At 41.1% G+C, this 144,179-nt stretch overlaps 5 protein-coding genes and 2 long non-coding RNA genes across 11 annotated transcripts in view; 4 read left to right on the forward strand and 3 right to left on the reverse strand.

Annotated features, from left to right (window-relative positions):
* Positions 1–1,710: 1,710 nt before the first annotated feature.
* Positions 1,711–31,851, forward strand: LOC124257726. Of its 2 annotated transcripts, none has more exons than XM_046691859.1 (4): positions 1,711–2,095; positions 25,804–25,836; positions 28,534–28,696; positions 30,999–31,851. In XM_046691859.1, the coding sequence occupies exons 1-4, from the start codon at positions 1,981–1,983 to the stop codon at positions 31,051–31,053; spliced, it is 366 nt and encodes a 121-aa protein (XP_046547815.1). In that variant the 5' UTR covers positions 1,711–1,980; the 3' UTR covers positions 31,054–31,851. The 2 variants fall into 2 exon arrangements, with proteins under 2 accessions (XP_046547815.1, XP_046547816.1); XM_046691860.1 differs by lacking the exon at positions 1,711–2,095 and adding an exon at positions 10,099–10,607.
* A 4,483-nt stretch (positions 31,852–36,334) lies between these two features.
* LOC124257699 (surfeit locus protein 6 homolog) lies at positions 36,335–44,557 on the reverse strand. Its single transcript, XM_046691828.1, has 5 exons — positions 44,438–44,557; positions 41,664–41,845; positions 39,457–39,570; positions 38,920–39,045; positions 36,335–37,025 (listed from the first exon to the last, which is right to left on the reverse strand). The coding sequence occupies exons 2-5, from the start codon at positions 41,815–41,817 to the stop codon at positions 36,382–36,384; spliced, it is 1,038 nt and encodes a 345-aa protein (XP_046547784.1). The 5' UTR covers positions 41,818–41,845; positions 44,438–44,557; the 3' UTR covers positions 36,335–36,381.
* A 1,827-nt stretch (positions 44,558–46,384) lies between these two features.
* Positions 46,385–102,486, forward strand: LOC124257715 (protein sidekick-2-like). Of its 3 annotated transcripts, none has more exons than XM_046691843.1 (31): positions 46,385–46,547; positions 48,259–48,341; positions 49,330–49,596; positions 50,431–50,745; positions 52,907–53,188; positions 58,284–58,565; positions 58,976–59,129; positions 59,819–59,937; positions 61,441–61,554; positions 61,725–61,877; positions 62,510–62,625; positions 64,067–64,220; positions 65,729–65,935; positions 66,660–66,728; positions 68,080–68,209; positions 69,238–69,407; positions 71,921–72,070; positions 72,785–72,958; positions 75,386–75,456; positions 76,732–76,957; positions 77,346–77,416; positions 87,359–87,483; positions 87,821–87,933; positions 88,523–88,684; positions 89,661–89,831; positions 90,469–90,696; positions 93,699–93,756; positions 94,535–94,694; positions 99,468–99,570; positions 100,823–100,923; positions 101,586–102,486. In XM_046691843.1, exons 2-31 carry the CDS (start codon positions 48,281–48,283, stop codon positions 101,742–101,744), a joined length of 4,665 nt encoding a protein of 1,554 aa, XP_046547799.1. In that variant the 5' UTR covers positions 46,385–46,547; positions 48,259–48,280; the 3' UTR covers positions 101,745–102,486. The 3 variants fall into 3 exon arrangements, with proteins under 3 accessions (XP_046547799.1, XP_046547800.1, XP_046547801.1); XM_046691844.1 differs by lacking the exon at positions 72,785–72,958 and adding an exon at positions 74,352–74,525; XM_046691845.1 differs by lacking the exons at positions 99,468–99,570; positions 100,823–100,923; positions 101,586–102,486 and adding an exon at positions 92,090–92,132 and having other exon boundaries at positions 94,535–94,652.
* Positions 102,487–113,738: 11,252 nt separating this feature from the next.
* On the reverse strand, positions 113,739–117,075 carry LOC124257718 (BTB/POZ domain-containing protein 6-like). 2 transcript variants are annotated; one of them, XM_046691849.1, is made up of 3 exons: positions 116,968–117,075; positions 115,779–116,036; positions 113,739–115,072 (listed from the first exon to the last, which is right to left on the reverse strand). In XM_046691849.1, exons 2-3 carry the CDS (start codon positions 116,027–116,029, stop codon positions 114,070–114,072), a joined length of 1,254 nt encoding a protein of 417 aa, XP_046547805.1. In that variant the 5' UTR covers positions 116,030–116,036; positions 116,968–117,075; the 3' UTR covers positions 113,739–114,069. The 2 variants fall into 2 exon arrangements, with proteins under 2 accessions (XP_046547805.1, XP_046547804.1); XM_046691848.1 differs by lacking the exon at positions 116,968–117,075 and adding an exon at positions 116,836–116,926.
* Positions 117,076–123,365: 6,290 nt separating this feature from the next.
* LOC124257719 lies at positions 123,366–124,946 on the forward strand. The gene is made up of 2 exons (XR_006893343.1): positions 123,366–124,094; positions 124,161–124,946. It is a non-coding gene; the product is annotated as an uncharacterized LOC124257719 (long non-coding RNA).
* A 5,535-nt stretch (positions 124,947–130,481) lies between these two features.
* LOC124257717 (BTB/POZ domain-containing protein 6-like) lies at positions 130,482–135,282 on the reverse strand. The gene is made up of 3 exons (XM_046691846.1): positions 135,193–135,282; positions 133,312–133,569; positions 130,482–132,602 (listed from the first exon to the last, which is right to left on the reverse strand). The coding sequence occupies exons 2-3, from the start codon at positions 133,560–133,562 to the stop codon at positions 131,564–131,566; spliced, it is 1,290 nt and encodes a 429-aa protein (XP_046547802.1). The 5' UTR covers positions 133,563–133,569; positions 135,193–135,282; the 3' UTR covers positions 130,482–131,563.
* Positions 135,283–142,230: 6,948 nt separating this feature from the next.
* LOC124257696 overlaps positions 142,231–144,179 on the forward strand; it is a 10,586-nt gene continuing 8,637 nt past the window's right edge. The window contains exon 1 of the long non-coding RNA XR_006893337.1: positions 142,231–142,241. This is a non-coding gene — a long non-coding RNA (uncharacterized LOC124257696). The remainder of the gene's footprint in view (positions 142,242–144,179) is intronic.

Consider the following 144,179-nt stretch of genomic DNA (forward strand, 5'->3'; position numbering starts at 1 on the left):
CTTTAGCGTTGTTTTAATGCTCATTCCCGGGACAATTCGAGTCCCATCTAATCACGTATGACGTCTTCTCAGTACATTGATTGCCACGTTTAGTTGACTTATGCCTGACATTACTGGCTTGTAGCCAGCGTCGTAATATAAATCCTGGGAACTCCATGCAGGAAACAAAGCTTGGTAAATCCAGATAATCCCCAGATAGGTTGCCTAGTTCTGATGCTGAGAGTCTGTAATTGCTTTTCATTTGGGAATAATGATGTGTTTTATTTTGATTTGTCTTATATCGTGATATTTGATAAACTGTTTTATTACCCACGTGGTCAACGTATGGGTAGTTGCATACTAATCTCGTACGTCACATAAGTGTCGTATCGCTTTGACCTGTGTCGTAACGACTTGACCTGAGATTCTAACGATTTTATTGGATAACCGATGACCTCTCAATTAGGTCACATTCTGACGTTACTATTTTTCATTCTTAACAAACACGTGAATTCATTCATTCTACAATTTAAATGCATTGTGGGAATGTAAACATTGCGAACGTTGCCGTGTCGCTGTTTAATTATGAGTCGAACTGAGACATTATATCCGTCGAAAAACATAAACGCAATGTTTCCACCAGTGATGTTAGCCGAATGAAGCAACAGGAAACCAAGAAACGGGGTGCCACGGAGTAGTTTACTGTAGGAAGCTGTACGAGGCGATGACAACTGACATGCATCGTGACGTCGGTTACTAAGGCAGTGACGTCATTACAGTGTGACGTCCTGCAAATATTGTACTACAGTACAAAACTCTTCCGCAACCTCTTTATGAAACCGGTTTCGGTTTGAAACCATAAAAATATAAAAAATACGCTATTTTGTCAATTTAATGCATGTAAGACGTGGGTAATAAATATGATACCACACTCGGTCTCATTACATAAGAATTATACGAAACTCGTGACATTCCTATGGTTTCGCTCTCGCTCGGTCAGATACCATAGGAAGGACACGAGTTTCGTATAATTCGTATGTAATGAGACCGAGTGTAGTATTCTCTATTTATTACCCATATGGTGAAACATGACCAGTGTCATATATGCACATGTGCACGTGACGTCAATGAAGAGGGCCGTCACACTTGTTTATCATGTTTTACTGCACACATGTAGTATAAGACAAAGTATTATGGATGTCAACTTCTTGTTTATTCTATACACAACGTTTCTGGGCTTTTCCTTGCCCCTTTGTCAGATGCATATATGTACATGAATAAAACGGATAATGAATAAATAATTTATTGTACTCGAGAAAGTGTGTCATATGACTTATACGAAACTCGTGCAAAATTATGCATTGTATGACACACTTGCCCGTGTAATAATCTCTATTTATGTCATTTTCGAGAAGTATTGAGTAATACCTGGTTACCGTTATATAGATGTAAAACTACACATCATCCATTTAACTAATCCAGTTAAGAGGACCTAACAGAATTGTAAACTGGTAGCTAAAGTTCACAATGACAGATTTCACCTTCAAATCGGTATGTGCCATTTGAATGCAAGATTTCGATCTGTCGAATACGTCACAGTTGCCTAACCATCACCATGACCTATTGGCATCATCGATGAAGGAAGTAGAGTATAGGGACGCATTGATCAGGCAATCACGTGACTGTTAAGAAACACCAGCGGTTCACTGCAGTCATAACATGAAACGTCTGTATTTTGTTTGCAACTCTTTGTCCTGAGTGCTCATGAACCAGATTGATCGGAAAACTCGCGGTTTGGTTGTGTTAATGCACGGACGGGATTCAAAGACTTGTGTGTGTTGGAAGTTCAAGTATAATCATTCTCGGCATGTAGTTCAGAGACGTCCTCGTACAAAGATGCAGGGAATATACGGTTATTATTCAAGATGCTGGCGACATGCCTCTGACTAACTGACACTGCATGTGTGAGAGATGTGACTTTCGGTGCCTCTGGATGATGTAATGGATAACATGACGTCTTTTATCTCACTTGTTAACGTGGACACATCAAAGACGCCGCAGTCTCCCAGCCTCCTTGATCTCATCCTAGCAGTTGGCAGCACGGCAGGTGATACAGGTATGGTGGAATGGTTGGTCGGTGAGTAAGATTAACGGCGTTCGGACAATATTCCAGTTCTACCACAGCGCTTTGGCAGTAGGTGGCTTATTGTCCTAAGTGTTGGTTAACCCTTCAGATTTAAGATGATATGAAAGTTTAATGCCAGATCATATGCGAATAGTTGACGCGTTCCACCTTGCAACATACGCATGTGGTTCTTCCTCGTAACACCCGTTCAGAGTGAACTTCAAGACAGATAGAGCCAAAGGCATAGTCTTCTATCAAGAAATTCGATTCTTGCGACATTATCAAATTGTGGCAAATCTATGTACTAATAGCATTATTGCATGATATGATTACTCCCTATCAACCATAAATAACCAAGCATGTTTCAGATCGGTTACTGTAGGGCAACACCATTCGAACTGTAGTGTAACTGGAAATATGTCCTCGAAAACAGTTTGATTTAAGGCGTTACAAAAACAGTTGTGTTGCTCACATGATTGTCTGGTCCAGACTGTATTATTTACAGACTGCCGCCATATAACTGGAATATTGCTAAGTGCGGTTTTAAACAACAAACAAGCAAATATCGCTGTTATTATTCAGGAAAGCTGATCGATGATCAACCTCCCCTGACAGGACAACAAAAACGACAAGGACGAAGACATATTACTAAAGTCCCTCCTCCCTCCCGTTTTATCCATCTCCCCTATCTGGACTAGATCCATACTTAGCGATGCGTGAATTCGCGGTGCTCCACTGTCTGCCAATGCACATCGTCTTCGTGCATAATCAACACCAGCCCTTTTGTAATGGAAGTTATTCCCAGAATTTAATTACTTGACTTAATCCTTTCCATTGATTTTAGGTTGGAAGCTGACAGTTTAATTAGGTATGTCCGTAAGAGCTTTTGACATTTAATGAAGCGTTTCAAGTAATTACTGTTTCATTGCATAAGGGGAATCAGGTTTGTTGTGCCGGGCAGATACAGCCTATATCCAGGTATAGTCGCCCGTGTCTTCAGACTAGAGGTGTGGTGTCCTGTGTACAAACTCCTGTCAGGTCGCTGGGTCTGTAGGCAGATGTAGTTACGACACAACACTGATCGATTAGCGATGCTTTTTGCAATCGCTTTCAACAATGTGAAAATAACAAGGACACAAAAAATTGGGCGGTGGGGTAACCTAGTGGTTAAAGCGTTCGCTCGTCACGCCGAAGACCCGGGTTCGATTTCCCACTTGGGTACAATGTGTGAAGCCCATTTCTGGTGTCCCCCGTCGTGATATAGCTGGAATATTGTTCAAAGCGGCGTAAAACTGAACTCACCCACTCACTCACACACAAAAAATGAGGGAGTTGATTATCCGTTGTCATATGTGTTTATACAGTCAAAATCCTGGAGACAACTTTGAAAAAATCTGAAAGAACTTTAAAGAAGAAAGTGAAGTGCAAAATTAACATGAAACTTGATTTACAGGAAATCGAATCTGTTTCTGAGGATAGACAAAACTTGATAATCTTTCTCTCTGACGTGTAATGTGTACTTCAACTGGGTTGATGTTTCTGGTGGTGGACAGATGTCTCCTAGTTTCATAATACGCTCAGAAGCCATTAGTTATATTGAGTCAACCACGAAGGAATTGCTTGGTCCGACACATCAAGTCTGAATCTCCAAAACGTTTCCCGTTACTTGAATTCAGCGGAATCTCTACACGGTATAGCCGTAATTCAGTATAACAAATAGATTTTCTGGCGTATCCGTCACTTGATCACAGTTGTTTAACGAATGTGAATGGCGGGTGCTACTGAAAGGGCAGGACATGTTTTCCCTATCCGCGGACACCTGGTGTCATCACTGATTTGAGTGGTCCGTTGATAAGACTTTTACAGCTGTTATGACCTCAATTTACACCAAGCCGTTTATAAACCGACGTGGCCGATATCTGGATAGCTATTCTCGAAACGTTCGTAGCCCTACGAACTTCTTAAGCCTATTCTTAACACATTGGCTACGATCAAGAATTCTTAGGGCTACGAACGTTTCGAGAATAAGAGCCCTGATACAACACAAAATTTGACGACTAGATGTCCAGTAAACACAAGTGTGTTTTTTCAGTATGTATTACCGAAGATATATGTACATCAACGCATCATTTGTCAGTGATGTATTAATCTGTCATCAAACTCCCATCACAAACCGTGTATCAGTAACGTTGTTCTGTTATCAGCCTATCATAACCTAAGGTTCAACATACAGGGCAGCCAACAGTCTGAACATACACAGTTAATAACGAATTCATTATAGTTTCACAAACTGATTTGATCTATTACATTAACTGGTGGTACATTATGAATTTTATGTTTCATTATTCTTTTACCTAGTTTTGAAATAATGAAACTTTAATACAATAGCTTCCAATGAATATTTCATGTACCATCTTTCAATTGATGCCACAACATGCTGTAGCTGAAGCAGGCTTATCGTGGAAATAGTTTTGAAAGAAGGTGTGTTAACAACCCATACTTTCAATAACAAAAATAATTTTGAAATTTCGAGGGTTTTTTAAAACACTTGACAGTGCTCAACTATCAGCAATTACGAAGTATTTACAACCAATAATAAGATGCAGAAAAGCTTCACATGCTGTCCCTGCCCAGTGCACGAACTAAACACGAAACAAGTTATTATGTCAGTTTTGTATGGGAGTTGGCTCTGGGATAGTGTTGAGAAACGTGGTGAACATAGAGGTCTGAAAAACAGAAACACTCCCACTGATGTTCGTAATATGTGGGACATTCTTAACTCTGCAGTCGTTGCACCGACAGTTGGACATGTTAGATTTATGTATGTCATTAGAGAAGCAACAATGAAAGTTTCCAGATTGTCAAACACTGCCCTCGTTGTAACCCCTGTCTCAACAAGGAAGAGTCGTGGGAACCTGTTTGAATGAAGTATGTGTGTCACCTGCTGTGGCTGGCTAGCTGGTGACTACTTGTGCAGGTGTTAATAGCTGGATTGAAATAGGGTTTCATTCATTCATTCATTCTTTCTTTCTTTCTTTCTTTCTTCAAGGTGTTTTTGTTTGTGTGTCTGTGTGCTTGTACTACTACTGCCGGTTGTATAGAGCCAGGGCACTGAGATACCAAGCTGCAAGATACACCTCAGACACAGTGAGACACAGCCATTCCTTGTTTTCTCCCCAAGTACAATAGTGTAACGTGTTTCGGTATGTTCGAATCACGGACCTTCCCTCTAGATGTCCGGGTAGGCACTCTAACTACTGGACTTTATAGCAGAATGAAAGGTTCATTGTGTTTTCTTTGCATAATGAGATTTGATTTACGATCTAACCGCCCTTTGTATGTGAACCTTGAAGGAAAACTTGCTTGATAACGGTGTTAGTACCTACACCGAAACGTCGCACTCATTGCGATAAAGAAGTTGACTAATAGAACTAGAACCGTTTTGTATTTATATCCGAGGTAAACAGTTCAAGGACGTTCATGTAAACAATGATACTTTTTATGGCCCCAACCAATTTTAAATTGTTCCAGTTTGGGTTTTAGTTCAGTATTCAATCCTCTTTGGAATTTACCGAATGCAAAACAGATTTTTTAACGAAAAAAGGGTATGCAGCGTAATAGTACGAAAAGGTCGCGTTTGTCAGGATTGAGTGTTTGTTTCTGATGGATTGCCCGTGTCCTACTCTTGTCACACGTATGCGTCACCCTGTCGTTTACAGACCCAATATTGATCTTTCAAACCCGTCATCTTCAGTAGACGGGACAGATTGTAGAGGGTTGTCGAAACTCGAAAGGCCAAGGATCAATTTCCAAATGTTTTCACATGTTGTTAGATGAAGAAGATTTGCATTTTATGTGTTTACAATATCAGTCTAAATATTTCGGTCACGATGGTAGGAAACTTGTTTGCGTCAGAAGCAAGACCCAAACCCACTAATCATTACTGCAGAATTCCGTTACTGGGAAAGCTTAAAAGTCAACTGAAACCGGACGAGAGTTTGGTTGAGTAGTTTCAGTGGAATTCAACTTCACGTGCTGGCAACAGCTGAATTATCATGAAAACAAACTTTATATTTCTATTTATTCATATTAATTCTCAAGCACATCGTGTCATTTTGGGTGTACCCGGTATGAAAACGGCCGGAAATGTCCAGGGTGGAACGTTAGAGAAAAAACGAAAATTGTCTCCTAATATGTCCATTTTATGACCGGTTGCGAACAAAATATATTAAAAGATATTACTATGTTCATCCAAATGTGATAAAATTCTCCTCATTGTTAAGTAATAAAAATCCAGTTCTTCTACAAATTATTTCAATGTTCATTTACTATGCTATGATTACCCGATCTAAATTCATCTCAAATGTAACATAACTTTATGTGCTATGGGCCTGTGGCCTTTTCAGTGCAAATAAAGATTATTATTCACCCAGACCTTCTTAAGTCTGACACTTAAAGGTCAGTAGTATTGTTGAATGCCATTATCGCAGTAACATTAGCCATAGAGTATTGCTTTAATGGAACTTTTTAATCAGATTTCGAATACATCGTCTACAACGTGATGGACGCTGTTGAAAGGGCTATTGGCATGTTCCAAACTTGTTCAACTGAACAAGAGGTAGCCAGTATGTTCAAGGTGTCTCAGTTTGTGATTTGAAGTCTTTGGAACCGGCAGACACCAAATCTGAATTTTTAAGTCACTACATTTTTTTTCTATAGGGATGTTAATGAATTGTAGAATGCCTTTTCAGTTTGAAATGTTAAAGATCTGCCCACGTCATTGCAAGTCCGGGATCGGTTAAATCAGAACCCAGGCTTTAACAAATGAAGCCGAAACAGCACATGAACCACCTGTTAACCTGCACCAGTTCACCTGGGAGCAAGTAATTGTCCAGAATATTAGAAATCTAATATATGCTCAGCCACCATGCGCTCTACGACTGCTATCATATCGGGACACTAGCAAGAGCAGTCACTGGTGGGGTCGCCCGATGGTCTTGTGTTTACCGACGAGAACAGATTCTCTCCAGCCTTAATGGACAGCCGTGGCTGTTTCTGGAGACATTTCCTGAAGAACGTCATGGGAACATCAATCGTTAGTCTAAGCCACATAGTGAGTGCTAAACGCCAGTGTGGATCCGGTGTCATCTCGCTGATGTGATTTGCTTCACGTGATGAATTAGAATGTCAAATGCGATGACACAAATATCTATCATTTGAAGCGTATTTAAAATCACAAGCACACATTCACAAAGAGAAATCAAGGTCTTGAATTGTGGTTCACAATTACTGTTCCCTTGTATTTGCATCTGACCAGTTGAATTGTCTTTGTGTGTGTTTCCGAACACGTGTATCTACACTATTTTGTAACGGACTGCAGAGCACATAGGGATGAGTTCACGGTGGCGTCGTTCAAGCAAGTTTGGGGATAATATATTTCAAGTAAACGATGTAAAACGGTTTACTGGGCTCCGCCCCATAGTTGAGCTTTTGTCGCCCTTTAATATATTATTTGTTTACAATATGATATATGTGTGTCGACTGGTCCATATTGATTTACAGTGGAAGCCCTCCAAACCGGCATACGTTGGGACCGGCAATATCAAATGCCGGTATAGAGGGTGTTCCGGTTCAGAGAACTTTTCCCTTTTCAACCTGAGAAGGACAGTTAACAGACTTTACCACCTTTGGCTGAATCACATTTCTTTGATAGGGTCTTATCCAGTATAGCACGGAAAAACAAACCAGTCTCATCGCAGCTAAAGTCATCTTCAGGCGCATATCCATCAATCAAAGTCGGGAGGAGGGACTTAAACTTGTCAACATCACTCTGATCTACAATGGCACTTTCGCCGCTCACTTTAAACTGTTTGATGTCGTATCGTATGAGAATCTATATATCCCATGGATACAGGCTCCGGGGTGGGTGTCACAGCATATACCCCAAATGACCAGGACATCTTGTCAACAGGCAGACGACGCACGAATATCCTGAGTTATTGCCCTTGCACCGGATATTTTCGGTTAAAATTGGAGTTTATGTTCGAGATAATAGAATCATATCATTATATACGAATTGTGGTAAGGAAAGCAGTATTTACACAAGGAGCTTATGATATTTATGCTCCTCTACATGGAAATCCATAACGACATTCTGAATGCAAGCACAGATTGTTTGTTTTCTCGTGCTTCCCACCATTGCAGCGAAGTGAACGACCAGGAGAAGTTGTATGTGTAATCGGACCCAGTGCTTCTCTAAATGGGGTTTTATTAATTCCGAACCCACAAAAATGCAAACCAGGGATTTATGTTTTGAGCCACGATCAGCATCCTCGGGGGACAGTGATATGTAATCACACGTGTTACTGAGTCTGACTATATAGATCTACGGGCACTCTCGTCCACCAATACAGAACGCATCCACGAGGAGCAAAAGGAAGATATACGACGTACATCTATAGACGAAGAACAGACGCAATGGCAATACATGTTTCACGTTTGCTTGTTTGTTTCTTGTTTAACGACGCACTCGGCAATATTCCAGCTATATGGTGGCGGTGTGTCTGGACCAGACAATCCAGTGATCAACAGCATGAGCATCGATCTACTCAATAGGGATACGACACGTGTCGACCAAGTCAGCGAGTCAGACCACCAGAACCCGTCAGTCGCGTTACAGTGGAGTAGCATCATAGGTATTACTACAGGGAAACAGCTGCATCGTTGTTAATAGAGCGTCGGCAGACAGAGTAGGTTTATCAGAGTGAGTGAGTATTAGTGGTGGTCCGATTAATTGAAATAATCGAAGATTGGTCGCAATGACAAAACGACCAAGCAATCGATCATGTTTTCTCATAATCGAACACAAACAATTTTGGACCACTTGTTTGCAATAACAATATTTTTCAAAGGTTGATTTGTCCCGACATTGCATAAGCACTACAAGCTCGTTCCAAGTAATGATTAAGTTTATCTTAACAACTCTAGGAAATGTATGTTCCTAACACACTAGTCATCCTTTAAAGATGTGAAATTTGCAAATGCATTTTGTGCAATTTGCGGGAAAAACGAGAGAACTACATGTTTTTCTTTACATTTTTTTGTGCATTAACAAACATAACCAGGAAAATTTGATAAATGACGCCAACCAATTAATTTCGATGATTGAACGGTTGTAATGAACCAATCATCAATTATGAGGATTTACACCAATTCCCAACACTAGTCAGTATGGTTTTATGCCGCTTTTAGCAATATTCCAGCAACATCACGGCGGGGGCACAGGAAATTGGCTTCACGCATAATACGCATGTGGGGAATGGAATCCGGGTCTTCAGTGTGAGGAGCGGACGCTTTAACCACTAGGCTACCCCACCGCCCCAGGTTCATCAGAAATAATCGCAGCAGTTCAAATAGAAACAGAAGTAATTGACGGTTTAGTACACATGGCAGCTGCATAGAAGCAGCGGCTCGTAGACGAATCACAGCAAATATGACAGCTTTGACAGAGTGAGTGAGTGGGTTTGGTTTAACGGTAACTGTATGTCAGTTATATCACCCCGTGTCATCTTGTGGTAGGAAAGATGACGTGGTCTAAGACGTTTAAAGTTTGCTGAAACCACCACAAATGTGTGCCGCAGGTATATAATCAAACCTCGATATATAATCAGAGTAATAAGGCATTCGAACACAACCCTATCTGTCTAACGCGGTATCGCTGCTACTGGGCCACCCGTGCCATCCGATAACAGAAGCATATTGTAACAAGCTGGTATCCATGTGGCAACATCGCACTATTTCCATAGTAGAATACAAGACGAAGTAACAATGGTGTATAAGCTGTCACTTCTCATAGTAACAGACCCATTGATCAGTGCCATGATTGCCAGTCCTGTAAGTGGCAGTCTTTATCACAGCCGGGGGTTCCACCAGCGCGCCCGCCCCCTCCCCAGTCGAGACTGGAAGTTTCCACAGACTCGCTGACAAAACTAGCAATGGCTCGGCAACTTCCGCCACCACATACATCTGTAACTGCTAATTGTTTCTTTCCACTGGCCTTACACTTGCAGTTATCCCCCAGCTTATAATACTAGGAAAATCAATCCGGCATGCAAACGAGGTAATTGACTCAACAGAACGTTTGCTTGGAAAGAATCGGTAAGTTGATAGGCTGGGAAACGTTGCGGTAGAGAAAGACGACAGATCTTCTGAACCACCCAAGCTTCTCTACAGCGCGCAGTCAGTGTGATCTACGGGATTTTCAGCCAAACAGGTTGTTGTGGTGCGCTGTCTGGAGTGTTCGTATCAATGGTAGACTATCAATGACAGTATCGATGTCTGGGTGTGATACTGGCGGGTGACCGAGTGTGGGGGAGAGATACATGTATACATCTGTGCTCATACAGTAGGAGAGTCGGTATCATGAGAGGGAACTCGTCCACTTGGAACGCTAACTTGACAGTGGCGTACTTGGATATTCTCGGAATTATAAACGGGGACAACGGTAAGTGGCTTACATATCTGATATACCCCAGCTTCAGTGGTCATCGGGAGGATCAGTGACATTCGTATATGAAGAGTTGACTAAATAATCACACCAACTTATTTCAACTAAAGATGTCCCATGCCATTATGTAAATGACCCCCCAAAAGATTATTCTCTCTCTCTCTCTCTCTCTCTCTCTCTCTCTCTCTCTCTCTCTCTCTCTCTCTCTCTCTCTCTCTCTCTCTCTCTCTCTCTTTCTCTCTCTCTCTCTCTCTCTCTCTCTCTCTCTCTCTCTCTCTCTCTCTCTCTCTCGATCTCTCTGTGTCTCTCTCTCTTTATTGTCTCTCTCTCTCTCTCTCTTCTCCTCTCTTGATCTCTCTCATCTCTCTCTCTCTCTGTCTCTTGCTCCTCTCTCTTCTATTGTGAAATGTTCTCTCTCTCTCTTAGAATTAATTCTATTCATGAATATAATATACAGGATTTTATTTAAGAATTCAATACAGATGATAATTATTCAACACTTCGCACACCGATGTCTGCGGTATCAAATGCCATCTGTTAGCGAGGTTTAATGCAGGCAACTGGCGAGCTTCCACAATCCATGAATCATATATAGATTGAAGTGTTGTGGTTATCAGTCCGGCCTCTCATTACATTCAAAATAACAGTTAATTACACATATATAAAAATCTAATTACACGAGTTATTTGATCGGCATTCTCGAGGTGTGTGAGTCAATAGTGAAGCATACAACTTAAAGGCGTTAGTGAGAGCTAGTGTAATGTACGGAGTTTAACAACAAATAAACAAACAGCAAACAACCGACAGAAAACTATTGCAATGAAAAATGCAATTGACATTTCACAACTTGTGTTGTCATTACAATATTTATCTACTCATGTAGACTGTTGACTACACGTTGACTGTAGTAATAGGGATAGTTGACCGCAGTAGTAGACTAACGCTTAGTCTCTGAATATACAGGATGTATATTATTTTTAAACCATTTAAATTGAGAAGGAGCCCAGTCAGATGGGACATTCAGGGAGAACCTGGGGAAATCTAGACTCGCTTCATTTAGGGCTTTAGCATTGCAAGGAGGGCTAGGCAGTTGGGGAAATAATGTGGATCAGGGACTGTGAAACTGACCAGATAGATGGACAATGGTGTATTGGTTGGAGGCGCAAACGATCGGAGTAACGACCTCTAATACAAGCAAGTCTCTAATACTGACTGACTGAGTTTGGTTTTACGCCGCAATTAGCAATATTCCAGCAACAACATCGGCGGGATGCACCAGAAATGGGCTTATCACTGTGGGGGAACGTAAGCCAAGATAGCTAGACAATGGTAGACGTAGGTTGGTTGGAGGCGCAAACGATCACAGTAACGACCTCTAATACAAGCAAGTCTCTAATAGACGGAGGTATGGTCATAGTGATGCTCTTGAAATTATCACCATTATTCTGAAGCCAGTGAAGATCCGGGTGAGAATACAGGTCCCAAGCAATCTGTGATCATTTAAGGGGAGACTACATGGATCAGTAGGCCAGACTCCATCACTCGATCACCATATCACCATTGCTGGAGCTGCGTAAACAAGCGGGGCGGTGAGGTAGCCTAGTGGTTAAAGCGTTCGCTCGTCACGACGGAGGCCCGGGTTCGATTCCCCACATGGGTACAATGTGTGAAGCCCATTTCTGGTGTCCCCCGTCGTGATATTGAAGGAATATTGCTAAAAGCGGCGTAAAGCCACACTTACTCACTCTGGCTCTGTTTTAATTACCTGGTTTTCATAAATCTGTTCAGTTACAGAAGCAGCCACTAAATCTTACATGGTTCTTTCAGTAATGATGTTGCTGGAATATTGCTAAAAACTAAACTCACTCACTCACTCCTGCTATTCTGAAGAAAGATAATGGTTAAGGTATTGACTTCACACGACATCAAAGTGGTCTGATGATAATCCAGCTGGAGATGGCGACCAACTGTAGCAGCATCTGACAGACAAATCGATATTCCCGTTAAACTCTTCATCTCCACAGTAGGAACCGCACATCCCACGACTGACTCTAATGTAAGCTTGACCTGCATTCCCGACACGCAATGTCGGAGAGAAAAATAAATTGAGTTTAGGACAGGGGTGAAAATCCCGAAAGTCATCTGAAGCAGCAGACGTCCATATTCTGGGACGTGGCTCGCCTTTCACGGGATCGGTGAGCGATCACTGAGCGCACTGCGACGTGGCTTGCTTTTCACGGGATCGGTGAGCGATCACTCGGGGATCGGTGAGCGATCACTGCGACGTGGCATGCCTTTCACAGGATCGGTGAGCGATCACTGCTTGCCTTTCACGGGATCGGTGAGCCATCACTGCGACTTCACGGGATCGGTGAGCGATCACTGCGACGTGGCTTGCCTTTCACGGGATCGGTGAGCGATCACTGCGACGTGGCTTGCCTTTCACGGGATCGGTGAGCGATCACTCAGCGATCACTGCGACGTGGCTTTGCCTTTCACGTGATCGGTGAGCGACCACTGCGACGTGGCTTGCCTTTCACGGTGAGGATCGGCTTGACGGGATCGGTGAGCGATCACTGAGCGATCACTGCGACGTGGCTTGCCTTTCACGGGATCGGTGAGCGATCACTGAGATCACTGCGACGTGGCTTGCCTTTCACGGGATCGGTGAGCGATCACTGCCACGTTGCCTTTCACGGGATCGGTGAGCGATCACTGCGACGTGGCTTGCCTTTCACGGGATCGGTGAGCGATCACTGCGACGTGGCTTGCCTTTCACGGGATCGGTGAGCGATCACTGAGCGATCACTGCGACGTGGCTTGCCTTTCACGGGATCGGTGAGCGATCACTGCGACGTGGCTTGCCTTTCACGGGATCGGTGAGCGATCACTGCGACGTGGCTTGCCTTTCACGGGATCGGTGAGCGATCACTGCGACGTGGCTTGCCTTTCACGGGATCGGTGAGCGATCACTGCGACGTGGCTTGCCTTTCACGGGATCGGTGAGCGATCACTGCGACGTGGCTTGCCTTTCACGGGATCGGTGAGCGATCACTGCGACGTGGTTTGCCTTCACGGGATCCGATCACCGCGGGATCGTGAGCGATTGCCTTCACGGGATCGGTGAGCGATCACTGCGACTCTTCACGGATCGGTGAGCGATCACTGCGACGTGGCTTGCCTTTCACGGGATCGGTGAGCGATCACTGCGACGTAACTTGCCTTTCACGGATCGGTGAGCGATCACTGCGACGTGGCTTGCCTTTCACGGGATCGGTGAGCGATAACTGCGACGTGGCTTGCCTTTCACGGGATCGGTGAGCGATCACTGCGACGTGGCTTGCCTTTCACGGGATCGGTGAGCGATCACTGCGACGTGGCTTGCCTTTCACGGGATCGGTGAGCGATCACACCGGCTTACTTACACAGTTAATCTGTTTCCAGATTTGCAGATGGTCGATACAATGATTCCAAATGACAGCAGTATATTTCACAAAATTAGGTTGCCTTCCCTATTCATTAGAATGAACGGCACTGCGTTCAGGTGGACCATTGTAGCCAATGCATTCTCGAAATACGACTTGTGGCCGATTTAAAATTTTATAGAATAAACCCTTCCGCCCGCCCTGTTGTTCACAAACCAGCTCTGGCTCTACCTCCATATTTTAAGACCAGGGAAGCCCTACCTGTACATCTTTATACACTGAGTACTTCTAACTGTCCGCCGCCATATAGCTTGAATATTGCTGAGTGCGGCGTAAAACTCAACTCAACTTCTAACTGTATATCTATGGTACAAGGTTACGGAAAGGGGCGAGTGGTGACGAATGGGCACTCTTGGTGATATCAAGTCACCTGCAGTCTTACTACCAAGCCCTCTTACGACAAGCATGGGTTGACGAAGATCAGTTCTAAACCGGATCTAAGGGAAAATATAGAACAAAATATCACGTGCACGATTATTATTATTATTTGTTTTTCTTTGTTGTCAGTACATAAGAAAGACAATTCTGTGACGTTCGAGATGACATTCCATAATATGCATCACAACTCTCCAATGTATGTGCACCGCCATGTGACATTTAACGATCAACCTTGTGTTGTTTAGAATCTACTTATGTGATAAGTATGCTCTCTAATTGGGTAACACCGTACAATAACAATTATTCATACATTGTGTCATTGCGCCTATAATTAATATTAGCAGCTATACTGTAAATACTCACACATTACTGATCATGATCTACCACACTAATTACGCTTTGGCTGCAATGTGTATATGACGTGTGTGTGTGAGAGATGTTGTACTTGATACAGCAATGGTTTGATTCTTGACCTTTCGTAAAAAAAAAACCCAAAACATTTGACCAATTTGGAACTTTCTGTATAGTATAAAAGTAATGATTTTTCAGTTTCAGTTTTAATTACACCTTTGGATGTAGATTAAAGTAAACGTCGGACAGAAGGTTAAAAATATCTATAATCGTTCACTTTTTCAATCTGTGGTGAGTTTATATTTTAACTTAGCAGCCAGAACAAATAAAACAATACTATAGTAATCTATACATCAATACATCAAATATATCAAATACATCAAATATATCAAGTACCTTCTTAATAATATATTTGTACTTCTGTTTATCACTGGATGTGGATGGGAACAATACATTTAATGTCTGGGCTTTTGTTTCTATCTTGTGCAATAAAAGGCATTTAATGCAGTGATTCACTTAAATATCTTCATACATTATTATCTATACGATTTAAACCTGACGCTGCGTAATGCTAGATTGCAATTATATGCTTCTGTTTTAAGCGTAAGGACTTTAGCTGAAACACCAGGGTGCCGTTGTACAAACTTGGGAGTGGCCTCAGCGCTCATGTGACCGTAACTCCCATACCTTAACATGTCTTACGACGGACTTAACGCTAAGGTTGTTGTACTGGCTCCCATGCCATAACTGATATATTTCTTTATTTAAACGAACAACAAAAACCCAGGAATTTGTATAAACGCTGTTTTTAAATTAACATAATGGTTTATTTGTGCTGAAGCACAGCAAATGTTCGATATTAGATTCGATATTAGATTCAAACTCCCAAAATACCGGAATGGTGCGTGTTGACAAAACGAGCGAAGTGGTTTCGGGTCTGAGATTAGGGTCTGTCGGAAAACACATATTTTTCTTACGTTTTTTCGTTACAGTCTAGCCATGTGAACACATAAACCCACTTCCCACAATGATATGACAAAACAGGACTCAACTGACAAACGATGTTCTATTATGCTCCATTACATCCTGACATGATGTGATTGAGGTGATTTTTTTCTGGCAAACGTTAAAACTGCAGCCTTCCAAATTAACAGGAATAATTATGCTGTCTGTTCGGGAGTGTATGCCAGGTAAAAGGATCTATCACCACACCCTCCATTGTTATTCCTAGCACAGCCTTTCAACAATCCAAATAATTCGTTCGTATGCATAGATTAAGCACAACCAGAGCTCCCTTGAGAACATGTCGTGCCATATACTCTACCGTATCGATCCAGTGTGTCTATCATGTCCTAATAATTAGACACGACATTTGTGTCTACAAGTAAATTAGCCAGCTTTTGGACAAGGCTTTCTCTGGTGATTTGGATATCTTGGTAAAAGCCAGATATTCAATTATCTCTTTTCTGATCTTGTCTTAATGACACATGTTAGGCGATTCAAACTTGTTTGTTCTTTTTGAGTGATACCATCTACATGATTTCATTGCGGTGAATCCCATTATCCACGGAAGACGTTGTTGGTACGGGCTTCACATATTAGAAATCTTTTATTTTCTCATGGCTTTGGATTTGCATGGTTAAATCAGACAGTGGGTAATGTAACTCTGTTTCTTAAACGTTTCCGAGAACAGTCAGTTAATATGTTCCATCAAGAATGGCATTCGACTCTCGAAAATAGTTCAAGGTATGATCTATATAGGTCCTTTAAGAGCCTTATCCAACCAGAAATATATTTATCTGTATTGACATCAAGAAATATCAGTGGCACATTTGTTCAGCTCCGACTAGGTTTATTAGATTTAAGTATTAATAAAGGAAGAAGATTGTCTATAGAAAGAAATATGAGAATTTGTCCATTATGCACTTCATCTATTGAAGATGAAATTCATTTTAAATTTGTATGTCCATGTTATGATGATCTTAGAAGAATATATATTTTAAGTAATTATCTATCAAAATATCCAACGTTAGCCTTTGTCTCGATTCTCACTTCCAGAAATGAAACTGTTATCCGTAACCTTTCTCTATTTGTAAAACATGCTGTTGTCTTAAGAAATGATAGGTTATCTAAGCAATAACCATTATAATTGCCATTGTATTATGTACTGTAATTATGTATATTTATGCAACTCCTTGTATATGGGCCGGAGGTCTTGAATACAATAAACTTGACTTGACTTGACTTGGCTGAGTGTGTTCATATGTATTGATAAGTAACTATGAGTTTGTTAAACATTTTCCTCTGCGTTCTCGAGGTTCTAATTGCATAGCACCATTCTTTGACAGTGCTTTTTAAACCTGGATGCATATTTTACTTCCACTGGCTGAATCCAAATTACCTTCTTCATAATTAACGATTGTGACCCAGGTTTTAATGTTGTGATCAGCTCTGGAGTTGCGTCCAGGGATGACCGTTGGTTCTAATTTCAAATTCGATTCTTCTCTTCTTGTCTTGATAATGATTCTTCTCTTCTTGTCTTGATAATGATTCTTCTCAACATTAGCTCATGGGTTACGTAACGGCGGGACCGAAAGTGGCGCTCACTCACACAGTGCGCCAGTGCACAGACAAGGGCCCAGATGTAAATACAGTTTTATTTGAGACATGCGCATTACCCAGTTCCTTTAGCAACTGAAGACGGTCTGTCCATAATACTCATTCCCAGAAGTGTATATAAATTTATTACTCTCCCGAATACTGCAGTGTAATATTTTTACGTAATTATTACACTTGTGTAATACCGCTAGACGTATGACGTCATAATGGTTTACAGTTATGACGTCACAATGCTAATACCTCTGTCACAATGGTATTAGACTTAGAAAATTAAACGAGACTCACCTGTAATTTACCGCCTCGTGGCGTGTCTGTCACTACTACTGTGCTATTATTAGAACTCGGAGCCTTGTCGAGTTTCCGGGGTTTAGTGATGCAGGTGAAACTGAATCGGTGCTTGTAGCACCTGTGTTAGTAGATATACACTTGTCTGACGCAGAAACACCTTTCCGCGAATCACCTGAGGTGGACTTCTTGCCACTTCGATCTGCCATAATCAATCGTTCCTCTCTCGAGGAATAAAACGTCTATTCCCACACTAAGTAAAATCGTATAAACTCCACGACAGTTCAGTTTACAACTGAGTTCAAATATCCATGTGAGTATATATCCATGTGAGTATATATCCCAGAACTCGGATAGCACGGGTCTCTTTTAAAAACGGCTATATCTACTGCACGTGAACTCAAGGTGACCTTGTCCTCGACAAAGTAAAACCAACCCGGGTCTTCGGCGTGACGTAAAACTGACAAATTATCCAGCAGTTCACGTATAAAATACACAAAAAAAAGCCTACACGTAGGCCTGAAGTTACATCTAGTTAGAGAAACAGACAGACAGCATCTACCTCGTAGGTACAAAACTGTTTCCTAACTTCTACCGTCACAAGTTCTCAACGTGACCTACCGCTCGAAAGCAACATGGCGCACTGACGCTCGATCGCACTGCGCAATCTCATGGGAACCGGAAGCATTGTGACGTAGCAGAACTTGCTTGACTCGCGGAAAGCTGAATGTCATCACACTGTTAATAGGCAGTTTCTATCAATTTATGTTGGAGAGGTGAGGTTAGGTGAGGTGAAATTCGGTTTAACGTCGTACTTGAGAATATTTCGCTCATATGACGACGTGCATGCGTGTGTATAATGTACGTGCGGCTGCTTGTACTAGCCCAGACTGAAGCTGGTTTTATAGTGCTAGCCCACTGAGATACCATGTCGCAGTGAAGCATGAATATTTTAACGTCTTTTGGTATGACGCTGTCGGGGATCGAACCCGCGACCTTCTGCTCTCCGGGCGGACGCTCTAAACACTACACCACGGAGGCGGTCTATTATGTTGAGAGTAATAAACAGAATACTAAACTCGCTTCCGTGAAATACCATTTTATTAAACTCGTGAAAGATTTAGTATCTGTTATAACTGTTAAAATAATTGCATTAAAAATTGTAGGTCATCAGACTACCGCAGCCTGACGCTATTATATGATTAGTCGTCACAAACATTATCGCATGCTGCACGTGCAATGTACGGGTCAGGGAATAAAGGGCGGCAGTCTTGTCGCAGTCGTCACCCAGTCGACATGTTGTGTGATTTGTGTATGGAACAATCAATGGTAATAATTAACGAACCTAACATTTGGCGACGAGGATGGGATATCATGGGGCTGAAGATTTACAGAGATGTTTAAGAACGGTAATGGTTTCCGAAGTCTGTTGAATGAACATTTCTGTTGTGAATACGACACTATGGCGAGGTGTGTTGACCACTGCACGGGACACTAGCGCACGTGGGTTTGAGTTGAGACATTTGAATTACGTAAGTAGTTTCGCCCGTCATGAAGTAGGAAGCGGCGGTCAAGGTATTGTGTTTCGCTCTTCTGGATTTATTAGTATTTACAGATGATATGACAACTTCCAATGTGTTACTGGGATTGTCGGAATTTAACCCCGGAAGTCGACTTGGGAAGAGTGGTGCGAGATTCTGTCACATGTTTTCGCGGCCAACGAAATTGACGACACATCGAAGAAAAGAAGTATTTTGTTAGTTTCATGTGGAACAGAGACTTATCAGTTAATAAGAGCTTTAGTTCAACGGGCTAAACCTGGTGACAAGTCGTACGATGACCTGGTACAGTTGTTGCAAGAACATTTCACGCCTCGACCTTCAGAAATAGTTCAGAGATTCAAATTTCATTCACGAAATAGGAAGCATGGTGAAAGTGTTTCTGCGTATGTGGCTGAATTGAGAAAACTAACTGATGGATGTAACTCCGGTATTACTCTGCAGTCTATGTTGAGAGACAGGATTGTGTGTGGAATAGGAGATGACAATATTCAGAAGAAACTGTTGTCGGAAACTTCATTAACTTTTGATAATGCATTGAAGATTGCAATGGCTATTGAGACAGCAAATAGGAACTTACAGGATATTCATGGAGATAAACCGGTGAGTCAAGTGAATGTTATGCATAAGACTGAAAGCAAATCTTGTGGATATGTTCAGAAGTCACGTAATGGCCATGGTAAAGGATACTTCCGTCCCCTCCTCTGGTAGCACAGACACATCTTGTGCTTCACTTGTAGCAGTTTCATGCTGGATATCTTCCTCTGGCAGATCAACACTAGGCACATCAACAACAACATTATTATCTTGTTTTATTGTTGCCTCCCTCTGCAGATCTATGCACATCACAAACAGGATCTGATAGTGGCACTCTAGCTCTCACATGATCCACATGCCTCCTAACCACTCTACCATCGGTCAACTTGACGATGTATGACAATGGACCGGTTACACTATCAATCTGCCCACTTATCCACTTAGGCCCTGATGTGAAATTCCTAACCCACACATGGTCAGAAACTTGAAATTCTCTGCATTTCACTTTTTGAAGACTGTTCCACCAATTTATGTTGGCTTTTCTTCACCCTTTCTTCACATTAAGTCCAATCTAGAACGTAGCCTTCGTCCCATGAACAACATCGACGGTGATATCCCTGTTGTAGATTGTGGTGTTATTCTATATGCGAATAACATTCTGTGAAGTTTGGTAGCAACTGAGTCACCTTCACTTTTCTTCAATCCCTCTTTAACTATCTGCACTGCTCTCTCAGCTAACCCGTTTCCAGCTGGATGATTCGGCGAAGTGGTGATGTGCTCTACACCATTCTTTGACATGAACATGGCAAATTCCTCCCCCACAAAAGCTGTAGCATTATCCGTTACAACTGTTTCAGGTAATCCGTAGGCAGCAAACAGTCGACGTAGCTGGTTGATGGTTGACGACGCAGTAGATGACGTTACTGGAACACATTCAATCCACTTGGAATGCGCGTCAATGATCACCAGGAACGTATGTCCCATGAATGGACCAGCATAGTCCATATGCACTCTTTGCCAGGGTTTCGAAGGATACTCCCAAGGATGTAGAGGCGCGTTGCTTGGAGAGTTTCTGTTTTCTTGACAACTGTCGCAACTGTTGACAATGTTTTCTACATCCGTATCAAGATGAGGCCACCATACATAGCTACGGGCGAGGCCTTTCATTCTGGTTATTCCGGGTGTGACTGGTGAAGTTCAGACAGTATCACTGGTCTGAGAGTTGCAGGGATCACTACTCTTGAACCTCTCAATAGGCATCCATCCATGACGCTCAGTTCAGTTCTAACTTTGTAGTACTGTTCTAAGTAGGTTTCAAGATTACTTCGTCCAGGCCAACCTCGGATCACATATTCGCGAACAAGACACAATGTTTTGTCTTTTCCGTTTCTTTGCGAATATCTTCAGATCTCACGGGTAGTGTTTCTTCAAGTTGATGAAGCATGAGTACTGTCATTTCAGGTTTAGGTTCACCTGTATCTGGAGCTGGTAATCCTACTCAATGCATCCGCATTGGTGTAAGCTGTACCTTTCTTATGCACAATTGTGTAGTAATACGCTCTCAGTAGTATAGACCATCTCTGCACTCTGGGTGAAACCATCTGAGGCACAGGGTTATGTTCACTGAATAATGACATCAATGGCTTGTGATCTGTAACAATCTGGAAATGTCTACCATACACATATTTGTGAAACTTGCGAAGTCCAAATATCTCACTCAAGCCTTCTCTATCCAACTGTGAATAATTCTGTTCTGCTTTAGATAGTGTCCTAGAAGCAAAACTGATAGGTCTTTCTGTACCATCAGGTATCTCTGTGTGCCAACGCCACTCCAACACCATAGGGCGATGCATCACACTGTAGTAGTAGAAGCTTGCTGTTGTCGAAGTGTATGAGTACATCTGATGATTGTAGGAGTCTCTTGGACTTCTCAAATGCTTGGCATTCAGGCTTTCCCCATTTCCACTTGACATCCTTCTGGAGCAACTTGTACAAGGGAGAGAGTGTGTCTGGTAGATTCGGCATTCAATAGTTCAGTATCCCAAGATAAGCTCTGAGTTCTTTCACATTCTCTGGTTTCTTGGCATTCTGAATTGCTGAAATCTTCTTCTCCACTGGGTGAAGACCTTCACTGTCTAATCTGTATCCCAGGTATTCCACCTCATCAGCTAAGAACACACATTTGTCCTTTCTCAAGCGCAGTCCTGCATCCGACAATCTCTGCAACACTTGATCCAAGACTTGCAAATGTTCATTGTCATTCATCCCTGAATTGATGATGTCATCAAGGTATCCTGCAGAACGTCTTATTCCTTGCAGTAGGTTTTCAATCATTCGCTGGAATATAGCAGGTGCAGATGAAACTCAAAGGGTAGTCTGGTATATCTGAATAATCCTCTGTGTGTATTGACCACAACATACTTCCTAGACTCCTCATCAACACAAGCTGTTGATATGCATGACTCATATCAAGTTTTGAGAACTTCTGCCCTCCTGATAGTCTAGTACACAAGTCTTCCAAGGTAGGTATCGGGTACTGCTCCAATCTTGAGGCACGGTTCACTGTCAGTTTGAAGTCCCCACAGATTCTGACAGTTGAATCTGGCTTTAGCACTGGAACAATAGGACAGGCCCATTCTGAGTATTTCACTGGCTCAATAATACCTTCCTGGAGTAAGCGATCTAGTTCAACGTCTATCTTCTGACGTAGGGCATACGGCACTGATCTTGCTTTGTAAAACTTAGGGGTAGCGTCTGGATGCACATAAATATGAGCTTTAAACCCTTTCAATGTCCCAAGACCTTCTTCAAAAATAGCAGCATGTTTATCTAACACATCTTGAAGTGACAAAGTAGAAGTTTGGACAAAACTCACAGAAGAATCTCTCAAGTCAAAGTTCATTGCTGATATCCATGTTCTGCCTAACAGATTCGGCCCAGTACCTCGCGATAAGGCCACTTGTAGTGTATAAGATTGACCTTGGTATGTAACATCCACAGCTGTGAAACCTTATACTTCCTGTCCGGTGTAACTTGTAAGTGGTACACAGTTATCCTGCAACACTGATGTCACAAGTCCAAGTTTATTTGCAGTTTCTTCATTTACAATTGTCACTGGATATCCTGTATCAATCTCAAATGTTACTGGAATGTTTACAAACATTAACAGTGATGAAATATGGCTCAGGGTGCTTGGAGTTACTCCGAAAGTTCTGTGTGGTAACATGAAATAAAGAATTCTCAAACAAATCCTCAGGATTCTCACTGTTTTCAGATTCAGTCCTTACAGTATTCACTTTCTGTTTAGAACTTCGTGTATATTTCTGAGTTGAAGATTTCTCTGATCTACACACTTGCTTAACATGTCCCTCTTGCCACAGTTATGACATTTCTCATTCTTGTAAAACACAAGTTTGGCTTATGATTAGTTTTACCACATCTGAAACAAGGCTTCTGACCCTCACCATATCCACCATGAAACTGCTACAAGTGAAGCACAAGATGTGTCTGTGCTACCAGAGGAGGGACGGAAGTATCCTTACCTCCTCACACCTGTGCTACGACGCTCAACCAGAGTGAGACAACCGCCAGCATATTTCGGAGACTTTGTGTCAAAATAACTTGTTTGTCAGTCAGTGTGACCTAGTGTAGGTCAAAGTGACATTGTCAGTGACATATAGTTAAATGATGGACTTTAACTTTTTATTTTACTAGTTTCAGTATAAACAGAGGACATTTAATTTGAAGCAAGTCTTTATTCCTTTGCTGTTAAACTCATAAGATTTAAGTTTATTATAAGAAATTTTGTTTAAGGACTGCCTACATCCAAAGTAACTTAAATCTTAGAGGAGGCGGATGTTATAACTGTTAAAAATAATTGCATTAAAACTGTAGGTCATCAGACTACCGCAGCCTGACGCTATTATATGATTAGTCGTCACAAACATTATCGCATGCTGCACGTGCAATGTATGCAGGTCAGGGAATAAAGGGCGGCAGTCTTGTCGCAGTCGTCACCCAGTCGACATGTTGTGTGATTTGTGTATGGAACAATCAATGGTAATAATTAACGAACCTAACAGTATCAAACTCGCTTTCGCTCGTTTGATACCAAATCATTAACTCGTTTAATAAAAATGGTATTACACGGAAGGTCGTTTAGTATCCTCTATATATTAGATTGTGTTTAAGATGATACTTGTCCTTAACAATGGATCGATATTAACGATATTAAACTCAGCAAACAAAAGGCTATTAACTTGCGTGTTTGTGTCGCTGTAAGTACTTTTATGACACAACCAGATGAGCTACAGAACATGTCCCGTCACACACAAACCGATCTCAGCACTACCATAACCTCCAGACTTTCACACAGACCTACAATAGCCTTAGCGATATGATTGCTTTGCACTATTGGTCCTTAAGAACAATGTGGATGTCTCTTGTTAGCACGACCTTCTTGAAAGACAGAACACAGACCATTAGCAATGAATTATTGAGTCGGCCTCAGCCGGTGTTGGGGATTGGCTTGAGTGGACATGGGATTCAATATTCTTAAATGGAAGCGAATGGATAAATCTGCCAGAACTTATATTAGAGGAAGGCTAAGTAAACGAAGATACAGATTATGTTAGGAACACGCTGCATCGTCATATATATTTCTAGTTTTTTTATTTTTGATAAAATACATACGATCACTAAACATCATTACTTCTGTACCAGCTTTATTAGATTTAGCTGGATGTAACACAACTCGGATAGGTAGGATAACTGCTCACGGAGAACCCAGCTACTCTTTAAAACCAACAGCGTGGTTCTAACAATCAAGAATCAAATGCAAGGGCTGTTAGATTCGAACCCTCCATCACAGCATCCGGTATGATGAAGGGATCCACGGGAGTACACTGAAGTTCATTTTGTTGAAAGATTGCTGGGCCTAGATTTTCGAAGCTCTCTTAGCGCTAAGATAGTCGTAAGTGCCATACATTAACATTACATTACGACTATCTTGGCGCTAAGAGAACTTCGAAAATCTAGGCCCTGGTGGTTATCTTGGTTGCAAGAAAAACAGTTCAATCAGTAATTACAAGAATCTCACTGACATGCATATGCTCGATAATACTGAATTCCTCGCAGACAACGAGTTATTTTCTAAGTTACCCATGCACTCGGGGACGTCAACATCTACATTCATCCACATGCTGTAGCAACAGTAAACGATATCAGGGTCACAAGTAGGTCGGTATTGTGCTCAATAGAAACCTGACTTACAGCCTGGTCTGCTCGGAACCTTGACATCAACAGGCTGTATTCTGTGAAGGACTGTATTGATCTGTGCCAAGATTCTAGTGCTGAGGCGATATACCAGAACTATTAAATGTCTTTGTGCGGTTCCACTCCTTGCAACAATAATAGGTTTGATTCCTTCCTTGCAACAATTATATATATTTATGTAGAATGAAATGTGGTTGGCACTAATAGCCTTCAGTCCATTAGAATCAAACAGATTCCTGTCATCATGACACGGTAAAACATCCATATTTTGTCTAATTGGTGAAAACATTTGAGACATTGTGAAAACATGTTTGTGTGTTCCATTTGTTTGATTGATTGTTTAAGATAATCTGAGATATCAGTTGACATTATATTTATAAAATGCAATAACATTGCAAATTGGAGTAAAATGCGTTAAGAAGCAAATATCTTTAAAAAGTATCTGATATCACACACAAGTATCTACACATACTGGCACTCACATTCATTTAGTGAACTGTTTACGAGCTACTTCTGTTGCCCGGATACGTCGGCCATTGCAAGGTAATATGGCTACCATGCGGTGATCTACATATTGAATAAATAGTACAGGGAGAGGGCCATGATTGAAGAGGAATTCAATGTGACCTTCTCGGACATTATTTAGAATAGAAGTTTTAAATACCAAATGAAACAATTCTACTCAACATCTGTTTTTGTTTACAGGAGATGGTGGTGGAAATCAGTCAACATTTACACGTAGGTATTTCTTAATCCCTCGCCTTGCCTATTGCATGAAACTTGGTGTGTGTGCATCTCGTCCTTTTCGTTTTCTCAGTTATAGAACGTCTCGGGACTAATTTGGGTTTAAGTCGAGTTGGGACATTTTAATATTCACGAGGCTGTCTGTTGCAGATTCCCAGTCAAAATAGTTCAATGATTTATGAACATTTCACTTGTGTACAGCAAAAAAGTACTAAGACGAAGTATGAATAGCACATGATTGTTCAGCAATGTATTAAGGACAAAAAAGAATAAGACATATTTGAATATAATGCCAAGAGCACATACAACAATAAACTATTGTATTTACATATACAGTTGTATACATATCCATAGTTCCCGCTCTTTCGACAGGTCGTAGCAGTATAAAAGACGAGATCTGGGAGCTATAAAATACAAATAAATATAACAACATCTGAAATTCACCGTAATTTGCTGTGACGAGTTAAGTCCTCTGGGACGCCAGAGATCTATGATCATGTGTCTGAATGCCGTGTAGCCCCGAATATGTTTCTTGGCTCAGTTTGTCGTTTTACGCCGCACTCAACAATATGCCAGCTATATGGCGGCGATCTGTAAATAATCGAGTCTGGACCAGACAATCCAGTGATCAAGAGCATAAGCATCGATCTGAGCAATTGGGTTAAGATGACATGTATCAACCCAGTCAGCGAGCCTGACCACCCGATCCCGTTAGTCGCCTCTTACGACAACCATGGGTTGCATATGATCAATTCTAACCTGGATCTTCACGGGTTTGTCAAGGCAACATATCATGGGTGTCACCAAAGTATTAACGCGTAAGGCCTGCAGGTATTCCCTTCATCAAGGCGACACGTCGTGATATAACATGCACACTGTTAACTGCGGCGTTAAACCCAACTCACTAAACATAGAAAGAGTCGGTCTGTGGTGTCCAGGGAATCATAGTATCGTGGTGGGTTGAAATCTGAGCCCATCACAGTGTAGGGTGACCAATTGTATTGCATTCGTAACTACTCGTGTCATTCCGGTCACGGAAAGAGGCGAGTAGTTACGAATGATTGTATTGGTTCCGATGGCCAGACTCGGTCACGTGACTAACTGCATGTTCATAATATCAAGTACCGGCTTATCTGATCTACATTCGATTATTTACAGACCGCTGTTATATTGCTTGAATATTACTAGTTGTGGCGTAAAACAACAAAAAATGACAAAATATAACATAAGAATGAAATATTAGAATGAGATTACGGCCTCGACCTCATATTTAGAATAGTCCATAGCAATCTATCCTGGTCGAAGGCGGCGAGTTAGCGGATTGGATGGTGTGGCTGGGAGACGTGTGTCGTCATGGCCGATGGCGTTTTTTCATCATATTGCATGTCTTAGATTTAGATATATGCATATAGGTAGAATAGTGTAGTGTGGCGCAAAACAACGAACAATACAGCCGATCTACCACACAGGTAATGATGTCCAATTAAGACAGTGCACGAAACAAGTCAAGTTAAATGAATATTATGAAGGATATATTTCAGTTTTCCAGTTGTGTTCGACCTGCGTTTGTTTATCAAACACAAAAGCCATTTCCTGTTAGTGTGTAAATAATTCTATAATGTATATTGATTGTGATATTACATGACCTGTATCAACCTGGATCTGTATCAGGTTCCAGCTATCGTATATTTGATTTACTTGTGTCTGTCGCAGTGTAAGGTGATTCCGCTAGTTCAAATCACTTTGGCACCCCACTGACCCATTAACCTAAAATGTATGTTTTCACTTAGGTAAGACTTGTTGCGTTTACTAATATCAATATGCACTTACCCCCCTACGCCACCCCCATCCCATCCCCGATCCCTTCCCGGATCCACCAATGCTCTGTGACAGAATATCACCCGTGCAATCAGGCTAAAACATACAGTATGTAAATACCATTGAACACTCTCCGAGAAGCTGTCGGTGTGTCTGTGTGTTATGTTTTATGCATGATATTTTGACCTGTACAGACAAGATATTGACGACTAGTATTACATGTGTACATATATACATGAACGCTGATTCTTCAACCATACATGAGTAGATACATATATTTCCTTTTCATCGTTTTTCCATTATTAGAGTCAATGAGATTCACAACCGCCTTCAGCAATATTCATCAATCAATTTTAGGGAGCATCTGATTATTGGTCTCATATTTTAATGGTGACCCGAACCCGGGCGTGACGACAGACAGCCTACACCAATAGGGTAACACCTTAGCACACGTACCCACGCACACACACGCACGCGCACACACATAAAACGCCACACATACACACCGATACACATACACACACAAAACACACACTTACAAAGACACATGCACGCACTGGCATCCCACCACATCAATCCCCGAAACTTTTTATCGTATATGGACACCATTTCTAAGACGTTCATTGCTTATTTCCTCTTTAGCATGGGATCAATGTTATTCAAATGAAATGGCTTCCTTCACACGAAGGCTGGGGACATCCATAGAAGGGCCGACCAGCTCCGAATGTAAACAATAAAGGCTGCGCCATTAAACTGCTTTCCAAAATGTATTTTTCTTCTACGACCTCCACAGGGTTGCCTGGTCTCCTCCACGCATTGAGGCATCATGTCGGTGTTAACAATTCTAGTGTTGTCTCTGTGGAATGATTGCAGTGTCAGACTTCAACCAACCCACCGCCGTCGCCAACTACATCATCATCCTCATCTTCCTCTTCCCCGTCGTCGTCATGTCCATCATGTGCTTCCTCCGGGTCAGGTCCAACAGGATCAGTCGGAGGGACAAGGGCTACAGGAGTCGGAGGGAATACCTGTACAGGTGAGAGATGTGTGGGGTGGGGCGATGGACCTCAACGCGGATACAGCTTTTCTTGAGGGGAGGGATCCATGTTGGGATCACAAGTCAACGCAGGGTTGGAGATCATTTCTGGATGTTTTGTAAATGAAAATGTCCCGCATACACCCGCATTTTCACTCAGTCACTCAATATAATCATCAGAAATAGCAGTGAACACTAAAGTTTGACCCTTGGTATTATAACGGCAATATACCGAGTGTTTTGCGTCTTCCGAAAATGCCTCTTAGAGACATCAATCACTACCTTAAGTGCCCCTGTGTCAGATGTCGTACGAACCAGACGAGATATAGACACACGGACATCCTCTCACATCAACGCCCACGTCGTCAGCAACTGCGGCATCCGTGGTGATACTTCCACGCCGTCGACAATGTAATCAGTCGGAGAGATACGTTTCATAGATTCGTCTGAACAGCTATTACTCTTCGATACGCATGAATAGTTTTGGGATTTTTCTGACTTATTAGCCCAATAGAAAACGGTACTATGGAAATGGGGATGCGGCTTTATCAATATATGAAACTATGTTACAATGTCGTCTGTGTTGTTGCTAGGTTTGTTCTTATAATCTGTAACATTGAACGAAAGGTCGATTTTGCTTTAAGGGAACTTGAGCAGTGTACAGCACAGCTTTTGGAGTCCATTAATGTTATTCTGTCAAATTGTAATACGTAGCGATACTGACTGTTTGCGATGGGGGGCGGTGGGGTAGCCTAGTGGTCAAAGCGTTGGCTCGTCACGCCGAAGACCCGGGTTCGAATCCCCACATGGGTACAATGTGTGAAGCCCATTTCTGGTGTCCCCCGCCGTGATGTTGCTGGAATATTGCTAAAAGCGGCGTAAAACCAAACTCAGTCAGTTTGCGATGGTAGTCTGCACATAATATCTGCAACTATGCCTACGTTATTAAGGAACTGGGGTATAGTAGTGTCAAAATTAAAAAGTAGTTTGAAATATAGTTCAAAATCAGGGGCGATGGGATTAAAGTGTTAACTCATCACGAAGAGGGCCCGACACCCGCCATGACTGAAGCCCATTCCTGTGTCCGCCGCCGTGATATTGATGGAAGAGTTCCTAAAAGTGGCATAAAATCATACACACTTAATATCGACATTACCATCATAAGGATCATACAAAAGCCTTGAACTGATTAGATTCGCCAAATGGATGGTTCAGTCATCAGAGGCGCTGCAATTTGTTGTGTAGTGTTGACTTTGTTTTGTTTGTTGCTCAACGCCGCATTCAGCAATAGTCCAGCTATAGGGCGGCAGTGTTACGACGTAAATTGTAATAAAAACGCAATTTGTAATACTTGCAGCAAATTGTAATAAATTTGACGTAAATTGTAATAAAAACGTAAATTGTAATAAAAACGCAATTTGTAATACTTGCAGCAAATTGTAATAAATTTGACGTAAATTGTAATAAAAACGTAAATTGTAATAAAAACGCAATTTGTAATACTTGCAGCAAATTGTAATAAATTTGACGTAAATTGTAATAAAGACGTAAATTGTAATAAAAATTGACGTAAATTGTAATAATTTTAGTTGCGGTAAAATGTAATAAATATCTACGTAAATTGTAATAACAGTTTTAATCATTCGCAAATACGCGTGTGTTTGTTTTTCGTTGCATTTCATACATCGTATAAGCTTGTTAAGACGATAACTCAAGCAAGAAATGATGGATTTTGTTCACATTTGGTACCAAGGTGTATTGGCGAGATTCACCGACACCAGTTATATTGAGTGACCTTGAGATAATTTGCAAGGTCACAGCAAAAATGTGAGGGTTTTGCCAATATAAGTGAGTGAGTGAGTTTAGTTTTACGTCGCACTCAGCAATATTCCAGCTATATGGCGGTGGTCTGTAAATAATCGAGTCTGGACCAGACAATCCAGTGATCAACAGCATGAGCATCGATCTGCGCAGTTAGGATGTGATGACATGTGGTCAACCAAGTCAGAAAGTCTGACCACCCGATCCCGTTAGTCGCCTCTTACAACAAGCATGGGTTACTGAAGATCAATATTCTAACCCGGACCTTCACGGGTAGAATGGAGTTGCTTCCTTACAGAACGGGTTCGAATCCCGGCTAGCCTTGATTGTGTTTTCAATGTTTGTCAGCGCAGCGCAATACCTGTAAACGTCGGCTGCATCACGTGGTACAGGTATATCACGTCGGCCTCTTCCATCCAAATTTAGATGACACGCCTTGATACCTGTATAACAGCCTCACTCATACACTGTATATTTTCAGGGTCCACTCTTTAGCCTCTGCGCTCCGGTTGCTCCTGAGCTCTCCCAGCCACTGACCGATGGCCACTTGTCCAAGAGCGGATCCTGCAGTTCTCAGTTGTCTAAAAAATCCAAAGAATTGGAAAAGGTTGACGATGCTTCTATCAAATCTGTTTGATGAACGCCTGGCGAACATTCCTATATGTAACCCCATGTGTGTATATATTCTCAGCTGACATCACCCTTCTTCGTGTCTCACTAAAACATGCCCGTAAGCTGTCTACCTGTGAATATGTCTTTAAATTTGTATATTTTCTAATTTATTGTTGCATTAGTTAAAAAGAAAATTATGACTATGACTCAAAGGTAGTTAGCATCGCCCGTTTGTTTCATATGATTATAGTTAACCGGTCATGACTGTGACTGTTTTTCTTTCTATTTTCTAAACTAGTTTGGCCAACTAAATAACCGCACTTGTAACATTCGTTATGTGCATGGCAGGGAGCCCCAGTGGTCTCGGGTGCCGCAGAGTTTCAGAGTTGCATCCCTTAGAAGTCCCAAAAATCAGCACTATAAGACCACATAAAATACATTTCTTGTTTCTCATCCCTTTTTATAAAAGAACATGGGAAGGTAGGGCGGATTTTACTTTTATTTTTTAATATTTTTTCTTCTGATTTTCTATACAATGTTAGTGTAAAACTTGGAATATCGGAAGCTGAGACGGATTTCGGAAGTCTGCCGGCTTTATACACGCAAATGTACCAGTGAAAAATAAATTTAAAAAAAAAATACAAATTAGGGTCGGGCCAAATTTTAGGTTGGGGAGGTAATGGGAAACAATAAATTATTTTTATATGACCTAACAGCGCTCATGGGTTAGCCTAGAGGTTAAAGCGTTCGCTCGTCACGCGGAAGACACGAGTTCGATTCCCACATGGACACAATGTGTGAAGCCTATTTCTGGCGTCCCCCGCCGTGATATTGCTGTAATATTGCTAAAAGCGGTGTAGAACTAAACCTACTCACTTTGTTGGTAGCTCCATGTTTGTGATGTAAATATGTACATATTTGTAATTCATTTACGACTAGGCTGGAACAGAGAACACCGTATCTGCAGATTCAATACATCAATGTTCATTCCCAATGTGAAATGACAGAAACACCTTAAATGCGTTTGCACACGGCAAAGATTACAATGTTGCATTTGGTTGACTCAAACCAACGTTGTGTCGCCTTAAGCGCATTATTTGTGTAAACACAGCCTTGACCAAATATAAAAATGGCTCGTCTAAGAACATCTTGCAAGATGTTATGCGAGACTGTCAATTCATCGTCAATACTGTTGACTTATGTAAATATACTTCAAACAATATGGTTCATGTGTTCTGATAACATGTATATGTGAAGGTCATGCAAACTGCGCCATGAGGAATGTCTATGTACATGATGATGTACATGACCTTATGTCGGGGAACATTCTGGTCAGCAAGTCGGAGAACGTGTATATTTGTATATCCGCCTGCAAGGGAACGACCTAGATCGTGGTCTCCCAGCCTGGGGACGATCTAGGTTGTGATCTACCTGCAAGGGAACGACCTATATAAATCGCAGGCCGCCTGTCTGGGAATGACCTTGGTTGTGATCTTCCTGTCTGGGAATGACCCAGATTGCGGTTTCCCAGTCTGTGAACGACCCAGATTGTGGTCTCCGTCTGTGAAGGACTGCCTGACTGACTGAGTTTGGTTTTACGCCGCTTTTAGCAGTATTCCAGCAACATCACGGCGGGGGACACCAGAAATGGGCTTCACACATTGTACCCATGTGGGGATTCGAACCCGGGACTTCGGCGTGACGAGCCAACGCTTTAACCACTAGGCTACCCCACCGCCCCGTCTGTGAAGGACCCATATTGTGGTCTCCCTGTCTGGGAACGACCCAGATTGTGGTCTCCCTGTCTTGGAACGACCCAGATTGTGGTCTCCTGTCTGGGAACGACCCAGATTGTGGTCTCCGTCTGTGAACGACCCAGATTGTGGTCTCCCTGTCTGGGAACGACCCAGATTGAGGCCTCCCTGTCTGGGAACGACCAAGATTGTGGTCTCCCTGTCTGTGAACGACCCAGATTGCGGTTTCCCTGTCTGTGAACGACCCAGATTGTCGCCTCTCTGTCTGGGAACGACCCAGATTGCGGTTTCCCTGTCTGTGAACGACCCAGATTGTCGCCTCTCTGTCTGGGAACGACCCAGATTGTGGTCTCCCTGTCTGTGAACGACCCAGATTGCGGTTTCCCTGTCTGTGAACGACCCAGATTGTCGCCTCTCTGTCTGGGAACGACCCAGATTGTCGCCTCTGTCTGGGAACGACCAGTAGCTGACATTATGAGCAACGATATACGCCGTAGGGATACGATGGCACGAGTCAACCAGGTCAGCGAGCTTGACAACCCGATGACGTCAACTTCCTCTTACGACAAGCGTACGTTTCTGGAGGTCAATTCTAATCCGGATCTTCGTTTATAGGAATAGGATGACACGAGGTGTATAAGTAAATGACATTTTAGTTTTGTTTTCAATGGCCAGTGTTGGTAAGAGTGAGAACAGGTGTCTTGCTACTTGGCTTGGAAAATGCTGCACAGTGTTTCAATATTTAATATATTTACTATCTGACCAAGAATATTGTAAATAATTTCCTCTTATTTTGTATCATGTACAAACAACACTTTTATACCGACTGAATAAAATATCCAGAATATTACTCACACCTTTCTTTCCATCTTTCGCTTTAGATTATGGTTTGTAAGCGTCATGTGGGTGGAGTGAAGCAGTTTTACACCTCCACCCAAGACGTGTACGGGTATGGTGCCGACACACCAGGAAACAACCAGGGGAGTGTTGGATTCCAGCGGTCGAAAAGGGGCGCAACTCTGTACTGTGAAGGAGACAGGGTCAACCATTGCAAGGAAGGCCAGAACTAGTCAAGACCACAGGGGCGTGTCACGCTTAGAAACAGCGTTAGAAAGACATATAGGTACATAGACCCTACCCTAGTACTATATAAAAGGATGATTTTATATAGTAAGGGTAGTCATATACTATATGTCTCTTCTCTGTTTCTAACACATGGTCAAGGCGTAGTAGTCCTCTGCACAATTATCGTATGAGCACAACTGATGTCATGTAATTGTTAATTACCTATTGTGCACATTTTTTAAATGTATTGCCAGTTTGGACTTTTCTGTGACAGAAATACAAATTATATCTGACCTAGAGCCAGGGTAAAATTATCGTATCGCTGATTTTGAAGTGCCAACAGACAGAAACCATCATGGATTCACTCAAATGTCTTGCCATTATCAAATGACTCTCATACATTATTACTGGACTTGTCCACATAATTACGAATTTTAGGAAATATATATTATATTAATACCTCCCAAGTTTTGTTTCTCTTGGGGTTTAACGCAGCGCTCAGCAATTATCCAGCAAGGACGGTATGTTAATAATCAACTCTGGACCAGACTTTCTGCCATGCGACATCACGAACATCAGTCAATGCACCCACCATCTCTTGTTAGACTCATTCCAGTGGTTGTTGAAGACAATATCCGACTCTGACCTCTATGGGGTCGTGACAAGTCAAACCAGTATCCAGGCTGACGTTTTGACAGAAGTCCAGGTTGGAGGGGTGGCAACAGAAAAATCTATTTTCAGCGGAATACTTAATATTGCGTCATTGAATGGAGGGTTTGAATTGATCAGTTTGAAAATTGACATCCTTGAGGTTGTTCCTGTGTGATGCGCAGTGACAGGGACACAGGAGTTATCTGCCGTTGATAATTTATCCAAGAACCAGCCAAACTCAACAACACATTCAAGTGTGATAAAAAATGCAATTTTGTTTTCTTATGACTAAAGGAACGGGGGTAGCCTAGTGTTTAAGGCGTTCGCTCGTTACGCTGACGACCTGGGTTCGATTCCCCACAAGGGTACAATGTGTGAAACTACCGAAGACTATAACCAACATATCCAATGCATGGAACAAAATATGCCATCTTCACACAAAAAACATCACACTTCTATTCACCTCCTCCAATCGGGAGAATGTCCAAAGCTTACACAGACAAATGTTTTTTATGAAAGCATTTAAGCGCAAAGTCCATGTTATGAAAATCACTAAAATGACACATACAGCCTGCTTCTCCCTGGAAGCTGTACCACAACTACATAGCTACAACACTGCCAATGTGTCTTTAATTTTAACTCCCTCTTACATGTGTACCAAACCTCATTTAATACTGACCAGAAATGTGGAATGGTCATAGCTAGCTTTACAATATGGCTGGCAAGGTGGTCATAATGAAAATTGGATTCACTGATGGAAAAGAGGAAAAAACTAGTGTTATTTCTGTGGAGATGACATTAATAAAACAAGGGTAAGCATTTTGAGACAAGTTAGGATCATGTCACTCATGCACAGGTTAACATTTATGGTGTGTGGTCCTGTGCATAGAGCTCAGGTCACAAATCAGATGAAGTTAAACAACAATGGGTCCTTGGATGGGTGACCGTGTTTGGCAATTTGACTCCTGAGAGTTATGTGTCTGCCTGCCTGAGAGTAGGACTTTGGTCCTACCCCACAACAAAGCACATGTGATTCATGTGAGTTTGTTCAAAATTGCCTCTCTTCACCCAGCAGAAAATATGACTATAACTCTCTAGCGCCTAACAGGCAGCTTGAGTTATCCAGGGTAATAATAATCAGATTGTTTGGGCGCTTTGAGCATGCATTGTGCATGGAGCAATGCGCATGAGAAATGGACACATTATCGTTATTGTTATACATGACACATATCACCATCTTTTTTGCCACGAGCACCATCTTTCATGGTTAATTGGTATGCTGCTACCTGGGGATCAAACCACCAAACTTGCTCCTTACCCAGTTGAAATACAAGGACTAAAATACCTGGTTTTACAGACCAAGGTACTGTTGTACAAAACAAACTGAGCGTTAAGACTACCTTAAGTCTATGTTAAGGTATGGGAGTTACGGTCACCTTAGCGCTAAGGCTACCTTAAGTCTATGTTAAGGTATGGGAGTTACGGTCACCTTAGCGCTAAGACTACCTTAAATCTATGTTAAGGTGTGGAAGTTACGGTCACCTTAGAGCTAAGATCGCTTTGTACAACGGCACCCAAGACATTCCTCCTTTCTTATCCAGCTTACTAAAACAAAAGAGCCATTGTTTCTTGCACATATAAGATGACCATTATTTCCTACACAGCTTAACAGAACAAGGCAGACATTTTTCTTGTATTTCACCCTTTCAAAAATAACAAAACAAAAACAGCAAAATTGAATATGTACAACTTATTTTTATTTTCATGTACAAATATACAATATCAAAACCCTGGAATGAGTCTGCCCTTCTTAACAGACTTTTTCTTTTTCTTTTCAATCTTTTGTTTTTTCCTTGCGTCCAGATTGAACTTCCTCTTGTCTTGCCTCTTCTTCTTGTCCTGGTCTACTTGCTGAGTCCGTGACTCCCAGGATTTCTGACGCTTCTGTTTATCTTTTTCTTTCCGTTTCACTGCTTTCTTCAGTAGTTTCTCATTGTCCTTAACTTTCTCTCCCTCTGCCTTTAACAAAGCTGTCTTCCACAATGTCTTGTCCTCCAATTTTTGTGCAGCATCAACACTTTTCTCACGCACCTCCTCAGCACTCTTTTTACGCTTTTCTAGCTTTTCCAAAAGTCTTTTATAATTTTTGGCCCGTAAATCTGTCTTTGGATTTTCCACCTCCCCTGAATCTGTGAAATCAAACTTACTGAAGACAAGTTTCCCCTCCTTGTTATACACAGGTTTCTCGGAGACCATCAGTGGCTCCGACAGAGACGGGGAATCATCAGAGTTTGTCTGCTGCCTGTGTTCACCTTTGTGTTTATTCTGCTTCTGTGCATTTCTTAACTTAAGTTTCAACTTCTTATTCTTTTTCATGAGCCTTATCTTCTCCTTCGACTCATTGTCAGTCAGCTTGCTCTTCTTCCCTATGGAAACAAGAATAAAAAGTCACTATTTCTGTAGGAAATGTGTCACTGTATACATGACAGGGTGTTGGCCTGGGTTTTACTGGAGGCAAAATAGTGCTTCCTTTACACAGAAGGTTCACAAATTATATCATTAAATCAAGTACACTTGTAGCATGCACAGCCAGCAGAGGAAGTCACAAACAGCTGGTTCCAGGCCTATGACTATCCAAAAATGAACAAATGTCCGTTAGGATTGCAGTTTGTATTTACATTAATACTTGTTACATTAAACAATTACAAATATAGCTGTTTTAACAGTCAGCTACAAAGTGACTGCAAACTACAAGGAACATAAACCCATGGTGGACTAGGGCTGGGACGATGCACCGATACATCACGATACATTTAAGTTTGATACAGCTATCGTATTGTCAACTGGTGTATCGATACACAACTTTTTTTCAAAACAATATTATCTTAAACATGTTAAAGTACTTATTTATAGAAAAATACGCAAGTATGATAGAGTTACTTGCTTGTTTACTACAATAGTGTTATTGTTATACACAAATACCTTGAAATAAAGAAATTTTAAATCTTAAAGGTCACATGCAACCAAGAAATCAAACATAATTAAAACACAATTATCACTTATTCATGACATATAATATACATTGCTGGTTATGAAAAAACATATAAACAAAACCATAAGCGTACAATCGCAAATCAAAAGTGCAATATTTTGTATTTGGGTTTACTTCCCAAGAAACGAAGCAGCCGGGATACCGAACCCAGTCAGAGCGGGTGGGTGTGCACTCAAGTGTAACGGCTGGTTCATTTGCAGATGCCCTCACGGCTCATTGTGTGTGTGTATATATAGAGATGTTGGGTTTTGTAAATACATGCTCATTTTTTGTGTATAACATTTTGCAACCAACAGACATCATAACATGTCATGTGTACAAGTATCACACCTGCCTGTCTGTATAATTACATAATGTGACAGAGCCCAAACTCGGGCGTTTTGTTTTATGGTGTATAGCCTGATTGGTGTTAAGTTCAAATTGCATGTGGTCAGTGATCGAAGTTGTGTATTGAACATTGTCATTAGCAGACAGGCAGGCAGACACATAGGTGTCAGTAAAACAGACATTGAGTTTTGTCTGTGACAAAGACATGTCTATATCACAGTTAGAAATTCTTTCAACGCTACATAATGACATTGCTTTTAAGTATCGAACTGAGAAAGTGACTCGGTAAGAAGAACGTGTGGTGAAATAAACAAATGAAATTATATAAACAGTTAAATTGGTAATCTACTGTCATAACATATAAAAAGCTCGCGCCTGTGAAATATCAACAAGACATTAGAAAAATAGCTCACACCAAAGCCATCACCGAGTATTCACCGGACAACTCGCTTCCAAGCTGCACGAATCTATTTCACTGCGCATGTGCTATGAGAGCAGCCTAGCTGTGGAAACCACATTTTGCCCAAGCGCTTGGGGAAAATTAGTGAATCGTTTGAACTCCGATTTCACACTGTTTTTTTCATTGCGTTATTTTTCAACTTTATAAGTTGATTTGCATTTTTGATGATTTGTTTTGGTAAGTCCATACCAAAAGGTATCAGAATCTGCAAAGTTGTGTTTTACGTTGCATGTGACCTTTAATACTGGGTCATTCTTTTAAGGTGTATGTATCGTGATACATATCGTAGCACAGGTAAAATATTGCGATACGTATCGTATCGTGACATAGTGTATCATCCCAGCCCTATGGTGGTCAAGGACACCTCCCCTAGCCCTACAGAATGATGAACATCCCCACCCCCACCCACCCCACTCCCTAGTACAGAAAAGGACACACAGGGTGACCACTGTCCAGACTCTGCAATGCAGGGATTCTCTACCTGAGAGTTCGGAGATACGAGCCTGTAGCCGTGACCTCAGCTCCTCAAGGTCATGGGTGATGCTACGGAACTTTGGGTCAGTGCCTGGCTGCTTTTTCTTGTGTTTACTCTTTTTCAGCTGAGTGACTGCAAATGAAATAAGAAAATAAAACCTGTGACACAAAAAGAAATTCACTAAGTCAAATATATATAATATGTAACAAAGCTGTATCTGAAACAATTCTGGAAAAATAAACCAAAAAACATGTGCAGCGCGTGTTCTAGAAATATAATAATTTTGCAAAAACAGCAACATTTTGGGGTAAAATCATTTTCAGGTGGCATGTTTGCTGAAACTATTTTACAAAAGATTACTACAGAGACGTGGTATTTGACAAAGTAAAGGCAACTTCATTTCATTTTGGTCCTTTTAAGTTTGTGTCATGATTTCTTGTCTTTATTATGTTCTTATGTCATTCTGAAACTCATTCATTAATTCCTTCTTAACAATCCCAAGACTTTATGAAAACACTGTGGGATAAGGGGGGTAACTCTTACATGACTGTCCTTCTCTCTGTTCCAGTTCTTCCTGCAGCTGGGTAACTGTTTTTCTCTGCAACGGGTCAATTTTAGTTTTCCTCTTTTTTTCCTGCTTCCCTTTCTTTTTTGAGCCTATAATAAAAGTTCATATAACAAACTTCAACTTCCCCATATTCAGTCAGTTTCAACAGTATTTCAGTAAAATGAAATGGAAAAGCCTATTGCAGATATGAGTACTGCAAACAAGTACTTGCGAGTCCTTACCATACTAATCAGCATATGAACGACCCTGCATCTCAGAGTAATGAAAACTTTGAGATTGTGTGGATTGAAAGCATGAAACTCACTGGTAAGTATAGTCTCACTGCAGAATGCCTCGTTTCATCAATGCATTAAGTTGTGTTTGTTGTTTGATGCTGCACAAACACAATTTCTGCTATATGGCAGCGGCTTGTATATAATCAAGTCTGGACCAGATAATCCAGTGATCAACACCATGAACATCGATCTAAGCCATTGGGATACAGTGATGTATCAACCAAGTCAGCAAGCCTAACCACCCGATCCCGTTGTCGTAATTCTATACCAGATCTTCACAGGTGTATTAACAATTTGCTTTGTGGGACATTTAATCCACGTATATAGTTCCAGGGATTACCCTTGAGTCCTGTATTTGAGGGTCCCTGGGACTCATACTCTTAATTTTCAGGGGGTCCTGGGCTACAAAATGGGGATCCCATACACTTAAATATTATAATTAATACTGTTATTGTATTGTGTATCATGATCATCACATTGTTACAGTAATTAAATTGGAAATATCAAAACCCAGCTACTAGTAAACTCAGTGATAACTTATTTTTACCCGATTGAAATTTTACAAAAACAGTTAGACTTTTTCTGCGTCCCTGAGGACGTGCTATTAAATCTCACTGAGTCCATTGTCAATTTTTGTGTATAGGACACAGGAATTTGCGTCCTGTAAATCCATGTAATTCATGAAAGAAAGGACAAATATCATAGAATGGAGAGGAAGCATGACAGCAAAATTTTAGGCCAGAAGTGTACCTATGGCAGCTATTGCACCAAAGGCTTTACATTTGGCATCCCTGCTACTGTCGCAGGGAGGTCCCTACCACCTCAGGTGGACAATGGTAGACATGTACTACTTGATGTGAAACTCACAAGTACTTGTGATGGGTAAGAACAGACCCAACAATACAAATAGGCGCAAAGATGGTATAGCAACCCATGATCAGCAGATCCTCACACAGCCAAGGGAGGCGAATCTTGAACTGTTTCACCTATAAAATGTATGCATGTCTTGTTCTTTTGCGAAATAAAATGTAATTAAACTGTATAGCTTGCTAAGAAACAATCCTGGACAAGGATTCAAGAGAATCCTCCCTGTGAAGATCAGGGTTACCATTGGCCTTCAGCAACTCATGTTTGTTTTAAGCAGAACAAGGAACATGATCAGGTTGTTAAGCGCACAGGCTTGTTGGATGCATATCATCATATCTCAGTTGCTAGATAGGTGCTGATAATATCATTTTCTGGATTGTCAGGTCCATGCTTGTTTATTTACAGGCTGCCATCATATAATCAGAAGGTTTCTGATCAAAACAAACAATCATTCAGGGGGCCTATTTCGATATTGAATCCTCAACAGAGCTCCAGATAGATTTAGCTCATGTGGGTACTGTACCCACTGTATTTTTTTGGAGTGGGTATTATGAATGTTGAGTGGGTATTTCATTTTCCGTTACCCACTGCTTTCAAATATGTGCGTATTTCAGTCATTTTACTCACCTAAGTATATGTCATTGAGTAAGTTTACTAAGCAGGTATGTTCTGCCTTATGTCATACCTAATCAAAACCAACTTAAATATGATGGAAATGATTTCATAAAAAAATCACTCATCCTATACTGACAGTACAACACTTGTCCTATACTAACAGTACAACTTGATGGCAATCGATGTCTTTTCATTACGCAAACGATTTTTATAAATATATTCTGTACGCATTTGTTTCAAAATTTTTGCGTATCTAACATTTTAAATGCGTAATTGCTACGCAACAATTATTTTTTCAATGCGTAATTGGAAATTTTCTATGCATATTTTACCCGGATACGCAGCTTATCTGGGCCTCTGACTCAAGATACTCCTGATGTTTCCTGTTGCATGTCTTTAGTTTTCAATTAAACAGCTACACTGACCATGCTGACTTGAACTTTCCTCTTCTTCCTCCTCTTCTCCCCTTATCTTCCTCTTTGTTTCTTCATCAAGAAGAACACGGGCTGGTACCATATCCAACAAACCCTTAAAGAACTTGTTGTCTTCCTCAAAACTGTCCATAGAACTCACAGCCATGATGCACACTTAGAACAGTTGCTGAACTCTGTAACAAATCAAACATACAGTGTTCAGAGCTTATTGAAACAAAGTGCACACAGTGGCTAATGAACCACACATTCAGCGAGTCAGTGAGTGAGTGAGTTTTATGCCACACCCAGCAGTATTCCAGCTATATGACGGAGGTCTGTAAATAATCGAGTCTGGACCAGACAATCCAGTGATCAACAGCATGAGTATCGATCTAAGCAATTGGTATCTAGTGACATGTGTCAACCAAGTCGGCAAGCCTGACCACCCGATCCCGTTAGTCCCCCTCTTACGACAAGTATGGGTTACTGAAGATCAATCATTTATTCTAACCCAGATCTTCATGAATTAGTGAATACAGTAATGCAGTACCTATCGGTGTGCTGTACAGTATTAAATCAGTGTCTATTAAAATAGCTTAGTGCCTTTTCACCAAATTGGTCAGCAATATTATCCAAATGGGGCATCCCCACATGAGAGAGATTTGTGTTCAGATCAGTTACAAACAGTTATCAATGCATATCCGTTTGATGGGGAAGAGGGCGAAAAATTATTCTGGTTTTAAGCATTTATATAATGAAATCCATTAGCATAAGCATAATGCTTGTTCTGGGTATTGTTCGGCATACTCATATCTTTGTTGGACCTCTCAGAGAAGCAACAAAATCACATTCAATGGCGGTAGTAAACTATGGTTGTAGCAAACTCAAAGGGATCACTTATTTTAGTTTGTAATAATAGTTCACTATTCGCGATTTGACAAAAATATACAGCAAGTGGCCAGGACTACTTCATATTTGCAGATTCATGAATCACTACATATTGGAATTCCCACTTCCAGCCAATCTGGGAACTGGATGTTAAAGATCTAAATACTGATTTCAACTTTGGATATTTGCATTTCAATGCTATTAGACATATTCCATATAACTTTACCCATGTTTTAAAAATTATATATGTGTTCTTCTTTATTAAGGAAACCTCATAACCACCACTACAAAATTGAGTCATTTAGATAGAGTAAGTAGAAGAAACTTTCTAGTCAACTTAAGTAGTAACACAACAGAAACTGTCAACTGACAAGATACAGCATAGATTTTACTGTAGACCTAATGAGAATTCCAACCTTGAAATGGTACTGGGTACTCTGAATAGTGTCCAATCATGTCTTGTCACATTTTATGTTGTCTGTGGCTTATATTCCCCAAGTATTGTTGAAGGGGTTGTTGGTATGGGCAGTACAGATATATACCCAGAAACATACCCTAACCATAATCAAGAAACAGAAAGGTACCCGAAGACGAATCCATTCCACATTGTGTTGTTTCCTTGATTGGAACCGTCATACGGCTGTATGAGATGCATTTGATTGATATAAGAAACCAGCTTAGACAGAAACAAATATTGCACAATACCACTTGCTGTTGCAATCAGGCGAACAGGTACAACTACATACTGTTTCTGATTTAGGTTGAGGAATAGGACTAATCCGCCATTTAGGGTACAAGGTACGTTTCTGTATATTGACTTTGTTTTGGGGTACTTTTCTGCATACAGAAATGTACCTGGAGTACACATCTGTAGTACCTGTGTCGACGACCCCTTCAGCCCAAGTAATAGTTTATCTTCTTACATCAGTTTGATATTATGGGACATTAGTTACGTGGTCCTGTGTTTAGGCAGACATAGTTAAATTACATGAGTTCAACTCATCTGTTTAGGTAATCAGTAGAGGACGTAACCTGTACACAAGACGGTCCCCCGTTACGAGTACAAGTAACTACCTGAGAGGGGGTCACTCATTCGCGTGACTGCCTGATCACAGACAGGGAAATTTGGCATGTCACACAGAAACGCGTCTGAAGTAATGCGTAAGAAATTAGACCACAAAACATTTTGGCAAAATTCTCGATCATGATGCTAAAGGATATAGAGGGCGGCTAGAATGCACTTTACCGGGCGCAGCCCTCGCTGCTCCCTTTACGATCCTTAGGGTTAGGGTATAGGGTATGCCACCCTTTTCGATCCTTAGGGTTAGGGTTTAGGGTATGCCACCCTTTACGATCCTTAGGGTTAGGAACCCCAGCAGCGCTAATTAATCTGAAAAAGTGCGCCCGGTAAAGTGCAGTACTCCCTATAGGCCACATAGGTCTTACTCCCTCACACTTCTGATGTTGGAGATTTACTTAGAACATAGACGCGACTTGGGGAAAGGTGCGATGGGGACCGAAGGTATGACTGGACGTCACCATGACATACTGACAGTCTCATCACACCTGCGCCGCTCGTCTGAGACTACTACTGTGACTGTGTTTCAGCACGATTTACAATATACCTAAAAACGCCCGCTGTTATCCGAAAAAGGGTGCATATTCAACTTAATCAATGTAAGTGATAATCAAAGTCATGAATACTATTTCATTCACTGAAAGACCATAGTGCGTTCAATCAGCTTGAAGTTAACAAGAACTCATAAACGAAAATTGATACATAAGAAATACGGGAACAAGGCAAGCCGAGCGCGTGGGTCAGACGAGTCCGTAAAAGCAACGTTTACATTCAACATTCCACGATCATAAACACTAACTGGTACCAGTATTGTCCTTACCTGCGCACAAGAAGCCGCTAATGCGGCAGTTTCTATATTCTAAAATGCATTGCGAGAAAATGTCAACATCTGAAGAAATCGCACGTGGGGAAAGCTGCCATGTTAACTCGGCTATTTCCAGTTCCGGTTTTCAAGAGCATATTCGTTACAACTATTTCCTATATAAAATAGACATGGTACTAATATAAGATGCGGTCGCCTCATTCAAGAGTACAAAGGTTGTAGGGGCGGATACAGCTTTTGAGAGGGGGGCACACTATTGAGAAAGGAGGGTGCACACTTCATTTCATTTTCACGAGTTTCAATGGTCATTTAATAATAAACTTTCAGGACAGGGGGGGCGCACCCTGCAGCCCCCCTCTGGATCCGCCTATGGGTTTGTTTTTGTTTTGTTTTTTGCGATGTGAATGTCTGTGTGTCTGTTTGTACTAGTCAGGATCTAATGCCGATTTCCTATGGCGCGAGTCCATTCAGATACTACGTAAGCGTATTGCATGGATACCTAGCTTAGTCCATAAATATATCAAGTTGGATTGTCTCATCATTGACACGTAATGTCTGTACATGCATTTTTAGTCGTCAAGAATGGAAAATTTGGAAAATTGTTTGCAACACCACACACACGGTCCAAGACTGACTGACTGACTGAGTTTAGTTTTTACGCCGCTTTTAGCAATATTCCAGCAATATCACGGCGGGGGACACCAGAAATGGGCTTAACACATTGTGCCCATGTGGGGAATCGAACCCGGGTCTTCGGCGTGACGAGCCAACCCTTTAACCACTAGGCTACCCCACCGCCCCCGGTCCAAGACATTGCAGGAATATTTGTTTTTTCAAAAATGTATTTCTGAATGGCGGTGTAAATTATCTGATTTTAATTATTTGATTTCCATGCTTGGTATCATAAGTTATTGATAACCTTAAGCTTTTCCCAGCTTTGAAATATCAAAACAAGCCAAATCAAAGAATCAGAAACACATATCAATATGACAAATGCATGTAAATTTTGCCAGCAAAATTTTAGCACCGAATCATACCTTTACTGAAGCTGAAAGGGTCGTTGTCGGCACGGTTACAGATGTGTACGCCAGGTACGTTTCTGTATACAGAAATGTACCCTGGCCATAATCAGAATACAGAAATGTACCCTAGGACGATTCCATTCTGCATTGTGGAGTTTTCTTGATCGGAACTGTCATACTGTTGTATTAGATGCATTTGATTGCGTTATATAAGAGCATACACAGTATAACGAATATTTCACGGTGCACAACGTACACCACTCGCAATCAGCTGAACGGGAATAACTACATGTATACGGTTTCGGTATTGGGTCGCGGAATATGGACTCGTCCGTCGTTTAGGGTACCGGGTACGTTTCTTTAGTTTGACTTTGTTTAGGGTACATGTCTGTATACAGAAATGTACCTGGGGTACATATCTGTAGTACCTGTGCCGACAACGACCCCTTCAGCGTTAATGAAGAACATATATTGTCCTGAAGTAACGTCAATTACTATGCATTCGGCCTGTTTACCATATGGTCACCAACAACAAAACAAACACTTTCAATTACTTATGTTAACTACTTCATGCCAGTGTACTTGTTAAAGATTACCCTGGTCATACTCATCATATAAAATGCACCCCTTGTTACACCGTCGTACAGGTCGACTTGCCTAGCCTTTGAACGGTATTTAAAAAGGACTGCTAAAAATTTCTCAGTAACATTATTATACTTGATTTTTATTTACTAAATTTTGTGTACAAGTTTTTTAACTGGGCGTAATTATTCCTGCCTTTCACCCCTAATTATCAAGGTTGAAAATCGCTACACTACTAATCCTTTGAAATAATTAGTTAGGAAAATAGTTTTGAACGAAATCGTCCACAAAACGTCACAAATTGTGCGTATTATGAATATATCACGTGATACACACGGAAGGCGGTACCAAAATACATCACACATGGTACCGAAACCGGATTATATGTCATGTCTTCAGAATAACTGTCGCCAAGGAAACGACATTTTCTGGTAGATGGACATTGTAAGCGAAAAGACAGTTTGAACGACAGTTTGATGTGACTATCATGCATATGCATACTGGTAGGTATCTATCATTCGTAGATCTACCTGTGCCTGTCTTCCTTCATATTGATTGGATTGGTTGATTTAGGGGGAGGGTCTCTTTCTTCAAACACTCAAATGTTCCAGCCATGTGTAAATTATTTCATTTGCATTAGGGAATAAGCAAACTCACTAAAGCGGCATCTTTAGATTGGACAAAACATAACATTTGATCAGTTGTTGATGTATTTTGAGTTTAATTACATGCATGCCTGATGATTAGACGACTAATTATAATAGAAGCTTGCATGACATAATAGGATAATGACGTACGGTTCATAACTGTCATTTCAGTTTTCATTGTGTACGAAGGTTTAAGTTATACATATGTATCTTAAGGTATATTATTAAGTGAAATTTTACTTTTATGTTTTAGTTACACATTCCCCTTAAAATATATTTGTTTCCGCCAAATCAAATATGTTTCATTAATTCTGAATTATTCATTTCATGTAGGGAAAATATTTTTGCTGTGTTATGTTCTCATATGTTTATTATTCCCTCTTTCAATTAAATATTCACTCTTGGTTGCAAAGAAAAGTGAATGTGATGATGACATTTCCCAAAAATTGTTTTGTCTTTAGAGATTGAAAAATAATAATTTGTAGAAAAAGCATTTATTTGCTCAACAGTTGCCCTCATATGATAACACAGACAAGTTATGAAGTATAGGAATGTTTGCCTTATGGATACCTTTAACAATAGGCGAATCACTTTTGTCAAAGTCATGGTTACGATTTTCCTGTAATTCACAAGTAGGTATTTCATATGTAATAGGAAGCATGTGAATTTCAGACAAATAGTATTAAAACTATGCATATTATGTTAGATTTGTGAAGGTCCAAGTGTGTTTTGATTGTTCACTCGTCTCTCGGCATAACACACCTAGTGATGCTGCATAATTGATGCGTGGACCTCAGACTTGTGTAATTAATTTCCTAGGCAGATGTACTTATGAATCATTAAGGAGAGGATAGGTATTGGCTTCATGGCAGATGGCCAGATGGACCCTGATTAATAGTCTATAGAATGTTCCGCAGTTTATTGATTGACATTTACTTTGTAACACTGGCACAGATTGTTCACAGCCTAACATTCTGTCATCATCCAGGGGTTTTGTTTGGCACTGTGATTAGTGCAAAAATATTTTCATAATTTTTATCAACATTTGGTGGGACATTCTTCTACTTTATTAACATTCACCTTCAGGACATTTTGGATGGCTGTAAGTAAATGTTGAATATTAGAGACACTTGTAAAACTTCTTTCATAAGCTTGTGTAAATGCTTCATACAAGAAATGAACAAGTTGGCGGTTACAGGATTTTGTCCAGATCTGCTTACTGGCTGATATTCGTCCTCCAAATCTGCAACGAATGTCAGTAAAAGATCCCAAATGGGAATTCAGTATTTCCTAATGCATGTTATTTTATCCATAACTAGAATGGTTTAGTCATATGTCTCTGATAACAGGACCAATAGAAATGAAGAGGAATGCTTAATTCTATTTGATTGTATTTTATGCTGTGCTAAAACTCTGAAAATATTACACATGTTCTTTAGCAAATAAGAACCTTACAAAATCAAGTTTTGAACAAAATAATCAGATTTTCCTAATTTGTCTGCTGAGGGCTTATTTAGAATCCTTCATAGTTAGTTATCTCAATGTGTTTTGTTTATTGTCTTTACAGATTGCCAGGTAGTAAAGCGAGGATGAATCTTCAGTCAGCATTGCTCCGTCTTCTGCTGCTGCCAGTCGTTTCCTCTCAAATAGGTCAGTTAACATTAAGAGTCCTTCGTGAAGATTTCAAGGCAGAATAGATTCTCACTAGCTATGCAGGTCACAGGGGTGACCAAGTGGATCGGGTGGCCAGGCTCAGTATCTTGGTTGTACCATGAAGATCCAGGTTAGAATTGGTCTTCAGCAACCCATGCTTGTCATGAGAGGGGACAAATGGGATTGGGTAGGCATAGATCAATGCTCATGCAGTTGATCACTGGATTGTCAGGTCCAGACTTGATGTTTTACTGACTGCTGACATGTAGCTGGAATATGTCTGAGTGTGGTGTAAAACAAACAAACAAACAAACAAAATAACTTGGTTGATCGGCAGTGTCATTGCTCAGAATATCAATCACTGTATTGTCTGGTCCAGACTTGGTTGTTTATATACAGCTGTCATATAGCCGCTATTTTACTGAGACCGCCTCCGTGGTGTAATGGTTAGAGTCGTCATACCAAAAGACGTTAAAATGTGGTACTTGTTGGTCCCTGCCTGGCGCTCGGCATTAATGGGTACAACAAGGACTGGTCGGCTCGGAGTCAGTATAATGTGTCTGAGTGGGGTATTCATGCTTCACTGCAGCATGGTATCTCAGTGGGCTAGCACTATAAAACCAGCTTCAGTCTGGGCTAGTACAAGCAGCCGCACATACACATACACACGCATGCATGTCGTCATATGAGCGAAATATTCTCAAGCACGACGTTAAACCCAATTTCACCTCACCTCACCTCACCTCACCTCACCTCACCTCACCTATATTACTGAATGTAGTGTTACCCAACAACAACAACAACAACAACAATAACAACAACAAACAAGGCAGTCAAGAGAAGCATGTGCAATAATTTCTTGTTTACAGATTTTAAACTTGGATTTCTTAAGTAGAAATTGAATTTATTATTTGCAGTTCTCATTCATAAAAGTTGACATCTCTTAAATTTTTTTAAACTGATGTTTATTTTCCTGTTTGTGAAGAATGGCTGCACCGTCCACAGAGCCAGGCTGTGATAGAGGGCCATGATGTCCGCCTGGACTGTCAGGTAAAGGACTTAGCAGGAAGGATTCTGGTCTATGAATGGAGGTTCAATGGTAGCCAGATACAGACAAAAGCTGCAATATTTGGGAACAATTCGCTGCTGATTCCACAGTATTCATCGTCTGATGTTGGCCTTTATGATTGTGTCATCTCAAGCTCAAGAAATGTTTCACCTGTCTCAAAAACCGCAACAGTCATTTTGGCTTGTAAGTATTATGTTTGCTGATATTGAAATGAACATACTTCACAGCACCACTTTCATAAGAATCAGATCTTTTGCCCTGATGTGACTAAGAACAGTTCCACTGAAAGCCGCAACAGGTCTATCAGTGTCGTGTCCAGGCTTCAAAAGTTTCGGTTCAAAGAACAAAGCAGATCAGCGTTCATGATGTCAACCGCTGGTTTGTCTGGTCCAGATTCGGGCAGTGGGGTAGCCTAGTGGTTAAGGAGTTCGCTCGTCACATCGAAGACCCATGTTCTATTCCCCACATGGGTACAATGTGTGAACGCCATTTCTGGTGTTCCCCGCCGTGACATTGCTGGAATATTGCTAAATGCGGCGTAAAACTAAACTCACACTCACTCACTCCAGATTCAGTTCTTACGCCCAAGTGACATATGGCTCAAATATTGAGGATTGCAACTAATGTCAGTTAAAGCAACATAAACATATCATGTGTAATCTTGTGTAGTTTTCCTGCCAGTGTGCCTATTATATTATACATACATAGTTATAATTGACTTAAAAGATATTGTTTCAAGTTTGAGTAGGGCTTCATTCATACTTGCAATAGATCTAGACTTATTACAATTTGAAAGGCATTATTTCCATATTTGCAATGTTACAAGTCTCTCTTCAGGATACTGGTCTGGATCATTGCTATGATCTTTGAAACGTTTACAAGTGATGCACATGAAGGGGGAACATTTCTGTATTGTGATGAACACGACATCATCTCATAATACAGACGTTGGCATACAGAAATTGCCCCCTTTATTCCTGTAATTTGATTTCACAGCGTTTTTGTTTGTAATTTTAGATATCAACAAGTTCCAGCTGAGCCCAGCATCAGTTCGAGTAGAAGTCAACACGTCCGTGACATTTGAGTGCATCACAGGTTCAAGCGCTCCCTATCCTAGAGTGTACTGGGATCTCAATGGCAAGGAGTTCCTGGGTGGGGAACAGATAACTGCCTCCTACGGAGACTACGATGCAACAGGGCTCAGTGCTCAATACTCCATGAAGCTGATCCTCACTATAGACAGGACCAATATTGGAATCCTCCGCTGCATGGCGCTAAACACGCTCTTGAAGCGGAATATCAGTAGTGTAGATGCAGCAATATTCCTGAAAGGTATGTGCTTGGATGTATTGTGGACCAATATAATGTACATATGTTCCAGCAGTCCTACATCTAGATCTTCTTAGGTTCCAGTATTGGAGCCTAGTTTTTATATTGTGTTGTCCTCTATAGTAAAAATGTTTTAGATTTAATTGCTAGTTTTACATTTATATCTGTGATGTTCTATTTGTTTTACTGTCCTTCGTTTACAGGATTTTATAATCTATCATTACTTATTGTTAATCTATAACTTGTTTTAGTCACGATATGGCTGAAATATTGCCAAAGTGACTTTAAATTTTAACTCACTCACTCACTCCAGTATTGGATACATGACACGTTTTATGGATAACGACTTCTATTTTATTCTTTATGAAACGTTTCACTGCCAATTCTTGCTCCTTCATCAGGTGAACTTCTAAGTGCCTTTGAAGAACTTCCAATATTGGACTCAAAGAAGTAAACATATTGTATAAGTGATATGATTGATTTATGACTTTGTAGAGATGATGTCAAATTGTATTTCATTGATAACTGGATCAGTACCTTGGAAGAGGCTTTATTGCTCTGTTTGACATTATGGCACCAACTGCAGTGTTATAGCGCAGTTTAAAACACCTCTCAATAAAGCAAAACAATCCCCTTTTTCACAAAGTAATATCTTTTCCTAATTTGCTTGCTGATGGAGTTGTGTAGTTGTTATGTTTTGCAATTATTTAGTTTCTTTTTAACTAAAGTTTAACACACCCAGTGAGTTTTGAACTGATGTTAGTTGCAATGTTTTCAAATTTGTAGGTTACACCAGCTATAGCAAATCTGTTCTAGAAGACACATGGAAACATGCAAAGTATAATTATTCGAATGTAAAATATGTTTGGCAAAGCCTCGTGAAATACAAAATGTTTTTGTTTTGTTATTAATCATAATAAGGTAAAGTAAGAATTGTATCCTCGTCATCTTTGTTGGGTCCTGTTATCAAGCCATGTTGACCACCCATCACAAGTCAATAATACCATTGACCAAAGCGTACATTGTGATTCCTTTATTCCTTTAAGGAAATTTTACTTGTGTATGTGGTGAGCTTGTGATCAAATAGCGGTATCTAAGCAGAGGTAGACAACATGTTATATTTGGGATTACGCATTCAGATTCAGATTCTAGAACTTTTATTTGGTTGTGGCCCATTCGGGATTTGTACCCACCCTCTCAGAGTCAGGCACCTAACCGCCAGCTTACAAAGTCCGATGTAGATAAGTTATCACAATCATTCCCTGTGGTAGCAATGACTCCTATGATTTAACATATACTTGTGACTGTTGTAGGTTGCTAAGTCACATAAGCCACTATTTAGTATATATATAGATAGTAGTGCTGCAACAAATACACAACTTATGTATACAACTGTTGACATATTTTATTAAAAGCGCTGTATCATTTCTACAATCAATCGATAAGATAACATAAAGTGATAGGATTCTTTCCAATGTACAGTAATTCGTATGGGTATTTCAAAACAAACACGGGCAGTGGGTAGCCTAGTGGTTAAATCACCAAGACCCGGTTGAATATATGTGAAGTAGTTAAGTGATGGATGCTGATGACGTATTACAGGCAGTTAGTGTGTGTATCAAATAACGCCCCACTACCCCCTTATAAGTTTTTTGGTATTTTCATCAGTAAAACACATGTCTACAATTATAGATGTTTCTTAAGTATATTGTAGTTAAGTGATTGATGCATAATATGTACTAAGTTGTTTTTGCAGGGATTTAGATTACCGTGTGTATTTGAGCCGGAAATTCCATGTTGAGTCTACTAATCACCACCAATACCCTGTGTTAATTTTTCACAGCAATAACCAGTGATCTCATGACACTCAAATTTGGTATGTTATAGTTATAATCGACCGTACCATGTGCGGTCTTGGCAAACTAACATGACTTGCACTACTGCAATGCTAGTACATGTTCCATTCTTGCATATCTCACTTTGGAAAAGGACATAAGGGTTCAAGTAAAACATGCTCCCTTAAAAAAATCGTAAATATTTGTTAATATTCGGTTCTGGTGACCACAAATAACGAATTGAATTCATGAAGGGCTACGGTTCGATTCACCGAATATGCGAGTGAATCGTTACAGCCTTAATAGATAGTGTGTCATGTCTGCTCCAGATGTCGCCACGCTGCCAGTTCTGCTGGCTCCTCCTGCTGCCGAAGTCGTTGCCCCCGTCAACACATCCCTGGTGTTGGACTGCCTCGTACAGGGCAAAGATGTACTTGTTTTATGGTTCAGAAATGATGCCAGTATCAATGGGAGTTCTACAAGTTACATATTTTACAATGGAAGTCTGATATTCACGCGAGTGTTACTAGAGGATGCTGGGATATATTACTGTCAAGGCGTTAACGCTGTGGGAACTGTCACGTCAGCTCCGTCTAATGTTACTGTCACAGGTAGGTAATTTCATTTATCTATCCTCACACATAAAAGTCGTTTTCTGATTCGCTAAGAGCTCTTCTGTTATTTTCAATGTACCCTGCTTACAAGCGAGTAACATTTTCTATGTACCCCGCTGTGAATGCCGAACTCATTTGGTACTTCGTAGTAGTAATTCTTTATCTCGAATAACATTGAATCACGCATGATGTACGGAAATTACCGATGTTTTGTGAATGCAAATCGATGGAAGGGAGATAACTCTAAATTTGTTTTTCTTGTCATCTTGTCGTCTGGTACTCCATACTATGATCCGATACCCGTGCTTCAAACAGTTCAAAATTACCATTGAGGTGTTCAGGCTCAGGGAACATAAACAAACATTAGGGTACATCAGCCCATATCCCCCTCGAGACCAGTGAACAACTTCTAATATTGAAACCTATCAGAATGTGTGGAGTCTTAGAGAAATTCCAATCATGCATCTTTTATCAGAATTTTTTTTTTATCTTTGTGCCAGTTGACTAAAAATGGAATATGATACATGGTATTGTAGAATGTCAGAGAATCTCTCTATTTGTCTCTATTTGTCATAGGGTGGGGTGTTTTATTGTTAAACAATGTTGTAATTAGTACTGTTTAGGGGTGGGCGATAATACCGGTTAACCTGTATATTGCAATTCGAACTTCAAAGTACGATATATTGCGGTACACTTTTCGCGAACCAGATCACCCGATACTATCGGTAATTTTCGTGATGTAAAAACTACTAATAACATTTGTATTTCCTTTATATTATCAGACACTAATAGTTTTGAGAATGTTTATTGTTCATATAATTGCATTTGCGTGACTTTTAAACCATTTATATATAAAATATATTGGTACCGGCAAACCAAAATGGCGGACGCCGCTGCAAACGCTTTTTCTCGAGTTCCAAACTTTAGAGCGAAGTCTTCAATTTGGAAACATTTTCAACTGATCTCTTGTACAATCACATCTGAGTCCTGACAGTGGCCAGTGGCATTGTTTCAAAAGAAAGGAAACAGAAATTTAACTACCTTAAACCATGTGTTATATACTTTCACAATATACCTCAATACATATTGCAATACGCCAACACATATCACAATATATCGCAATACGAACATTTTGGCAATACCCAACCCTAGTACTGTTATTTGTTCACAATATGCAGATCGATAATCAGAGATCAGCAATCAATCAATAATTGATCAAAAGTCAATCAATAATTGATTATAGTCGTAAACCCCATCACAAAACTCTTGTGGACAATAACGGGACACAGTCATAACACTGCAAACAAAACAGGTACCTATTGATGCAGCGATCAAGACAATCGAGCAAACTTGCAGTTTTACGAGTCGGGAAACTCCATCAGTTGTTCATGTCTTGAGTTTTCAAACATAATTATATATAATAATAAGAAACATACTTTGCTAAGTTTTATCTTATGTATCAACGTGTCCAGGGGCTATTCCTTAACAGAAGATTCAGGTTTAAGTTATTACCAAAGTTTTTGCTGAGGTCTTCTTCATATGGCAGATATGCTCAGAGACTCAATGAAGTTGACTGTAAATTCAATTAAATGTGAATTTGCACCAGCTCTGGTTTAAATTTTAGGTGACATTCAAGCAAAAGGGGAAGCTATTTCTAAGTTTCCAAAAAGGAGCTTAAGCATTTTTTGTTGAGAGTTAAATGTGTTTGGCTAAGGCAGGTTCTCACCATATATTTTGTCAAAATCTCATTCTGTGACAACCCCTCTCACTAATTTTCTGTGCCAAAAGAATGAAAGGTTTCTGGGACCAGCAATTGTTATCCAGCTTTGGAGAAAATTCTCATATACTTTCCTGTTCCTCAAGTTTTTAGAAATTTTGAAAAACCCTTCTGGCAGTCGAGTGCCAGCAGAAAGTACTGATTTTTTTAATAATAATAATAATAATAATAATAATAATGTGGGTATTTATATAGCGCTACATCCAGGTACTAATACCCATCGCTCATGGCGCTACAATACTATAGGAGAAAAGAAAATAGTTAAAACTATTTACAGAGAGACAATTGAACATAGAAAGTCTAGTAATAGGCATGACGAAAAAAGTGGGTTTTTAGAGACGATTTAAATGTGTCCAAAGATTCAGCATTCTTGATGTGAGTGGGCAAGTTGTTTTAATGCCTTTTGTACTGATGGGGACGGATATTATACCACCCACCTTCCACTTATCATGCTCATCAAGAGCAGTAACCATGGTAACTGATGTATGTTGTTTCATTCATCACCACTGTGTACATGATCACTGATTCATTCCACTGAAGGAATTATCTCAACATACAGTGCACAACACCATTTTACTCCAGGACACTCAGACTGAATACATGGACTCTTAGAATTTATATTTGCCTGATGTTCATTTTAGTCACGTGACACTGGGGAATGTTTTTCCCTTTGTGGTCCTGTTAGCTCCTATGGAAAGTCATAACATTAGATACCCCCGTGAAGGTCCGGATTAGAATATTGATCTTCAGTAACCCATGCTTGTAGTAAGAGGCGACTAACGGGATCGGGTGGTCAGGCTCGCTGACTTGGATGATACATGTCATCGGTTCCCAATGGCACAGATTGATGCTCATGCTGTTGATCACTGGATATTTACAGACCACCGCCATATAGCTGGAATATTGCTGAGTGTGGGGTAAAACTATACTCACTCACTCATAACATTAGATATTACAGTTACGGAACATAAGGTTGGAATTGTTTAGAATTAATTTCTAATTTTCAAATTTGTTATGACATTTGAATCAGATTTGAATCTTCTGCCTAAATACATCCTGGTGACAAACTGGACTGAGTGAAACTTGAGTTACAGAGATTGCACTGATACCAGCCTTCAACAGTACAGTGCAGTACAGTGTAAATGGGGCAGTAGTTTGAGGAAATACATAGCAGTGTTATTGTGTAATACATAGCAGTGTTATTGTGTTATTGTGTAATACATAGCAGTGTTATTGTGTAACAGCAGTGTTATTAGCAGTAGCAGTGTTATTGTGTAATACATAGCAGTGTTATTGTGTAATACACAGCAGTGTTATTGTGTAATACATAGCAGTGTTATTGTGTAATACATAGCAGTGTTATTTATTGTGTTAGCAGTGTTATTGTGTAATACATAGCAGTGTTATTGTGTAATACATAGCAGTGTTATTGTGTAATACATAGCAGTGTTATTGTGTAATACATAGCAGTGTTATTGTGTAATACATAGCAGTGTTATTGTGTAATACATAGCAGTGTTATTGTGTAATACATAGCAGTGTTATTGTGTAATACATAGCAGTGTTATTGTGTAATACATAGCAGTGTTATTGTGTAATACATAGCAGTGTTATTCTTTGGGTTTTATCAATAATGAAACATATTCAAATCCCCTTGTTCACCTTATCTCAGAGGACTAATACATGCTTTATAGTGGTGTATTGATCTTCAAACAATGACAGGTAGTCCATAGTGGATGAATTCATATTATGATTCCCTTCCACGACATGGAGTAGGGGATATAGGAACAGAGTTTGTCCATCTATGCTTCTGTTTTCCCATCTGTCCGTTTCTCAGTGGGGACAAATTTGGTCAAATGCCTTATAATTTGTAGAACTAAAACTGGTCATTATGTAAAATGAGGGTGTAAATTTGTGTCTGTAATTTTCTGGGAGAGAGTTAAGGCCTTTGCTGCCTGCTGGGGACAAATTTTTCAGATTTAGAAAATTCAAACTTAGCAGGGTTCCTGAAATAGCATATACTAGTGTGCCATGGCACGGTAAATGAGAAATGAAATGGGGACTAATTGTTTTTCTCAGAAAGTTAGAAATTGAATAATACCTTACATATTTGAATGCTCATAAACCCATTTCTTTATTTAACAATGATTTCAAATGATCATCATCAGTTATTTATTCTACAAACATGTGGGCATAAGTCATCTCAACTTAGAGCACACCTAAAATATTTGTCTGGTGCCCTAAGGCACACTTAGAAAAAAAAGTATTTCTATCCCTGCTTATACAGTTATGTTATCAGTCATGATCTAAAGTGAGTTAAAGTGGGTATAAGTCATCTCCAACTTAGAGACCTGATATTTTGCATACTGATGATACTGGTTGCAATCAAATCAACCTTTTACGGAGTTAAGGCCCTTTTATCCATGCTTCCTTCAGACCACTGAAGTTGCATGAATAAAAGTTGCTTGTCTATAAAATACTTATCAATATAAAAACCTTGGTGCCATAAATTATATATATTCTTGGTCCTACACAGTTTTGTAATGGGGACATGTATTCTCAATGACTAAGTTACCCAAGGCTGAGTTCAAATATTGGTCCCATAAATGACTTTTTTCTAGAGAAGGGGTCTATTTGTGTGTATTTATTTCTCTTTTAATAAAACATTTCCTGGTGACATGGCAACCCTTGTGCCTATGACCTAGTCTCCATGTTATACCCCTGAAAGTCTGGGTTAGAATTGTGTTTCAGCAAGACATGCATGTCGTAAGGTGCGACTAACAAAAACAGGTGGTCAGGCTCGCTGACATATGTCATCGTTCCCAATAGATCAATGCTTATGCTGTTTTTCACTTGATTGTTTGGTCCAGAATCGATTATTCACAGCCATAAACCTGAACTATGGTTGAGTGCTGTATTAAATAACAAACACACATATCTCCATATTATTCATATTAGTATGTGAACAAACATAATTCTAATCGACCGCCTCCATGGTGTAGTGGTTAGAGCGTCCGCCTGGAAGGCGGAAGGTCGCCGATCCCCCGAACTCATGCGTTAAAATATGGTAGTGCAGAATTAATGTACAACAAGGACTGGTCTTCTCGAGGAGTCAGTATAATGTGTCTGAGTGGGGTATTCATGCTTCACAGCATGGTATCTCCTAGCACTAAAACCAGCTTAGTCTGGGCTAGTATTCATATTAGAAATGTCAAGTGACGTTAAACCCAATTTCACCTCACCTCACCTCACATAATTCTAATCTGACAATGATGGGCAATAGTGACAATGTTTTCTTGTTGACTGTGATTTCAGTGTTGAATGTAGACTTTCAAGCTGAACCAAGTGATGCAACCATCTTTGCTGGCCAGTCCTTGACCTTGAAATGTGTTCCACCAATCAGCATACCTCCTGCTCGAGTCACATGGTATAGAGACTATCAGCCATTACAGTCAATATCCCCCAGTGCTGGAGTGTGGGACCTACAACTTCAGTCTGTGCAAGCTGATGATGAGGGAGACTATTTCTGTGTGGCTGAGAACTCTCTCTCCGTCCCCACCAGTCGAACGTCCAGGGTGGCCACAGTTACAGTACAAGGTGCGTTTTGACTTTGAGTGTTTGTTTCTGGAGCGGGATCATTCACCTTTTCTCAAGCACCTTTGCCCTCAAGCATGATTATGATGACTGACTGACTGAGTTTGGTTTCAAAGCTTTTAGCAATATTCCAGCAACATTGTGACCCTGCAATTTTAGATTGTGTTGCATGCTTTAAAAATATGATCATGATGAAGGATCAAGCATACACTCTGAAATGTCGTGTTATTCACGATAAAGAAGTTCACATCCATAAATCTTGCTTTTCTTATGATCATGATGTACATGATGTAGCTAGAACTATACAAGTAGCTGATTCTGTTGCGACTCTCTTATTTACATGCTGCTGGGATCCAGCTGGGACTTTGCAACAATAAACATTGTTCATTTCCTCTTGGTTTTCTTCTCCACAGGTGCACCAATATTCACTGAACCTCCACTGAACCAGAGAGTTATCAAAGGGAGACTACTGCAGTTGACCTGCCAAGTGCAAGGTTCACCCACTCCGACAGTCTCTTGGTTGTTCCATGGAAGGAAACTGTCACCATCCAGTCAGATTAGCTTCAGGTTAGTCTGTCATTGGGTGTCATACCCAGGGATAGTGCCCAATCACTGGTTTGTCTAGACCTGATTTAATATACACCTTGAACATACCTTCCACCCACTCACACGGTAATTCAGGGGCTTGGTGTTTACTGATCATAGACTTGTTGCCGACTGGTTTGATAACATGTCATCATGTCTCTCCGGACACAAATATTTACAGACTCCCACGACTGGAGTATTGCAACTAATAAGTAATCTTACTCGTTGTAGTTGGCAACACATCTACAACCATTTTTATTCAAGCGTTCCTTGCATGTTCATCGGACATGTCATGAAAGCGTGCTCTCAACAGGGCATTGACGGCAACTTTATCCTTATTTACTTATTCACTCCTTCATCAACTCACTCACGTCGTCATATAGCTGGACTATTGATGAGTGAGGTGTAAAACTAAACTCACTCACTTACTCTTTCGCTAATTATATCGCTCCCCTACATATGAACTCATCAACTCACTCACGCCGTCATATAGCTGGACTATTGATGAGTGAGGTGTAAAACTAAACTCACTCACTTACTCTTTCGCTAATTATATCGCCCCCCTACATATGAACTCATTGACTTACTCATGCTCTAATTACCTCATTCACTCCCTCGCTCATTTACCTGTCCACTCGTTTCATCTCCTCCTCTTTTCTTTGTGGTTTCAGGGCCAGTAACCAGGAACTATTTATCAGTAATGTTGACAAGTCCCATGAAGGAAGGTACACCTGCATTACACACAATGTGTACGGAACCAAGTCCGTCAATGTTTCCGTCATTGTCATTGGTATGTATATACAGTCTAGTACAAGCATAATCTGAACCTGCAATAGAAAACCAAATTTTCCTGTTTGCATGTAAAACATAAAGAAAAACTTGTAGTTCTAGTGGCTTGACTGAAGTCCGGAGTGTATCATCCCTCCAGTGTGAGTGAGTGAGTGAGTTTGATTTTATGCCACCTTTAGCAGTTTTAAATTCATATCATGGCCTGCAACACCCAAAGTGGGATTTACACATTACACCCATGTGGGGAATATAACCTGAGCCTTCACCATCATGGATGAATATTTTGACCTTTAGTTGACCCCTACACTGCAGAGAGGATATCTGTGTATGGTTAAAGTGTTAGTATATTATATACAAACTGGTCTAACAAAACAAAAGCAAGACGAAACCAGATATAGTATTGAAGGGTTTTACGCGATGCAGTAATGTGCGTCCATTACACACAAAAATCATAAAGCATGCACAAAAAATATCCAGAGGGATGCGAGATAATATTCTTTGTAATTAATTCTTGACAGGTGAGATTTCTGGAAAGATTTCTGTAATTCTACTAGTTACTAAGGTTTATGGTTCAGTACACTATACTATTTAACTCGTAACCGGGGTCGTCTGGACCAATCGTTTTGTAGGTCAAGGTAAACCCCTAGTGTTCAGAAGTAAAACTCTCTGAACTCTCTCACCTTTATCAGTTCTTCAGTGACATGTAAAGACATGTAAAAATGTACATTATTCATGACAGTAGATAATGTCATGTGATGAAGCATTGACTTTAGTATGTCCTTGTGTATATGAAGCTATAAGCTACATTTAAACATACATAAGTGCCAAAATATGTTTAAGTCAATTCTTCAGAAACAATACCAACAATAGCAACTTCACATGCTGTTTACTTATTACAAAAAATACACCAGACAACAAGGCCTAGATTTTCGAAGCTCTCTTAGCGTTAAGATAGTCGTAAGTGCCATACATTAACATTAACTTACGACATCTTAGCGCTAAGAGGGCTTCTCAAATCTAGCCCCTCTGTGTAAGAAATTGCCTGTAAAAATGAAGCTGTATTCCATTAGTGGGTGGGGCGTAATTTAATCCTGTTCGTGGAAATATAAATAAAATTACACTTCTTGGCTAGCCTATCAAGTGTCTACTTTATTGCTTTAAAAGCAGAGACCCATGAAGATCCGAGTTAGAATTGTCCTTCAGTAAACCATGCTTGTGGTAGGAGCGACTAACGGGATCGGATGGGGATCGGGCTCGCTGACTTGGTTGACACATGTCATCGTATCCCAATTACGTAGATCGATGCTCGTGCTGTTGATCACTGGATTGTGTGGTCCAGACTCAATTATTTACAGACCGCTGCCATATAGCTGGAATATTGCTGAGTGTGGTGTAGAACAGAAGGAATAACGTGTTGAACCAGTTATTGTTCAAACTTTTGATGTCAGAATCCTTTTCCATTTTTAGTAATATTGTTTTTCAATTAAGAAGCACTTTTTTCCAGTCCCACCAGTGACTTTGAAAGATTTTGGTACCATTGTCGTGACGTCTGGTGACACAGCCATCTTGCCTTGTGACGTGTATGGCGATCCCAGACCAGATGCTCACTGGTTCACAGGTAGGTCAGACAGACATACATCTTCAGTTAACATTACTGGTACATATTTCCAGTAGACCAAATCACCTTAGTTCAGAAGCATGCACAGAAATGAAAAACATTTTTAATAACTTCAAAGAGAAATGATATAATATAAAGCAGTTGTTAATTTGCTGGGATACCTGTTCCAGATGGGAAGCAGATTGAAGAAGATGGCCGCAGATCCACTGTGAACCTGTCGTTGTACATAGAGAACGTGACGGCGGCCGACCAGGGACACTATGCCTGTAGAGCCGATAACGAAGCTGGAGGGACTTGGGCTAATGGAACACTCTCTGTCCAGGGTAGGCCAGTTTCATAAGATATTGATGTGTTTTGCATGCAGTTGTGATGCCATTTGGATCTGTATTACATGAAAAACAAGATTTGGTATCAGATTCCACCTACCAGTATATGTTCAACTGTCTGACTGTGTAGCCAGTTTCTGGTGTCCACTGCTCTGATACTACCAGACGAGTATATGGAGGGCAACTTCTTGTTCATTGTATAACACAACGTTTCTGGGCTACTTCTTGCCCCTTCTTCAGGTGATATTCACCAACTTCTAAATGCCTCTCAAGAATCTGCTCTGATACTGCTGAAATAAATACTTAAGTGTCCTAGAACTACAGACATATTTGGGTTTGGCTTGTACGTGTGAACTACTTATATCAGAGACAGGGTTTAGCAAAATAATGTTAATGGCATTATGACAATTTGAATACATGACATGTTTTTATGGATTATAACTTCTTTTTATTCTTTACACAACGTTTCAGATCTAATACTTGCTGCTTCATCAGGTGAATACAATAAAATAAATAGAAGTCGCTATCCATAAAAACGTATCATATGTTCATGTTCGTCCAACTTATAAATGCCTTTTAAGAATTTTATGGCAATTTGTCAATGCTGAAATAAGTTCTTGATGTACCAGTTCCACCCAAGATCACTAAAGGTCCAGTGGACAAGGTGGTTGTGATTGGTCAGTCAGTACTCCAAGCCTGCAACACTCAAGGAGTGCCCTCCCCTACGATACAGTGGCGGTTCAATGTGAGTATGTCAAGATACTGAATGTGAGTATGTCAAGATACTGAATGTGAGTATGTCAAGATACTGAATGTGAGTATGTCAAGATACTGAATGTGGGTATGTCAAGATACTGAATGTGGGTATGTCAAGATACTGAATGTGAGTATGTCAAGATACTGAATGTGAGTATGTCAAGATACTGAATGTGGGTATGTCAAGATACTGAATGTGGGTATGTCAAGATACTGAATGTGAGTATGTCAAGATACTTAATGTGAATATGTCAAGATACTTAATGTGAGTATGTCAAGATACTTAATGTGGTAAATCATCATTAACATGTCTTTCCTAAAGATCTTCAGCAACCCATGCTTGTCGTAAGAGGCGACTAACGGGATTGGGTGGTCAGGCTCTCTGGCTTGGTTGACACATGTCATCGTATCCCAGTTGCGTAGAACCATGCGCATGCTGTTGATCACTGGATTATCTGGTCCAGACTCGATTATTTACAGACCGCCGCTATATAGCTGGAATATTGCTGAGCGCGGCGTAAAACAAAACTCACTCATTTGTTTTATAATACTAAGAAAACAGATATGATATTCATGCTTTAAAACACCTCAATGACATCGCTGTCATGACAGGGAAAATCTGCAAACAATGTCACCCAGCAGGATGGTTTACTTTCTATAAGCTCCATATATGAATGTCATGCCTGCATGTTGATGTCGGTAACATGAGTAATTGATTGCCTAGTGTTCCCAATGAGGTTAGAATTGTGTTAGCAAGCATGGCTACAAATCATTTGGTACTGTATGATAATCAGAGGTACTGTATAATAATCAGAGGTACTGTATAATAATCAGAGTTACTGTATGATAATCAGAGGTACTGTATAATAATCAGAGGGACTGTATAATAATCAGAGTTACTGTATGATAATCAGAGGTACTTGCATGATAATCAGAGGTTATGTATAATACTCAGAGGTACTGCATGGTAATCAGAGGTGCTGTATGATAATCAGAGTTACTGCATGATCAGAGGTTATGTATAATACTCAGAGGTACTGCATGGTAATCAGAGGTGCTGTATGATAATCAGAGTTACTGCATGATGATCAGAGGTTATGTATAATACTCAGAGGTACTGCATGGAAATCAGAGGTGCTGTATGGTAATCAGAGGTGCTGTATGATAATCAGAGTTACTGCATGATGATCAGAGTAATTCACTTTTGATCGATGAGGAAAAAATGTGACCTTGTCCTTAATTTTGTCTTGTAGTAAAACTATATTAAATTGGTAAAAATTGTTTTAACATTCAGCTATCTTAAGAATGATATTAGGAGATTATACCATCTAATATTATGATGATATTTATATTACATAGATGAACTTAGCTAATAATCTGTGTATGTATCAATAGCTGCCAGTACAGGATTTTTATTATTGATCACGCAGTCTACAAAGTATCTGCCGGAAGGTGTGTCACTGTTGTCGGACCGTATCACGCTGAAGATCCCACGTGTAGACTGGCTCCACGTTGGGACCTACACCTGTGTAGCCACCAACATCGTCGGTCTGGACAGCAAGTCTGGGACAATCAAGCTCAAAGGTGAGGGCACCCTGTATAACAAGTCTCAATATTGATATTCTTCAAATTCCTTGGCATTTATCATCATATTCTGCAATGGTTTTTTGCAGCTAATTTTGCAATAAATTTTATTGGAACACTAGCTTTGGGATGGCTTCCCAATTCAGGCTGTTTTTGGTCTGGAATTTTACAATGTTGCACTGGACACTACAATGGTTACCTTCTTCTGAAATCATGTAAGTAGTAACAGATTTATGCCATGTTTGTAATGTACTTGTAAAGGCATAAACCCCCAGTGATGTTTATGAGTTAGCTTAACCGTTATAGTATATTGCTTAGACTAAGTTATTGATGAAAATGCATCATCTGAGCTTGGACTGCTTCCGTGGTGTAGTGGTTAAAGCGTCCGCCCGGAGAGTGGAAGGTCGCGGGTTCGATGCCCGACCGCGTCATACCAAAAGACGTTAAAATATGGTACTTGTTGGTCCCTTTCTGGCGCTCGGCATTAATGGGTACAACAAGGACTGGTCGGCTCGGAGTCAGTATAATGTGTCTGAGTGGGGTATTCATGCTTCACTGCGGCGTGGTATCTCAGTGGGCTAGCACTATAAAACCAACTTAAGTCTGGGCTAGTACAAGCAGCCACACGTACACATACACACGCATGCACGTCGTCATATGAGCGAAATATTCTCAAGCACGACGTTAAACCCACTTTCACCTCACCTCTGAGCTTGTATACACAGCATTCCACCAATGGCTATACAGGGTTATCTTCACTAGCAGTAAACAACCTCATCCTAGTTCCAGAAAGTTTTCAGATTATTCCTCACAATTGGCACCATATTTCATGCTGTTTTCAGCACGGCCTTGGTCTGCTCATGACATTGCTTCAGTTTCAGGCAATACTGATTTCAGAGTTTCAGAGATCTCACAAATTTCATTTTGGGGTTCATACAACTCCTGTGAATCCTAAACAGTCTTTTCTTTAACTGACACCTGTCTGTACTGCATTCAGATTGGACATATATTTTCAAACTTTATGGAGACCTTACAAACCATTTTCATATTGACAATGATTTCAATTATGCTTTTGACAATAGGTTTCTAGTTTAACATATGTTATATTTGGGATTACACTTTCTTAGTAAAGTACAGATTCTAGTACTTTTGGGGTTGAGTCACATCGGGGAATCAGGCACCATATCGCCAGCAAACAAAGTCAGCTGCCTAACCCATACAGCCATCGTGACTTCCACAAAAGAGAAAGTGGAACAACTGGTAGTCTAAACTGCTGACATTGTGTTTCCCTCTGATAGGTGTACATTAGCACGGCTCCCATGGCCGAAAGCTGTGATTACACAATGCCATTCATTAGAACTAGAATCTGTACTTTACTGAGAAAGTGTAATCCCAAATATAACATATGTTACATTTGACCACTTTCTAAATGGCATTGTGTAATCACAGGTTTCTAGTTTGTTGGAATTTTATAACATTTAACCTCATGAAGTATGTATCTGCTGCAGTTCCTCCGTCCATCAAGAACGTGACTGGCAATAATATAGTAGACAAAGGGGAGACAATCCTTCTGGACTGTCTAAATGGGGGAACACCAACACCACAGGTTGAGTGGACTCACAAGGGGGAAGTAATTCAGGAAACTCTAGATGGGAGAGTTACTTTTCCTTCTCGACAAAGGCTTAGGATAATGTTCTCTACAGTACAAGATGCAGGTAAGTCTGACAGCCAGGTGTGACGGGTGAAGAGTGAGTGAGGGAAAGTTGCTTTATGCTGTATCGGCAATATTGCAGCTATTCTTGGTATGACGGGTGAAGAAATTTGACCATTGTTATAACTTCCTTGCGTTTTAGTACTGTGCATGGCTTTAATGTATGGCTTAAATTCTCTCAAAATGGGTTACTTCACTGTGCAAACATCAAGACCATGAAGCTGAAAGTGGTGACGCCCAAAAATGTTGAAGAGGATTTAAATCTGATAAACTAAAGCAACATTAGTGAAAAATGTGTCTGACTCATTACTTTGCAATTTTTGTTCTAAATGTGATGACCTTTTTTTTATATCTTTTTTTATAATTTCTTTATTTTTGTTGATGAAATTTTTGGTTCAGTTTGGAAACTTATGTTCAATTTTTTTCAATATTTAATACTTGGTTTTCACCATGCTCTTAGTGACATTTCTGGGATTGGATCACGATTTGTTTATTACAAGACTGTATTTATGCAGAATGGTTTGAATATTGGCGCTGACACCATATTTTTTAAGTGTCTGTTTTTGTTGAATTCCGAATTTGTTGACAACATACCCAGGTACTACAATGCTGTGGCACAATTTACAAATTACCGTGGCCCACAAAAAAATGTGAAGTAGATATGGGTCTTTATAGTTGTTTTCGCTGTTATTACTGGCAACATGACAAGGGATGTTTCCTCACTCCAGGGTTGTATGGCTGCCGTGTGAGCAACGATGTGGGCAATGCCACCAGGACACTTCAGGTGTATGTTATAGGTAAGACCTGACACTGTCCTCTAGTGGTGGTCCGATTAATTGAAATAATCAAAGATTGGTCGTAGTGACTAAACGACCAAGCAATCGATCATAATTTCTCATAATCGAACACAAACAATTCACGAACACTTGTTTTCATAAACAATATTTTTCACAAGGTTGGTTTTGTCTGTTACATTTCGTAAGCACTACAAACTCGTTTCAAGTCATGATTGAATTTATCTTAAAGATTCCAAGAAATTTATGTTCCTAACATACTAGTCATCCTTTAAAGATGTGAAATTTTGCCCCAAAAACCCAGAAGAACTACATTTTTTTCCCTTATTTTAATGTGCATTAACAAATTTCATAAATGACGCTAACCAATTATTTTCGATGATTGATCGGTAGTAATGAACCAATCATCAATTATGAGATTCCCAGCACTACTGTCTTCACTTGTTTATGTGTGGTATTCTCCCCAGGGAGCTGAAAAGAAATTCGCTTAAACTCTGATAATGAGTGAGTTTAGTTTTGCGCCACTTTTAGCAATATTCCTGCAATATCACGGCAGGGAACACCAGAAATGGGCTTCACACATTGTGCCCATATAGGGAATCGAACCCAGGTCTTCCACGTGACGAGTGAACGCTTTAACCACTAGGCTACCCCACTGCCCCTAACACTGATACATTCACCGGGGTAACAGTAATGTTGGGATCCCAACATGCCCTATTGTAGTTTGAAAACATAGCACAATATGAATGGTTGTATTACAAACATTTATTTACTCCTCTGCGACTTTTCAGAGATAATATAATGTCAGAATTGGTCTCCAGGATCACTGCTTTTCATTAAGTCTATACCCATGAAGATCCGGGTTAGAATTGGACTTCAGTATCCCATGCTTGTCGTCAGGTTCGCTGACTTGGTTGACACATGTCATCACATCCTTATTGTGTAGAACGATGCTCATGATGTTGATCACTGGATTGTGTGGTCCAGACTAGATTATTTACAGACTGCCACCATATAGCTGGAATATTGCTGAGTGCGGTGTTAAACAACAAACCAACAAACCACACATCATAAAGTCTAGGTTTTCTAACAGGTGTTAGCACTACACATGCTGAATAGTGAACAGTGAGAATCATGGAATTGTACTCCTGATACCCATAATACAAGAAGCTGTTGTTACCAGGCCTCTATGAATCAAAGAAATTGCAGACCGAAACAAAATCCTTCCAATGTCAAGTGCAAGGTGCTAAGGGGAGTCTGGGTTTGGATAAAGCTCAAGTATATCGAGCATTATGGAGTAAACAAACAAATAAGAGTATGATATAGCGGTAATATTCACCTTGTGTAACCTCAGAGCCGCCCAAGCCGCCGGTCCTGTCAAATGCAGTTGCGCTGTCCAAGTCCTCCGTGGAGCTGCTGTGGATCCCCAACTCACAGGAGCCTCTCACCAACGTCACCGGCTATGCTGTCAATTACAAGAAAAGGTGGGGACAGCGCCTCACTGATAGAGAGACACAAGGGGAAAGCTGTGTCAAGGGTTTGACACTTGCTACAACTAGCAACAAATTCTCATGGCTAGTGAAAAATGGTGTCCACTAGTCTTCTGGAGTAGCCTTTATAATTGAAATAAGTTTAATAAGGCTGAGCAATCTGATCTTTCTCAAGAGATATCCTTTGGATGTGTGAATATTTTTGATGGTCTGTATTTGGGAATATTTGAAATAAGTGTGAAATAGCCAGTAGTTTTCTACGTTGCACACCAGATAGGTATCTGTCTGTATTTTTAACTGTATGTCGGAGGCCCATTGTACAAGTAAAATGATTATAAAAGTGACTTGAGTATACAAGTTTACGTTTTGACAGTCTTTTTTTTTAACTGTAAGTCGGAGGTGAGGTGAAATTGGGTTTTACGTCGTGCTTGAGAATATTTCGCTCATATGACGACGTGCATGCGTGTGTATGTGTATGTGCGGCTGCTTGTACTAGCCCAGACTTAAGCTGGTTTTAAAGTGCTAGCCCACTGAGATCCCATGCCGCAGTGAAGCATGAATACCCCACTCAGACACATTATACTGACTCCGAGCCAACCAGTCCTTGTTGTACCCCTTAATGCCAAGCGCCAGGCAGGAACCAACAAGGACCATATTTTAACGTCTTTTGGTATGATGCGGTCGGGGATCGAACCTGCGACCTTCCGCTCTCCGGGCGGATGCTCTAACCACTACACCACGGAGGCAGTCCTGTATGTCGGAGGCCCGTGGTACAAGTAAAATGATTATAAAAATGACTTGAGTATACAAGGTTATGTTTTGACTGTACAGTCATCCCTTGCAATATTTCGGGTTAAACCACGGGGTAATCCATAACTCCCATAAAACTAAGTTGCCCAGCAATCACACATTTTCAGGTCATCGGAAATAGCATACATGTACATGGTGTATAGATGTAGCCACATATTTTAAAACGTTAGATCATTATACGACACTGATACAATGATATTCCTAATACTCAGACCAGAGACACAGTACGTGACGTTCCCAGGACGACTGCCTCCAACCCTGCTGCACTACGAGGTGGAGAACCTCCTGCCAGGCACCAAGTACACCTTCACCATCTCCGCTCAGAACTCAGCCGGCCTGGGAGTTCCCAGCAACGCCCTGACTGTCACCACACTGGAAGCAGGTGAGGGTGGTCATGTGCAAGGTCATGTATTTTGATAGGGACAGTGTTTTATAGTAGGGCTGAAATGGTATAGAACGGTATTAGTAGAACCACGGTATTTTGCCTTCGGTTCGGTATACCGTAATGCAATCCCAAAATTCAGTATATTCGGTTATCGTAATGTTCCTTCTGTCTAGGGGGCGGTGGGATAACCTTGTGGTTTCTCCACATGGGTACAATGTGTGAAGCCCATTTATGGTGTCCCCCGCCTTGATATTGCTGGAATATTGCTTGAAGTGGCATAAAACCCAACTCATTTACTCCTTCTGTCCAGTCATAAAATACGGTTTTGTTCATTCAAAATAACAAAGGTTATAGCTATTATATTTCCATGTTATTAAACAATGTCAGGTTTGGGTCTTCTTGTTAACTTTCTGCATTGTGATCATATCTCATATACCGAACCGAAACGGACCGAACCGAAGGCCTTGTACCGCAATACGTACCCTACCGTGGTAAGAGCATACTGTTTCACCCTTATTTTATAGCATTTTTTTATTTCTGCTTGGTGGAATTAAATAAACAACTGCTGTTCATGAAAAGTCAGTATGTCACAATTTCATGCAAGTAAAGTTGAGTTGGCACATGTTGAACTAGAACAAGATATGATTTAAACACTTTAGTAATTACCATGGCGATCCTATATTCGCCCTTGTTCAGATAGTCGTTGGCCTATTGGCCTATCTCTGTACTCCTTGAGCTAATGGTGAAGCTGGTGACTTTCAAACTAAATAACCAACTACAGTCAAATCCTGATGAGTCGAATCAATACAAGGGGACCAAGTAATACATTCGACTTATCGATGTATTCGAGACATAGGTATGTCTATGAGGGTAGAAAAAAAGATGATCCAGTCCTAATTCCTCCACCTAAGCATTTGTTTACCTAATGATTTCCCTATCACTAATAGGGGCACCTTATCAGTTCCAGTCTGATTAGCACAGACAGTGATTTCCGTAAATCACTAATCTGCCTTTTGAACTCACCTGTCAATGGCGGAAAGGTGTGAGCCGCGCTGGTTTGTTAATTGGATCAGTTTGCTACACCAATCAACTTCTCATTGACTGACTTCGGCTTATGTATACAATATTGCTGTTGTTTGAATGTCATGGGACCAAATTTCCTTCTCGAGTCATCGTGTGTATTTATGAGACGATTTCATGTAACCGGTATTCAAATGATGACAACTATAACAGGGAATGGTCGGGACCGACAGGTACTTCCAGTTATGCATAATATTCGAGACACCGGCATTCGACTCATCGGGATTTGACTGTAATTTCTAAAGAGTTTTGCTAGTTGTAAATTGTTCCACATTTCTTGAAGTTTGAAATTAGGAGTTAAACATACTTAGTTTGCAATGTGGAGCTGGGATGCATGTAGGTCTAACTATGTTACATTGAATTTGGAAGCAAAGACAAGAAGCTTGAGGCCTCAAATGTTCAATTTGGTGTGTGTATATTTAACATATATCTACATTGTTTTTACTATAGCGTCATACAAACTAGCTTCAGTGGAATGACATTTATGAAATGATGATGCATCTGAATTATTCTTCCTGTTATAAAATCTTGTTATCCCCCGCAATGCGTTTTGCAGGGGGTATTAAAATGGACTCGTGCGTGCGTCCGTCCGTACGTCCGTGCACATTTGTCTTTTCCGGAGCAGAACTCTACAACCGTTAAATATTTCTTCACCAAACTTGGCACATGGATAGATCTGTTGGTGTACTGGTGCCTTTTGGTAGTTTTGGAATTCTGAATAAAATATTTTTGGCATTTCCATGGCAACAAGTTTGACTTAGACTGAAATTAGTGGTAGTGCTCTTTTCCGGAGCAGAACTCTAAAACCGTTCACTATTTCTTCACCAAACTTGGCACATAGATAGATCTGGTTGTGTACTGGTGCCTTTTGGTAGTTTTGGATTTCTGAATAAAATATTTTTGGCGTTTCCATGGCAACAAGTTTGACTAGACTGAAATTGGTGGTAGTGCGCCTTTCTGGAGCAGAACTTTAAAAACCTGTCAATACTCTCCTTCCACTTTCCTATATACACACCTAAATATTTGACATAATCATAACTCGTAGACATAATCATGAAGAGTATTTTACCATTGAGGGGGATATTGATGACTTTGTCTTCTTGCTCTTATTGTTCAACGGTTTGAATATGTGATAGAAGGCTTTGTTTATATATGCCAGTGTTTTGGTGTATTTTCAAATATTGTGACAGCTTTAAAAATTCTCTCAGGTCCACTAACGAAGAAGGATAAGTCCTCAGTGACTTGTAATATCTGATGGCTGTTATGCTCAGACTTTCCCCATTGTCTCATAAACATAATTGTCTTCTTCAAGTAGGACCAGAAACAAACTTGGCTAGTAGTAACATCCACACGAGATTTGTATAACAAATAGGCTGTGAAACAATTATTTTGAGAGAGATGTGGTAAGTTGGTCTATTTGTCTGTGTCAGGGCCATCTGCACCGTTGAGGTTGCGTCTGCTGTCGACGTCTGCACGTGGTGCCAGGTTGTCCTGGGAGGTGCCGGCACAGCAGAACGGGAATATCCGGAAATACCAGGTGCAGTACAGGGAGATGCTGGAGACAGACACTGGCATAACAGGTGAGTTGTTTGTCAGTGACTTACGACTGTTAATATTGTTATTAATATGTAGATTCTAAGAAGCTTGGTTTGAATGAGTGTGTGAATGAGTGAGTGAGTTGGGTTTTATGCTGCTTTTAGCCATGTTCCAGCAATATCACGGTGGGGGACACCAGAAATGGGCTTCACACATTGTACCCATGTGGAGAATCGAACCCGGCCCTTCGGCCTGACAAGCAAACGCTTTAACCACTGGGCTACCCCCATCGCCCCAGGTTTGAATGAGACTGAAACAAATGGTATTGATGTTTGACATTTGGGAATCAGGAAAACAACATACCTTGAATGGAGGATCAAAGATGTAATAATTATGAAATTCAAATTTAATTATCTTTCCATCGTCCATTTTGCATGAATTCTCAAAAATTGATGTTCCCTATACCTGATAATGATATTATGTTTCGTGACATTTCACATTTGATCGGTGTTCAAATCTTGTGTCTGATCTTGACGGGCAGTGTCTCCCAGTTATCCAAGGCTGTGTTGAGTTACTGCCCTTTGATGTTCAGGAAATTCTGTTCTAAATTCCATGTTTGAACAGATTATGGTCCTTGACAGCGCCGTACTCATAGGCTTAATGTAACGGAAGGTGAAAGTTTTAGTCCTTCAGAAGGCTCAAATCAAGGTTAAACCAAGCATATTTTCAATGACCTGTGAAATACTTGTTTTGTTCAGAATATGACGTTCAGGAGATATTAGACCCAAACCTCCCAAACCAAGAGTTTGATCTGCTTGACCTTCACCCCTACACCAAGTACGAGATCAGAGTGCGGGCAGCCAACCGCGAAGGGGAACAGGACCTATGGGGTCCCTTCTCTTCAGCTCTCACGCTACGGACTCACCCCGCACGTATGTCCCAGTTCTGTTGCTATATTTTCTGAAGTAAACATTTCCTGTTTTCATATTTACAGGGTCTTTCGAGTATTCGATGCCTGAAAATTTATTTTGTAACCGACAGCATTAGCAGGAGGTTTCAAAAGTTAGATATCCAGCATCAAATGCTGAGAAAAACCTCCCAGCTTTTGTGTTGGAATGTTGATGAAACATATAACCCTGAAGTGTGCTTCTCACTATATATTCAGCATCTCTTGTTTTCCCGGAATAACTGCATTTGAGGTTTTTGTTTGCTCTCAGGTTTTACTTTTAGTAAGTAAGACCTCTTCCCAGGTTTTACTTTTTGTAAAGTAAGACCTCTTACCAGGTTTTAATTTTTTGTTATTATTTTTTCCTAACTCTATATGAACATCAACATTCAAATAATATATGAGCGTTTGAAATCAATTGAAAAATTATCGCCCAAGATTAATTTCAAGTGCAAATGTTTTTTCTCAAGCAGGATCAGAACCGCATCTATCAGGCTAACAAGCGGACAGCTCTACCTCACAGCCACCGATCAAAACAAAGGCGTTGGGGGTTGAATTATCTATTTATAGTTACTGTCATTAAATTGATTTTACTTATGCTTTAGGTTATTGTTGTGTAGCTTCATTAAATGATCATCTGACATTATAATTATCCATCATTGGCCGGTTGATATGTTAGGGAAAACTCTTCCCTCGGTTTTGGTAGAGAATGTAAAACCTTGGGAGGAGGGAAATCCCTCTTCCTAGATCCCTCTACCAAAACCTTGCGTTTTATGCTGCTTTAGCCATGTTCCAGCAATATCACGGTGGGGAATACCGGAAATGGGCTTCACACATTGTACCCATGTGGAGAATCGAACCCGGCCCTTCGGCCTGACAAGCAAACGCTTTAACCACTGGGCTACCCCCATCGCCCCAGGTTAGATAGAGACTGAAACAAATGGTATTGATGTTTGACATTTGGGAATCAGGAAAACAACATACCTTGAATGAAGGATCAAAGGTGTAATAATTATGAAATTCAAATTTAATTATCTTTCCATCGTCCTTTATGCATGAATTCTCAAAAATTGATGTTCCCTATACCTGACAATGATATTATGTTTCGTGACAGTTCACATTTGATCGGTGTTCAAATCTTGTGTCTGATCTTGACGGGCAGTGTCTCCCAGTTATCCAAGGCTGTGTTGAGTTACTGCCCTTTGATGTTCAGGAAATTCTGTTCTAAATTCCATGTTTGAACAGATTATGATCCTTGACAGCACCGTACTCATAGGCTTAATGTAAAGGAAGGTGAAAGTTTTAGTCCTTCAGAAGGCTCAAATCAAGGTTAAACCAAGCATATTTTCAATGACCTGTGAAATAATTGTTTTATTCAGAATATGACGTTCAGGAGATTTTAGACCCAAACCTCCCAAACCAAGAGTTTGATCTGCTTGACCTTCACCCCTACACCAAGTACGAGATCAGAGTGCGGGCAGCCAACCGCGAAGGGGAACAGGACCTATGGGGTCCTTTCTCTTCATCTCTAACTCTACGGACTCATCCCGCACGTATGTCCCAGTTCTGTTGCTATATTTTCTAATGTAAACATTTCCTGTTTCCAGATTTACAGGGTCTTTCGAGTATTGATGCCTGAAAATTTATTTTGTAACCAAAAGCATTAGCAGGAGGTTTCAAAACTTAGATATCCGGCAGCAAATGCTGAGAAAAACCTCCCAGCTTTTGTGTTGGAATGTTGATGAAACATATACCCTGACGTGTGCTTCTCACAATATATTCAGCATCTCTTGTTTTCCCGGAAAACTGCATTTGAGGTTTTTGTTTGCTCTCAGGTTTTACTTTTAGTAAGTAAGACCTCTTCCCAGATTTTACTTTTTGTAAGTAAGACCACTTACCAGGTTTTAATTTTTGTAATTATTTTTTCCTAACTCTATATGAACATCAACATTCAAATGATATATGAATGTTTGAAATAAATTGAAAAATATCGTCCAAGATTAATTTCAAAGTGCAAATGTTTTCTCAAGCAGGCTCAGAACCGCATCTATAAGGTTAATAAGCGGATGCTCAACCTCACGTCCACCGATCCAACGAAGACGTTGGGGGTTGAATTATCTATTTATAGTTACTGTCATTAAATTGATTTTACTTGCGCTTCGGTTATTGTCATGTAGCTTCATTAAATGATCATCTATATTATAATTATCCATCATGCACGGTTTATATGTTAGGGAAAACACTTCCCCTCGGTTTTGGTAGAGAATGTAAAACCTTGGGAGGAGGGAAATCCCTCTTCCCTCGGCCCTCTATCAAAACCTCGGGGCGTGTTTTCTCCTATACATAATCACTCTTTATCTAGTCATTGACCATCCTCGTGCCTGCACATGAACGTCTGCTGGATGTGTTGTAGCTCCTGACTCTGGTCCCCGACACGTGACTGCTGTAGCTGTTGGTTCCCGCATTGTGGAGGTCACCTGGCAGGTAAATGAATAAATACTTCACAACGGGGTCCTTTGGCATTTCATAATTATGCCACACCTATACAAGGTTTCAGGGTGAAATAGAAGGGACCCATTGATCCGTACCATTTATTATCATGTACCTATGAATAATATGGACCACTTTCCACATGCAATACTGGCTGTCCGTATATGTCCTTATTGACCACCCGGGACGAAAATGCATATTAGCCATATCAGCCCTAGGATCAAACATCCAGATCAGCCGTATTGCCCGGCTACTGGTACAGAATGAATACATGCAAACACTTGAAACTTCAATAGATGCATGGACCCTAGTCTATTTTAGAGTTACGTCCCTTGATGTGGTATTGATGACTGACTGAGTTCAGTTTTACGCCGCTTTTAGAAATATTCCAGCAATATCACGGCTGGGGACACCAGAAATGGGCTTCACACATTTTGCCCATGTGGGGAATCGAACCCGGGTCTTCGGCGTGACGAACCAACGCTTTAACCACTAGGCTACCCCACCACCCCGTGGTATTGATGAAAAGGTTATGATATGGCAGTTTCCCTTTCGCCAGTGATATCAGCCGAGACTACCATATCAGACCTCGGGGCCTTTGGCCCTCGAGCTGATATGACTGCGAAAGGGAAACTGTCATGTAATAACTTTAATATCCTACCTCATAAACAGTTCATGGTTGCTTTATGAAACTGTTTACCAAACAGACATGTATTGAACTGGTGTCTGTATCAACTAAGATGTGTGCTGTGTTTTTTTTCAAAGACAACATGTATTGATAGGTCCTCAGTAACCTATGCTCCATATTTTGAGAGGCAACTACATGGATGGGACGGTCTGACAGTCAGGTAAAGTTTCATGTATGTACAGATTGATGTGGTTATACCTTCAACTGCTGACACATTTACATAACTAGTCAAACTGATTACTATTGATGTCATATTTCAGCTATGAAAAAAATGTAAATTTATTGGGTTACTATTTTTAGCATCATTTATTTAGACCCACACTTTGACCCACAGCTGTGGTGAGTGAGTGAGTTGGGTTTTATGCCCCCTTCAGCAATATTCCAGCAATATCACAGTGTGGGACACCAGAAATGGGCCTCACTCATTGTACCCATGGAATCGAACCTGGGTCTTTGGCGTGATGAGCAAACACTTTAACCACTAGACTACCCCACCGTCCCCCGGCTGTTGTGGTACAGGGTACCTGAGTATTGATCATATCAAAACATACCAGTGGTAGTGATGAACACCTGTGTTGCAGCCTCCCCCTGCTGGTGATGAGAACGGCCCTATCACCAGGTACACATTGAGGTACCGACAGCTGCTGTATCACACTCTGTACCTGGAGAAACACATCCTCAACTCCACCTCTGTCAACCTCACAGAGTTGTCTCCCTGGACGAACTACTTTCTGGTGATGGAGGCTGAAAACTCTGCTGGTCGCAGTCCCGTTTCTGATCCAGTGTCTGTTCAGACACTCCCTGAAAGTAAGTGCTCTTAAAGAAAATAAAGAGCCTGGTCTGGTTTCTGGTATCTGTCTGGTGCCATTTTCAGTTTTCTGCATCTCGCTTTCTTTTAATGTGACCAAGGGCAGATAACTCTAAACTGCTTTCCCCAGAAAGGTACAAAGTGCACCTGAGTTTGAGTCAGTACAATGTGTCTGTATAGGGTATCCTTGTTCAACCTCAACATGGTACATCAGTGAGCTAGCTCTATAAAACATCTTTAGTCCAAATGAGTACCCACTCACTATATAAGTGCAATAACCTTGTCACACCATGTCATAACAAAACAAAACTTGTCACACCACGTCATAACAAAACTAAAATTGTGTGAAGTAGTGTAAGATTGTCACCGACTGTATGTTTTTTTCAGCTCCAACACATTCCCCTGTAAACCTACAGGTTATTTCCAAGACTTCTAACCAAGTGGGAATCACATGGGAGGTCAGTATGTGTCCACTGAGTCGTTATATTTGTATTCAAGTCACAGTGGTGGAATTGTTAGTAATACCTGGTTAGATTTGGTCTTCTGCAATCCATGTTTGTCGTAAGAGTCGACTAATGGGATCGGGGGATCAGGTTCTGTGGATTGATGGTCATGATGTTGATCACTGGATTGTCTGGTCCAGACTTGATTATTTACAGACTGCCGCCATTTAACTGGAATATTGCTGAGTGCAGCGTTAAACAACAAACCAACCTAAGAATTGGCAGTATGAATTCTCAGTATTTTGTGGAATCACAGACCCAAGAGCCCAGTGCTTGAAGTATATACAATTGCCAGGCTGCCATCATTACCCACACATGTTAGAAGTTGCATGCCCTGACAAAAGTCTGAAGGCCCTCATTTAAAAAATACTACACCTTATTGTGACAGTAATCGATATGTATATTTACTGCAGTCCTTAATCCTCTCAATGCGACTGTCAAACCCATCCAACAGGAGAGTAGCATAATGATATCCCCAAATAAACTGTGTGAATCACCCATCCCATTGACAGCGTCTTATGCTAAAGGTTACGCTCCTATACAAATTTGAAGCTGTGGGTACAGCACAAAATATACCTGGCAAAGGCCTCTGGGTCTATTGAACTTAAAGGGCCACTGATCCAGAGCAATTTCCGTGGACTGGTTGTTGCTTTTGTTATTGATTTTCTCCATTGAGTGCCCGGATGATATCCCAGAATTCATGACTGGTTCGTTACCTCTGCTGCACCACCCTCATGCACAATTGATAGTATAAGTATAGACTGATCAACAAAGATGAAATCTTTTTTACTCGATAATCTTATGTTGATTTTGTTGTAAAATTATGTAGACTTTGATGATTAATCTGGTTTCTTATAAAAAAATATTCACTTTGATAAAATGCTGATTTTGATGTAAAATTTTGATTTCATAGTAATGTTGACTTTATAAAAATGTTAACGTAAATGGAAGCAGAATTTGATTTAAGAAATAGTTTGACCTTGAATTTGGTGAGAAGCCTGATATGATAGCATTGTTTTGAAAGTAAGGCTAACTAAGTACATGGGGAGTCTTGGGGAGAGTAGTGAGCTTGGGTTCACTACTAGTCAATCTGAATGTTGTATTAAATGGCATTATTTTGATAACAGATGAAAACATTTTAAGTTGAACCATCTGCCAGTGGTAAAAAATGTTAGGACTGAAATAACGAAGTCAATGTACGTCTTTATATTTTGTCTTATAATCCTAATTATTCTTTTTTATATATTCCTCCTTGGGGTACTTATAAGCATTTAAATGTCCATTTAAATTCCCTACGACAGTTGTAACAATATTTGAATAAAATATTTACAAAACAAAAACTACGTTTTGTCTTGTGAGACCACCCTTACAGGGCCTTCCGGCCCCCCTACAGCCAAGAGCAGGTAACTCTAGACCGTAACCTCGTACCTCACTTTCCATGCTGTGCGTTGTACCCGACAAGGCGTGGAGTCCATACCAGAAGGTTTTTCCTTCGCGACTAAAGAGAGTTATGAGTGTTTCAGAAGCGGCAACTGTATGTATGGTTCTCTTTTTTTCCCTGCATGCGCGGGTGGAGGTTTTTCTGAATTTTTTTCATTCATAATTTCGTTGTAACTTGGTACCTGTCGCGGTCGGCGGCAAGCTAGTCGTGGCAAGATGGCGGACAGGTGCCTTCGCTAACCTTCCTGTTCATTGGTTTCCGTGTGGTTTTCAATGTTACAGGTGGTTTTAGTGGTTTTATTTGTATCTTTATGCGTGTAGAGTATGTCTACTGCTCGCATTTTCTATATTACAGCTAAAAAGCGTAATTGTTAGTTATGCTGCAGTGTGTACTAGGTTGTCAACTGCATGCTACGTTGTCGCATTAGTTGTGTAAGCCCATCGTCTTTTTACATGTATTTGTATGTGGGTATAGGGTAGATTGCTGCACAGGTTTTACTTGTTGCAGTTTAAACCCTGTGCCGTGCCTTGCTGCAATTCCCGATACGGGATACCCGCGAGGTCTGCTTAAGCTGTTTAGTGCAGAAGGAACATGAGGAAGAGGGGTGTGCGGCATGTGCCAAGTTCTGCGCCCAAACCATTGGTGGCCGGATAGACTCGCAGCTGTTTTCGGCGACAGCCTGCTTGGTGGGGTGATCTCTGGGCACAGGATCCCCGTCCAAAGCGCTCCATAGTAAAAAAGGGGGTCCGCGGGGCAGCTTCCCCTTGAACCCGGCTCCCAAGTAAAGCTAAAAGGCGACCAAAGCGAAGCCGTCTTCGCGCACTCATGCCCCTTCTGTACCCGCCACCCCCTCTTGATTCAGCACCTGTAAAAGTGTTCCTGTTGATTAGTTAACCGTTTTTTCCAGGAGCAGATAAGCCGTCAGTCAAGTCCCTGATTGATCACGGCGTTAGCGGGGTTCGTAAGGAGCTCAAATGGCGCCCGATGCGTCGGGCGGGGCTGACACATCTGGGGGTTGGCTGCGGCCCGAGCTCGGCTCGGAGAGCAGCGCCTCCCCAGGCGGCTTGATCCTGGCCGGCCCTGGTGAAGGCATGCCCTCGGCGTCTGGTGGCGACCTGGCTTATGCACTGGTCTGTCACAGGTGCCTGGTGCCCGGCGATACAGGGTTGTCCCTGTCATTGCCTGGTGTCCCAACTGGCGATGCATACAGAAGCCCGACCAGTTGAGGGATACCTCGGCCCGACAGCCAGTCGGGGTTGCCGGGGAAGCCTGTTGCGGCAGGTTCTCTCGGGCGACTTCGGCGACCTGGCGGAGTTCACTCCGGCAGGCGATGTTTTCCCTGGCTCCTCTTGACCTCCACGAGTTTTTCTGGTCCTGCCTCTGGCGTCTCCTCGGCTCTCTCAGGAGTCTGAGATTATGGCGGCCGAGGATTCTGCCGAGTCGATATGGAGGAGGAGGAAGGGGCGGTGGAATCCGGGCGGGAGTGCCGTACTCCTTTGCCTCGTCCCTGCGGCAGGACCGGGAGAAGATGGCCGAAGTCCTGCCGCGGGTGGCTGTTCCGATCCGGCACCCGACCCCAGCGGAGTTTCGGCTCCGGGGCGTTTACCAACCAGATTACGCAGAGACGCGGCTTGCGCATTCTCCCATCACTGGTCAGTGAGGTGGTGAATCAGCTCCTGGCTGGTACTTCGCTTCGGCGTTTTGATTTGCCTGAAGTCTGGCCGGCGGTACCAGTTAGGTCGCGGAGGCGGCTCTTCGAACCACCAGTGGTGGACGAATCGTCTTTGCCCTCAGTCCGCGTTAGGAGGGTCGTCGCCGTCTTCCTGGCCTCGACCAGGCAGAACAAGCGCCTCCCCTTTTCGGCTAATGCGTCACTGCGCTGAAGTCTGCCTACCGGTCATTCGAAGAATGTTACTTAAAGTAGCAGTCCATTTCAGCCTACCTGTCGGCGTTGCAGGGACAGCTAACTGGTGGCCCACAGCGCTGGCGGTGCCGATTCATCAGTCGGTGCTTTCGCCCGGCAGTTAACGGACGATACACTCGCATCTGGCTCGGGACAGCATTACGGTGCTGTGCCAGCCAGATGATGGATACCGTCATGGGAAGGGCGCGCCGCCTGTGGCTGTCTGTGGCGGTATTAAGCTGGCCACACAGCAAGCTCTACTATCATTGCCCTATACCATGGGATCTTCCTGTTCCTGGGGCCTTGCAGGTGAATGCGGGAGGCGCGCGAGGCTGTCTCTACCTTTAAGGACTCAAAGCCTTTGTTGGAGCAGCCCTCCGCTCCTCAGCCATCGGCCCTCCCGCTTCGCGTCCGCTTACCCTTCTGCCTCGGCGAAGGATGTTAAGTGGGCTGCCCTTTGCAGTCAAAGCGGAGCAGGCTTACGAGAGGCAGGGGGCAAGCCTGCTCCAGCGCAGCAGTCTTTTGAGGGCAAGGGGAAGCCAGCCCGGCTTCCACTGATTCATTCCCCAGAGCCCTTGTTGCCCCCACTCCATAGCGGAGACTTGCGGCGGTGGGGTCGCACTGCCCTCTTGCCACCGTCCTGTCGGCGACCGGCTGTCCCTATTCCTCCGGGGAGTGGGAGGCAGCCACCTCAAATCCCTAGGTCCTGTCCACGGCTCAGGGATGGCCATTTGCCACAGTGGGATGGCGATCCTCCGTCCTTCTCCGGGGTTCGGCTGCGCCTGTGACCCCGCCGCTTGAGCAAGGGCGGAAGTCCTCCGTGCGAGGTTCAGTCTTTACTGACCAAAGGCTGACCATCGAGGTGGTTCCTGTGAGTCAGCGAGAAGAGGGTTTTATTCACCTACTTCCTGCGTGACCAAAGGGCGGAGGGGTTCAGACCCATTCCTGAATCTCAGAGGGCTGAACAAATTACTGGAGGTGCCGTCTTTCAGGATGGAGACACTCAGGTCAGTGATCTCCTCCGTCGAGACAGAGGGATTGGCTTACGTCAATCGATCTCAAAGGCGCATACCTCCATGTTCCAATGCACCCGAATTCAAAGTACCTCCGGTTCTCCTTCGACCCGGGACGTGCTACCAGTTTCGGCGTGCTCCCTTCCGGCATCTCCACGGCGCCAAGGGTGTTCACCAAACTTATGCTAATCCCAGCTCAGTTAGCCAGGTCACCGGGGCAGGTGTTGTCACCCATTACCTGGACCCGATTGGCTTCTTCACGGGCCTTAGGGCCTCAGTTAAACAGAGCCTCCACACTGTGCGTGCTGGATACTCTGGTGTCACTGGGCTGGATTATCAATCTCAAAAGAAATCAGACCTCGTTCCGGCCGGGATCTGATATTCTTGGGAGCCAGATTCAACACGCGGCTAGAGTTGTTTCCCTTGCTCCGGACGCATCGTCAAAGTCCGAGGGGGACTGTGTTGCAGTTCCTCCAGTACCCCGTTCGCGGCCCGAACATGGCGGCTTCGGTTGCTTTCGGCGGCAACATGGCGGCGACAGTGGGCGTGGTTTGGCGATGTGGCGTTTGAGGATCACGACCAATTCAGCAAGCATTAAGCTCAGCTGTGGTCCCCTTTCGCAGGGCTTTGAGATTATGCTCATAGCGCATGAAGTGGTTAATCCCTCACTTGCGATGGTCGGCCGGATGGAATTTGTCAGGGGATCCCCCTAGACACCCGACACCTTCCCTCTCAGTTCAGGCGGGCCTCCCTCACAGGTTGGGGGTCCTGGGCGAGCACTCAGCCTCCGGCCTCTGGTGGAGGCGGGAGGTCAACCTGCCACATCAATGTGTTAGAACTGAGAGCAGTCCGCCAAGGTGTTCGAGTGCTTCCGAGTGTTGGTGCAGGGCCGTGTGGGTTTGCGTCTAGAAATGGACAATCAAATGGCCATGTCTTACATTCTCAAGCAAAGAGCACTGTGTCTCCGTCGGCTCCTTCAGGGCGTGGCAGTTTCTACTGTGGTGCGATCAGTTCAACATTCGGGTTTTGCCTGTTTATCTCCGAGGGGTAGACAAGCGTCCGTGCAGATGCTCTCTCCGCGGCGTATACTAGCCCCACACAGTGGATGCTTTCGACGGGAGATATTGGGATTATCTCCCAGTTGTTAGATGCGTTCCAGGTGGATCTGTTTGCGTCTGGGGTGAGAACCAGATTCCTGTGTTTTGCTCCAGTTCCGGATCGAGATGCGTTAATAATGGCGCCTTTCAGCTAGATTGGGCCGGACAAGGGAGGGGCACTGTAGGCGTTCCCCGATACCACTGATTTCCAGGGTCCTGTAAGCAGCTGACCGCGCACAACCAGCTCGGCTACTTGTGCTTCTGGCACCCTTGGTCGGCACAAAGCTGGTTTTCGGTAATTCTCAGGTTTCTGGCTCAGCCTCCTGTTCTATTACCTTTTCGACCCGGACCTCCTATCCCAGAGCGGGCCCACCCGAATCCAGGATTCAGTGGGTGGCTTGGCCGCTATCAGGGATCGCCTCCATCGCGCCGAATTCCTGCACCAGTTGCAGACACAATTCTGGCTTCAGCGGAGGGATTCGACAAGCGTTCAATATGAGGATAGATGGGCCTGTTGGCCGCGCTGGTGTGTCAACAGGGGATTCTTGATCCCTTTTCTACAGATTTAGTCTGTGTGTTGGAATTCCTCCAGTCTGGTTGGGCCCGGTCTGGCGGCTTCCACTGTTGAGGATATTCTACGGCTATTTCGTTTCATATTCCTGTTGTTGGTGCTCTCTTGGGGCAGCACCCTCTTGTACTGGCTTTTAGCGAAGCGTGGACAGAATCTGTCCGTCGGTTGTCCGGCGGATTAGTCCCCGTGGGACTTGTCAATCGTTCTTGATTGGCTGTCCGGTCCACTGTTTCACAATCTGTCGGCTCTTTCCCTCCAGCTGTTGGCGTGGAAGGCGGCGTTTCTTGTGGCGACTTGACTCTGCAGGCGGGTTGGCGATATTCATGCAATGTCGGCCGATCCAGCGCTTACTGTTTTCACAAAGACAGAGTTAGCATTGGCTGCCTGAGGACTTACCGTCCTAAGAAGGATAGTCCCTTCCATGTGGCGAGCCTATTGAAGCTCCCAGATTTCACTCAGCCTTCCCTGTCCGGTACCTCTCTCTGGCGTGCTCCGTCTTAGATGTCCGTAAGACACTTCAGGCTTATATCAAAGCGAACAAGGGGGTACCCGTAAGGGTAACCAATTGTTTTGTTGTTATGGCGGGGTTCAGGCTGGTCTTCCGGCGACCAAGCAGACCATTTCTTGGTGGCTTGTCTCTGCCATACATATGAGTTATACTCAAACAGAGTAGTATCCGCCTGTTGGGTTGAAAGCTCATTCCGGTTAGGGCAGTGGCTACATCGACAGCTTCACGCTGCAGCCCTGCCCATTGAGGAGATCTGCTCAGCGGCTATTTGGAGCCGATCCGAGAATGCGTTCATCCGTCATTACCAACTTGACAGACTCTCCAGTGAGCGTGCTCGGTTCGGTCAGTCAGTTCTCTCCAGTGGGCATGGTTCCACCTCTCTAGCCGATTGAGCTTTCGAGGTTTTAAAACATTATTGTGTGAACCATTATCTGCCAATTTTTAACACTGGTGTTGGGTTTTACAAATCTTGTTACATTTTTCCCTTGGTGATGGGTTTTATGTGGTGCTGGTTTTTTATTCCCATGTCTCTTGCTTTCTAACCGAGAAGCTCTAGACTAAACTGCCCTTGGAAACTTTGCTGTTCATATTCCGGCATTTCGTTTCTGGGTTTATTGCGGGACCCTTATCTTCACTTCCGGTAGATTACGGAAGGGAGGAGGTGTGTCTCGTTCGTTGCATTAGCGAGGTTTAAGCTGGACAAATTTGCATCGTTTACCCTGACCCTGGCTCATGCCCCGCCTGATTGGCTTTGGTGGACGCGTGACCGGGTAAGTGTGCCTTTTCTGCTATAATTAGCTTGGGAAATTCCACTTCTTGTCGGGGTGTTTAAGCAGACAGAATGCGCTCCTGAGATCCGTCTTTAGGAGTCTGTCTTATGCTTATAAGTACCCCAAGGAGGAATATATAAAAAGAATCGAACTAACCTGTAGAGGTTTCAGATTCTTTGAATATATTCCTCCTTGAGAGTCACATCGCCCATACCTCCCGCATTCTGTCTGACCGTTCAGCATGGAAGTGAGAGTGCGAGGTTACGGTCTAGAGTTACCTGCTCTTGGCTGTAGGGGCGGAAGGCCCTGTAAGGGTGGTCTCACAAGACAAAACGTAGTTTTTGTTTTGTAAATATTTTATTCAAATATTGTTACAACTGTCGTAGGGAATTTAAATGGACATTTAAATGCTTATAAGTACCCCAAGGAGGAATATATTCAAAGAATCTGAAACCTCTACAGGTTAGTTCGAGTTTATTATCATATTTGTATGCATTTTGAAACTTAATAAATTGCACACGATCTGCACCTTAGTGAATTTATAACATGACTAATATCTAGACATCTGATAGATTGCCATCGTGTATCATATTTCACACACACACCCCAAGTGCGACATAGTGTATGTTGTCTGTCTCATTACACTTCACGGCAAAAAAAAGATTCTGTTGAATGCCATAACAAATAAATAAAAACAAAATGCAGATATCAAAATTAAAACAGACTAAAGTTATTTCAACAATATCAGGTTATGACCTTGTTCGGGGAATGTATCCATCAATATCCACATAAAGGAATGAGATGCCATTCATCTGCAGCTGAGAAAGTATCCTGTTCTATGCCATGTGTCTTTTAACAGTCTAATATACGAAAAAGTGATCTATCGTTTCAGGTTTTTCACATTGGTGTATAGTCCCATTGGTCACCGACCGCCTCCGTGGTGTAGTTGTTAGAGCGTCCGCCCTGAGAGCGGAAGGTCGTGGGTTCGATCCCCGACCGCGTCATACCCAAAGACGTTAAAATATGGTACTTGTTGGTCCCTGTCTGGCGCTCGGCATTAATGGGTACAACAAGGACTGGTCGGCTCGGAGTCAGTATAATGTGTCTGAGTGGGGTATTCATGCTTCACTGCGGCATGGTATCTCAGTGGGCTAGCACTATAAAACCAGCTTAAGTCTGGGCTAGTACAAGCAGGCGCACATACACATACACACGCATGCACGTCGTCATATGAGCGAAATATTCTCAAGCACGACGTAAAACCCAATTTCACCTCACCCCATTGGTCAGCCAAGATAGCACACCTGGCAACTAACTGCATGATATCCGCCATTCCTAAAATAAGTAATTTAGTTAGCCAATAATGAGCAATCAGTCAATGTATTGGCAGTTAATCCTTTGAAGGAAGAACGTTGTTTTTACAAAGAGACTTTACGACGGGGTGTATTCAGTATAGATTAGTAAATCTACATACATAAACACTACCTTTTGACAAATCCGCTGTGCAGGATAAAAGCAATTAATCAATCAGCGTGTTACTGGTTAATCCTTTGATCGATGTTTGTTTTGTAACTCAGCTGATAATTCCTCTAACTGCACTTCCATGCGCATATTACACAAGATGTAATGCATTTGCCACATCAGACCTCAATTTATAATGATGAGTTTTTACTCCAGACACCACAAGAAATGCCAAATGGGAACCTTTGTCGGGTAATCTGAGTGGTGTTATCACTAATTATACCTGTTATAAATTCATTAACTGACCATCAAGTGAATGATGACAAATAAGATGTGTAGGTTTGGTTTACCAACAAATAAGGGTTACAGCAAGAGAGTAGTAGTCGCTGTATTGCATGCGTGTTTGATTGCCTGGAAAAAAATACTTCTGGGCTGACACTGTTTTGAGGATATGAACGGAAATTCAATGTTACATAAGAAATATATACATTTATAAGCATTTGCTGTGTACTTAGTTAAAAACTGTATATACCTATGTACCTAAGTAAAATTTCAGATTTTTTTAGCCATGGCGAAATGGGTTATTTAGTTTATGGATTCAAATATATCAAATGTGTGTTTTTGATATCATAGCATACGTAATAGATATCATATTTTTACATGATTAAATATCGAGGTAAAAACACAGAAATAGGATTAAATTGAATCAGTCACAATACCATCGAAACATTTGAAAATCCGAAAAAGCCTACACTGCTGGGATACTTACTGGCATATTACAATCAGACAATAACTACTGGGGATATTTTCAAATAACGGCATCTGATGGGCATCCGCCCTTCCTAATGTCCCACTGATTAGGTTGAAGAAATTCTGCCAAGGTTGACAGTAGCCCAGCCCCCGCGTCCGTCACGGTCGAGGGAGCAGGGGCTGACCAGTTTGCAGCTAGGTTTCGTAATTAGACTGTTGGCTGGAAACATTAATCGCTCTGGATCAGTGGCCCTTTAACTTGGACCCCATCACTTCCATTGTCTTCACTGAGAGTATGTTTTGTGCAGTACATACCGTATACGGTAATAAATAATTGGCTAACTGACTCAAAATACTGATTGTGATCTGATGTTGAATGTCAGGTCCCCCCCGTGAGAGAGTGGAGTGCTCCCTTGTCAGGTTGTGTGGTGCAGTACAAGGCTGCAGCATCAACAACGTGGAGGAACATCACCATCACCAACATCTCCATCACCACAGTGAATATCAGGCAGGTTCAGTAGGATAGCCATCTACCACTGCTCTCATTATATGCTGGTCGTGCAACTTCCTATATCAGACGGACTGGCTTCATAACAAGGTTGTATCATGACATTCATTGCCACCAGTATTTACACACTAAGCTACACTGATTTTACCTTACAGCGTGTATATTTTTGTTGCTGACATTATTATGGTGTGTATTTCAGTGAGATGACTCCATGGACTGGCTTCATAACAAGGTTGCATCATGACATTGCCACCAGTATTTACACACTAAGCTACACTGATTTTACCTTACAGTGTGTATATTTTTGTTGCTGACATTATTATGGTGTGTATTTCAGTGAGATGACTCCATGGACTGGCTACAGTATTCGTGCTGCTGTGTACGCTGTTCTAGTTACACCAGGGCTAGGTCCGTTCTCAGCTCCAGTTGAAGTGAAGACACTCCCTGATGGTGAGTATCAGCCTGTGTCACAGACAGACACTACCTGAGTGGTTGATAGCCTAGATGTGACAGATGAACAGCACATGATTGCTTGACAGTCCAGGTGTGACATATAAACACTAGCTGATTGCTTGACAGTCCAGGTGTGACAGGTAAACACTACCTGATTGCTTGACAGTCCAGGTGTGACAGGTAAACACTACCTGATTGCTTGACAGTCCAGGTGTGACAGGTAAACACTACCTGATTGCTTGACAGTCCAGGTGTGACAGGTAAACACTACCTGATTGCTTGACAGTCCAGGTGTGACAGGTAAACACTACCTGATTGCTTGACAGTCCAGGTGTGACAGGTAAACACTACCTGATTGCTTGACAGTCCAGGTGTGACCGGTAAACACTAGCTGATTGCTTGACAGTGCAGATGTGACAGGTTAACACAAGCTGATTGGTTGATAGCCAAGGTGTGACCGGTAAACACAAGCTGATTGGTTGACAGTCCAGGGCTGACATGTGTCCCTGTTCCATCAGTTATTTACCATAGTATTTAGAAATATTTTCTGTAAGACACAAGGCCAGCTGATCTGTGTGTCTATCAGTTCCAGGTCCTGTGGAACAGCTGGAGTATGCAACCACCAACTCCAGCATATCAATATGGTGGCTCCCCCCACAGACACTGAACGGGAAGTTGCAGCATTACACCGTCACATACGTTGCTATGGTGAACACACCGGTCGAGACCCCCAGGGACACAGTGCAGGGTGGGTATAGGCTGCTGCCTATTGACTGATCAGACTCACTGACTTGGTTCATCAGGTGTCAGGGGCGGTGGGGTAGCCTAATGGTTAAAGCGTTGGCTCGTCACGCCGAAGACCCGGGTTCGAATCCCCACATGGGCACAATGTGTGAAGCCCATTTCTGGTGTCCCCCGCCGTGATGTTGCTGGAATATTGCTAAAAGCAGCGTAAAACCAAACTCAGTCAGTCAGTCAGTCAGTCATCAGGTGTCGTCGTGGTATCCTGATTGATACACATGAGTTTGACAAGATAACATTTTATCCCATCTGGGCATAAATTTCCACAATGTTGGGGAAATTGAAATCTGATGTGTTTTCTATTTGTTCAGTTTGGGATGAAACTTCAAAGTTGGAAACCTAAAACAGGAAAAATATGGACACCCAAAGTTTGATGTTTGGCTGGTTTTACACAGCTATGTACAAAATTCTGTTCTGTAGATTGAATATTGTTGAGTGCTCTAACAACAAACAGACATTGAAAAAGCATTTATGATTATGTTTGCTGATTAGAGTTGTGTGACGATATATCGTGAGTATCGATGTCGTGATACCTTTCTGACTATAAATATATCATCAATCCCTTTTAGGTATCATTGATATGTATCGTTGACCTTAAAATTGTGACTTTTCACCAGAAATTGTGGTTATGTCAAACTTTTTACTGTTTCTTGTTATCAAAATACACTTTTTAAAGAATATAACTAAAGATTGCTTATCGTGATATGCATCGCATCGAATCGTGACGTACGATATCGCTCCATGATATCTGTATCGATATCTATTGTGATGCTCAGCATGTCATAAATTTTGAAGAAATATCTAGAGGGACGCCTCTGTATGCTAATCACACCTGCATGCAGTAATGTTCAATCTATGCCCTTCTGTAACAAAGCCATTGTCCTCTATATCTCCATGTCAGTTGACATTTGTCTCTTCTACAGTCTTGCCAGGGCTACCAGTTGGTCAGCAAGGTCAAGGACAGTCATATCAGACTGACCAACAGAACACCACCATCTCTGACCTGACGCCAGCCACTGTGTATAATGTGTCGGTTAGAGCCTCCACTGATGCTGGGGAGGGTCCCGTCCAGTACGTTGTCATCAGTACAACATGTACGTACCCGTTTGTTGGAGAGTAACACGCACAGATGTGGTTGTCTTGTGGAAACAAAATGCGTCCAACACATATATAAACTTACAATAAACATAATTAACATTGGGAATCCTGCAGGACAAAAGACAGCACTGATGTTTCACAAGTTTATTGTAGTGAGGTATTGCAGGGTCGGATGCAGGATGTTGGAGAAGTGGGGGTTGCACATTAAGTCATGAAGAACAAAGGTTACGGGGAAATGCACCTCAGGGAAAACATTTTCAGGGGAGAAGGGTGTGTGTGCACCCCACCCTCCACCTCTAGATCCGCCCTGGTATTGTACTGACTGACCACGCTTTAGCAATATTCCAGCAACATCATGGCTAGACACCAGAAATGGGCTTCTACACATTGTGCCCATGGGGTAATTACACGCTTTAAATAGGCTATGATTGTAATTACAGCAATTATGATGTATTTCACAATTTTAATGTTGTTTTCTGTAGGTGTTGGTTTCCTCAGTTATGCAGTCATAACATAAGCAGTTTGAATGAGATGTGGTTATTGTGATTTGGATCGTCTAACTGACCATCCAGAAGCAAGTCATTTCCAACTGTGTATTATTTAAATCAGTGTCACTTGTTTATTCCTGAACAGACACAGAGACTCTGACAGACGATCCTCCCTTGCCAACTACTGACATATCAACAGATGCTACTGTCAACACAACTACTAATTTGTTGACTGACCCTGGTGGGAACTCCAGACGGAACCTTCCAGTGATTGTGGCTGGAGCTCTCACTGGGGGGATTTTCCTCCTCGTCCTGCTTGCAATCATCATCTGGAGATGCCTCAAGAAACGCAAAGCCGGGAGGGACCAATATAGTAAGAGCATCGTTTACCTCATAAAATTAAGAAATTGTAATCTCAAATATAATATATGCCATATTTGACCTGTTTCTAAATGGCAATGTGTGTTCATGGTTTTCGGCCATGGGATCTGTGCTAATTTACACTTGTGAGAGGGTGGGGGGTAGAGTAGCCTTGTGGTTAGAGCATACGCTCGTCACGCCAAAGACCCGGGTTTGATTCCCCTAATGGATACAATGTATGAAACCATTTCTGGTGTCAGCTGACGTGATATTGCTGGAATATCGCTAAATGCGGCGGAAAACTACAAGACTACCATTTGTCAGACTTCCATTTCCTGGGAAGCTGTGATGGCTGAGTAGGTTAGATCTTTGACTTTGTGTGCTGGGGATTCCAGCCTGACTCTTGAGAGTGTGGGTTTGAATCCATGATGGGACTCAACCATTAAAAAGTACCAGAATCTATACTTCACTTTTAGAATATTGTGGGAAGTGTACTCCCAAATATAAAATTTGCAGAAATAGATGAGTCAGGCATTCTCTTCCCACAGAGGTTACTTGTCATATCTTCCTACGAACCTCTGTATTAATAAGGCCCTTTCAAGGTGCGAGTTTTCAGGATTCGTGATTGGTTGCAATCAGACTTAGTTGTGCAATCAGCGACGTTGTTTCAAAAGTGATCATTCACAAAGGTCACCATTGTAATTTCCGTATGCTTCGGGCAAACTAGAACCTCTTCCCCTGCGCGATGCGCAAACGTTTATTCTAGACAGTACTCAGTCATGTAATGGCGGATCAATGGCATCTCCATCGCCCTCATTGACAACCGACAAGCTAGACATTAAATGCCTTGAGCGTCACATCAACACAAGTCCCCTGCAGAGGAGGGATATTTGTGGCCCCACATTTGCATGTATTAGTTAAGTTGGATCTAAGTAGATGTAACACTTGTTCTGATTGGATAGAAAGAAGGGAGACAATTTGTGTTGTGATTTTTGCCACTGGGGGATTTTACGAGAACCGGGAGATATGGCCGTATTAGAACAGTGGTTCATAGGAAGATGTGACAAGTAACCTCTGTGGGAAGAGAATGAGAGTCCGGGTGCCTCACTGGGAATGAAGTTGCACGTGAAGCATGCACAGACATGTATTAGTTACTATTGATGGTGTCCCCCACCGTGATATAGCTGAAATACTGCTAAAAGCGGTGTAAAACTCACTCACTCACAAGTTGCTATTGACCAGGTAGACTGTTAGTATTTACAGCCTGTGGTTGGATAATGCAGGCTTGTATTTCACTCTTTAAATTCTTCAGTTATGCCTAATGCAATTACGGTTAGAAAATAACCAGATTTTCTGACCAATCAGATGTGTAGATTGGATAACAGTTGGTGATATTTCTCCTGCAGCATATGAGGCCTACTTTAACAGAGGGTTCACCTCTGTGTGTTGGTATGTTGGTTTTGTGTTAACTAGTTGTCGTGTAAACAGTTCCTTCCAGCACTTTTTGTTCCAGTAGGTCATTAGTTTAGTTTGTAGGCATTGAGCTCCATTATCTTTTGATTTGGTTTGCTGAAAAGTTTATCGGCATGATTTCTTCATTCATTTCGTTTTTGTTTTGCTTGTGGTGAATCATTGGTTACACTTCCAAAGCTATGGATTAGAAGTCGCTACACCATTTTTGGTTTTCTGCTGTCATGAACTTGATCTCGTTATTTGCCTCTGACAGATAGTATTCCTATTGTGGTGGACATTCTTGCATGCGTTCTGAAAGCCACATGTTCACAAGCTTTGAGTGACGTGCGGCTTCTGTCATTATGTTGGAACATTATGAATAATAGGGCAGTGGTTACAGCAGTTGCTTATCTCACCAAAGTCCTGAGTTTGATTCCTCTTTCGGGAATTATATGTAAAGATCATTTCTCTGTGTTCCTGGCTGTAATATTTGTAAAAGCAGCTTCAAGGAACTAATTTTGTGACTTGGTAACCCATCAAATGTAAAGAATTCTCACTGTTGGGTGCTGCAGTATGGAGTAGATGTCTCCAGGATCGGGATCAGCTTGCAGTATTGTTGTGATTATGAACCTTGGTTTCATAGTACAAAAACTGCCCTCATGATCTAGTGGATAGAGCATCTCCCCAGAGAACAGAAAGATTGGGCTGGCTATCGATACAGATCATTGAGATCGATGATCGTTTACTAAATATCGATTGATTATTGATAGAAGTATCAGAGAAGTAAGTTTGAGCAAAATTGCCAAAGAAAGTCCTAGAAGAAATTGATTTCAAATGACTAGTGAGTGATGAAATGTTTATGCATGGAGTTCACTAACAAAACAGCAGCCTGAACATAATCTGGGGAAGCAGCCCATGAATAAAACCTAATTTTTGTGTATTGATTGAAGATAAATTAAACTTTAATCTATCACATAAGTTTATTTTCCATATTATCCATGACACTTTTTCATATTGCTAATCATTCATTTTTTTCTACGAAATTAACGATATTTCTGATTATCGATCTTTTTAGCCAGACCTAGCAGAAGATCACTCGTTTAATGCAGCCCACATCAAATCCACATCAAATGAAACGACGTAAAAAGAAATGGCTCTTGTTACGGCAGGCATTTTATTGATAAAACTAGCTCGCTTAGAGTCTGTATAATGTGTTTGAAAGGGGTATAGGTATTAATCTGCGACATGTTATATCCATCCAGTATTGTATAAGCGTAATTAGTATGGAAGTGTACATATTGCCACAATTACACAAACAAGCACGCACGTACATGCTCACACTCGTCTATGCATGTCCAATTGTCCATCTTGAACAGATTTGTTGGCAGAAATGATATGAAAGGAACATGTGTGCCATTTTGAAACATTCATGAAATATTTTGAAAAAGCTTGAAAACACTTTCATCCCACAAAATGTCCCCAGAAAGTTCTCTGTATGATGTATGAACCAATATTGTATGTAATCAGTGTCTGGTCTAAGGACAATGTGATGTTTTCTTTCAGTGAAATCCATGGTGTCTGGGGTCCGCATCACAAAAAGAGAATCAGGAAATTTCGATAGGTGAGATGTGCATTGTGTTCAACTGCATTAAAATCTGATCTTTTGTCCAGTACCACTCTACTTTAAGTTCTGACAACCCACAACAAGATGGCATGGCTGATCACATTTCTGATTCTACTGATGTTACAGATTCTAAATTCTTGAAAAGAGTATATGAATCATCCAGACAATCACATCTGATTCTTGTATCTCAAAGACATACTTTCCCAGATGAAATAATCTATAATGAATACAATTCACAGTGGTTCTGTGTCAAATGCCACTTTCATACGTGACAAATATTGTTTGAGGCGGTGAAGCTGCAAAGATCATTTAGCTTTGCTTGTATTGCACTGATGTTGTTCTGACCTCGACTGTTGTGTGTGATGTATTCTGACAGGTAGGGATCATGCTCTGTATGGAATATAAACCGACCAACTCACTCCTTGCATTGAGCAGACCGCATCATACCAAAAGAAACTAAAATATGGTACTTGTTGGTCCCAGCCTGGCGCTTGGCATTTATGGGTACAACAAGGACTGGTCGGCTCGGAGTTAGTATAATGTGTCTGAGTGGGGTATTCATGCTTCACTGCGGCAGTGTATCTCAGTGGGCTAGCACTATAAAACCGGCTTAAGTCTGGGCTAGTACAAGCAGCCGCACATACACATACACACGCTTGCACATCGTCATATGAGCGAAATATTCTCAAGCACGATGTTAAACCCAATTGCACCTCACCTCACCTTGCAGTAAGACAGTTTAAATGTACATAATCTGTTACTCTCTGTGTTTTAGACAAATACTGGACCCCGCCCACACTGGAGATGATGACATGGCGACACAAACCGATGATGACAGCAATGTACATGAAACACAGCAACGCTATGGCAGCTTCAACTCCCACGACCCCATTCCACAATCACCCAACTCCATCGACTCTGTAGATATCAACGGTGTAAGTAGGAATGTCACATAGCTGTCAAGTGTGAATCACAAGTCTTTATGAATGATCAACTTCTTTATTGTATGATAGCGATACTTTGGTATAGATACTTATACCATTTTCAGGAATGCCGAGTTCAGATATATATATCGCAACAGCATTATATCAGTCATGTAAAGATTGTAGGGACAATGATGACTGCCTCTTAGAGGTGTTAGCATCTACATCAAGCATCACATAGTCTGGTAGGATGGGTACAGAATTCAAGTCCCGTGGAATTTTTGTGATGAAAGCAAGACATTGTGTTTTTTGTATTTATCAGACATGCTAGTTAAATAAAAAGTTTGGTTCCAAGCTGAAATATGGTGCAAATAGCACTTTTGAGCACTGTACAAAATGGTTGTGGAAAAGGTTGTTAAAAGGTCAGAAGGTCATAATTGGAGAGTTGAATATTTAAAGTTTGAGGTTATTAACTTTATCCAAGTGTGTTTCTCTATTTCATGAAATATTTTATTAAAAGAAAACCCCCAAACATATTTTTTAAAATTAAAATAAATAAATATAATGAACACTCCCTCTCTCAAAATGGCAGCTAGCAGACGAATTTAAGCAGATGTAGGTTTTGTGCATTTTGTAAGTATATGATTGCTTCATTTCATCAACTCAATGTAAATCAAGTTAGTAAAGAACAGTTATGTATGAAACAAAAAAGAGATGTTTATTTTTGTTTGGTGAGACTGTCAGTAAGGGAGCAGTCCTTATTTCAAAATGTAGTATGTCAATATCAGATTATGATTTATCTATTTCTTATTATTACGCTTGAATTTTTTCTTCTAAAAGCAGAATTCTTTGAAAATAGATAGGAATATAATGAAATGATGGGGAGAAAACACTATTTTCTGCTTCACACTCTCTCAATTAAATCCCTTGAAATAATTTTCAAGTCATCAGATCGAATAACTTTCTAAAATGGTTATAATCTTTGAAAAAAAACATATACAAATAAATGTGGGGAGACATTTTTTTATCAGCAGGATAGGAGAAGACACGGTGTCCATATTTAGCTTGTTTGACTTTGGGGATAACAAGAAGGTGTTGATTCCCTGATCTGAGAGATCTAGATGGTGCATAAGCCTGAAGAAGATCTGAGAGTTAGACTGGAGCCGTGTTAGTCATGCACTGGTATGCGAGACAGAATAGTTTGAAGGAGGAGCAGCCAATGAAGGTCCTTTAGAGTTGGTGTGATGTGCTTTTTTCTGGTGATCTGGGAGGTAATGCGAGCAGCTAAATTCTGTATGCATCGGAGTTGGTCAGTGACACAAGATGGAGATCCGGCCAAACGACTGTTACAGTAGTCCATATGAGATGTGACTAGGCTGAGGCAGAGAGTTTTTGAGGCATCTTTGGAAAGAACGGTCTGGCCTTTGATATTGTGGAGATGGGAGTAGCAAGTTTTAGTAACATATTTGACGTGTTCTGTCATACTTAGATCTTGATCGATGACAACATCCAGATCGTTGACAGTGGAAGAAAGAGGAATGGTTGCTCCACAGACACACACACTAGTAATGTCACACTGCTTGCATTTTCCATCCTGTCCCAAAAGAATGGACTCTGTTTTCTCTTAATTTAATTTCAAGGCATTTGATGACATCCATGAATATCTTCTGGCAACAGTCTGATGTCTGACAGAGAGACGCTCTATAGCTGACTCTGTGTTTGGTTGAAATAACTTCCACAGCTGCGTGTCATCTGCGTAGAAGTGGTCAAGATTAAGGTTTGCTACAACAAAGCCAAGTGGAACAGTGTAGAGAGTGAAGATGATCGGACCAAGCACGGATCCTTGAGGGACTCCGCACTCAAGCCTAAATGCGGTTGACACAGACTCACCAACAACAACGGTTTGAGTCCTGTCCTGTAGATAAGATGCCAGCCAGGATAAAGCTGAATCCAAGTTCTGTATCAAGTCTTTTGAGGAATCTCTGGTGATCAGTCGTGTCAAAGGCACTGCTTAGGCCAAGTAATGTGAGCAGGGCCACTTGTCAATACCACATCGTAGGTCATTCGGGATCTTCAGCAGGGCCGTCTCTGTGCTGTGGTGTGCTCTGCAGGCTGATAGGAACACCTCATAGAGGTTATGCCAGGAAAGGTGGCCCATGAGACGACTGGAGACTGTACGTTCAATGGGTTTGGATATATATGCTAAGTTTGAAACAGTCCTGTAGTTTTTGGGATCCTCCTAATCAAGGCTGGATTTCTTCAGATGTGGCCTAAGTAGAGCTGACTTGAGTACACTTGGGGCATAATCAGCACTAATGTTGGTAAATATCAGTGAAACTATCAATATGAATAAGTGGCGTGCCATCAAACATTTTTGGAGGAATATCAGCTTCATCCATAGCCGCAGAAGACGAAATCTTGTCATGAATCTTCTTGGATCTTTTTGTAGAAATATTCCGAAAATGTCTGTGCTATTACTTCATTGTCATCAGATGTCGGAAGTGTCGATTCAAAGTGTTTACTCAAGATACTCAACAAAAGTTTGAAACTACAACTTTGGACTTGACTCGTTGGCTTCAATCTTAGAATGGAGATGTTGATTTGTTTGATGACCGTTGTTGAGTGATTTTTGCTGAAATATGCATTTGGAGATGAATCTCCAGGAAAGATTGTTTTCCATCTGCGTTCTGCTTTCCTCTTGTCTTTTTTCGCTTGTCGAACTTCAGGTGTGAAGTCCCAAGCAGATGTTTTAGTGACTAGTATGACTCTGTCCTTCACTTGTGCATGTTTGTCTATATAGCAGCTCAGACAGAACTCTATTGTATAGCAGAACGAGACTCTCAGCGTCAGATGGTGGCTCAAGTATAAGGTCTGAGTTTAGCAAATTGTCTTTAAAAGTATCCATATCCAGGGAGCGCATGTTCCTACAGCGAGTAATCTTTACATTTGAACTGGGTATTGAGAGGTCCAAGCTCACAAATATATGGAAATGGTCAGAGAGCTGTAGATCCTATACAGGTACACCACTGACACACGCGTCTGAATCACGGGTAACTATCCAGTCCAGAGTGTGTCCAGCTCTGTGGCTTGCCTCTGACACAAGTTGCACACAGTTGTTGACTTCAAGAAGATTAATTATTCGTTTAGTGTCATGGTTATCCTTATTGTCAAAATGGAAATTGAAGTCGCCTACGATGATAATAGCTACTTTGTCAACTTATCCAGTCTGTGCCGAGACGGTGCCGAGCAGTAATTGCTGCCAATGGTGGCCATACAAAGAACTGACTTTGACGCCATCTTGTGGACTCAAGAGAACAGAAACACAACAGTAAAGGCTTTGTCTATAGACGTTTGAATTTTCACCGTTTTACCATTGGGATTACATGAAATAATAGCTCTTAAACTAATGCAAGAAATTCTTCTAAAAAATGGCTTGTGCGTTTCTTTTTTTGAAGAGTTTATTTCTGGGTTGCAGTTTCATGTAAAGACCTCTTCTATAGTTGATAAACAGGGTAAAAAGTATATTCCTTTTTCATATTGTCCTAGTTCTATACAAAATGTATGCCTTGTGAAGAAATGTTTTTTTTATTCATCATTAAGACTTTTAGAGCTAAAAATGACTCTTTAATGTACATTTAAGACTAAAATCAAACTAAAAAGATCTGGTGACTTACAGCATATGAGAAATATATTCCGTAACCAAATATGCATGGTATTTGATATTAAAACTATTGTTTTGTTCTGAGTTTTTGCAACTTTTTCAGTTCCCGGTTAAATATTGGCGGCCATCTTGGATTTTAAGCTAAAAATAGCTTTCGCATCAATATTCAGATTGGAACCAAACATTTTTTTAAACTCCTTTAACATATAAACACAAAAGAATATATGATTTGCTTTCATCAAAAAACTTTCACGGAATCCCATAAGCTCCTTGACTATGTCGATTAACATTCCATTTTTTATATTAATGCATGCCAAGTTTTAGTATGCACCAAGCCTCCTTGTCTTCCGCATGGCCGCGTCCAGAGCGAGCCATCATTTAACCTGTCAAGTATTAAACAAGATTGTACGACACACATCGTTTACACAGATGATATGTTGTTTGAGTGGCATTTTAGGAGTTGAGACGTACAATATGGAACAAGTTTTATGGATAACAACTTCTTTATTTCGTGCGTGCGACGTTTTGATACAGATTCTTGTACCGTTGTCAAGCAAGAGTGATACATGAAGTGGAGGAGCTGCATATTTATACTGTGTATAACAATGAAACTACATACATTGTAATTGACAAAGGAAACAACATAATTGCCATAATTGGTTAAGCATAAGCCCACCATCAACCGTGACCAAGGATACTTCATTCCATCAGCTTATGATCCACTCCTCCACCAAGCCCAATCTATTGTATAAACATCGCACCTATTGTATAAACATCCCCTTCATTGTACCACTCCTGTATTTATACATCTCTGGCTTCCATTCACTATCCTTTGTGTACTCACTGGCTTCATCAGCTAACTGCTTAACCAATTATGGCAATTATGTTGTTTCCTTTGTCAATTACAATGTATGTAGCTTCATTGTTATATACACTATATATATGCAGCTCCTCCACTTCATGTATCACTCTTGCTTGACAACGGTACAAGAATCTGTATCGAAACGTCGCACTCACGAAATAAAGAAGTTGTTATCCATAAAACTTGATGATGATATGCTCTGGATACTCATGGGTGACTGAGATCTTACCAATAACACTAGACTTAACCTTCTTGTTTCCAGGATCCTCCTCCTCCATCAACAGGATCCGACAAGAAGTCAGGCAGCTTCTTCCGTAGTTTACGCAACAGCATATCAGGCGATTCCGTGTTTGCTATCTCCTCAGGTACAGCTTCCACCGACTTATAAAACTTGGATTTGTCCTTTGACTATTTCTCCCTTAACCTGAGATACAGTGAAACATTCTGGGTTGTGTTCCCCCAAAACGAGTCCAGTCATGTGGGGGGCTGGTGTGCATGTACGGTGGACGGGTCTGTTCGGGGCAGATAACACAGAATGTTTCCACTGTAGAAACAAATAGAATGAGTCAGGATAAGTATGCAGTAATATCTGTACTCTAAATAATATATTCTCTTTGAGGTTAGAATTGGTTTCCAGCAACCAGTGCTGGTCATGAGAATCAACTAAATGGTTGGGTGTAAAACAACATGATACGGTCCAGTGACCAGGAAGTGAATACACCGATCTGACCTGTTCTCCCCCTGCTAAAATGAATGGGACCTGACCAATGGTCAAGCTGTCAGACTTGGTTGGTCGTGTGTCATGAAGTCAGTCACTGAATTGTCTGGTTCAGATTTGATTGCGTAAACATTAAATTGGTTAGGTTATGGCTTCAAGTTCTGAAACATTTGACTTGTTGCTCAAGAACAGTGTCAGAGATACTTCCGTCAGAGAGCTGGCATGGTGGTTAGCGTGTTCACTTGTCAGGATGATGAATCCAGGTTTGAATCCAAGTTGTAGCAAAGATCATCATATTGTGATCTTGTATTTTTTTATATTTTATTGTGAAGCATCCTGAAGCCCATGTATGTCATGGGAACCAATTGACTGTGTGCCAAATGATGTGTGGTTTGTGTCAATATCCTCATGACATGGATCATATTCTGCCTCTGGTTGGTCTGTCCTAAAATTCTTTTAATTACCGGGACAATGTTGAGATATGGCTGTTGTGTCTGGCATAAAGTTAGTGAGTGAGTGATTGAGTTTTCCGCAGCACTCAGCAATATCCCAGCTATATGGCGGCAGTCTGTAAATAATCAAGTCAATCCAGTGATCAACAGCATGAGCATCGATCTACACAATTGGGAACCGATGACATGTGTCAACCAAGTCAGCGAGCCTGACCACCCGATCCCATTAGTCGCCTCTTACGACAAGCATGGGTTACTGAAGATCAATATTCTAACTTGGATCTTCACGGGTCGTCTGACATTAAACAACATTCCTTCACAGTAGTTTTATCTAGAGTAAATGTCTAATATTTCTTTAAACGGTGCCAATTCCTGAATTCTCACTCATTTACATAATGGAAGAATATTTTGACATTCCCAGATTTGAGCTTCTGTGTTTGTATTCAGGTTCAGGCTTTGAGAACCCGTCCTATTTTGATGAGCGTATGTCGGCGACACTCCCCCGACATGGCATTCCATCGATGACAGCAGACCAGGTGTATTCAGAGGTGAGAAGACTTGTAACTGTCACTTGACACGTTCATGTATTATGTACACCTACAGTAAATACTTCCCATTTCATAAATGTATTCCTGCAGGGATTCCAGTTGAGAATACTGGATCCAACAAACCTATATTTTTCTTAAGAGGCAAAATGGACTTGATGATTAGGTTCAGTGCTTTTGTTGATACATGGAATATTGCAAACAAACAGATTATACCATGGTTAAAACTAAGTGCCCTGTTATAGTACATCACCTTTTCTAGATTTCGAGGGAATGGTAAAGTGAGGTGAGGTGAAATTGGGTTTAACGTCGTGCTTGACAATATTTCGCTCATATGACGACTGGTAAAGTGAGAGATACCATATGTGACATATGTGCATGTATATGATGTCACCTTGAATTTACCGAAGAATGAGTTTGTACATTATTGGCCTAATTATACAGTCTTTCATTAAGGCCACCAATAGAATTCTACTGGTAATTCTTTCAGATGGGTTGGTGGGTTAGCCTAATGGTGAAAGCTTTTGCTCATCAAGCTGAAGGCCTGGGTTTGATTCCCCACGGTACAATGTGTAAAACCCATTTCTGGTGTCCCCCCTGTCATGATATTGCTAGAATATTGCTAAAAGCAGCATAAAAATAAACTCACTCACTCACCCTTTCAGACGGAGAGGAGTCAGCGCAAGAACAGGATGCGCAGCGAGAGCGCTGCGGCTATAGCCATCATGAGGAGCAGTGGTAACCTAGCAATAGCATCCGACGACACCGACTCGCTCATACACAACGAAGCTATCGTAGTTTACAACGAGAGAACTGCACTGTGACACCTGACGTCTCCACAGCGATCATCTTCTGCCTCACCAGCAAATGCTGGAAGTCAAACCTACAGGGGCTTACAAACAAATGTGATATGTTTATAGTGCTATTGATGTACTGTTTGATGATGAAGAATACTCAGCTTTCAGATAGAACCTTGCATGGTGAAGAGGGTGCCTGACTTCTGCATAAAACACAGAAAATGTTATAATGTTAGCTTGTGGGGATGTAACATTTTTCATCCCAAACTTACTTCTGGGTATTGCTGGGTTGATACGAAGTCATATCTCTGCCGGTCGTAGCTGTACTGCAAACAGAAAAAGGTTGAAGAATGACCTTGACATTCATCAAGTGAAATTCCCGTTTTCTCTTGGGTCAGAGGTCAGCTGATGGTAATCTACTGAGTGTTGCTAGGATTTCATCAGAATCATCTTCAGGTCACATGGTCTTGTGTTCACCTGGTGTTATGTCCAGTGGTGAGGCCAAACCAGTTTTTGTGGTATAAATTTTCAGGGCAAATTTGTCAAGTGTAAGATCCAAGATCTGGACTTGTTGCAGGTCTATGACAAAAACACTAAATTCTTGATTGATGTTCACGATATTATTATGAAATAACTTTTAAGGGCAAATCTTTATTGTTTTTTGTGAATAGTTTTTATTGAAGTTGATGTAACAGTCTGAAAAACATGTACAATGTCTTTTGTATGATAAGAATCATTTTTGTGTATATAAAGCATAATTTCTGTTGGACCGACCTATGACAAGTGCATTTGCAGTTGCAACTATTGATTCAAATTTAAGTTGGTTGAAGTATATAATATAGTAATCTGGCCATGATATGTTGATAAACATCAGTATACAGCTCACAGGTTAATTAATTCAATGAACAACAGGGGGATGGTGATGTATATATATTATACAACACTGATCTGAGTGATGCTGATGGGTGATTGGCCTCTGTTACTGAACATCATACGTAGAGGTTATAGCAGTGGTTTTGGGACCGACGAAATGGTTGATATGTCTATTATCACCTATATGGACATGCATGTCTCAGGCGTCTAGTGTTCAGTTATAGCAACTCTAGAATAGAAATTTTCAGATCAACTGTGTTGTAGATTCCATGATGTCTGCAAGCTGTGGTTTCAGAAAACGTTTTAGGTCATGAAGTATAAGAGATTTGACTAGTGTCTTTAATCATATTGCTGTCATCAGAGACCATATAATAGATCTATTATATGGTCTCTGCTGTCATGCATTATTGAACCAACATGCATCATTCACATGGGAAATTTCGACATCAGTGGACCACTGTCACAAGACAGCAGGCCACAGGTCTCCTAGCTATATAGCTGTCATTCATGTCATGCTAGACATAGCCCTGTATGAAACTCTGTGATCAAGTTTTGTTAGGATATCCGTCCCTAGTAAGGCTGATTGATAAACAATTAAAAAACAAGTCACCTGGCATGTCACACGGTTAGTGGATCACATGTCCATAGTTCCGTCACAGATCTTCAGACTTAAGACAATGGATTATTGGGCACCTGCTTCCTGTCACAGACAGTCGGACCTTAGACAATGGATTACAGGCTGATGTTACTGCTGTGCTGGCCAGTGCACTACACTACATCAGGACTTAGGCAATGGATTACAGACTGATGTTCCTGCTGTGCTGGCCAGTGCACTACACTACATCAGGACTACTTAGTGATGTGGACTTAGAGGACATCTGAACTCAGACAATGGATGTTGTTGAAACTGCTACGCAGAGCACCATGATGTGGAATAGATAGTTATTGTTAGTATTGTACTTGACGTCCTGTATTATGTTTAATATTCTTTACATTAATTTTGCCAAACACTTGTGTGTGATCTGATGGGAGGATTGCACCCGCTCCACATTATTTACAGCAAACATTATCAGACTATTGCTGTGAATGCCTTGAAACAAATCTTATTTGACAGAGAATAGATATTATTTTTCATACATGCCATGCTTTGACTCATAAGCTGTAACATATCAACATAATGTTTTCTCACAATGCCTGTGATTTGTCAGACTATTCCAAACGTAACAAATATCTGGCAATAGCAATCAAATATAACAATGTGTTTTGTTCATGCCCTTATTTTTATGTATATTGTATATCTAGTGAAAACTGAGGCTGATAATATATCATCAAGATACATTATATCTTGTTAAATAACAGCTCCAGAGATTATTTTTAGGAATTGTATTTCTTACATGAATCGCCATGAGGACCAGATGTGTGAACAGCTTGTTGCTATTTCTGTCATAGTTCACATTATGATATTAATATCTTATTATCTGCCTCTAGAACAATGTCCAACATAGCAGGAAACTCAATTCAAAGGGTAAATCATCAGGGCTAGTGATGTTGTTTTGCAAATTTCACTTATTTTTTTTACCAAGTTTGTTATTACCTGTTTGTTTACCTGAAGAGGTACGAAGGGAGGACCTCTTGTCATCGGTCAGTATTGAGACATAGCATGTATTGATTAATTTCACAATTGCTAGAGTTTCAAGATATTCAGTATGTCATATTTAATCCATGGACAGTATTGTGAAAATATTTCTGTAGGTGTATTAGAGGATTGCACTGACGGCTGAAGACTTTACTTTGTCACGTTTTTTTGTCATATGACCTACACCACCGGGTACCCATTTTGTGCTAGGTGAACAGAGGCAGTCTTGAACAAACTCACTAGCCTAAGGTGTGACCACATAGGTATGAAGACCTTTATGTTATCTCCCAAACAAAAATCGGATCATACTGACTGAGACAACCTATTAAATGTATACTGTTTATTACTCCACTCAGAGATGTATAAGCCTTTGTTGTGAAGTACGGTTTGTATAACAAATCACTGCTATACAGATGAAGTATGGGCATATGTAGGAGAATACATCTGCTGTTCTGCAAGAGTTGTATAACATATGTGAACATCTATTAGTTTCAGCATTACAACATTTTTGTATAGCATGCTTTACGTAATCAGTATATTTTGTTGCATTAAATGCACAAAAGATGTTCTGGGTCTTCTTATTTTGGTATGGCCGCTGACTGTATGTATGTTATAGAAAGTCTTTGCTGACTCTATGTCAATTTTTGAATGAACAGCAAAATGTTACAAGCTGCTAGTAAACAGCCTCTCTTGTAACCACGGTGATATTCAAGGTAGGAGATTAGTTGAGCAGTATTATGCTTAGAGGTGGACTTTTCAAACTGACTTGTGGGTTCAATTCTCCAACAGGTATAAATTGTGATATTCATTTGCTATTCCTCAAGCTCTGATTTTATTAGAATACTCACCCTGCCTGACATTGGGCTTCACCCTGCATAACATTCTGACCCATTACATTGGGTTTCACCCTGCATTAGATTAGGTTTCACCCTGCATAACATTAGGGTTTCACCCTGCTTTACATTGGGTTTCACCCTGAATGAGATTGGGTTTCACCCTGCTTTACATTAGGTTTCACCCTGCCTGAGATTGGGTTTCACCCTGCATAACATTAGGTTTCACCCTGCTTTACATTGGGTTTCAGCCTGCCAGATTGGGTTTCAACATTGGGTTTCAGCCTGCTCACTCTGCCTAACATTTGGCTTCGACCTGATAAACATTAGGCTCTCCTGCTCATAAATGAACTTAGCTAACTTAAATAGCGTTAGAAACATTCTGGAAACATGATTCTTCTTCTGATGTGTTTATCCTAGTCGTGAAGATGTGATATGCAAGTGTATTCATAAACTGTGCTATATAGATGTACATATCGAGGGTCGGTCAAAGGTAGTCGGCCTAACTATATTCTCGATGTCCAATGTTTGAAAAGCTGCCATTTTAGTTTGTAGGAATCATTAGCAAAGCCGTATAAAAATATTCACATATGTGGGTAATGTGATTAACGAGATATTAGTCATCACAACACATCGGGTATAATATTTCCAGAATGAATGCAGAAAATGAAAAACGATCCGTCATTTAGTACCTCTTGGATAATGGTATGCCCTCAGATAATGTCATATAAAATATGTTAGTATAGTATTGGATGACTTCCGTCATAATCAAGAGTCAAAGCTTTGGATTGCTTGATTCATATTTAGTCGGGGCTGTTTCTTTTAAGGGCGCCCCCATTTTAGTCTTTCAAAAACATTGTGTCCAGATATTCAAGCCGGCCCTGTTTAAAATATACTGAGAGTTGACACTTGTGTGACCATTCAGTATTTACTTTGAACCTTAGAATGAAAAACATTTAGAATAAGAGATTTCATTGTCTGAAAGGGGTGGGTAGTGTCTCCAAAACAAGCTGTTTCAGTAAACATGAAGGGGAATCACTTTAACAAGCGATTGTACTAGGTCAGGCCGACATCTTTTGACTTTCCCTCGTACACCATGCAATGAAATATTCATGCAATTATGCTACAAATGCTGAGAAAGCCTGAAGCCTGTGATCAAGCCTTTGTATTGATTAGATCACTTGAATACATAACACCATTGTATATAGATGTTGTACATATCAAGCATGCAACCTTCGAACAGACAGGACCAGCAGAGATGACCCACCAAGGTCATGTGGAACAGTGGCTGAATTAGCAACATGTAAACATGTAAACCAACATGTAAACCAACATGTAAACATCGGGTCTCATTTCTTTTGTTAATGAAATTGACATGTATTGTCTAAATCTAATAAATGATCATTGCTTTCAGGTTAAAATAACCAAACTAATCTGAAAGTTTGAACATCATGTCAAAAGCTAATATTTAGAATTGGAATTGTTTTCATATATACTGGACAAAAATAGTTAGGGATATATGTAACTTTTGAAATTATGAATAATGATCTATTTATTCAATGACACTCTGATAAAATATCAATCATAAAAATACCAATATCCCTAACTTATTTTGTCCAGTATAGTTTGTTGTGCATTCTGAAGGAAAGTTTGTTTTGTTCAAAGGTCATGTCAAATGCTCACAATGATTGACACAGCAACTTTGTACTATTGTATATGTTGTTTATACAAACAAGCTCACAGAGTCACAAGTTAGTATTGTTTGTGATATGTAATTATTTTTGAATGATTAAATGAGTTTTTATGTGTGACTGTCATCAGGTCAGGAACTGTATGGTGAGGTATGAGATGCTTTATAGTGAGGTATGAGATGCTTTATAGTGAGGTTTGAGATGCTTTATAGTGAGGTTTGAGATGCTTTATAGTGAGGTTTGAGATGCTTTATAGTGAGGTATGAGATGCTTTATAGTGAGGTATGAGATGCTTTATAGTGAGGTTTGAGATGCTTTATAGTGAGGTTTGAGATGCTTTATAGTGAGGTATGAGATGCGTTATAGTGAGGTTTGGATGCTTCATAGTGAGGTATGAGATGCCCAGTCAGCTCTAGATGCTAGGCGTGGTGGTCACTGTGAGTCCCAGCTCTAAGTCTATTTATGTCTTGGTAGAAGTCACAAGGCCTTGTTCAGTGAGATGCCTAGAAGTGGAGCAGCCCAGGGGTTAAAGCGTTCACTTGTCACGCTGAAGATCCAGGTTCGATTCCCTACATGGGCACTATGTGTGAAGCTCAGTTCAGGTGTCCCCTGCCGTGATATCGCTAGAATATTGCTGAAAGCGATGTAACACCCAACTCAATCACAAGAAGAGCAATGGCCTTTGTGCGCTATGGTTGTGCTATATGTCTGTGTGCTTTGCTTTTCAGTGCTGTACTGTGCTGTACATGTGTATCTGCAAACCTCTGAAACAAAGCAATACTCACCCTTTGCCCATGATTACGCTTTATGCTGTTCAGTGACATTGTACTTGTCTTGCACATATTGCACAGTGTGGGCGGTGGGGGTAGCGTACTGGTTAAGGTGTTTGCTCGTCACGCTGAAGACCCGGGTTTCGATTCCCCATGTGGGCACAATATGTGTAACCCATTTCTGGGTCCGCTGCTGTGATATTGCTGGAATATTGCTAAAAGCGGCATAAAACTGAACTCACACACTCTTGCACTGTGTAATGTGCCCACTCATGAACATTGTCAATTCTTCACTGGTATGCATACACTTGACTACTCCAAAGTAATTCACAGGAACACAGGCACTACGTTCCTCCATCCTGTGTCAGTATTCTCATTGGTATTCTTCTGGTCATGTATGGCTATATTTAAGCATAGGATGAAATAATTTTGAGCGTATTGTACCAGAAGTCATATGAGCACAAATCCATGCCAGAACTTTGTACAAACCATGTGAATGACTACAATTGCCTGGCATTAAATCACAGTGTCTATAAGATGTCTTGAGTCAAGGCCTATGGTTTTAAACAAGAAACACTGCTGTTGTTACTGGCACTGCTTGGTCACATGGCTCTTAGTTTTCCTGGGGCGGTGGGGTAGCCTAGTGGTTAAAGCGTTTGCTCATCACGCCAAAGGCCCAAGTTCGATTCCCCACATGGGTACAATGTGTGAAGCCCATTTCTGGTGTCCCCTGCTGTGATATTGCTGGAATATTGCTAAAAGCAGCGTAAAACTAAACTCACTCATTCACTCACAGTTTTCCTCTCCAAGAAGCAGGCTACAGCCTGGTTCCTTGGTTGGAACTAGCTCCTACTACATCACATAGCAGCAGCAGCCGTTCACGGGTATTGAGGGAACATGGTGTGAAACAATCACTCGAAGCATTGATGGATAAAATGCATGCCTCCCTAATACTTTACCAATATGCACTGTTCTACCTATGTGTACAATAATTGCTGTTCAGGGTCCCGATCCACAGTGTGTTCGTAACGTTACGACCTGTCATAACTCTACACTTTATCATAGGCTTTGTGTAGTGCAACGGATCGGGCCCCAGCACTACGCCAGTGTATATGATGTCCTCTGTTCAGCTCCGTGCCTCTTGTGTACAGTGACAGATGTTGAGCAATGTGCCTTTTTGAGCAGTGCCATGCCTGTGTGTACAATGTCTGCTCGCAACACTATGCCTACAAGTACAATGTCTGCTGTCAACAATACGCCTACAAGTACAATGTCTGCTCTCAACACTATGCCTACAAGTACAATGTCTGCTCTCAACACTATGCCTACAAGTACAATGTCTGCTCTCAACTCTATGCCTACAAGTACAATGTCTGCTCTCAACACAATGCCTACATGTACAATGTCTGCTCTCAACTCTATGCCTATGTGTACAATGTCTGCTCTCAACAATATCCCTACAAGTACAATGTCTGCTCTCAACACTACGCCTACGAGTACAATGTCTGCTCTCAACACTATGCCTACAAGTACAATGTCTGCTCTCAACACTATGCCTACGAGTACAATGTCTGCTCTCAACACTATGCCTACAAGTACAATGTCTGCTCTCAACACTATGCCTACAAGTACAATGTCTGCTCTCAACACTATGCCTACAAGTACAATGTCTGCTCTCTACACTATGCCTATGCGTGTAATGCCTACTGTTAGCACTATACCTGTGTGTAATGTCTACTATTCAGCTCTATACATACAAGTAAAATGACTGCTTGGCTGTGCTATATGTGTTCGATATCTGCTAATTAGCTGTGTCCATGTACATATTATCTGTTGCACAGTACTGTGCCTATATGAACACTGTATTTTTGCGAAGCACTGTACCTATGTGTTATGTTCAGTGCCATAGCTGTGAACCAGTGTATTGTGTGATCACAGTATACTTATTTACACAGATATATTTGGATCCACTTTTCATTCCAGAAGTCAGTGTGCACACATATTCTGTACATTTTATCACTTTACACAGTTTTAATAAAACATCTTTTACTGCATTTGATCGTCTGTACTTTGTGGTCGTTTACCAGTTTCGACTTCCAGTTTTCAGTTGCCATGGTGATTCTATCTGTAGGGAACAATAGATCAGGTGCCCAATCACTGTGACTGTTGGCTGTGGCCAATCATAACTGGATGATACTTTTTGCTTGAGGTTGTAATGGTTTATCTGGAGTTCCTGACAACAGTGTGAGGCAGCATTCACAGCATTCCATTGTAGCCAAATAGATGTAAAAATACGTTGCTTATTTTACTTATCAATAGATCCCACAGTTCCCTTCCATTAAATAAACATTGTACTGATGTCCTACAAGTTGTGTTTGTGTGTGGTTTAATGCCACATTCAGCAATATTCCAGCTATATGGCGGAAGTCTGTAAATAATTGAGCTGGGAGCAGAAAATCCGGTGATCAACATCATGAGCATTGATCTACGCATTTGGGATATGATGACCTGTGTCAACAACCAAGTCAGTGAACCTGCCCACCCGATCCCATCCCATTAGTGGGTTGCAGAAGCATCTTACAAGCTTGATAGTAAGTGCAGAAGACCAATTTAACCGGATCTTCACAGTATGAGCAGCATAGACAGATGCTTTTCATTTAACAGGAAAAGGATCAGCAGATGGGTCTGTCAAGGTTAAAAAACACTGCAATTAACCACCATCTTCTGACAGGCTTCATCCCTATGATGAAGAGGTAGGGTAGTCTAATGGTTCAAGCGTCCGATCATCACACTGAAGACCTGGGTTCGATTCCGTACATGGGTACAATGTGAAGCCCATGTATGTTGTCCCCGCCGTGTTATTGCTGGAATATTCTAAAGCGGTGTAAAACCATACTCTCTCACTGTGTTTATTTATCTCGGAATGTTTAACTCTCAGCAATGACACGACGTTGTTGATCGCTTGAAAGGCCCGGTCGGGCCACCGGGTAATGCTAAAAACGGATTGCAAGATATTAAAACGAAATGTGTGCATCTGGGCAGATAAACATCCATCGTTCACACATCTATAGTTTTTCCCAAGTGTGAATCAAAATACATATTTAACAATGAAATAAAAGGAAAACTGTGACAACATACCAAATGTCCCGGAGATAAGACACTTCTTCATGCTGGGGTTCTCTGATTAACCAATATTGGTTCCTGCTGAAGCATCACGGGTTGTTTTATATGGAAGTGGATATTGCCGAATGTCAATGGTATGAGAGCTTTTACATATAGGTTAGAGCTCTTACAAAATTGTTGATGTTACTAGAATTACAAATAAAAAGCAACATTTTTTCATAGAAATATATATTATGATAACATTTTCCACCATAAAACTAAAGTGCCTGTCTGCTCACAAATGAAGCACGTTCTTTGAAAATATGTGTATTATAATGACGTTCAAAGATTAAGGTCCGGATTGTCAAAATGAACCTAAACCTCACAGATGCCTTTACAAATATGGTTACATATATGGTATAGAATTATATCTACCTAAAGAAAGGTTTTATTGCGTAACTTTCATCACGTTTATTTCCAAGAACGTATATTTCTTAACTATCGACATCCTTGTTTAATGAACGCTCGATCTTTATGGACGGGGTAGGGGTGGCCCGACCGTCCACCCGACATTAGCAGAGTTTACCGGACATTCACATTGTTCTTCTTTGCCTCGTAATGCATTTCGGGTGGTGGGGTAGCCAAGTGGTTAAGGCGTGCGCTCGTCACGCCGAATACCCGGGTTTGATTCCCACATGGTTGCAATGGGTGAAGCCCATTTCTGGTGTTCCCCGCCGTGATATTGCTGAAATATGGCTAAAGCGGTGTAAAACTTAACTCTCCCACTCCCTCATGAGTACGGTGGGCGAACCTGTAAATAAGTTCGAAATAGGTACAGTTATACTAATATGAAGTCAATTAAGCCAATATGACATCACAGTTGCCAAGCGCCAAATGTCAAGCTCTCCCGGATCCCCAAAAGTGTGAAATAACTGTCGATTTGTTATATTTGTTCCAAAATGTCCCTAGCTACACAGTATTGTCTGACAATTACAACAAAAGGGAAAACAAAACAGCAATTCTTGATCAGTTTTAAGAGATGCACATACCCTTAAAATGAGTGAGTGTGAGTGAGTTTATTTTGTAGCAAACAGCAATATGCTCAAACACCAAGTGTACCCTTTCATATGAATCGCAACCCGGGTCTTCAGCGTGACGAGCGAATGCTTTAACCACTTGGCTGCATCGCCGGCCATTAAATGTAAGGATTCCAGTAAGTGTGCGTGTTGTCAAGGCGATATGTTGCAACACGACCCTGTATTTGTGTACATCGTGTAACTGTCTAAGTTTATACGTATCATATGCCTAACGTTGGCCTGTTTACACCATCATCCTCAGCTACTGTATATATCGGCATTCAAACTGTATTAGTTCATGTGTTTATTTGAAACAAATCGAGTCAACCCTTGTCCTGGCCATTGGTCCTGGCGGGAAGGCAACAGTATTTGATAATGAATCGTTAGTTAATCTGAGGACTTTGAGAAATAGGTCAACATTTGATGCTTAACACTATCAATTATATACAGCAAACACAAATTTATGAGTTTAAGTTATATTGCCAATAACAACATAAAAGTACTTCATACACACGTGTTATTATCTTAGCAAGCTATTTCTTCTGGTAGGCAGGTGGCCTTCAACCATCAAAAGGGAACCAGTCTGGTGGTACAGATTTACGAGATCTGTCACAAAACAGTTCTGGAGAATTTAACTTCTGAAATAGCAGAAAAACGAAGAAAAAAACAACTACAAATACGATTCGTTCGCAAATTTCATCTGGTTTCCATTGGACACCTTTACATGAATCCTGTACAAGTGCCACTTCTAGATCATTTAAAATATTGCAAAGAAAACAGGCGGTAGGTCTTTTCCTAGTGTAACTCCAGATTTACATGAAAAGAAAGTTGTTTTAACATTAAAATATTGTTGTTGCCAAAGTCATTATCAACGCAATTTGTGTATTCTTTGCCTTACTAATTCCATGAGGTTATATAAATCGTCACTGGAAGAATTCCCCTTCCTGAAAGAAATCTGCCTGGGCTTCTGCTGGTAGTGTCTGTATTCCTTGCCGTTACTGTATACATAAACACTCAGACACTGCTAGGTGGTGCAATTAATTGTATCAGGAACTTGGAAACGAATGTTTGTCATCGAGTTGGGCTTTGACCTGGCCACAGTGCTTGATAATGAATCACTAATTAATAATCCTAAGACTATGAGAAATAGGCCAACATCATTGTTTTGCATTATAAGCTGCTATATAACACATACATACCTAAAGTTGGTAGTAGGTTCGTTACAAAAATATCCTGGGCCCCATTTCACCAAGCTATCGTAGCGTTACGACTGTCGTACCTCCTATACTGTAACACAGACTTACGACTGTCGTACCTCCTATACCGTAACAGAGACTTACGACTGTCGTACCTCCTATACTGTAACACAGACTTCCGACTGTCGTACCTCCTATACTGTAACACAGACTTACGACTGTCGTACCTCTATATACTGTAAGAGAGTACTTTCTGACTGTCATTACCTCCTATACTGTAACACTACGACTGTCGTAGCGCTACTGTAACACAGACTTACTGTCGCTTTATACTGTAACATAGACTTCCGACTGCCGACTGTCGGTACCTCCTATACTGTAACAGAGACTTACGACTGTCGTACCTCCTATACTGTAACACAGAGTTCCTCCAGCAATCACAAGAGACGATACGACTGTCGACCTGTCCTCTTACTGTAACAGACTTACGACTGTCGTACCTCCTATCTGTTACACAGCGACTGTCGTACCTCCTAAGATATAGTCTCCTATACTGTAACATAGACTTACGACTGTCGCACCTCCTTACTGTAACACAGACTTACGACTGTCGTACCTCCTATACTGTAACAGACTTACGACTGTCGTACCTCCTATACTGTAACACAGACTTACGACTGTCGTACCTCCTATACTGTAACACAGACTTACGACTGTCGTACCTCCTATACTGTAACACAGACTTACGACTGTCGTACCTCCTATACTGTAACACAGACTTACGACTGTCGTACCTCCTATACTGTCAGACTTACGACAGCGAAGCTCTCTTAGCGCGAAGATAGTCGTAAGTTAATGTTAATGTATGGCACTTATGACTATCTTAGCGCTAAGAAAGCTTCGAAAATCTAGGCCCTGGTCTTAATATGGTCATTAACGTAGGAGTCACAAGACTTCAGAGACACACTGTCATGATCCGTAAAGTAGTCTCGACCCATCAACTCTGAAATATGTGGTTGTTCCCAGGACATGTTCCTGCATTCGTCACTTATATACAGAGACGCAAGTGTTGGTAGGAGAGTTGTCCTTCTGTCAACGTAATCACGTCATACAGATCAGGGTAACGGGGTATATACACTACGCTTCGTAGATCAACCCAGTAATGAATCCGTATTCTAAGCTGTTGTTAGAGTGACCTCCGCGCAGTGGTCCAGAGTCCACACCACACCAGATGTTTCATGTGTCATCAGTCGCTGACTGTTCATATTACACGTGTATACGACATGTTTCTTTCCCGTCCTTGTGACTTTTATGTTTAGCCTCTGTCCTTTGATAACAGTCAGTGGTGACGGAAACGTCACTACATCTGAGAGTTGTTCATCTTTCACCTCCACGTCGTAGTGATGCTGCAGCAGGGTTGTGTCGTCATTGTCAGTAACAACTACGTCAACAGACACATTGTCCGCGTCCACCCCAGCATACATGGTCAGCCCGGTCAGGAAAACTCTGGCGTCACAGGATATGACTAATGCATCACGTCGACATTTAGCAGAGTGTACAATTGGTTGATACTTTTGGTCAGGATGTAAGCGAGACAAGATATAGACTGATGTCCGAGGTGTGTCACAGAACGGCCGTATATCCAGGTCCGTTATAGAGTATTTTCGGAACAACATTATGATATGGGCATCACTTAAGATACCTTCATTGCAGACGGTTGTGGCAAATGTAACTTCTGAAATAGCCGGAAAGCGAATAAAGTACAAACACTCTCCTAGTACTTCTCTTTTCTCTTTCGGAGTTACCTCCCTTCCCTGGCGTGTGCATTCAGCTTCCGCCCACGACATCACAGATCGGAAGATGCAAATCTCGTCAACTCTCATGCCATCTGTCTTCAGGATAAGCGTTAGACATTTCTTACTTAGATCACAAAATCCCTCGCTGGAAACACTCACTTTTGCATTACATTTAATGACTTCAAGAGCTCTTTCTTTGAGGTCTTCTTTATCAAACACATCTGCTTGTTGGAGAAATACACATGCGTTGCTAGGCGACAAAGACTGTAAGCAGAACTCCTCACACTGTTTTTCCAGTTCTGTGATGTTGTATTTCCTCGCAGCGTACATCAGGTCAAGAACAGTGTTGGGAGTTAACGCTACCTCCCCTGTGTAGAGACACCTAGTGATCAAATGTTACATTGTTACGTTCTGAAAAGAGTTACGCTCGAGTGAGTGAGTGAGTTTAGTTTTACCCCGCACTCAGTAATATTCCTGCTATATGGCGGCGGTCTGTAAATAATCGAATCTGGACCAGACAATCCAGTGATCAACAGCATGAGCATCGATCTGCGCAATTGGGAACCGATGACATGTGTCAACCAAGCCAGCGAGCCTGACCACCCGATCCCGTTAGTCGCCTCTTACGACAAGCATGGGTTACTGAAGATCAATTCTATCCCGGACCTTCACTCGAGTGTCAATAACCGAAAACATAGAAGTACAAATAAAAGACAACGGTATTAGCTTATGTGTAGAAACTTATACGTAATAATATCTTCCTGTCAACCCATCAATCTAAATTGTCTATTTGGCAATTTAGAGGTACATAAGTAATGAGAAAGGTAGAATGCTTTATGGATAACAAGTCCTTTATAATACTATAATGCGTTTCTTTTTCATACATTTCGGTATACATCTTACACCAGCGTCAAGCAAGAGTGACAACACGGTATAAGAAGCTATACCGAAATGTCGCATCATAATATACTAAAGAATTTGTCATCCATAAATCATTCTACCTTTCTTAATCTAAATTGTTGTGTGTGCAAGTTCTGTCCCCCTGTAACGGTTTGTTTGACATGTTTAAACAAAGGATCTCAACTAACCTTAGGAAGGTCTTGAAGTTGTCTTTCTGTATATCAGGAATGAGTACCTCACCGGTCTCGGGGATCGAGCCACAAAACATTGCGTGAAACACGGAACTGCGGCTGACTAAAATGAATTTATGAGCCTGGATTGTCTCCCTTTGTTCCCCAACGAGGAAGGTCACATCAGCCAACAACGAACTCTCCAACATGTGCAGGTTGGTTTCTGGGAAGGGTTTCCCACCTTGCCAATTTTCAACCTCAGTTGTCATGATGTGTCTGAAAAACAAAACAAAATTTAATCACACTGTATCGTCACGGAGTTATACTGAAAACTGTAACTGATGTGAAAACATTTAAACCTGTTGACCAACTCAAAGTGCTTCTATATGGCTCAGGATCTCCTGATCTTAGGGTCGGATCCCGGATTCTTCCTAATTGTGATCCTTTGTTTGACAGCATCTGAGAGAAGAGCAGCACACTCAAGGAATGGATCTCAAAGACGAGCTGTACACCCAAAGAATGGACCAGGGAAACCAGTATGCAAGGAATGGGTCCGAGAGACTAACAGTGTGCTCAAGGGAAGTATCTGAGGGACCTACAATGTGCTCAAGGAAAGGATCTGAAAGAATTACAGCGAGCTCAATGAAAGGATCTCAGAAACCAACCATGTGCTCAAGGAAAGGATCTGAGAGACATACAGTGTACTCAATGAAATGATCGGAGAGATCAACCAGGTGCTCCATGGCAGGATCTGAGAGACCAGCACCGTCCTCAAGGAACAGCAAACAAACAAATCTTACTACCGCCCGTCATGTTTCAGCTGTTAATATCACTGATCACTTCTGTTACGAGGTAAAGAATAGTGTGTTCCGCCAAGGTATCTCGGTTGAATGGTTATTGTAACGGAACTGAAGAGCAATCACTGGATTATCTGGTCATTTAATTGTTTAATCCACCGCTTTGTAGTTTGAAATAGTGCTGTGTTTTCTGTCGAGAATAGTATGTGACTGTGAAGCTCCCATAAACGTGAACATCAAAGGGAGATAATAACGATTTCAAGTTTCGGTTTACAAACCTTGCGTTCATTTCTACAAACCGAACTAAGCGACCGGTTGAATATAATTACTGCATCTAGGGGATCATAGGAATGTAAATGACCATCAACAGTTTCATTTCTCTAAAATAATCGGTGTACATCTACTCCTACCCGCGTTTCCTCTGTGTGTAACGAACAACACGGCCCTGTCTTGCTTCCTGGTTGACGTCACGTGATATCTACAGTCTCATCAAGATATAAAGGCTGTCGGGCGCACTCCCACACTGTCTTCCTTTCATATGAGTCTGTGTTTGGAGAGTTGTGGCGCGAATATCTGTGACACCTCTGTATCCTAACGACCGTGGACCAATTATGATGTTTGTATTGTACCTGAAATAAACATCACACGTATTTCTGAATCTTTCACACAACACACACAGTCTAGCCAACAGCCAGCCATACACACATAGTGGATCCAAAATGCAGTTTATGAGATCTCAAAATAAATGTTAATTAATATCGCGCTCTGCCCCCACTGCACCCATGTTAATTACCTCAGTACATTGTAGATATCATGTCAGTCGAACAACGTGCAAAACAATTATTTCAGGAAAAAATGTTTTAAAGACTCAACTCTTCCTTTATCCTGCATATTGCGATCGATGTTCATGCTGTTGATCACTGGATTGTCTGGTCGGATCCATTTACAGACGGCCGCCATATAGATGGAATATTGCTGAGTGCGGCGTTAAACAACAGCCAACCAACCAGTCTCACCTAGAATCACCGAAGGACTGACTGAGTGAGTTAAAATATTAACGTCACCTCGGCAATATTTCAGCCATATATAGTAACAAGAAAGGTTTTACATACACAATAAATATAAGTTGTTAAATAATCAGTCATCGAAGGACTTTAAAATATCTAGAGTATCACATATGGTGTCTAAAACTAGCTATTATATGTAATATGTTTTATCTACGAAGACAATACAATATAAAAATAGGCTGTAGATCGCCAACAACGAAAGGTAGATCACCATACTTGGGACCATGGTGACGTACAATGCTTTTCCTATCTGAATGGACCCTAGTTGGATTTACACCATCCCATCAGCCGCTGGCGATTGTAGAAAATATTTAGCCAAAATTTAAAAGAACAAAAACACTACCTTTTTTAAAATCTGGTAAGTTTAGATTTAACTTTATATAATGGGAAGTATTTACAAGAAGTAGGTGTACATAATACATGAACGTGTCAAGTGACAGTTACAACTCTTCTCACCTCTGAATACACCTGGTCTGCTGTCATCGATGGAATGCCATGTCGGGGGAGTGTCGCCGACATACGCTCATCAAAATAGGACGGGTTCTCAAAGCCTGAATCTGAATACGAACACAGAACCTTAAATCTGGGAATGACAAAATATTCTCCCATCATGTAAATGTGTGAGAATTCAGATATTATACATTTTCTCTAAGTAAAACTACTGTGAAGGAATGTAGTTTTATGCCAGACAGTGTAGTCATGTAGTAATCCCATTCCTATGATCCCATAGATGCAGTTATTTTATTCATCCGGTCTCTTAGTTCGGTTTGTAGAAATGAACGCAAGGTTTGTAAACCGAAACTTGAAGTCGTTATTATCTCCCTTTGATGTTCGCTTTCATAGGAGCTTCACAGTCACATACTATTCTCAATGCTGTTGTTGCTCGACAGCATACACAGCTTCAAGTTCAAATCTGATATGTGCCCCAAATATTGATTCCGACATTATCTTAACGGGGCACAGCAAAAATAACTTGGTTTCCGGACACCGGAAACAAAATGGAAACTTAAGTTTCAATTAGGTTTCCGGACTGTTTCTCTACATTTCCTTCCAGTTTCCGGAAAGCGGAAACTTACAAATTACCCAGTTTCCAGTATGGCTCCAGTGCGTTTCCGTTACCCAGTTTCCAGTATGGCTCCAGTGCGTTTCCGTTACCCAGTTTCCAGTAAGGCTCCATTGCGTTTCCGTTACCCAGATTCCAGTAAGGCTCCAGTGCGTTTCCGTTACCCAGTTTCCTGTAGGGCTCCAGTGCGTTTCCGTTACCCCGATTCCTGTGTGGCTCCATTGGGTTTCCCTTATCCTCTACTTTCAGATGGTTTCATTTATTTATTTAGTTCAATTATGTTTCCCTTTGATTTTCGTTTCTATTAATCACATTAACCATGTTCCATGAGTTTCAGTAAATCAGAATCTGTATGGCTCCATTTGGTTTCAATTATTAGTATTCAGTGATTACCATATGTCCATATTAAATTATGATTATTCAACTATATTAACTGTAGTTGAAATGAGTGTATTATATATTTGAATGTATTATGTCATATATTTTATTCATAATACATTCAGATATAAAATAAACTCATTTCAACTACAGTTACCTTAACACCACATGTACATAGAAATAAATATATAAATACAAATCAGTAAGTCAGTCGATTTCTCTTTATTCATCATAAACATATCATGTCTATGTTTCAATGTTACAATTAAACATCGTCACAAATCACAGAAAGAGAGAGAGAGAGAGAGAGAGAGAGAGAGAGAGAGAGAGAGAGAGAGAGAGAGAGAGAGAGAGAGAGAGAGAGAGAGAGAGAGAGAGAGAGAGAGAGAGAGAGAGAGAGAGAATTTTGAAAGACAAATATTATATATTAGGTCCTATCTGTTATTGAACTGTCCAGCTGCTTACATGACACCATTTGTGTTACCTAGACGACCAGGTGTATATCTGGGGTTCCTACCTGGAGAGAAGGTTTCTGAAATCAATAGCACACTGCGCCATCCGGCATACACAATATATATGTCATTCGAGAGAGAGATAGAGACACAGAGAGTGAATGAGAGAGTGAGAGAGAGAGAGAATAGAGAGAGAATGAGAGAGAGAGAGAGAGAATGAGAGACAGAGAGAGAGAGAATAAATATTATGGAGGGTTTGGCATTTTTTTAATATGAGGTACATTAATTTCATTTTAATCTTTGTCTCAGAAACAAAAAGTTTAGTTGTTTTTTCCTAAACAGGGTGAATACAAGAGATAATTGAATGTACATTTAGACATTCCATCCTATCCCTAACTAACATGGATCATATTCTCATTGATCAGGGTGGAAGACCTTTAGGTGGTTGGAAGGCATATTGTTGGATGGTGTCGCAAGTTCTTCATGTTTGCCTCTGGAGCGCCAGACACCACTGGCGATGTCAATTCTGGGGTTAGGACTGCAGCCACCGTCTGTGTTCTTTTCTCTGTCCACAAATTTTCAGATCAACTCTGTTGTAGATTCCATGATGTCTGCAAGCTGTGGTTTCAGAAAACATCTAAGGTCATGAAGTGTAAGAGATTTGACTGGTGTCTTTAATCATATTGCTGTCATGCATTGTGGAACCAACACATCAGCATCATTCACATGGGAAATGTCGACATCAGTGGACCACTGTCACAAGACAGCAGGCCATATAAGGTCTCCTAGCTATATAGCTGTCATTCATGTCATGCTAGACATAGCCCTGTATGAAACTCTGTGATCAAGTTTGTTAGGATATTCGTCCCTAGTAAGGTTGATTGATGAACAATTAAAAACAAGTTACCTGGCATGTTACACGGTTAGTGGATCACATGTCCATTGTTCCGTCACAGATCTTCAGACTTAAGACAATGGATTATTGGGCACCTGCTTCCTGTCACAGACAGTCGGACCTTAGACAATGGATTACAGGCTGATGTTCCTGCTGTGCTGGCCAGTGCACTACACTACATCAGGACTACTTAGTGATGTGGACTCAGAGGACATCTGAACTCAGACAATGGATGTTGTTGCAACTGCTACGCAGAGCACCATGATGTGGAATAGATAGTTATTGTTAGTATTGTACTTGACGTCCTGTATTATGTTTAATATTCTTTACATTAATTTTGCCAAACACTTGTGTGTGATCTGATGGCAGGATTGCACCCGCTCCACATTATTTACAGCAAACATTATCAGACTATTGCTGTGAATGCCTTGAAACAAATCTTATTTGACAGAGAATAGATATTATTTTTCATACATGCCATGCTTTGACTCATAAGCTGTAACATATCAACATAATGTTTTCTCACAATGCCTGTGATTGGTCAGACTATTCCAAACGTAACAAATATCTGGCAATAGCAATCAAATATAACAATGTGTTTTGTTCATGCCCTTATTTTTATGTATATTGTATATCTAGTGAAAACTGAGGCTGATAATATATCATCAAGATACATTATATCTTGTTAAATAACTGCTCCAGAGATTATTTTTAGGAATTGTATTTCTTACATGAATCGCCATGAGGACCAGATGTGTGAACAGCTTGTTGCTATTTCTGTCCTAGTTCACATTATAATAATAATATCTTATTATCTGCCTCTAGAACAATGTCCAGCATAGCAGGAAACTCAATTCAAAGGGTAAATCATCAGGGCTAGTGATGTTGTTTTGCAAATTTCACTTATTTTTTTTACCAAGTTTGTTATTACCTGTTTGTTTACCTGAAGAGGTACGAGGGGAGGACCTCTTGTCATCGGTCAGTATTGAGACATAGCATGTATTGATTAATTTCACAATTGCTAGAGTTTCAAGATATTCAGTATGTCATATTTAATCCATGGACAGTATTGTGAAAATATTTCTGTAGGTGTATTAGAGGATTGCGCTGACGGCTGAAGACTTTACTTTGTCACGTTTTTTTGTCATATGACCTACACCACCGGGTACCCATTTTGTCCTGGGTGAACAGAGGCAGTCTTGAACAAACTCACTAGCCTAAGGTGTGACCACATAGGTATGAAGACCTTTATGTTATCTCCCAAACAAAAATCTGATCATAATGACTGAGACAACCTATTAAATGTATACTGTTTATTACTCCACTCTGAGATCTATAACCCTTAGTTGTGAAGTACGAGTTGTATAACATATGTGAACATCCATTAGTTTCAGCATTGCAACATTTTTGTATAGCATGCTTTACATTATCAGTATATTTTGTTGCATTAAATGCACAAAAGATGTTCTGGGTCTTCTTATTTTGGTATGGCCGCTGACTGTATGTATGTTATAGAAAGTCTTTGCTGACTCTATGTCAATTTTTGAATGAACAGCAAAATGTTACAAGCTGCTAGTAAACAGCCTCTCTTGTAACCACGGTGATATTCAAGGTAGGAGATTAGTTGAGCAGTATTATGCTTAGAGGTGGACTTTTCAAACTGACTTGTGGGTTCAATTCTCCAACAGGTATAAATTGTGATATTCATTTGCTATTCCTCAAGCTCTGATTTTATTAGAATACTCACCCTGCCTGACATTGGGTTTCACCCTGCATAACATTAGGTTATACCCTGCTTTACATTGGGTTTCACCCTGAATGAGATTGGGTTTCACCCTGCTTTACATTAGGTTTCACCCTGCTTTACATTGGGTTTCACCCTGAATGAGATTGGGTTTCAACCTGCTTTACATTGGGTTTCACCCTGAATGAGATTGGGTTTCACCCTGCATAACATTAGGTTATACCCTGCTTTACATTGGGTTTCACCCTGCCTGAGATTGGGTTTCACCCTGCTTTACATTGGGTTTCAGCCTGCCAAAAACTGGGCCTCACTCTGCCTAACATTGGGCTTCGACCTGATAAACATTAGGCTCTCCTGCTCATAAATGAACTTAGCTAACTTAAATAGCGTTAGAAACATTCTGGAAACATGATTCTTCTTCTGATGTGTTTATCCTAGTCGTGAAGATGTGATATGCAAGTGTATTCATAAACTGTGCTATATAGATGTACATATACGAGGGTCGGTCAAAAGGTAGTCGGCCTAACTATATTCTCGATGTCCAATGTTTGAAAAGCTGCCATTTTAGTTTGTAGGAATCATTAGCAAAGCCGTATAAAAATATTCACATATGTGGGTAATGTGATTAACGAGATATTAGTCATCACAACACATCGGGGTATAATATTTCCAGAATGAATGCAGAAAATGAAAAACGATCCGTCATTTAGTACCTCTTGGATAATGGTATGCCCTCAGATAATGTCATATAAAATATGTTAGTATAGAATTGGATGACTTCCCGTCATAATCAAGAGTCAAAGCTTTGGATTGCTTGATTCATATTTAGTCGGGGGCTGTTTCTTTTAAGGACGCCCCCATTTTAGTCTTTCAAAAACATTGTGTCCAGATATTCAAGCCGGCCCTGTTTACAATATACTGAGAGTTGACACTTGTGTGACCATTCAGTATTTACTTTGAACCTTAGAATGAAACATTAGAATAAGTGATTTCGTCGTCTGAAAGGGGGTGGGTAGTGTCTCCAAAACAAGCTGTTTCAGTAAACATGAAGGGGGAATCACTTTAACAAGCGATTGTACTAGGTCAGGCCGACATCTTTTGACTTTCCCTCGTACACCATGCAATGAAATATTCATGCAATTATGCTACAAATGCTGAGAAAGCCTGAAGCCTGTGATCAAGCCTTTGTATTGATTAGATCACTGAGTACATAACACCATTGTATATAGATGTTGTACATATCAAGCATGCAACCTTCGAACAGACAGGACCAGCAGAGATGACCCACCAAGGTCATGTGGAACAGTGGCTGAATTAGCAACATGTAAACATGTAAACCAACATGTAAACATCGGGTCTCATTTCTTTTGTTAATGAAATTGACATGTATTGTCTAAATCTAATAAATGATCATTGCTGTCAGGTTAAAATAACCAAACTAATCTGAAAGTTTGAACATCATGTCAAAAGCTAATATTTAGAATTGGAATTGTTTTCATATATACTGGACAAAAATAGTTAGGGATATATGTAACTTTTGAAATTATGAATAATGATCTATTTATTCAATGACACTCTGATAAAATATCAATCATAAAAATACCAATATCCCTAACTTATTTTGTCCAGTATAGTTTGTTGTGCATTCTGAAGGAAAGTTTGTTTTGTTCAAAGGTCATGTCAAATGCTCACAATGATTGACACAGCAACTTTGTACTATTGTATATGTTGTTTATACAAACAAGCTCACAGAGTCACAAGTTAGTATTGTTTGTGATATGTAATTATTTTTGAATGATTAAATGAGTTTTTATGTGTGACTGTCATCAGGTCAGGAACTGTATGGTGAGGTATGAGATGCTTTATAGTGAGGTATGAGATGCTTTATAGTGAGGTTTGAGATGCTTTATAGTGAGGTTTGAGATGCTTTATAGTGAGGTATGAGATGCGTTATAGTGAGGTTTGAGATGCTTCATAGTGAGGTATGAGATGCTTTATAGTGAGGTATGAGATGCGTTATAGTGGCGTGGTGGTCACTGTGAGTCCCAGTCAGCTCTAAGTCTATGCACACAGCCTTTTTATGTCTTGGTAGAAGTCACAAGGCCTTGTTCAGTGAGAAGCCTAGAAGTGGAGCAGCCCAGTGGTTAAAGCGTTCACTTGTCACGCTGAAGATCCAGGTTCGACTCCCTACATGGGCACTATGTGTGAAGCTCAGTTCTGGTGTCCCCTGTCGTGATATCGCTAGAATATTGCTGAAAGCGATGTAACACCCAACTCAATCACAAGAAGAGCAATGGCCTTTGTGCGCTATGGTTGTGCTATATGTCTGTGTGCTTTGCTTTTCAGTGCTGTACTGTGCTGTACGTGTGTATCTGCAAACCTCTGAAACAAAGCAATACTCACCCTTTGCCCATGATTACGCTTTATGCTGTTCAGTGACATTGTACTTGTCTTGCACATATTGCACAGTGTGGGCGGTGGGGGTAGCCTAATGGTTAAGGTGTTTGCTCGTCACGCTGAAGACCCGGGTTCGATTCCCCATGTGGGCACAATATGTGTAACCCATTTCTGGGTCCGCTGCTGTGATATTGCTAAAAGCGGCGTAAAACTAAACTCACACACTCTTGCACTGTGTAATGTGCCCACTCATGAACATTGTCAATTCTTCACTGGTATGCATACACTTGACTACTCCAAAGTAATTCACAGGGACACAGGCACTACGTTCCTCCATCCTGTGTCAGTATTCTCATTGGTATTCTTCTGGTCATGTATGGCTATATTTAAGCATAGGATGAAATAATTTTGAGCGTATTGTACCAGAAGTCATATGAGCACAAATCCATGCAAGAACTTTGTACAAACCATGTGAATGACTACAATTGCCTGGCATTAAATCACAGTGTCTATAAGATGTCTTGAGTCAAGGCCTATGGTTTTAAACAAGAAACACTGCCGTTGTTACTGGCACTGCTTGGTCACATGGCTCTTAGTTTTCCTGGGGCGGTGGGGTAGCCTAGTGGTTAAAGCGTTTGCTCATCACGCCAAAGGCCCAAGTTCGATTCCCCACATGGGTACAATGTGTGAAGCCCATTTCTGGTGTCCCCTGCTGTGATATTGCTGGAATATTGCTAAAAGCAGCGTAAAACTAAACTCACTCATTCACTCATAGTTTTCCTCTCCAAGAAGCAGGCTACAGCCTGGTTCCTTGGTTGGAACTAGCTCCTACTACATCACATAGCAGCAGCAGCCGTTCACGGGTATTGAGGGAACATGGTGTGAAACAATCACTCGAAGCATTGATGGATAAAATGCATGCCTCCCTAATACTTTACCAATATGCACTGTTCTACCTATGTGTACAATAATTGCTGTTCAGGGTCCCGATCCACAGTGTGTTCGTAACGTCACGACCTGTCATAACTCTACACTTTATCATAGGCTATGTGTAGTGCAACGGATCGGGCCCCAGCACTACGCCAGTGTATATGATGTCCTCTGTTCAGCTCCGTGCCTCTTGTGTGTACAGTGCCTTTTTGAGCAGATGTTGAGCAATGTGCCTGCTTTTGAGCAGTGCCATGCCTGTATGCCTACAAGTACAATGTCTGCTCTCAACACTATGTACAATGTCTGCTCTCAACATGCTTATGAGTACAATGCCTGTGCCTGTACAACAATGTCTGCTGTCAACACTACGCCTACGAGTACAATGTCTGCTCTCAACACTACGCCTACGAGTACAATGTCTGCTCTCAACACTATGCCTACAAGTACAATGTCTGCTCTCAACACAACGCCTACGAGTACAATGTCTGCTCTCAACACTATGCCTACAAGTACAATGTCTGCTCTCTACACTATGCCTATGCGTGCAATGCCTACTGTTAGCACTATACCTGTGTGTAATGTCTACTATTCAGCTCTATACATACAAGTAAAATGACTGCTTGGCTGTGCTATATGTGTTCGATATCTGCTAATTAGCTGTGTCCATGTACATATTATCTGTTGCACAGTACTGTGCCTATATGAACACTGTATTTTGCGAAGCACTGTACCTATGTGTTATGTTCAGTGCCATAGCTGTGAGCCAGTGTATTGTGTGATCACAGTATACTTATTTACACAGATATATTTGGATCCAGTTTTCATTCCAGAAGTCAGTGTGCACACATATTCTGTACATTTTATCACTTTACACAGTTTTAATAAAACATCTTTTACTGCATTTGATCGTCTGTACTTTGTGGTCGTTTACCAGTTTCGACTTCCAGTTTTCAGTTGCCATGGTGATTCTATCTGTAGGGAACAATAGATCAGGTGCCCAATCACTGTGACTGTTGGCTGTGCCCAATCGTAACTGGATGATACTTTTTGCTTGAGGTTGTAATGGTTTATCTGGAGTTCCTGACAACAGTGTGAAGCAGCATTCACAGCATTCCATTGTAGCCAAATACATGTAGATGTAAAAATATGTTGCTTATTTTACATATCAATAGATCCCCACTTTCCTTCCATTAAATAAACATTGTACTGATGTCCTACAAGAGTGTTATCTTAAGTTGTGTTTGTGTGTGGTTAAATGCCACATTCAGCAATATTCCAGCTATATGGCGGCAGTCTGTAAATAATTGAGCTGGGAGCAGAAAATCCAGTGATCAACATCATGAGCATTGATCTACGCATGTGGGATATGATGGCCTGTGTCAACAACCAAGTCAGTGAACCTGACCACCCGATCCCATTAGTCGCATCTTACAAGCTTGGGTTGCAGAAGACCAATTCTAACCCGGATCTTCACAGTATGAGCAGCATAGACAGATGCTTGTTCATTTAACAGGAAAAGGATCAGCAGATGGGTCTGTCAAGGTTAAAAAAACACTGCAATTAACCACCATTTTCTGATAGGCTTCATCCCTATGATGGAGAGGTAGGGTAGTCTAATGGTTAAAGCGTCCGCTCATCACACTGAAGACCTGGGTTCGATTCCGTACATGGGAACAATGTGAAGCCCATGTATGTCCCTGCCGTGATATTGCTGGAATATTCTAAGGCGGTGTCAAACCATACTCACTCACTGTGTTTATTTATTTCGGAATGATTAACTCTCAGCAATGACAGGATGTTGTTGATCGCTTGAAAGGCCCGGTCGGGCCACTGGGTAATGCTAAAAACGGATTGCAAAATATTAAAACGAAATGTGTGCATCTGGGCAGATAAACATCAATCGTTCACACATCTATAGTTTTTCCCAAGTGTGAATCAAAATACATATTTAACAATGAAATAAAAGGAAAACTGTGACAACATACCAAATGTCCCGAAGAAAAGACTTCTTCATGCTGGGGTTCTCTGATTAACCAATATTGGTTCCTGCTGAAGCATCACGGGTTGTTTTATATGGAAGTGGATAATGCCGAATGTCAATGGTATGCCATGTCATGTTTACATATAGGTTAGAGCTCCTACAAACTTGTTGATGTTACTAGAATTACAAATAAAAAGCAACTTTTTTTCATAGAAATATATATTATGATAACATTTTCCACCATAAACTAATGTGCCTGTCTGCTCACAAATGAAGCATGTTCTTTGAAAATATGTGTATTATAATGACGTTCAAAGATTTCAAAAAGCATGGATTGTCAAAATTAACCTAAACCTCACAGATGCCTCTTCAAATATGGTTGCATATATGGTATAGAATTATATCTACCTAAAAGTTTTTTTATTGCGTAACTTTTCATCATGTTTATATGTGAAAATTACCTATCTGATTAAACTCAATTTTGTGTTTTGTACGATATGGCAAAGTTGAATACACAACAATGTCTTTTAGAAAGTAGTCAAATGTAACACATGTTATATTTGGGATTATACTTTCTCAGTAAAGTACAGATTCTTGTACTTTGTTGTCACATCCTCATCTAAGCAAAGCGAAACCATCTTAGTCTCAAAAGTGTTCGGTCCGACTGTCAAAAAAACATTTAACCTCACAAATGTATCCTGAAGTGGGGTTTTAATAGAACATACCCCTTTAATGAGTCTCAAAGCACAGTATTTAAAGCAAACACGTTGCTCAAAGTAAAACTCTCTTTCATATATTCTCAACATAGACTCTGTATTACAAGTCTTCAGTTCGACTTGTCCCAGCTTCGAGTTTCATCTTCCCACAGCTCTTTGTCTTAATTTCATCTGGGTATTGCCCCAGTAGTGAAACAGTATATATCCTGCTCAGCATCCCACAACAGGAAGGTCATATATCTTCCACGCTAAATGTACAGTCTGCCTTTTTAAGGTGTTGACGTCAAATGTCTCCACAGCCTTCATCCATAGTAACAACCCGTTGCAAGAACCTTTATGGACCAGCTTCAGACAGACAATAGCGCAATATCGTACAGTGTTCTAAGGTGAGGTGAGGTGAAATTGGGTTTAACGTCGCGCTGGAGAATATTTCGCTCATATGACGACGTGCATGCGTGTGTATGTGTATGTGCGGCTGCTTGTACTAGCCCAGACTTAAGCTGGTTTTATAGTGCTAGCTCACTGAGATACCATGCCACAGTGAAGCATGAATACCCCACTCAGACACAGTATACTGACTCCGAGCCGACCAGTCCCTGTACCCATTAATGCCGAGCGCCAGGTAGGGACCAACAAGTACTATATTTTAAGGTCTTTTTATAGTGTTCTAAGTATGCCTACCATTTAATAACGCTGACCACCATGGTGCAAAAGTTTCCTATGTCCTTTGTTCAACAGAATCAGTTGCCAACAGTTTTCCAAGAACGTCGATTTCTTAACTATCGACAGCCTTGTTTAATGAACGCTTGATCTTTATGGACGGGGTACGGGTGGCCCGACCGTCAACCCGACATTAGCAGAGTTTACCGGACATTCACATTGTTCTTCTTTACCTCATAATGCATTTCGGAAGGTGGGGTAGCCAAGTGGTTAAGGCGTGCGCTCGTCACGCCGAATACCCGGGTTTGATTCCCACATGGGTGCAATGGGTGAAGCCCATTTCTGGTGTCCCCCACCATGATATTGCTGAAATATGGCTAAAGCGGTGTAAAACTTAAGTCTCCCACTCACTCATGAGTACGGTGGGCGAACCTGTGAATAAATTCAGAAATAGGTTCATTTATACTAATATGAAGTCCAATTATGACAGCCAATATGACATCACAGTTGCCAAGTGCCAAATGTCAAGCTCTCCCGGGCCTCGTTCCTCAAAGCGATCGTAGCGCTACGACTGTCGTAAGTCTATGTTAAAGTATGGGAGTTACGATCATCTTAGCGCTACGATCGCTTTGTGGAACGGGGCCCAGCTGGATCCCCCAAAGTGTGAAATAACTGTCGATTTGTTATATTTGTTCCAAAATGTCCCTAGCTACACGAGTATTGTCTGACAATTACAACAACAAAGGAAAACAAAAACAGCAATTCTTGATCAGTTTTTAAGGCAATTTGTTGTATGGTTGTGTTGTCACAAAATGACTCATTTGTTTTCAGGCTGATTGCCTTGCCATACTACATGTACAGATATGCACAGTGCAGTTAAAATGGTGTGAGTGAGTTTATTTTTGTAGCAATACTCCAGCAATATTACCTTGGGGAACACCACAGTGTACCCATGTCGTGAATCGAACCCGGGTCTTCAGCGTGACGAGCGAATGCTTTAACCACTTGGCTACATCGCCGGCCATTAAATTATAAGGATTCCAGTAAGTGTGCGTGTTGTCAAGGCCATATGTTGCAACACGACCCTGTATTTGTGTACATTGTGTAATTGTCTAAATTTATACCTTTCATATGCATAATGTTGGCCTGTTTACACCATCATCCTCAGCTACTGAATATATCGGCATTCAAATTGTATTATTTGATGCAATTATTTGAAACAAATCGAGTCAACCCTTGTCCTGGCCATTGGTCCTGGCGGGAAGGCAACAGTACTTGATAATGAAGCGCTAGTTAATCTGAAGACTTGAGAAATAGGTCAACATTTGATGCTTAACACCATTAATTATATACAGCAAACACAAATTTATGAGTTTAAGTTATGTTGCCTTTATTATCATCTTGATCTTGATCTTGATCTTGATCTTGATCTTGATAATAAAAAGTTATGTTGCCAATATCAACGTAAAAGTACTTCATACACACGTGTTATTATCTTAGCATGCTATTTCTTCTGGTGGGTAGGTGGCCTTCAACCATCAAAGTGAAACAGTCTGGTGGTACAGATTTACGAGATCTGTCACAGAACGGCCTCTGTCCAAGTCTCTAGAAAGTGTTTTCAGAATAGGATCACGACATGGGTTAAACTGTAAATACCTTCATTGCAGACAGTTCTGGAGAATTTAACTTCTGAAATAGCCGAAATACGAATGCAAAAACAACAACGACAAATACGATTCGTTCGCAAAATTCATCTGGTTTCCATTGGACACCTTTACATGAATCCTGTACAAGTGCCACTTCTAGATCATTTAAAATATTGCAAAGAAAACAGGCGGTAGGTCTTTTCCTAGTGTAACTCCAGATTTACATGAAAAGAAAGTTGTTTTAACATTAAAATATTGTTGTTGCCAAAGTCGTTATCAACGCAAATTGTGTATTCTTTGCCTTACTAATTCCATGAGGTTATATAAATCGTCACTGGAAGAATTCCCCTTCCTGAAAGAAATCTGCCTGGGCTTCTGCTGGTAGTGTCTGTATTCCTTGCCGTAACTGTATAAACTCTCAGACACTGTTAGGTGGTGCACTTAATTGTATCAGAAACTTGGAAACGAATGTATGTCATCGAGTTGGGCTTTGACCTGGCCACAGTGCTTGATAATGAATCACTAATTAACATTCCTAAGACTATGAGAAATAGGCCAACATCATTGTTTTGCATTATAAGCTGCTATATAATACATACATACCTAAAGTTGGTAGTAGGTTCGTTACAAAAATATCCTGGGCCCCGTTTCACAAAGCTATCGTAGCGCTACGACTGTCGTACCTCCTATACTGTAACACAGACCTACGACAGTCGTAGCGCTACGTAGCTTTGAGAAACGGGGCCCTGGGCCTGGATTTTCGAAGCTCTCTTAGCGCGAAGATAGTCGTAAGTTAATGTTAATGTATGGCACTTATGACTATCTTAGCGCTAAGAAAGCTTCGAAAATCTAGGCCCTGGTCTTAATATGGTCATTAACGGAGTGACAAGACTTCAGAGACAACAACTGTCATGATCCGTAAAGTAGTCTCGACCCATCAGATCTGAAATATGTGGTTGTTCCCAGGACATGTTCCTACATTCGTCACTTATATACAGAGACGCAAGTGTTGGTAGGAGAGTTGTCCTTCTGTCAACGTAATCACGTCATACAGATCAGGGTAACGGGGTATATACACTACGCTTCGTAGATCAACCCAGTAATGAATCCGAAATCTAAGCTGTTCTTAGAGTCACTCTCCCGGCTGTGCTCAAGAGTCCACACCACACCAGATGTTTCACGGCACAGTCGCTGACTGTTCATTTTACACGTGTATACATCACGTGTCTTTCCCGTCCTAGTGACTTTTATTTTTAGCTTCTGTCCTTTGGTAACAGTCAGTGGTGACGGAAACGTCACTACATCTGCGAGTTGTTCATCTTTCACCTCCACGTCGTAGTGATGCTGCAGCAGGGTTGTGCCGTCATTGTCAGTAACAACTACGTCAACAGACACATTGTCCGCGTTCTCCCCAGCATACATGCTCAGCCCGGTCAGGCGAACTCTGGCGTCACAGGATATGAATAATGCATCACGTCGACATTTAGCAAAGTTTATAGTTCGTTGATACTTTTGGTCAGGAGGTAAGCGAGACAGGGTATAGACTGGTGTCCGAGGTGTGTCACAGAACGGCCGTATATCCAGGTCCGTTATAAAGTATTTTCGTAACAACATTATGACATGGGCGTCACTTAAGATACCTTCATCGCAGACGGTTGTGGCAAATGTAACTTCTGAAATAGCCGGAAAGCGAATAAAGTACAAACACTCTCCTAGTACTTCTCTTTTCTCTTTCGGAGTTACCTCCCTTCCCTGGCGTGTGCATTCAGCTTCCGCCCACGACATCACAGATCGGAAGATGCAAATCTCGTCAACTGTCATGTCATCTGCCTTCAGGATAAGCGTTAGACATTTCTTACTTAGATCACAAAACCCCTCGCTGGAAACACTCACTTTTGCATTAGATTTAATTACTTCAAGAGCTCTTTCTTTGAGGTCTTCTGTATCAAACACATCTGCTTGTTGGAGAAATACACATGCGTTGCTAGGCGACAAAGACTGTAAGCAGAACTCCTCACACTGCTTTTCCAGTTCTGTGATGTTGTACTTCCTCGCAGCGTACATCAGGTCAAGAACAGCGTTGGGAGTTAACGCTACCTCCCCTGTGTAGAGATACCTAGTGATCAAATGTTACATTGTTACGTTCTGAAAAGAGTTACACTCGAGTGAGTGAGTGAGTTTAGTTTTACGCCACACTCAGTAATATTCCAGCTATATGGCGGCGGTCGGTAAATAATCGAGTCGGAACCAGACAACCCAGTGATCAACAGCATGAGCATCGATCTGCGCAATTGGGAACCGATGACATGTGTCAACAAAGCCAGCGAGCCTTACCACCCGATCCCGTTAGTCGCCTCTTACGACAAGCATGGGTTACTGAAGATCAATTCTATCCCGGACCTTCACGGGTTAGTTACACTCGAGTGTCAATAACCGAAAACATAGAAGTACAAATAAAAGACAACGGTATAAGCTTATGTGAAGAAACTTATACGTAATAATATCTTCCTGTCAACCCATCAATCTAAAAATTTTATTTGGCAATTTAGAGGTATATATGTAATGAGAAAAGTAGAATGCTTTATGGATGACAAGTCCTTTATCATACTTTTATGCGTTTCTTTATCATACATTTCGGCATACATTCTTATACCAGAGTGACAACACGGTATAAGAAGCTATACCGAAATGTCGCATCATAATATACTAAAGAATTTGTCATCCATAAATCATTCTACCTTTCTTAATCTAAATTGTCGTGTGTGCAAATTCTATCCTCCTGTAGCGGTTTGTTTGACATGTTTAAACAAAGGATCTCAACTAACCTTAGGAAGGTCTTGAAGTTGTCTTTCTGTATATCAGGAATGAGTACCTCACCGGTCTCGGGGATCGATCCACAAAACATTGCGTGAAACACGGAACTGCGGCTGACTAAAATGAATTTATGAGCCTGGATTGTCTCCCTTTGTTCCCCAACGAGGAAGGTCACATCAGCCAACAACGAACTCTCCAACATGTGCAGGTTGGTTTCTGGGAAGGGTTTCCCACTTTGCCAATTTTCAACCTCAGTTGTCATGATGTGTCTGAAAAACAAAACAAAATTTAATCACACTGTATCGTCACGGAGTTATACTGAAAACTGTAACTGATGTGAAAACACTTAAACCTGTTGACCAACTCAAAGTGCTTCTATATGGCTCAGGATCTCCTGATCTTAGGGTCGGATCCCGGATTCTTCCTAATTGTGATCCTTTGTTTGACAGCATCTGAGAGAAGAGCAGCACACTCAAGGAATGGATCTCAAAGACGAGCAGTACACCCAAAGAATGGACCAAGGAGACCAGTCTGCAAGGAATGGGTCCGAGAGACCAACGGTGTGCTCAAGGAAAAGATCGAAGAGACCAACAATGTGCTCAATAAAAGGATCTGATAGATCAGCCATGTGCGCAAGGAAAGGACCTAAGTGTCCTACAATGATCTCAGGGAAAGGATTTGACACACCAATAATGTGCTCAAGGAAAGGATCTGAGAGACTAACAGTGTGCTCAAGGGAAGTATCTGAGGGACGTACAATGTGCTCAAGGAAAGGATCTGAAAGAATCACAGCGAGTTCAATGAAAGGATCTGAGAAACCAACCGTGTGCTCAAGGAAAGGATCTGAGAGACAAACAGTGTACCCACGGAAAGGATCTGAGAGACAAACAGTGTACTCAAGGAAAGAATCTGAGAGACAAACAGTGTACCCAAGGAAAGGATCCCTGAGACCATCACTGTACTCAAGGAAGAATCTGAGAGACAAACAGTGTACCCAAGGAAATGAGCCCTGAGACCATCACTGTACTCAAGGAAGAATCTGAGAGACAAACAGTGTACCCAAGGAAATGATCCCTGAGACCATCACTGTACTCAAGGAAGAATCTGAGAGACAAACAGTGTACTCAAGGAAAGGATCCCTGAGACCATCACTGTACTCAAGGAAAGGATCTGAGAGACAAACAGTGTACTCAAGGAAATGAGCCCTGAGACCATCACTGTACTCAAGGAAGAATCTGAGAGACAAACAGTGTACTCAAGGAAATGAGCCCTGAGACCATCACTGTACTCAAGGAAGAATCTGAGAGACATACAGTGTACTCAAGGAAATGAGCCCTGAGACCATCACTGTACTCAAGGAAGAATCTGAGAGACATACAGTGTACTCAAGGAAAGGATCGGAGAGATCAACCAGGTGCTCCATGGCAGGATTTGAGAGAACAGCACCGTCCCCAAAGAACAACAAACAAACAAATCTTACTACCGCCCGTCATGTTTCAGCTGTTAATATCACTGATCACTTCTGTTACGAGTTTAAGGATAGTGTGTTCCGCCAAGGTATCTCGGTTGAATGGTTATTGTAACGGAACTGAAGAGCAATCACTGGATTATCTGGTCATTTAATTGTTTAATCCACCGCTTTGTAGTTTGAAATAGAGCTGTGTATGCTGTCGAGCTACAACAGCATTGAGAATAGTATGTCACTGTGAATCTCCTATGAAAGCGAACATCAAAGGGAGATAATAACGACTTCAAGTTCCGGTTTACAAACCTTGCCTCTATTTCACAAACCGAACCAAGAGACAGGTTGAATATAATTACTGCATCTAGAAATGTAAATGACCATCAACAGGTTCATTTCTCTAAAATATTCGGTGTAAATCTACTCCTACCCGCTTTTCCTGTGTGTGTAACGAACAACACGGCCCTGTCTAGCTTCCTGGTTGACGTCACGTGATATCTACAGTCTCATCAAAATATAAAGGCTGTCGGGCGCACTCATGCAGTGTCTTACCTTTCATATGAGTCTCCTTTGAACTTGGAGAGTTGTGGTTCAAATATCTACGTCACCTTTGTATCCTGACGACCGTACGCCATTTATGCTCCTTATATGGAACTTTTTGTACTCGAATTAAACATTCAGACGTATTTCTGAATCTTTCACACGACACACACAGTCTGGCTAACAGCCAGCAATACACACACAGCGGATAAAAAAGGCAGTTTATGAGAGCTCAAAGGAAATGTTAATTAATATCGCGCTCTGCCCCCACTGCACCCATGTTAATTACCTCAATACAATGTCAGTCGAACAACGTGCAAAACAGTTATCCGTTGTTTCAGGAAAAATGGTTTTGTGCAGTTTTCATGGAAACCTGTAAGTTATGTTTTAAAGACTCAACTCTTCCTTTATCCTGCATATTGCGATCGATGTTCAAGCTGTTGATCACTGGATTGTCTGGTCGGATCCAATTACAGACGGCCGCCATATAGATGGAATATTACTGAGTGCAACGTTAAACAACAGCCAACCAACCAGTCTCACCTAGAATCACCGAAGGACTGAGTTATATTAACGTCACCTCGGCAATATTTCAGCCATACAGTAACAAGAAAGGTTTTACATACACAATAAATATAAGCTGTTAAATAATCAGTCATCGAAGGACTTTAAAATATCTAGAGTATCATATATGGTGTATAAAACTAGCTATTATATGTAAAATGTTTTATCTACGAAGACAATACAATATAAACATAGGCTGTAGATCGCCAACAACGAAAGGTAGATCATCATACTAGGGACCATGGGGACGTACAGTGCCTTTCCTATCTGCATTGACCTTAGTTGGATTTACACCATCCCATCAGCCGCTGGCGATAGTTGGAAATATTTAGCCATAATTTAAAAGAACAAAAATACTACTTTTTTAAAAATCTTGTAAGTTTAGATTTAACTTTATGTAATTGGAAGAATTTACAAGAAGTAGGTGTACATGATACATGAACGTGTCAAGTGACAGTTACAACTCTTCTCACCTCTGAATACACCTGGTCTGCTGTCATCGATGGAATGCCATGTCGAGGAAGCGTCGCCGACATACGCTCATCAAAATAGGACGGGTTCTCAAAGCCTGAACCTGAATACAAACACAGAACTCAAATCTGAGAATGACAAAATACTCTCCCAATATGTAAATGGGTGAGAGCTCAGGAATTGGCACCGTTTAAGGAAATATTAGACATTTACTCTAGATAAAACTACTGTGAAGGAATGTTGTTTTATGCCAGACAGTGTAGTCATGTAGTAATCCCATTCCTATGATCCCCTAGATGCAGTTATTTTATTCATTCGGTCTCTTAGTTCGGTTTGTCCTTTTGATGTTCGCTTTCATAGGAGATTCACAGTGACATACTATTCTCAATGCTGCTGTTGTTCGACAGCATACACAGCTTCAAGTTCAAATCTGATATGTGCCCCAAGTATTGATTCCGACATGAATGCATTATCTTAACGGGTTTTTGTTTCCTTAAGTTAGTAGAGTGTACTCTTCAACATAAGAGATGATTTTATCGCTGTCCTGACATTCGTCCGGTGCTTGTTAACTATTTGCGGTCGACATTTTATGCTCTGTCAATACTGGTAAATCTGATTCCATCGTCAGCGTACACACTATCTCCAAGATACGTTTGTGAAGTATGTAGTCTGCACTTCCTGCAAACCTTGACGATATTGCTTGGAACACAAGAAACATCTGCCAATTCAAGAATTGTTTAATTCATCCATAAAGTTGTGGACGTCGTTGTTACAGGTAAGGCAAACAGTTTCTATATATACACATGGACATTAATTAAGCGACATCCGATTTTGCCAACTTTGGATATGTGATGTATAACTGCCATCGTGTCAAGTCAGGAATGGGTCCAACACTACTCTATCATGAAAGTTGAACTTATTGAGTTATGAATAACACACAATGGTAAAAGGTGATAACATGTATTATTTCTTTTCAGACATGTGATTCTGAAGAGGGAATTTCAGCAAAATTGTCCCACGATATTGGTGCTGTGGAGATCGACAAAGGCACAGATAAGTTCATTCTGGCAGAAAGTGTTCTGTGAGGTATCAAGAAGACAAATCACCAACAAAATGTCAGTAGCGATGTACCCGCCACGAGCCCGGATGACGGCGTCGACCCTTCTCCTCGTGCCTCCAGTGAGTCGTCGAAGTCGTTCCAGCGGCCTCTGATGCCACTCACGATGCAATGCAGCCTCTAAACCAGCAAGAGGCTCCAGTTTTGGGATTCGACGTCTAATAATGTCCCAGACATGTTCTAAAGGATTTATTTCTGGACTCATAGCAGGCAAGAGGAGTTGGGTGATGGCGTTGTTCTGAAGTTACTCCTTCACAGCACGGGAACGGTGAGGCCGAGCGTTGTCATCCATGAATAAAGGACGAGTAGCTATAGCATGATTGTCAACATGAGGTACAAGGACGGGGTCAATGATGTCCCGGATGTAGCGATCGCCATTGAGATTCCCCCGAACCAACAAGATCCAACTTAGTCTTGGAAAGGGCATCCCCAGACGTTAACTGACAAACCAAACGGAACTGAAGCCTGCATTTCTTGGCACATTCGCAGTGTTTTTGGTCCTCCAAACACGTTTACGGCCATCTCTGACGTGTAGCAGGAAGTGGCTCTCGTCCGACCAATGGACCTTCCTCCATGACGTCAAATTCCACTGACGTCGGCCCAACACCAATCCAAACGGACTCTTTATGGAGATTAGTTAGTGCAGGACCCTTAATTACCCGTCGTGCCCTCATGCCGATCGAGTTGAAGCGGTTTCTCACTGTTCTGTTGCTCACAGTTCTGTTTTGAAGCCAAAGCGTTTTCAATACGCCACTTGTGGTGAAGGATTGACGTCGCACAAGACGTGCCAGGGCATTATCTTCCACTCTGGTAGTCCTCGTGGGTCGGCCTGGCCTTGGCTGATTCCTCACATGGTCGATGGCGATGAATTTTCTCACAAGTCTGCTAGTGATAGAGTGATGAATGTTCAGCTGACGACCAATCGGTTTGAAGGACTTTTCCACATACAGTGGGATCTGTCAAATCCGGACTCTGTGTAATCCGGTTTTTGTAAGGCCAAGTCTGTGTCACAGTCTCATAACTTTGTGTTTTCTTTCGTTTGAAGGATGGATAGGAAGGAAATTACTTTCTCCTAGTAGTGTTGAGCTTTTTATATGCACAGCTTATCATTTCCGTATTTTTTTAACATTTTGTTTGTATGTTTCAGATTTGTGAAAGTGGGGACGGATTAAAATCTCTCTTAAATATTGTGTTGTTGTAACAGAGCTAGTGCATGAGGATGTAGTGCTCTGTGAGCGAAGAGCCGTCATGCTACTATTGTGTGGTCATGAGGATGTATATTGCTGTGGGGCGAAGAGTCGTCATAATACTATTGTAAGCTGCTATGTGTGCAGTCATACGAGGATGTACGTTGCTCTGGGGCGAAGAGCCGTTATTATACTATTGTAAGCTGCTATATGTGCAGTCATACGATGGTGTATATTGCTCTGGGGCGAAGAGCCGTAATAATACTATTGTAAGCTGCTATATGTGCAGTCATACGAAGGTGTACGTTGCCTTTGGCTGAAGGGCCGTTATAATACTATTGTAAGCTGCTATATGTGCAGTCATACGATGGTGTACGTTGCTCTGGGCTAAAGAGCCGTTATAATACTATTGTAAGCTGCTATATGTGCAGTCATACGATGGTGTATATTGCTCTGGGGCGAAGAGCCGTAATAATACTATTGTAAGCTACTATGTGTGCAGTCATACGAGGATGTACGTTGCTCTGGGGCGAAGAGACGTTATACTATTGTAAGCTGCTATATGTGCAGTCATACGATGGTGTATATTGCTCTGGGCTAAAGAGCCGTTATAATACTATTGTAAGCTGCTATATGTGCAGTCATACGATGGTGTATATTGCTATGGGGCGAAGAGCCGTAATAATACTATTGTAAACTGATATATGTGCAGTCATACGACGGTGTACGTTGCCTTTGGCTGAAGAGCCGTTATAATACTATTGTAAGCTGCTATATGTGCAGTCATACGATGGTGTATATTGCTCTGGGGCGAAGAGCCGTTATCATACTATTGTAAGCTGCTATATGTGCAGTCATACGATGATGTACGTTGCTCAGTTACAATGTGTTTGCTTGTGTTGTGTTTGCTTGTACACTAAGTCTAATGACCCAGTATTATAGTGTTCAGTGTCCTGGATATAGACCATAGACTAACGTGCCTATGGATGTGTGCATTAGATCGCATGTATACTGTAAACCCTCCGGTAGTGGCTGTTTGCTGTCGTTGGGGGAAAACGGTTTTAGATTATTTTTTCTCCAAGAGAGTTGCTTTCCTCTGATTTTATGTGGTGGGAAACAGCAAGATGATTGTGATCAAATAACTCAAGACGTATGTGGCGAATGTATGTTGCAATAATTATTGCATAAACACATCTCGGCCATGTAACGTACAGCGTGTCTCACTCTCAACAGTATTATTGCTATGTGTTGTTACGTTTGGTACAGGAGAAATATAGAGAGAAATAGCCTTACTGTAGTGCTAACGCATTAAATGAAGCACGTCAAGATTTCCCCAGCTTCAGGGTCTGTTATCATCTACAGGGGAACTCACTGCAGGGTTTGGGTTACAGACATACCATATATCTTCATCTTCATCTGCCAACTACCCGTGAAGATCCGGGTTAGAATTGATCTTCAGTAACTAATGCTTGTCGTAAGAGGCGACTAACAGGATCAGGTGGTCAGGCTTGCTGACATGGTTGATACATGCCATCGTATCCCAATTGCGTAGATCGATGCTCATGCTGTTGATCACTGGATTGTTCTGTCCAGATTCGATTATTTACAGACCGCCGCCATATAGCTGGAATATTGCTGAGTGCGGCATAAAACTAAACTCACTCACCCATCTGCCAACTCTGAATTCGCAAGTGGTGAGGCAATAAGCAGGTGAGGGTAGGCGTCCTGTAATATATGCATGCTGCCTTGTGTGCAGTCTACAGTCTAAGCAAGGCTAGCTATATATGGCTTTAGGACACTGCTTGGTGAAAGACTAGTTAAAGATGTATTGAGTAAACATTGGTTTTTCAACTGCCTCAATCCTATTAAGGATGGGACCTAACTTATTCGAAAACACATTGCAACTTATGCTTCATTGTGACTATGATTAAGGATTCATCGTAAAACATAAAGTATATTTCTTTTGAGTAAACTCACAATGGCTTTTGGCGTCAAATATTTAGAAACTCCAGTCAAAGGTGCTGCTATATGTCTTGAAATATGGCCTTTAGTAATGCTTTGGTTGCACTAAGTGATAAGTGATTGTTAAATGTAAGGTGCATGAATCCTGTACCATACACATGACGGTGTAAAGCTGACTCAGACATATTGCACTCAGACATATTGCACTCAGACATATTGTACTCAGACATATTGTACGTGTTCTCTTCACTACACATTCCCCAACATGAATTTCAATGTATGTATGTGAGAAAACACTGAAAGGAGTAATGCTGAATTTGGCCACCTATGGTGGTGACCACAGACTGTGTGTAGAGAGAGGACAGAGTTTTGCAAGATGCCCATAACTGCGCCTGTCATGTAAACCTTTATCTGATGTTTGCGGAATGTGATTGTTTAATGGATGATGACTCCAGCACCTGTCGTCCCAATGAAGATGTCGCTAGTCTTTGATTCTTCCAAATCATTGGGTCTTTCTTTTCAATTTAAATGAAATTACATATTTTTGGAGCCTGGACGTTAGTCTAATTGTGCCCAAGCCGGGAATCGAACACCGACCTTCGACCTGACGAGCGAACGCTTTAACCACGAGCGTATCTCATCGGCCCTTGATACTGTTAAAGAAATATACATTAGTACATTCATTAAACATTACAGATTGTACAATGTTTTGTCAACTAATATCTTTCAGGTTTGATGTTGCTGACATGATCTGCACACTGATCATTCAAAGCAGGAATATCCATCCTTAAATAAAAGTTATTTAGAACCTATTTGCAACCAGTTGAAGATCGAGTAGATATTATTGACGTAGTTGGTGTAAGAGTTCGTATCTATGTCGTAAACAGATATAATACAGTATATTTTACATTAAAAAAAGATTAAGTGTCATGTACACTAGTACACTGTTAACACAGCACACATTTGCTGCAAGTGTAGGAAACGTCATCAGGAAGTAGTGTAATACATGGCCAGGGTTAGGTTTGGGATATATTTGATACACGTGTGGCATTGGACAAATGGAGTGTTACAACACTGACACTAATTTAACATGTATTTCAATGGTTCGGTAATATCACTGTAACGTTGGGTTCGTTAGCGCCTCCGACCACGCCATAATGTTCTAAGATCATTAGAAACACGTGGTGAAGTGATACCCATGACTGAGCACCTATAATTTAAAGGGGATTCTTGATCCACACATAATATCTGTTGAAAAGGTTCATACATTTGGTCTATGGGTGTGCATCGGGCATTTTATTTTCTTTACGACTTTGCATGCTGTGTGAGGGTTGTAGTGAAGTTTCCATTAAAAATGTGCATTTAATGATAAAAGCACAAAAGTTGGTCATCATTCTTAAGAACATTTCTGAAATAATTTAAGATATGGAGGCACATATTTTTATGTCCCAAATTTTAAATGCTCCTTCCATCCAAAATGGCAGTGAAGCATGAATAGCCCCACTCAGACACAGTATACTGACTCCGAGCCGACCAGTCCTTGTTGTACCCACTGTATAATGCCGAGTCTTGTTGTACCCATGAATGCCGAGCGCCAGGCAGGGACCAACAAGTACTATATTTTAACGTCTGTTTATAGTGTTCTAAGTATGCCTACCATTTAATAACGCTGACCACCATGGTGCAAAAGTTTCCTATGTCCTTTGTTCAACAGAATCAGTTGCCAACAGTTTTCCAAGAACGTCGATTTCTTAACTATCGACAGCCTTGTTTAATGAACGCTCGATCTTTATGGACGGGGTACGGGTGGCCCGACCGTCCACCCGACATTAGCAGAGTTTACCGGACATTCACATTGTTCTTCTTTACCTCATAATGCATTTCGGGTGGTGGGGTAGCCAAGTGGTTAAGGCGTGCGCTCGTCACGCCGAATACCCGGGTTTGATTCCCACATGGGTGCAATGGGTGAAGCCCATTTCTGGTGTTCCCCGCCGTGATATTGCTGAAATATGGCTAAAGCGGTGTAAAACTTAACTCTCCCACTCACTCATGAGTACGGTGGGCGAACCTGTAAATAAATTCAGAAATAGGTTCAGTTATACTAATATGAAGTCCAATTATGACAGCCAATATGACATCACAGTTGCCAAGTGCCAAATGTCAATTCCAAATCATTGGGTCTTTCTTTTCAATTTAAATGAAATTACATATTTTTGGAGCCTGGACGTTAGTCTAATTGTGCCCGAGCCGGGAATCGAACACCGACCTTCGACCTGACGAGCGAACGCTTTAACCACGAGCGTTTCTCATCGACCCTTGATACTGTTAAAGAAATATACATTAGTACATTCATTAAACATTACAGATTGTACAATGTTTTGTCAACTAATATCTTTCAGGTTTGATGTTGCTGACATGATCTGCACACTGATCATTCAAAGCAGGAATATCCATCCTTAAATAAAAGTTATTTACAACCTATTTGCAACCAGTTGAAGATCGAGTAGATATTATTGACGTAGTTGGTGTAAGAGTTCGTATCTATGTCGTAAACAGATATAATATATTTTACATTAAAAAAAGATTAGGTGTCATGTACACTAGCACACTGTTAACACAGCACACATTTGCTGGAAGTGTAGGAAACGTCATCAGGAAGTAGTGTAAAACATGGCCAGGGTTAGGTTTGGGATATATTTGATACACGTGTATTAATATTGGCATTGGGCAAATGGAGTGTTACAACACTGACACTAATTTAACATGTATTTCAATGGTTCGGTAATATCACTGTAACGTCGCGTTCGTTAGCGCCTCCGACCACGCCATAATGTTCTAAGATCATTAGAAACACGTGGTGAAGTGATACTCATGACTGAGCACCTATAATTTAAAGGGGATTCTTGACCCACACATAATATCTGTTGAAAAGGTTCATACATTGGGTCTATGGGTGAGCATCGGGCATTTTATTTTCTTTAGGACTGTGCATGCTGTGTGAGGGTTGCAGTGAAGTTTCAATTAAAAATGTGCATTTAATGATAAAAGCACAAACGTTGGTCATCATTCTTAAGAACATTTCTGAAATAATTTAAGATATGGAGGCACATATTTTTATGTCTGTGTGCGCATGTCTAGTAGACAAAAATGTCGTACTGTTTTCAATGTTTCCTCTTACATGGTCAGCATAGGCAATCATTACAAACCAATAATTTCACAATCAATTGTTTGCATGTGCAGGAAAAAGAAGAGAAATGGTTAATTTACATTCATTAAAAACATCCCCAAATTTTAAATGCTCCTTCCATCCAAAATGGCAGATAGCAGACAGCTTTTTGAATATTGAGCTCCATGACAAAAGATAAGTATGTTATTGTTTCATCTGATCAATACTGACTGAACATGCACGCAATACCTGGCAAAAGAACTCCAGGACAATAATTCATAAGTTAAAGTTTTTGGATATGTTTAACAATAAAATCTTTAAGTTATTAGACTCAAAGGCAAGTGTGGCAGATAATCCAGATTTGTCTTTCGCAAGGGAGCAGTCATTAGTTTATCATTATTTTATTCCAG

This window comes from Haliotis rubra, unplaced genomic scaffold, assembly GCF_003918875.1.
Source record: "Haliotis rubra isolate DU_JTF1 unplaced genomic scaffold, ASM391887v1 Scf67, whole genome shotgun sequence".
Classification (NCBI taxonomy): Eukaryota; Metazoa; Mollusca; class Gastropoda; order Lepetellida; family Haliotidae; genus Haliotis; species Haliotis rubra.

Coding starts and splice junctions, on each gene's coding strand:
- LOC124257699 (XM_046691828.1), bottom strand. CDS start 41,817: ATGGCTGTGAGTTCTATGGACAGTTTTGAGGAAGACAACAAGTTCTTT. Junction 39,046..39,456: donor ACAGAGAGAAGGACAGTCAT/GTAAGAGTTACC, acceptor TTTCATTTGCAG/TCACTCAGCTGAAAAAGAGT. Junction 37,026..38,919: donor TCGTATCTCCGAACTCTCAG/GTAGAGAATCCC, acceptor TTGTTTCCATAG/GGAAGAAGAGCAAGCTGACT.
- LOC124257718 (XM_046691848.1), bottom strand. Junction 115,073..115,778: donor AACTTCAAGACCTTCCTAAG/GTTAGTTGAGAT, acceptor TTTGATCACTAG/GTGTCTCTACACAGGGGAGG.
- LOC124257717 (XM_046691846.1), bottom strand. CDS start 133,562: ATGACAACTGAGGTTGAAAATTGGCAAAGTGGGAAACCCTTCCCAGAA. Junction 132,603..133,311: donor AACTTCAAGACCTTCCTAAG/GTTAGTTGAGAT, acceptor TTTGATCACTAG/GTATCTCTACACAGGGGAGG.
- LOC124257726 (XM_046691859.1), top strand. CDS start 1,981: ATGGATAACATGACGTCTTTTATCTCACTTGTTAACGTGGACACATCA. Junction 25,837..28,533: donor AAATCAGTCAACATTTACAC/GTAGGTATTTCT, acceptor GAATGATTGCAG/TGTCAGACTTCAACCAACCC. Junction 28,697..30,998: donor CGGAGGGAATACCTGTACAG/GTGAGAGATGTG, acceptor GTATATTTTCAG/GGTCCACTCTTTAGCCTCTG.
- LOC124257715 (XM_046691843.1), top strand. CDS start 48,281: ATGAATCTTCAGTCAGCATTGCTCCGTCTTCTGCTGCTGCCAGTCGTT. Junction 72,071..72,784: donor GACAGACACTGGCATAACAG/GTGAGTTGTTTG, acceptor TGTTTTGTTCAG/AATATGACGTTCAGGAGATA. Junction 93,757..94,534: donor GAATCAGGAAATTTCGATAG/GTGAGATGTGCA, acceptor TCTGTGTTTTAG/ACAAATACTGGACCCCGCCC.